General features: G+C 39.7%; 2 protein-coding genes across 5 annotated transcripts; one reads left to right on the forward strand and one right to left on the reverse strand.

The window, feature by feature from the left end:
• The first annotated feature begins 9,025 nt into the window (after positions 1-9,025).
• B3GAT2 (beta-1,3-glucuronyltransferase 2) lies at positions 9,026-29,442 on the forward strand. The gene is made up of 4 exons (XM_058801339.1): positions 9,026-9,742; positions 20,760-20,904; positions 27,640-27,788; positions 27,926-29,442. Exons 1-4 carry the CDS (start codon positions 9,203-9,205, stop codon positions 28,010-28,012), a joined length of 921 nt encoding a protein of 306 aa, XP_058657322.1. The 5' UTR covers positions 9,026-9,202; the 3' UTR covers positions 28,013-29,442.
• SMAP1 (small ArfGAP 1) lies at positions 28,474-120,040 on the reverse strand. 4 transcript variants are annotated; one of them, XM_058801336.1, is made up of 11 exons: positions 119,840-120,040; positions 92,961-93,094; positions 92,172-92,257; positions 89,137-89,212; positions 76,871-76,945; positions 72,697-72,777; positions 50,773-50,851; positions 41,331-41,458; positions 32,728-32,896; positions 31,768-32,099; positions 28,474-29,457 (listed from the first exon to the last, which is right to left on the reverse strand). In XM_058801336.1, the coding sequence occupies exons 1-11, from the start codon at positions 119,955-119,957 to the stop codon at positions 29,323-29,325; spliced, it is 1,413 nt and encodes a 470-aa protein (XP_058657319.1). In that variant the 5' UTR covers positions 119,958-120,040; the 3' UTR covers positions 28,474-29,322. The 4 variants fall into 4 exon arrangements, with proteins under 4 accessions (XP_058657319.1, XP_058657318.1, XP_058657321.1 ...); XM_058801335.1 differs by having other exon boundaries at positions 50,773-50,857; XM_058801338.1 differs by lacking the exon at positions 76,871-76,945.
• Positions 120,041-137,789: the final 17,749 nt, after the last annotated feature.

Here is a 137,789-nt window from a genome sequence, read left to right on the forward strand (position 1 = left end):
TCCATGTTTGCCAACATCTTCTGAGACATCCTCTCACTCTTGGAAAGACAAAATCTGCATCACTAAACTGTCACAGGCCTTGGGCAGCTCTTCTGGGGGAATCTGTGCAGGAATTTTCTCCTACATTACACCCCAGGTACCACAGGTTTGGGAGGTTGTGAGAGCTCTCCCATCTCTGGTCTGCTGTTTCATCCTGCTCCTGACTAAAATTCTACTCTCACTTTTCCTGCACTCATGCATCAACTGCAAGCACAAATGCAAATGAAATCACGAGGAAAGTGAGTGTGTGAGCCTATCAGCAACCTGCAGAAAAAGTCTCTGCTGCTGTATTTTATCCCAGCTTTTCATGAGAAATGTTCCATCACACCTTCTGTGATGATCCTGTGGGGAATTTGTTGATCATATTTCAGAGTGACAGTCAGCTTACAACAAGTTTTCAAAATCAGAACATTTTGAGGAAGAGAAAGGTCATGATTTGTTTTCCACAATTTGCAGGTACTGGAAAGGGTAATTTAGAAAACCTTTAAAAATCCATTAACACAAATATTAAAGATATATTTTCAAATATTATAGCCTAAATAGGACTGAATTAATCTTTCCTAAAGACATTAACTGTGATCTATTGGCTAACAATTTTTAAAATTAATAACAAGAGAACAGTCTAGGAATAAGAAAAAAATCTTTTAAGGAATATTTGGATGAGCTGAAATTACTTAAATTGCTTTCCTGTGGGAAAAAATCAGAGAAATCACTGAACATTTTGTGACTTTGTGAGGAAAGGGGAAAAGTCTAAGGAAAAAGGACGTGAACAAGAACAATCCTGAGAAACACAGCCATATGATCACCTTGAAAAGGAGAGAGTAGGATTATGTACAGAACACCTCACTATGGAAGACTACCAAAGAAATGGACCTATAACAGATAACAAAAAGAATCTAACTCTTCCAATTATCATATGAAAGGCATGGATGCTAAATAATGTCCTTGACATGGCACTGGTAAGATCTTGATCAGAACTATATTTCTTGTCTTGAAGTCCACATTTTAAGAAATATACAGATGTAGTGAAAAGACCTTTATTTATTATGAATTTAAAATATAATTTATATGAAAAAATGTTTTTTATAGAAAAGCAGATATGAAGGGGAAGTATTGGTGCTAGTTGTCTAAAATGTTGGAAATAAATAAATAGGAAAGTGGTCAGCTATTTTCAATTTGCAAGGAGACAGTAACCTATACATATAAGGCTTGTGTAAAATATCAGGAGAACTTTGCTACCATCAGCACAGTTAGGTACTGCATCAGGAGATGGCTGGATTACCATCATGGGAAGTTTAGACAATTGCTCCTGGCTTGAGACCAGTGGTTGGTCAACATTTCCCTTTGTGTCTGGTACCTTTACAGTTTGTTTCTTCCTAGCAACATACCTTGATTTTTTAAAGCAGTTCAGTTTGTGCCACATTCAAATTCCAGCTGCAAGCTCTTTGTTTTGTTGGCCATATGCTTTCAAGCACAGAGCAGTGTGCTGAGCTTGACAAGCTGGAAGGCTCCAGAGACATCCTGCTGGGACACAGAAGAAATACTGGGGAGGTGAGTGAAGGGGGAAGGAGCAGTATATCATCTCTGTGGCTCGGTGGCAGTGCTGCAAATGCCACCAGCACAGAGCCTGTTCCTCAGGGCTGCTGAGCCCAGCTAATCTCAGCTGAGTGTGCCAGCCCACTGCAGGGTGCTGTGTAACTTTTATATTTACTGTACCATGGCCACTGCTAGGGTTCAATGAGAATTTTGGCATGGGAGAAGATGCCATGAACAGATGGAAAGGCAGCAGTAATCCACAGACATATTGACAAGGCAGGCAGGCCAACTGGGTGCTGACCAAGGCCAGCTGTCCCTTCTTTTCTTCTAGAGTATTTGAGAGGAAAAAAGAGGCAGAGTTTCAAGTAACACTCCCTGCCCATGAGTTTCTGCTTGGTGTTGATACAGTGTGACCCTTTATTCATGGCCAGACAAGAATGCCATTTTCACTGCCTCAGAAGCACCACCATTCACAGTCTGCACCAGGAGGCAGCAAACTCCTCTCTCTTTTTTATATTGGATCTGCACAGACAAGCCTGACTAGAGGAGAAAAATGTGAGCTTAGGGAGGAGATGATTTGAAAAGGTGCCTGCTCTTCCCTAGCCACAATAAATCCTTGGTTGTTTTGGGACTTACAGGGTTATTGGACAGAGATCACAACTTTGTATGTGCTTTTTCACATTGCCTGCCTAATGTCTCCCAGGATCTGATACAGTTACTTATACAACACACATAAAAATATAAGATAAAGAGTATATCCCCAGTTTTGCCAGCTAGCTCCCCAAAGTTCAGGTTTGGAGAGGCAGGTGTATGCCCTAGGTCTTTGAAATGATATGACAGTGTCCAACTGCTCAAACACTACAGTGCCATAAATCACTCAGAGATGCCATAAACCACTTACCACCTCAGAGATTCATCTTCAGTACCATTTTCAAAATACATCTTTATATAAAATCAGAGCAGTGTCAGCCAGTTATTTTTGTATGGTTAGGGCCAACCTGGAATTAAATATTATGTTATGAAATCTAGCCAAGACAAGAAACTTTCCTATCTGCGGGTTCACAATATGAGGTGTCACCCAGCTGACTTGCAAGCCTTGTCATATAATACCCACTTACCATGGTGATTGCAAGCTGTCTCAGTGCTCCTGCTGTCAGCCCAGATCCGGTTTTGAGCAGTGAGATGGAAGATAACAGATTCACACAGCACTGATTTAGTCTTCAGGTAGGGAAAATCATGCTTGCTGAGAAGTTTGATTGCATCTGGCAGTGCTGGTTTAAGTCCGTGCCTGGTTATGCCAAAACTATTCATTCTGTCAATAAAGCCTCAAGCAGGTCTGAAACATAAAGAGGTGGGAGGTTCCTTTATGATTTCAAGAGAAACTAGAACAGAATCTTTGACTTCTCAAGGACAAAAAACAAACTAAACCAAGCCAAACCAAGCCAAAACACAAATCATCAGCTTGAGGTCCTCAGAAAAAATCACAACATGGTGAAAGAAAACATTTTCTTCATGAGGAGTAATTCCATAAAGTATCTTGAAACTGTTTGTCTTTTGAGGGCATTTTTTTGAGGGCTCTTTGAGACCCAAAGAAAAATTTGTATGCCCAAACACTCATCTGCTTGGGTTCTTTTTTACTGTATCATGTGGTCTACTAGAAGATGTGTCTCCTTAAAAGGTCGTTTGACATTCACTAGGACACTGATGCTACAACAACATTACCTCATTAGTACAACATTACATTACAAAAAAAAAAAAAATTGAATAAAAAAATCAACCCTCTCCATATGAAGACCAAGGGTCAAGTAGCCTTTTTCAACCTTGCAGCTTTTAACTTTCATCTCTTCATACTCAGGGTCTGCTCAAATATAAGCAAACTGAGTAGGTACCAGAGCATAAGGAGAGCTCAGGGGCTTCTGATATAAGTGAACACAGGGGAGGAGCAGGCAAACAGCATTAGAATGGTCCTCTTCAATATTATCAGAAAAGGCAGATTTAAAAGAAGATGAAGAGTTTGCATTTCTGCCAATATTCCTGTAAATGGGGGATGGGGGGGGGGGGGGAGGAAGGGAAAGTTGGCAAAATGGGTTGTGCATGAATTTTTCTAGGTAGATAAGCGAAGAAACACTTTCATTTTTGTGTAACTGTGTTGCCCCTGAGGGCTGTCTCTGGACACCACATTTTTCTCAGCCCCACAAATTTTACCCCTTGAACAAATGCTGTAGTTGCGAGATGTCACCTGGAATGTGGCTCAGTGCCAGCAAGAAGGTCACTGGTGCAGGTTTCAGATGTGTTTGCTGTCAGCAGATGTTTGGTGAGAGTGTTGATTTCCATCCATACCCATGCCTGCAGGACCTCCTCTGAGCAGGTTGTTTGTACATGCATTTCCCACCTCTTCCAGTCCTCATCACCAGAGGGATGTCACAGAAGGATAATTGAATCCTTTCAATTCAGGATTCGTTCTGCACTTCAAACTTTGCTTTGTGTTTAACAGGTTTATTTTCATTTAAAACAAAAATCTTTAGGTTTGTGATGGCTTCCATTAGCCCTGTTCACTCTGCACATGCCCCTCACACTGTGTCACTCTGTCACACCTGCCTCACCCTGCTCTTCCCCTGCATGGCATTTCAGAGCTCTGGGGGACAGGTGTGACACCTTGCTCCTACCAAGACCCGTGACCACAGAGGTCCAAATGGGCATTTGCAGCTCTTCTTTCCAGGAATCTGTCACTGGTTGCTATAGTGATAAACAAGTTGGCTTATTAGGAAAAGGAACAAAGAACTAGAGAAAATTATTTCAAAATGGCCTACATGCATAGATAAACATGCAATCTCACTTCTCACTGTCAGCTTGGGCAGCTGGTTTCCTGTTTCTGAGCAGCACAGACCCCTCATACATTATTTTAGCAAGTCCAGCCCAGTCTCCACAGCCTGTGTTTTCTGACACAGAATGTCCTGTGTGAGGGTGTGGGGCTTTCTCTCCTGAGCTGGATAATTAAACATCTCAGGGGCTCCCATAACTGGATAGTATAGGAAAATGTACTTTCTTAGAAAAACTGTTAGGTGATCTAATGAGGCTGAAATAAAAGTAAAGGAGCAGAAGATGACAGAAGAAATTGTGCTTTTGCTGTATTCTCTGCTACAGCTTCATTTTTTTGGTACCTTTTTTGCCCCTTGCTGATGCCAAGATGCCTCTGTGCAGAGACTTGGAGTGGTGATCCGTGCCTGTCAGATGGCACAGCATCACCTTCTCAGGAGGATGCCTGGCTTACACACTGGTCTCTTGGGCCCTCACTAACGTGTGATAAATCTGTTCTCATTTGAATCCCTGGATGCTCTGGGACTCCACTGAGATCAGGCTTGTGCACTTCAGTGTGTAGTGCACAGCAGATGTTCTCTGACACTCCTGTGGGATGCAGCCTCAATGCCCTTTTTTTTGGCTAAGTACACATTTTGATTGACTGAGCAACGCCAAAAGGTGTAACTGCAAACACTAGAAACTACACTATAGCAATATTTCATTCAGACAGGCAGGCTACTCTGTTGCCTGCTGTGATTTGAGTCACCTGGCATTTGGATTTACCCGTCACAGCAGCCAGGTCGATGAGCCCCCTTTGCATGCCAGAGCTAATTACCCACCTCCAGTCACCACCAGTCACTGCTTTTGAAAGGAAAATATCAAACAGCCCAAAGAAATGAACCATCCTTGGGTTTAATCTATTCAATTACAGCCACATGAAATAGAAACTATTTCTCTCCAGTGTTTCATCCACTAGTTAAAAATAATTGCACATTTTTATATGTTTATCCAACTGATTTTGCTTCTGCTTCCCACGGGATTGTAATGGTTCTATCAGCTGCAGAACCTATGAAACAATAAATTTTAATAGCTTTATTTCAAATGCTATTGTATAACTCAGACCAACTTTCCAATAACTGGGGGGAAAAAAACCCAAACAACACAGTTTAAATGTACCTAGCTTTAGCAAATCCTGATGTTCAGAAACTGGGGAAATTCAAATGGAGCAAGCAAAAGGCTTGGCCAGCTTGTCCCTTGCCAGGCATGAGAGGCTGGATGGGGGTGCAGCAGAAGTCCCTACCCAGAGCTGCCTGGTGGGTGGGGGACCCTGACTCAGGAGGGGGAGAAAGGCAAAAAAATCTGAATTGTTTTAAGGATGATGGTACAGCACATCTATTGCACAGCTAGGCAACTCTCCTGCCACACCTATTCTTTTCCACAGACATTGAAAAGACTGAAAGCAATGAAGAAGGAAGGAGCCAGGGCACAACCTTGCTGGCATTGCTAGCATCGCACAAGCCCCTGTGACTGCATCCAGGCAGTAGCTGCTGTGTGCTCCTGTTTGGAAAGGAAGCCTCCGTGGGCCTGTGGAGAGCGTTCCTAGGGATGGGATTTCCTTAGTATGGGTGTGCATATGCACACTTGCACACACAGGCTGCTCTCCAGGACTGTGTTGAGCATTCTCCTGCCAGAGTCACACATCCTCTGCTGGTAAAAAGCACAAGAAACTGAAGTAGCTTTTTTTTGAAAACAAATGAAAAATTGGATGCCAAGTCCTGACACATCTCTGAAAAAAATCTTTGGAGAATGGAGGCAGCAATCACAACACCATAATAGATGACCCAAACCACAAACTACTGCAAACAAACAATTCTGGACCAGATCCTAAAGAGAAATGCCTGCCCACACACTCTGATAGTACTCAGAATATGCACTGTACTGCATGCTATGTGTGAAACCATAGGAACAGCCTGAGTCACACAGTGATTGGTACCATCCATCACAAGTTAGAAACTCGTCCTTTGTTTCAGAGTTGCACCTGAGGCCTCAAATCAAATGTGACAATTTTTATAATAACCAGTGCTAAGGTGTTCAGCTGAAAAAAGTATCTCTGTAGACAGTTTGCCCCCACAAATGGAGTGGTAATTTGACTGGGTTCTTCCAGTTTCCAGAGGAAACTTGCTTATCAAGAAACAACAATTTAATAAATAGCAGTTGGCTTGTATGTAGTGCCTTTGTTATCTTTTACCATTCCATCTGAAATAATCTGCGTGTGAAGCTAACGGGAAAAGGCTGCTGCATTATTTGCTATCACACCTGATGCATCTGGCTCATGACCTCCGAGCCTGTTCTGTGGCACCTGAAAGTGTTACAGCGGTTCTGAGGGCAAAATGAAACCGTTGTGATTTGATATCAAATAACCACGTGTCTCATATTGCTGTTACAGCAGCCGTGCCAGAAGTAAAGGCAGCATTTGTTAGCTAGCACAGAGAAACAGAGTTGCCAGCTTTGAGGAATACAATTAAAGAGATGGAAGATCACAGTTCATCGGGATACCTCCCTGGTGCTCACTGTTTGCGCTCCTTCCCAAACTGCAGCAATTACATTCAGCTATTCTTATTGCTCCTTTTCCTAAGGTCTTACAGCCACAAGCTATTAAGTATCCTCTATAGGCTCTGAATACAACACACAAGTTAACTAAAGATAATATTTTTGGATGAAAGGTAATATAAAGGGAAAAATGGTATTTTAAAAATATTTTAATATGCTTGGATATAAAGAATGCCAGTTAAATGCATTCATTTGTAACCCTTAGTTTCTAGGTTCTGTCCCAATAAGTTTTTAAGAATCCTGACATGGTATCATGGAGTATCTAGAAGGGCAAGCTTAGAATTAACTTCTCCAAATGATTGCTGACTTGCAAATGATACCAAGCAATATCTTCTTGGTATGTTGCTTTGATACACATGTTTGCATTATTTGAACAAATTATCTCTGTAAATAGAATTGTACTGGAAATGAGAAAACAATGGTGTGCTCAGTCACTGGAAAGATACAGTTTAGGTGATCGTCCTCTAGATAAACAGCACCGGCATAAACCGGGCAATTGTAATTTTGTGTCTGAGATGTTCTTGATTTGAATATATTGGACTATTTATGCTTGCTCCATTCCTCCATATTATTTCATTAATCACATAATAACCCTTCCACTCCTCCACTAAACATGCTAACTCTGTTATCTCTTTGCTACGCAGATGTTTCTTCGTTCAGATGTTCAGTGCCAGGCCAGGTGTTGCCCTCACTTTGTCATGAATTTCAGCTTACCTTACATCAGATCCATGTCCTCTGTGTGTGTGTCCTTTTGATTAACAAATCGATTTGGGATAGATATGAATGATAGATAGACAGAGTGTCCAAGTTATCTACATTTGTTACACACATGCAAATGTGAAGGCTGAATACAAAACAGGGAAGAAAGCAGTGGTGTAAACTCAGGAGGCTGGTGTGCAGGCATCCCCCTTTCTGCAAGCCATGCTATTCCTACCAAAAATCAAAGCATCAGTGACGAATCATTCTATTTCTTATCTCAAGTAGCTCAGAAGCCAGGGAGAACATCAATCGATCTCTACGTTTTAATCAGAGAGTCGTGGCGAACTCAGTAATTTGCAAACTCTACTGCTGTGCTTCTGTGTTCTTATGCAGCATGAAGTTTTAAAAGCATAATTCAAGCTGTAAGGAAGCGTTTAGTTATGACAGCAGGGAGTGTTGAAAAATGCATCGGAAACTTCTCTGTGAGGAAGGGATTTGTGAGAGGTTTTAGATTGTGCACTTCATGTGTGTTGCAGCACCTGATGAATGCCTTTTCCTCAAAATAAAGACAGGCAGATTAGTACGAAATTCTGATATACGCATGCTTTTTAAGAAGGAGCTCTCGATTCCGTGTGATCTCCGGGGAAGCTGCACGCCCAAACAACGGGGAGCTGCGGCACCGGGAGCGCGGGCGGTGCGGGAGGCGACAGCGACTGCCGGGCACCGGGGGGAGCTGCGGCAAACCGCCGCCTTATTTACAACTTCTTACTTCGGCCGGCGTAGGGAAAAACCCAAAAACCAAACCGAAGCAGAGAGGAAGCGAGCGGCTCTCCGCCTCTCCGAGGGGTGAGTGCTCGGGCACGGACCCGTCCGCCCGCCCTGCCCTGCCCGTCGGCAGCCGGCGCTGGCCCGGGTAAGGCGTCCCGGCCACCGGCCGAAGTTGTCGCCCGCCGCGGAGAGAGGGGAGAGAAGCAGCACCCCGCGGCCACCCAGTCCCGGTCCCCGCGGACGCCGAGCGCGGAGCACCCCGAGCCGCTGCTCCTGCCCGCGGCCGGCAGCCGGAGCGGGGCGGGGCGGGGCGGGAGCCCCCGCCCGCGGGGACCCTCCCTGCCTCCCTCCCTGCCTGCCCGCCCTCCCCTCCCCGCCCCCGCGCTCCGCCAGAGCCGCCCGGGGAAGCGGAGGAGAAGGAGCGTCTCCTCAGAGCCCCCCGCCGAGCCCCTGTCCGGCGATGCCGAGGGCGAAGCGGGAGGAGGAGGAGGAGGAGGAGGAAGAGCGGCCGCTGGAATAGAGGAGCGGCGGGAGCGGGGCCGGCTGCTGCCCCGCAGGCACCGCGGGGCTCCGGGACCCGACCCGCCCCGCCGGGAGGGAAGGAAGGAGGGAGGGAGGGAGCGCCTGCCCCCCTCCCCGGCCGCCGCCGCCGCCCGGGCGCCCCGCGGAGCAGCGCGGTGGGGCAGCCCCGCCGCGCCCGTCTATGGGGCGGCGCTGAGCGGCGGCGCGGCGGGAGGGCGCCGGGGGCAGCATGAAGTCCCTGCTCTTCAGCCGCTTCCTCCTGCTGCTGCCCTGGGTGCTCATCGTCATCATCGTGCTGGACATCGACAGCAGCCGGGCGCCGCTGCCCGCGCTGTCCCCCCGCGGCGGGGCCGAGGGCGGTAGCGGCGGGGCGCGGCCTCCCACCCCGCGGCGGCGGCCCGAGGCCGCGCTGCCCACCATCTATGCCATCACGCCCACCTACAGCCGCCCGGTGCAGAAGGCCGAGCTCACCCGCCTGGCCAACACCTTCCGGCAGGTGTCGCGGCTCCACTGGATCCTGGTGGAGGACGCGGCGGCGCGCAGCGAGCTGGTGACCCGCTTCGTGGCGGGCGCCGGGCTGCCCTGCACGCACCTGCACGTCCCCACGCCGCGCCGCTACAAGCGCCCGGGGCTGCCCCGCGCCACCGAGCAGCGCAACGCCGGCCTGGCCTGGCTGCGGCAGCGGCACCAGCACCTGCCGCCCCCGCAGCCCGGGGTGCTCTTCTTCGCCGACGACGACAACACCTACAGCCTGGAGCTGTTCCAGGAGGTGCGTGCGGGACAGGGGGGCGCGCTCGGCCGCCACGCTTCGCCGCGTCCCCATCCCCGCTCCCCGTCGCTCCTCTGGCTCCTGCCGTTCCCCCTCCCACACTCCCGCGCCGGGCTGCTCCCCATCCCCGCTTTGCGGCGAACTCGGTCTCCGTTATCCAAAAGCTCCGATTAGGGGGGAGTGGAGCCCGCTCCCCGCCCGGAGACCTCGCTGTGCCCGTCCCTCGCCCGGGCTCCCCGCGGCCGCCGCTGTGTGACCGCCGCTCTGCTGGTTTTAAGTTTCTTGTCCCTCCTCTCCATACTCCCCCAACTTTTTACTGCTGTTTTCTCACTTTGCTGCCGAGCGAGGCAAGTTTAAGGTTTATATAAGGGATCCTATGTGTATTGTCAAAACTGTGTTGAAAAGTGCGACTTCTTTTGTTATTTTCAGGCTGCATCCCTCTCCCTGTAGGGCAAACTCGCATCAGGAGCCGCCATCCTTCACAGTTTTTTCATTGGCGCTAATGAATTAAGCTAGAGCAGGCTTCTTCATTGGAGTTGCCTTTTGAAGCCTTTCGCTCTTAAAAGCAGCAAATCGCTTGTATAACGACTGAACGCCCTTTCAGGAGTCTCTTTTGTGAAAGGACCTGGTTTTGTCTTCATTGCCTCCCCTTGGTGAAAGGCTTTGTGTCATTTTGGTGGGAACTGGCAAGCGCTCGGGGCAGAGGATATCCAGCTTTCTTTCTGGCCTCCCCCTGGCAGGAAGGAGGGTGTTTAAGAAGTGGACATAAAACAGTAGAAGAAAGATCATGTACATCTTCTGTGACAGCTGGGAGAGTAACCTTGGCAGGGAAATGCGGGAGGGAAGCCGCAAAGTAAGTTGGCAGCGGAGGACTTGAGGCGCGCTGTGTCCGTGTGTCCTGCCGGTGGACAGGGCTGTCCGTCGAGGTGAGCCCCCCTCCCTGCCGCTGGCTGCAGCCGTGCCCTTCCCCGCGTGTTGCACAGTCAGTGAGTTAAACGTGGTACACGGAAATGTGAGGCACATGCAACTCCTTAGGGAAAGCTGGTTAGAAATGCTTACGGTCGTTTGTGTTTGGGTTCCCAATGCATCCCTTTCCATTTCCAGTGTGTGGGCAGGTGCAGGCTCCCCATTCAGCAGGGATGCCCTACTTCTTTTGCGCATTTGGCTTTCAGCATTGAAGCTGCTAATTTAAGGACCTTTGCCTCGAGGCTAAACCTTTGTTGCAATTGATTTTTTAAAAATTCTCATAGCTGTGCTCAGTGCATTATAATGCAGAGTAATTTCACATACCTGTCTTTGATGTTACAGGAGTGCTCACGTGTATTTGTAGAAGTAAGGTTAATTTGACTGAATCTTAGGGAGTCTGTTAACAGAAACAGAAAATACACTTTGTCACAATGAGAAATGTGGGACAAAAGATATTTGGCAAATATCTACTGTTTGTTTGGGGTTTTTGGGTTTTTTTGTTGTTGAGTACCAACGTTAGGGACAAGCTAATGGAACAGTATTAGCTGGCGTTTCTCTTGAGTGCTCCACAGCTATTGAAAAGGAGTCTGGTCACATTTATTCTTTTAAAATTTCTATCATTATTGTACTAATTGCTGTGAATTATGAAACAGAAAGGTACAAATCACCTCTCTAATTAGCTGGGAAGTGCAGGAAAATGAAGGGATAAAGCTGTCTGAAGGGTTAACCTTGAGAACTGCAAGCACAACAGGCAACCTGTGTTTCCTCTTGCCAACGAGGATTGTAACCTCCAGCATGAACCTCTGCAACCCTAAGGCTTCCCTTTCCCCAGCACTGAGCTGCTGGGAAAGGGCTGTTTGTTCTGAGCCTTGTGTTCGCAGGCAGGCACACATGCTTGAATGGTTTTCCCTGAGAAATGGGGAGCTTGGAGCGCTCAGTTACCAGAGCAGAGAAGGAGCTTTTGCTTCAGTTGCCACCGTGAGTTGCTGTGGCTGTTTTGGGGTCACTGAGGAGCTGTTGGCAGGTCCCTGGGAGACACTGGCACTGACATGGGAATGCCTTCCCGCCCTGGCAGGGTCCATTGGCAGGTTTTGCCAACAGGAGGCGCCTTTACGTGTGGGAGGTTGCATTTAGAGCGAGCCAGAAGCCTGATTTTGCAGTCCAGGCACTGCTAGAGGGCGGGTTGCTTCTTCACTCGATAAAAGAAAATCTATGTATTCATGGATTCTGGCTTGACAGCTCTGTGGTAAATCCTGATCTGCCCTTCAGGAATTGATTGATTTATGAATGTAAATTATACTTGTCCTCTCCAAGCATGAAGAGAACAGCTTCAGAATGCATTGTTTGCAGATGAAATCTGGTAGTAATTCCTGCTATGAAAATGGTGGTAACTATACCTGAGAGGAAGTTTTTTTCGGTTTGTTTCCCTGCCAGGAACAATTCTACAGACCAGCAGTTGCTTTCCCTAAGGAGGTCTGATAAAATGCAGTCTGTTCACTAAGAGGGAGAAGTTTAAATGTAGGATGAGACAGGAGCTCTGAGCTCTCATCCAAGCAGCATCCTGTGTGGCTGTGTGACTTTCAGCATGTCACTGTCACACAGGGGTGTGCAGGCCCCCAGTGCCAGCAGCACTGTGTGCAGGCAGGTGTGTGCAGTGTTCATCTGCTGCTTTGTGGGACACAGGTCTGTCCTTTTGTGATGGCTTGCTGCTGGGTCAGAGCTGGCTCCAGGGGCAGCAGTGGGGCCCCAGGGAGATGGGAAGCAAGGCTGGTTAGACTGTAAAACCAGCAGGAGAGGAACATTTGTGTTAGGGAAATGTTTTGCTCAGAGGTCAAACAAGCAGGACTGCGGAGCAGAAGATGAGCAAGGGAACTGCACATCCTCGAGGACTGGGTTTAAGGAAGCTCCTTTGCTGTGGATTTCCCTGGTGTCCTTACAGGAGATGGAGCCTTTTAACAAAGCAAGATCAGCAAAGGCTTTCCTGTGAGCTTTAGTGTATAAACCATGAGGCCATGATCAAAAAGGAGCATGCTTTGACATGGAATGCCATGGGATACTTCTGAGAGCTTTCGATGAAGAAATTCTAATCTCTGTCCAAAGTACTTCTGCCTGGTGCTTATAGCAATGAGTATTTTACATTTGATGTGGCATGAGCTGGGCCCAGTAGACCTAGGCTAAGTGTGTTTAATGGAAATCAGAAAACAACCCCAGCTTATAGCAGTCTGGAAAATGCCACCTTCTGTAGTAAATATGGAATCCTTGATTGCTGTTTATAGTTATCTTTTTTCCGAAGACCTATGATGGTATGTGGGTGGACAGGTCAGTTTTTGACTGGTGAAACCATGTCCTCAAAGTCGAACTGGGCAGGGTCTAAACAGGTTTAGTTGTCCTTTCTAGAATAAGGTGGAGAGCCTCGTTTGTCTTTCTGCTGCTACAGCATTGGGTCAGTTGGCATTTTGTTAGGAAAGGTTCACCTTCCATGGAAAGGCTGCAGGGAAGGAATCAACCTGTTCAATGATTGTGAAATTCTTTAGAGTACTGAAAAGGATGCAGCAATGATGAAGAAATATTTCCAGGAGTAGAGGCGTGGCATTTAAGTTATTCCCAACTCTTTCTGCTTGAGAGTGTAGTGGTGGTCAGATGAAAAATCATGCTTTTACTTTAATGCCTGTGTTTCTGGCATATTGCATTTTGTTATTTATTGTTTTGGGATTGAAACCTCAGAAATAATTTATGTATCTTCTGTTCAGGTATGATCTGTTCATTTGGAGGTGTCCTTGTGCATCTCTCCATCAAAAACAAGTCTGCTTTCTGAAAATACCTGTTATGTTAAAAGTCAGCCTGCATTCATAAAAAAGCCACTGAGAGGCCTGAAATTCCAACTGTTATATTTAAGATGTTTTACAAATGTTTCTGCATGACTCACCATAGCTTCTATTTTTTACCACACGCTGTTCATTTTGGAGTGATTCTTATAGTTTCTGGTGCATTTGTGCTTCATCTTATTCCTGAATGCAAGTTATTGTAATATTGTGACTGATGCCTAGCAACTGCTGATTTCACATTTTAAACTTCCAGAGGGAAAAAACCTTGGATAATACTGGCATTCCACCTTCACACAGAGATTTTAAAAACAGGATTAACCTAAGGACTGGGAATTGAATATCGACAGCTAAGTTCCACGTGCCCTAACTCTTCACAGAATTCCTGTGTTTCTGTGTCTCAGGCATTCTCTCTGCTCTTTCCATGTGTTGAGTAGCTGGCCAAAGGCCATCACTTCCATGGTCCATGTTTGGATATGTGTGCAAATTTGGAGGAATTGGTGTTGGAGATCCACTCTGCTGTTGATTGTGCAGACTGCCCTGAATCCTCTGAAGGTGAGGGGTGAGCAGCATGAGGAGCATGAGGGGTACAAGAAGAGGAGTAAAAGTCTTCAGTATCTGTCTGAAAGTGAGCTTGCTGCATTCAAAAACACACTGAGTTTTAGAGATTCTGATCTAGGTTGTTTCTGACACTTTTGTTTGTTTTCTGTTCAGACCCCTAAACTGAGATATGTTTGAAATTAAAATGCTCATATCTAAAACCACGTTCCCCCTCCCTGCCACCCCCAGGTTTCTGGTCATCAATGCCAGAATGTTTGATGGATACTTAGACCATGTAAAGTGTGGCACATTCCACTGTCTTGTCTGAGTGCAAACAGAGGATTTGCAGACTGGGTCTCCTTAGAGGAGTCCACACTTTAAGGTGTGATGTGGATACAGCCTTGCAGTGTGGAATTCAGAGTAGATCACAGCACTAATTGTTATTTCTAAGGGGTAAAGAAACCCAACCCAAACCTCAGCAGCTTAGCAGTTAGTCCTAGTGCCCACTGAGCTGTGGGCCAGAATTCAATTTGCTGTAGCTGTTCCTGCACAAGAGTGCCCTGAATATGATGGTAGAGTTGAAGCTGGAAAGGTGTGAGAGGACAGAGCTCATCCTGCTCTCCCCAGGTTGAGTTAATCTTTACAGGTAGCTCAAGATTCAAAGAGGCACAGATTCAGACAGAAAGAATTTTCTTGTGCCCCTGTCCTTCCCTCTCAAAAGGTGTGTATGAAGGTGGCAGATATTCTAATGGCTTTTAACAGCCATTTCAGTAGCCTAAAAAAAGGATTCCTTGTTATTAAAAATAGAACAGAAATACTTGCAGGCATTGCATGTCACACGGGCTTCAGTTTTCCTGTGATCATCTTTATAAAATATTTTGAGGGGAACTCAAAAAATGCATTATAGAAGAGGTAAATTTAAAATTAAAAATAAATTTACTATTTATTCGAGCTTTGACTAGGGAAGGGTTAGTGTTCCTTCAATAACACTTATATAACTGTCCTAATTTTTCTACACTGTATTAAGCTAACTTCTGTGTATTTTTTAATAGATATATTTATGCAAAAGATTTAAAAGTAGTATAAGTGAATCTCCTTACCTTTGAAAACATGAAAATCTTTTTTTGTATCTCTAGGAGCTGGTTGGAAAAATCAGATTTTTATAATAGTCTTAAAAATAACATTCAGTAGTCTAGATAGAATTAAATATTAGCTGGCAGTCATTAGTTATTTTCTTCAGGATAAAAAGTGATCCAGATATGAGTTAGCAGTGCATTAAATACCTTTCTAGTATATAAATGATTTAGGAGTACATGACAGGTTTTAAATGTACACTGACATTTTTCTTCCTCATAGACATGTAATACCTATGCTAAAGAGGCTGGATTAGAAAAGACTGGCAGAGAATGAAACAGCTTAAAAATTAGAGGAAACAGTGACCAAAAAGAAAAAAAAAAGGCTATTTGAAACAGGTTTTTGCTTGGTTACCAAGTACTCTCTGTTTCTGCACTGGCAGCAGTAGTTTTACCTGTGAAACTGATACTGTTGCTGGAAATTAATTACATGGGGTCAGCAGCTCTTCAGAGGTACAGTGAACACAACCCAGCAGAATGATAGGGAGTAGAATGAGGCAACCAGTAAATAGAAGGGCCCAGAAGTAAAACGAGTAGCAAATGTTTTGGAAGTTGGCCCAGTCCACAGAAATTGGCTGCAAACTGCTTTAGTTAAATTTGGTACAGTTTTCTTCTGCAGGGAAGCAATATTGATATTTGTGCCCAAGGATGCTGGTATAATTTAGAAAATTAGTCATGTACCTTATATATAAAATGTTGCTGGAGAAAAGGGTGAACTAAGCTATCCTCCCTCTGCAGTGTAGATTGTGTACAAATCAGCAGAGGAGGTTTCAAGCAGATGCTTGGAAAGAAAGCTTTCTAGCAGGGAGGATGGTGAAGCAGATCATCTGTGAGAGCTGCAGAGGGGGCTACATCAAGGAATGAAATTTTTTTATTTGTAGATCCCTTCTAAAAGCATTCCCATGGAGAATACCCTTCACAGTCAAATTTGCCAACAACAAACTTATCTTTTTAAGTTCCTAACCCCTAAGCATCCTAGTCCCTGAACACAAAAGCCACTGGCACAGGTTTTCTATGCCTTGGTGCCTCCTTTGAAATGATGGTAAGTGGGGGCAGGAGCTTTGTACCAAAGCCTCAGCAAACAGGCACAGCGTCAGGCTGAGCTGTCTGGCTGAGCCATAGGGCTCTCACATAAGTTTTGTTGAGCAGAATTTGTCTTTAAATGGCCTATGAGTGATGCAGAGAACTGTGTGAGAACTGACAGGGAACCTGGCTGTGTTTCTGCTTTAACTCAGGAATTGTTGTAGCGAAGGAGCTCTAGAGCCTGTCTTTGGTAGTAATAAATCAGAATTTGGCACAGAAATCTGCTGGAGTATCAATGGGATGGGCAGGGGTGTGGGGTAGGATGCTCAGCATGGATGTGAACCCGTAGCCTGACCAGGACAGATCACAAATTACACAGGGGTTGAAATGACAGGGGGAAAAAGGTTTATGAAGTGTGGCAGCAGGTTTGCCCTTGCAGAGGGTTGTGAATCCCAAACAGAAACACATTGACATCATGCTGCAAAAACAGCAGGATGGTTGTTCCAGTCTGGAAGCATTTTCACTGTAGGAAGTACAGCCATGTTTCCTTTTCTGTGTCATTTACCTTCATTCCCCTTGGGCTTTTATATTTTGTTACTGGCTTGGTATCTTCCCTATCCATCAGTCCAGCACATCCCATTAAGCAGCTTTTTTTGATTGACTAATGAGGTGCTAAATATAGCAATGCTTTTATCACTGCCTTTTATTGCTCAGCTCAATTTCCTGCATTTCTCTTGCTATTCTTCAGTGATTACTGTGTTGTTACTGTATTTACTGCTGTATGCCCATCACCTCACTGGCATTTCTTTGGTCAGTTGTTACTCATCTCTCCGGTCATTTTCTTGCCCACTTCTTCCCAGTTCTCCTCCCCCTCCTACTTCATTGAGGTTTGCTCTACCATCTTCCCCACCCAGTATATCACTCTCCTCCTATGTCCAAGACCCCCTTTCAAAAAGTGAACAGAGGACGAAAGCTCTTCTCCCGTGAGAGAGCTGTCCAAGCGGGGCAGGATGAATCCTGCCAGTGGGCTCCTCTCTGCTCGTTAACTACACAAGTCTAACTGGGACAGAGGAGCTGCTTGACTTGCAGAGAGTGAAGTGTAAGAAAGATGAATACCATTCTGTAAGCTACCAGGACTTTCAGTGCTGAGTGTTAACACAGCTTGTGCTACTGCTGTCATTACAATGACAGATAGAACAGTCATTTAGGAAGCTGTAAGTCCTAGGATTTTTGGCAGTTGTTTAACCCACGGCACTAAAGGTATTCAGATTTAACACGTTTTTGAATCACTTTTTTGTGTCCTGATGATTAGCAGCATAAAATTCCAGGTGCAAGCTCACCTTTTAATCCAAATAATAGCTTTTTCCCCATCATACATAAATACAGCCTTCACATATCAGTATGTTAACTGCAGTAATGTTATTCTCAGAAGATTAAACGAAATATTCCTACTTTCATCTGCCTAGCATATCCCAAGGCTGTGAGGAATTTCAGAATTAGCATAAATACTGGTCTAGATGTGCTCTTTCAGCTTTTACTTAAAGGAATTGCTGTATTCTTGACACCTGCTTATTTCATTCTTCAGAAACGTAACCTGTAAGAATAAAGTCACCCAAGGACAGAAGTAGGAGCTCTGTAAGGGGTGACTTGCATCTGACATGTGGTGGCTTTACTGACATAACTCATAGACACAGAGATTGACCCAAGATTATTAGTTTAAAACTTCTTGGGTCATTTTATGCTGGTTTTATGAGGTCAGTGAGATACTCTTCATTGACAAGCTTTTCCAAAACACTGTGTATCATGGGGTATTAATGTAAATCCATCTGGCTCTGCCAGCATAGATGCTGAGGCCACTACTGACCCAGTTCAGAAGTCCTGTGTAACCTGGCTCATTTTGCAGTACAGCTGCCCAAACTTTTACTGTGCCCACAGGCAGGGCATGGGTGCACTGTGCTCTGGCCACTCTCCTGCAGTCAGAGAATGCCTGCCCTTGTCTTGTGGCATCTTGAGTTTAAGTACAGACAGTTGGCACAGGATGGCCTAAGTACTGCAATTCTGAAGACTAATAATTGGTTAAGGTATCCACAGCCTCCAGGAGGTGTTAATGGCACCATGTGTGTTTATCCTGTGGTATTTACTGGTGTAGCACAGTTGGGTGAATGTAGCTCGATGGTGCTGTGTAGACATGCCCAACAGGATGATTCCCTAGGTCCATGTCTGATACGTTAATATCCATGTGCTATTAGCAAAATAAGAAAAAGAGATGTATCATTAAAACCAGAGCTAAAAGATCTTCATGAGTTGAAGTTTTGCTTGATATCCATACCCAAATAGTGAATTGCTAACTGTGCATTTCCTACACAGAGGAGTGGAAGAGATTGGAAAGCTAAACATAAGCAGGGAGTACAGCTGCAGGTAAATACATTTATCAATAACCTTAGAAAGATTCATGGCAGCCTCTCACTGGCAATTAACCAGGCAATGGCTTGGAGAGAATCCTTATCATGAGAATTCTCTATATTGCCAGCTGAATACATACCCTACTCTTGTGCACTATGGGCTGCTGCTACTGAGTGAGGTGCTCTAGCTTGCTGCAACAGTTCTAAGGGTGAAAGGAATTTTTGATAAGCAAATCTGGAGATAAATAATTGGAGGGAGAGAAGGTACATTTCTCTCTTCTGCGTGTGCCTACATTTTTGTGGATTTTTAAATATGTATTATACACTTTATGTGAAAGTTCTAAGAATCTGCTAATGTTTCTAGCTTAGAAATGTGAACCACCCTGACGTGATGTCTTTGTTTTTTTCTGGTGTTGACTCCTGTGAGTCTTGATGATATGCATGATAAATCTTTCACCTTGGCAGAGAGAGAGGGAAGTGTTTAATATTTAACCAAGGTTGTCTTTTACTTCAGTATCCATCGATAGGGGACTGCAGTTACAAATATGTAAAACTGTGTTTGTTTTTGCTGAGAAGAGTGCTTGGAAGGAAAAAGGGATATCCTTTCCCAAAGGAATAAGTTTCAATTACAACAAAAGACCAGTCTGTTTTTAGAATAGATCAAATTAAGCCCACATTACACTGCAATAGTTGAATACTTGTTTCAATAGAACCACATTCAGAGCACAGTGTTAAAACAGTGGCTTTTGAACCAGCGTGGTTAAGTTGTGCAGGTCGCCGTGTCGGTGCCCTCGCTTGCTCGAGTTCTCACGCCAGACCGTCTGATTTTCCCACGGGGAGCAGTGTGTCAGGGTTTGTGCCATATTATCTCCTGTTTACTGGAGAAAATGGAGCACTGAACCAGTTATCTGAACTCAATGAATCAGACTCGTAATCTTTACTGTTAGAAAAGACCTCCAAGATTGAGTCCAGCCTTTGCCTGAATACCACATCAATTAAACCATAGCACTAAGTGTCATATCCAGTTTATTGAACGCTTCCAGGGATGGCCACTTCATCACTTCTCTGGGCAGCCCATTCCAATGCCTGACAACCTGTTCAGGCAAGAATTTTTTCCTGATGCCAACCTGAACCTTCTCTTGCACAACCTGAGGCTCTTCCTAATGTTACTTGGGAGCAGAGGCTGACCCCCACCTGGCTCCACCTGCTTTCAGACAGTTGAGGAGTGATAAGGTCTGAGCCTGCTTTCCTCCAGGCTGAGCATCCCCAGCTCCCTCAGCTGCTCCTTCTAGGACTCACTTTTTCTACACCCTTCCCCAGTTTTGCTGCCCTTCTCTGGACATGCCCTAGCACTTCAATGCCCTTCTTGAAGTGACTCCCAGTCATGGACAATTCTTGCTACAGTCATTTTTTTCACTATTGCTTCTTCTACGCTAGATAAGGATCACACTTCCAGTTTTGCATTTAGTTAATTTATATCACTAGGAAAAACTGCTGCTGGTGATAATAAGCATCCTGCCTGGCCTGCTTTTTGTCCTTTTCAGAAATTTAGCAGAGCTTTTTAAGGGAAAATACAGAAGTTAAAAAACCTTAGCAATCTTTTTTCATGAATCCTTAATAGATCTGAGCTGCATCTCAGGTCTGCTGCAGTAGGAAAGAGTTGTGTGTCATCATTTCCTCTATTCAATGCATTTTTAACAAGTCCCAAACTAATTGTACTTGTCCTAGTGAAGTGTGTATTAATCATTATTATTATATTTTCTCTCACTGGGTTTCTACAGTATCTCAGCTATCTATAGACATAAGCCAAGTGCCAGAATGCTGCAGTCTTGCAGATAAAAAAGATCTACTACACCTTTGAAAACCCAAACAAGAACAAAACCCCGTTTTATCCACAGCTTTAAAAACTCTTGGTATAAATAAGGTATTTAAAGTAGAACTGAGATGCCTATGGATACAGAGCTGGAGATTTCACAGAAAATGGGTGGGCAAACGCAGCTCTTGGGCTGCGGTGTGTAAGCCAGAATTGCCTTTGAACTCCCGGTGGTGCTGAGTGCTGTGGGAGGCACAGCCCTGGCAGGGAGCTGTGCCAGGCTGTGGGTGGGCAGTGATGCTGTGCTGGCTCTTGCAGATGCGGACGACGCGCAAGGTGTCCGTGTGGCCCGTGGGGCTGGTGGGCGGCCGGCGCTACGAGCGCCCCGTGGTGGAGAACGGCAAGGTGGTCGGCTGGTACACGGGCTGGAGAGCTGACAGGCCCTTTGCCATCGACATGGCAGGTGAGGCTCGCTCGTGGTACATCAATGCTTCCATTTCACAATTTCAGCAGCTTCTTACACTTCTGAAGTGCTGGCAGAGTGTGCAGCCCTTTGGCACTAACTATCCTGGAAGTCTAAGCTTGTACATCTTGTCTAATTAATTTGCTGCTTGGTGGTATCTGAACTTACTTTAATTTGTTTTTATTTTTATGTGGCAACTTGGCTTTTATGCTGTATAAATTGCCTGTCTGAAACAAGTTAATTGTATATTAATTCATCCTAGCAATTCTTGCAAGGAGTCCCTGCCTGTCATTTTGTCATCAATCTAAACCAGGCAGCATAAATGCAGACCTTTTTAGACCTCATATTGTAAAATGCTACTTTATCATGAAATTATTCACGTTGCATTGGTTATTTGGAATGACAGTGATAACTGTAGATGGATATAGTTTGAAACACTGGGCTTAGGGGAAAAATCACTGACAGCTGTTGCCTGGTAGAAGGCGGCAGAAAAGCTTCAAAATGAATCTAATCAATCTTCTGCAGTGAAGTTTGCACACCACACAGCTCTGTCTTGCTGACAGTCCATGCTTAGACTGTCTTTTGTATACACTCACAACTGCCACATGAATCACCACTGGTCACAGGTCCAATTTCTGATACAGCAGAAGCTGGTTTCCCAGCAAATGATATGGTATTTGCACTTGGACATCTTCTGTACTCAGGAGGGAAAAGTAGGAATACAAGGGTGTGGAGGGATAGAATGTAAAAGAATAGTGCAGAAGGTAGGCTCACACCTGAGGAGTTGCAGCTGTACTAATCACCAAAGATTAGGAACAGGCCTGCCCTTAACAGGCCACAGCTGTGTCCAATAAGGATGAGTGCTATAGAAGAGTGGGTTAGCTGGGTGAGAAGAGAGATGGAGGTTGTTAGTTGTGCTGTGGAGAGAGTTGGAGTTTGTTGGCTGTGCTGTGAAGGAGTCAGTGCTGCGAGGAGCTGACCGTGAGAAATCACTGAGAAGGTATGGGCGATTTACACTAAGATCACAACACAAGGGCAAGAATAGGGTACAAATAGCCACTTTTTTTATCCCGACACCCCAATGTTTTGAGAGAGGGAAAAGGACAGTGTACAGTTCTTTCTCATCTTAATGGAGTAATGTTATGTTAATTGAAATTATTGATAAAAATATGTACAGTCCAACTGGTTAAAAAGAGTAGATAAAGGATCACTAATGGTTGCTCCTTTATGGTTATCACCTCAAAGACAAAAAGGTTATCAGGTGAATTTTTCTGCACTGTAGAGGCATTTCAATTCAACAGTATGACCTGGCATAAAAATAAGTGTTTGGGTGTTCACATAAAGGCATTCCTCAGGGGCAAAGCCTGAAACCATGCAGTGTGTTAGGGACTGCAGCTGTGCAATTGAACAGTCCCTGTGGATTTAGAGATATACATTGATACTGGACTCCAGAAGGGATTACTGATGGCATTATAAAGGTGAGAGCATGGTCCATAATCCATCAGCTGCAGGCAGAAAGCCATTACAAAACATCAGCCAAGGGACTCTAACCCAGACATGAAGATATACATGGGAAGTTCTTAAGCTGTTTACCTTGCAGATGCTGGCTAAATCGCTGGCATGAGGGAAAAGCAGGTCCATTAGGAGCATTCCCTGCTTGTGCTTTGACCAAAGTCATGTAAGGGAGGATCACAGACAAAAAACCCCCAAAACTTTTAGAATACAGGAAGTTAATGCACAACCACAAATAAAGAGTTATTATTTTGCATGAGAACTTTTGCATGAGACTTTTTCAGTCTTCAAAAATACTGAAGAAATTGAATTTCATTTTTAATTTCAGCAAGGAAAGAAATGGATGCAGTTTAGACTGCTAAAAAATGATGTGAAATTTTCATCTTAATTCCCCTCAGGAATACAGTGTCAGGGCATAAAGAGAACAGAACTGCAAATCCAGAACTCCATAGGTGTCTGAGCAGGAGCAGGCTACAGGATGTGTGTCAACATGCAGTTTCCTTCTCTTGCCCTTCTCTCCTGACTCCCCAACAGACCTCCAGGGACTTGCTACCAAACCTAAGTCCATGCTTAGTCCATTGCTGGCATTTTTCCATATATAAGGAACTTAGGTTATACTGAATGTGGCACATAAGGAAGATGAAGAATCTCTGTCAAAAATACTGCCGTGCAAACAGGATGGTGCATACAGTAATACTGATATGGAGCTGTATCAGTGGTCTCTAGGTAATGTTTTCTGTGCTCGTGTCCCAGTGCACAGTAAGGAGGCTTCATTTGGTTTAGTGAACCATCTTTCACAGTGATTTTCATAAGATTTGATCATGAGGCTGGGTATGAACAGAGTGATGGCTTAAAAGATTTGGGATCACCAATTTAACTTGTGGCTGTTCAGAGGAAGCAGATCCTTGACTGTAAGCACATAAAATTCTTATTCTAGACAGCAAAATACAAGGCCAAATTCAGGTCCTGCTGATTTCATCAGGCTCAGCTCACAGACCCTAGCTGGCCAACCTCCCCAGATTCTTTGCAACACACTTGCTCATGGCAATCATATTAGGTCAGTTCATTAAATACTGGTTATTTATTTTGAGAAATTTGTGGCTGATACTGCTGTTCTCCAATGTTAAACTGGATTCACAAAGCAAAGGAGTTGTTTTCTCTCTTGCTTCCTGCCTTGCAACCAACACACCATATGAATTAGTTCTGGTATTTCCAAAGTTTGGCATCAGTTTTTAATCGAGGGGAGTTCTAGAGTTTGACACAGACTTGCTTACCCTTGGGGAAGAAAAGTGAGAGAGAAGGTGGAAAGCAAAACCTGTGTTATTTAGTATGGATCTGAATTCAAGTCTTCTATATTAAATGTTGTTTTACTTCTGGCCTGTTCCCTACTGCCAGAATTCTGGATCACTCAAGAAAAATGTTAGATTGTGATTCTCCTAATGTGAAGGCTGTTCAAGAAGGCAGATGTTTGCTTTGCATTAGCATTCCAGGAGCCACTTCAGTAACAGAGATTAATATGTGACTGTAAAACACTGGGCCAGCAGATTTTGGACTTTGGGTCCAGAGCTCGTCCACTGTGCCCCAGGCACCTCTGCTAGGGCCTGAGCAACCACCTGTTTATATTGTATTTTATTAACATTTTGCTATAGTCATGAGATCTTCAGTACATCTCATATTTCTTAGGGTTCCCTAAGAAAATGCCAGTCTATTCATGGCACTGCAAAACATGGCATATTTTGACTGAATCTGAAAGAGCCACTGCTGGAAGTCACAAACAAAAAATTTTAAGTGGTATGGCAGCCAGCACTCAAAACCTCCCATCAAAACCAGAACAAAACACCAACCTCCCCTCCCATCCAAGGATAAATACTGTTTTAAGCATTGAGCTTATAATCAAGTGCCTCTTTCATGGTGAATTAATCAGCAGATGCCTTTGACACTAACTACAAAACCTCCTGGTTAGACATCTCTGCCTTACTGCAAGCCAAAATGTACACCACAGGGAGAACAGAACTTGAAAGCCACAGAGCCCAAGCCAAAGGTGGGACCTTGATCTATGTGGAAGCCAGCACATCTGTTCTAACATCAGCGCTGAGCATTAGCATTTATACACTCCAGAAATGATAAACACTCAAGTTTCTAGCTTGCCTTCAGCTACTGTCCTGCCTAGAACATCCAGGAAGCAATGGCATTAACCATGGCAACAACATCTTTAAACCCTGGCTGAAGTTTAACTTGAATGATGAAGAAAAATAGTTCTGCCTTTTAACAGAAGCCATTGGTCTAACACAAGTCAAGGTGTGAATTAACGGAAACAGCTTACATTGAAAGAACAGATGTAATATCTGCTGTCTCCCAGGTATCTCGTCCTCCAACAAATTAATTCCTATCTAGGTGGCCCTTCAGCCAATTAGAGTTAATTTATAACCTTGCATTATACACCAAAAAAACCTCGAAACACCTCTTCAAACTCCAGCTGTGAAATTGTCTTGTGGCATTTCATGTGAAGTTAAGCCCAGTATGACCTTGTAGGAATAATGACTAAGTAAAATAACTGTATGCATGTAAGTACTGTTCAGTTATGCTACACTGGAGACAGTAGTCCCAGATAAATCCCATTTAGTGACAGAATTCAAAACAACAGTGTCTTTTCATCTATTAGCACAGGATCATTATCTACTGAGAGAAATAATTAGTGCCAGTCTGGTCAAAACTGAGCTGTCTCTTCTATTTTTGACACCAAAATGACACCTCTGACAAAGTCAACTTAAAGTTGTCATTAGAAAGTGGTTTGCTCTCAAATCCATCTTACAAAATGTCATACATGTGAAAATAAAGCTGTTATAAAGCAGAGCTAAAGAACTAGAGAGCCAAGATGTAAGTCTCCTTGGATTATTCTACCTCCTAAAGTTGCTGCTTTATTGGATTCTTTTAACAAAGACTGCATGGACCCTGACCAAGGAAACAAACCTTAGGCCAGCCAGTGCACAGTAGCCCACATCCTTGCCACCTGCAACACTCAGTTTATAATTTAATTTTTACTTGATGGCACCAGTAGTTTTCACAGCAGCCTCAAAATGACAATTTGCAATAGCACGGTAGCAAGGGCACATGTCACATGCAGGGGCCATGGCCCACTTGAACATCTGTATGTAGGAGAAATCCACCCTCAGAAATCAATGCAATTTTCTCAACAGAGGAACAAGCCTTGCAGCAAAAGAAGTTACGAGAAATTAATGTATGGATAAGTATAGGCTATGGGTCCTGGGAGCCCCACTGACACTGTAGAGATAAACAGCAGAAAATCTGCCTCTCTTCTGCTTAGAGTGACATTATTTCTGTGCACTAAAATCTAGGACACTAATTTTGGTGTTTACTTCATTTTCTTCTTTATGCATGGGTAGCTTGAATCTTAAATATATTTAAAAAGAAAGAGCAGCTCCCACAGCTGATCAGGGTTCAAAAAATGCCTTCCCATTTACTTTGTTTTTTGAGCCCAAAATTATTAAAGCCCAGCTGCATCCAAAATTTATTGTTTGTTTTATGTGAGGAAAAAAGGCCAACAAAACCTAACCAAACCCTATAAACTGAAGCAGACTGTTTTGTTCATCAGTACAGTCTCTGGTCACCCTTCAAGATGCAGCAAGCTGGCTGTACATACTGTCTGTAGCTGAGGGAGTTTAAACTCTCACCCTCAGCTCTTCCCAAATGATTACATTTGGCTACCAAGAGCACTGGGATAGAGCCCACCTTGTGCTCCATCATGGCCAGGCTACAAGGAGTGAGAAGCAAGACTGCACAGCAGGGTGTGGATCCATGCAGACCCTGTCCATGCAGACACCTATTCTCTACCTCAGGCAGGACAGGATGTATAAAGCTACATCCAAGATATAGTGTATAAATGTTTTCTGTGTCCATCAGTGAACTGGGACCTGTTTACATCCATCAGGGTCCAAATCCTACTGAAAACAAAACAAATTCCTGGTGTCTCCTTTTGCTTCCTACAAGCAAGACCATGATAAAGTGGTTTCAGTGTGCCTTTCTTTACATGATGATGTAGTAATTACTTCCTTACATTTTCCTCTTCAAAAGGCTCCCATAAAAGTCACAGATACTTTCAAGGAAAATACAGCAACAAGACATTTCTATTAAAAGAGGGTCAGAATTACATTAAGTTATAGAAAGTTATGCTCAATTTTAAACTGATAAAATTTTAATAGTGGCTCTAGAATTAAATGTTTTTGGAGTTTTCCAGAATTGATGTCAAAAGTGTTACTATTTGTGTCATAAAGGGACAGCTGGAACCACTCTGAAATTATGAAGAAAGGATTTCTCTGGTAGGCTTGGCAGTCAGACAAAAGGAGTTAGTTACAAATGTAATTTTTCTTTACAAATCTATCAGTTGAGTTTTTGAGTCATAGTTAAAGAAGCATACATATGACTGAGCATTGCTGGAGGAAAATGGGAGAGTTCTATAAAATAATGGTAAATTACATATTCATGGTAGCTTCTTCAGAGAAGGTGAGTTTGTTCAAAGCAGGGATTTCTCAGTTTGCAGTCTTCCTTCAAGGAACCTGGTGCATGTTAGTAGAGAAATGCACTGCAGAGAGGTGTGTACACTGAATAAATCCTTTGAGCCATGCTGTGCCACGCTGAGACCTGCTGAGACTGCCTGGCAGACCCCTGGTGCTGAAAGTCATTCCCAAGGCAGAGCATTAGTATGACTTGTCTTTCCTCAGCAAGGCTGTTAAAAATCTACAGGCTAAAGCTATCTAAATATTACAGTTGTAACATGTTTTAACCTTTTTTCTTGACTCTCACCTTGAAGTGTAGAATGGTTTGTACAGTATAAATTTCATACATTTTATTTTACTTATAATTGAGCTTTATTTCTTAATTAAAAGTAGAAAGGAAGAATAACCCAAAGTTCTAGCAATACCTGACTTTTCAGACAAAAAAGCATATTTTACCTACATGATGGGAAATTAAGATTTAACATGTTGAAAATATGGTGCAATTAAAAAAAATCTGATCATATCTTAAGGGCAAACCAAAACAAAACAATGTAATGGAGGATGTACAAACCTACCAAATATTACCTATCCACATAATCAAATTAACACATTTTTAAAAAGAACATGAGAGATTTCTAGGCATAACTGCACAAAAATGTAAGGCTTAAAGGTTTTTCTCAACCTTTTTCCCTGTCTCCCTCTCTCCAAGGATTTGCTGTGAGTCTTCAAGTGATCCTGTCGCATCCCAAAGCCGTATTCAAGCGTCGTGGTTCTCAACCAGGAATGCAAGAATCTGATTTTCTGAAACAGATAACAACAGTGGAGGAACTGGAGCCAAAAGCAAACAACTGCACAAAGGTACCGATTGCCACACTTTGTGAAAAGTTTTCGTGTCATCTCTGCAGATGACTTTACTGACACACATGGTAGTTTGTACTTTGTGAGAAGCTTTCATCTCTGTAGATGGCTTCACTGACACACATGGTGTTTTCCAGGTTCTTGTATGGCACACCCGAACAGAGAAAGTGAACCTAGCTAACGAGCCAAAGTACCACCTGGACACAGTGAACATTGAGGTATGACGGGGGGACAGTCCCACAAGAGCAGGACCATGGACGCACCAGCGCGTGCTCCGCTTCGGACAGCCAAGGTCATCTGCTGCTGCTGCCTGAGACCTGACAGACTTCTGAGGAAACAAAAGGAAGCTTTCAGAGACTCTAACAAGCAAATCAAGTGGGTGTGCTTTGTTCTAACTTGTCTGCATGCATTTCTGAACTTTCAGCTTAATAAACTGACACTTACCTTTGTTTTAACGCTGTTTCCACATACATAAACATGGCTGCAATGGAGTATTTTCAAAATTATTATTTATGTATATACTTTTGTATTTATCCAGCTTAATGGTGTAATTATAAACTGATTTTAACTCACAAACTGTTGGTCTAAATATCTGTATAAATGGATCCTCCAAACTGAACATGTTTTACTTCATTAGAAGTAGCAGTCAAACAGGTCATACAATAATGAAATAAAATACCCACAATCATTTACGGATTTATCCTTTTAATATAGGGAAATAACATTTTATCATTACGAGGCACCATAAAATGTAAACACAATCACTGTCATAAACCTGGATCTGTCTGCAAGACAAAATATATCTGTTCACACTGAGTTACCTTGAATGCATATTGTGCTGTCAGTTCTCTTTTAACACTGTGTGCTTGCCTCCTGAGCCAGGTCAGAGACTTTACCACAGGAAACTCAAATGCATCAAATGCTCATCTTTAGAAGAATAAACTATTGATTTGTAGAACTACAGTAACATCCAGGTTTATCTTTCTTTCAATAACCACATTCCCTGTTATGCACACCATAACAACATCACAGTGAAATGTAAGATGAAACAAAATTTGTTTGATACACTAGAAAACATTGCTCAGTGATACATTTACATTCTATTTATATATGATTAAACATTTGTTCATACAGTACCTTCTACAGGATTACTGGGTAATTTTGGGGGGTTGGGGTTCTTATTTCTGAATATTACTAACATGATAGCTACATCCCTTATATGCAAACATTTGATCTAGAATTTTGAGGGAAAAAAATCAGTATGTGGTTAAGCAGCTTCTTAATATGGTCTATGAAATCATATGCATTGTATGAAAATGCATCCAATGATGTATAAATATATTTGATCTGCTTTTCACTACATCAAATTTAAATCAATATAGACCACAACACGGTCAGTCAGTTATATCCTTAATCTGAACAGCTGGGGAAAAAGAAAAAGAATATATATGTACATGGAAGGAACAGCAAAAGTAAATGTATTTAAACAAGGAATGTTAGGTGGCTGTTCTGGGAAAGATTTCTATTGCAACTTTCATTTCCACAGTTGTGTGCTGAGAGTCTGGCCAGAGGAGCTTCCAGTCCATCCTGCGGCTGTGCTGGGGGGCTGCCCAAAGCCCATCACGTTGCTGGAACTGCTGAGGTTCATTCCAGCCATTTGCTGATTCATCTGCAAAGCACACACACACACACGAGCCTGGTTAGCAATGGCACTGAAACACACCATGCTGCTAGTCAAAAGCAGTCCTGCCTCAAACCAGCCACCCGGTTACAAGTATATTTCCCTAAAAATATTTCTCATTAAATAAAAATATTAACTCTATCTAAGTTTCTAAGCTTTCTCTCATACTATCAGCTTTTCTGGAGCCCTTCAACCACCAACATACATCAGCTGATGGGCTGCAGCACCTGGTGTATGTGTCACATGAGAACTGACAGCATGTGAAGGAGGTGGCCAGTGTGGCTGGTTGGTAAAAGTTTGCTTTCACAGTTTCAAAGCTAATGAACAAAACTGTAGTAATTGCAGTAAAGAAACAGCAAAGCCAGTAATATAGTCTTGTCTGCACTTGCATTTCCAGATTTTTTTTCCAGCAACATTTCTTTGGATATTTCATAATCTTGACTACATCAGTTTTTACAGAAATTGTCCATTTAGGTGACAATCAACAAAGAATGAGGTATGAGGTGGATTTATAAACTTGAGTATTATCCAACCATCTTTGCTAAAAAATCTACCCAAGATATTGTAATTCCTTAAAAAACAAGTAATATAATCCAGATGAAATTAAATTCAGATGAATTTAACATCTAGTTAAAGGTGGGAAAGAATTCAAAATTCAGCACATTCACTTCAGAGCTGCTGCAAAACTATTTGTAGTCTTTACAAATATCTAGTCACTGTAGTTTTAAATGCTCAATGTCAAAATGAGTTTAGGAGCAAAAGAGCATTTGGAGTAATTAATAATCAAAGCCAATGAACAGAGATGTTGGATAAGTAACATTTGATTCAACAAAAGGCAGCACTAGGTAAAAGAGTTTATTTAAACATGAGCAAATAATACCAGGTTGTAAAATGAAACTAGAACACTGGTGAAAAATTCAAGTAAATTGCAAACTAGTATTTCAGTGTAAAATTAAGTTCTGTATGCTTTCACACAGAACTGTGTATCTGCAGAAAACAAGACACCACTGAACCTGGAAATATAAAAAAGGCTGATAAAAACATGCTTTACCCAGTGGTTCATCTCTTCTGGAGTAGAATTCTTAAGCAGCGGACTATATAAAACATGTTGTCTGGTAAAGCAAGCTCTCCCCCTTTCAACTAGTCAGAGTTTAGATCACAGTTCTGCAGACTGTGGAATGTCATCATACTGACAACATCTGATGTGCAAGGAGTACAGGAACATGTGAAGAACTTGTTCAAGGAGCCAAGTTTTAACATGTAATTGATAAGAGGCAAGACTTTAATTTCAAAGCTGATATGGATCTTTTTAAAGCTAGCTACCTAAGAGAAGACTGCCACCAGTATATCCACAGATTTTTTTGATCTGACATTTTGAAATTCTCACCTTTAAGAATTACTTTTCAAGGCAGAATGACAGCCTGTATTTTCAAACAGGGGCTTTTTTATCCATGTAGGCAATGCTGTTTACCTTCATAAATGTTCACACAGTAAAACAGAGCAGAACAGTAAAAATTCATATCATCCAATTTAAGTCAGTCACTAAGGTTCTCTTCCTGCATTACTAAGTAAGCAGCATGGAATTATTATATTGTTATCAAAATACAAGCAATAGTATAAAAAATAGTTGCTATCATCCATGCTGAACTCCAAGGGAATAATTTAAGTCTGATCCCGCTGCCTCACCCTGCCCCAATAAACACTCAAATACTTGATTTCCTTGGAAGATGTTTCCTTGGAAAATGTACAAATACAGTACTACATGTACATTAACCCTATAGAGACTCTTTGAAACATGTTTAAAACATAGGATGGAAATGCTACAGATAAATAACAGATGCACCTAAGCAAATTTTCTATAGGAAAATGTTAAGAGCAGAAAGCATTTCACATCCCATCAAAATTTATCCTGAAATCTGAATGAAAGTATTAATTGTTAATGGCTATCCTCGAGTAGTTAAATTCTGCTTTTAGTTATAAGGCTGTGTTCCGTTTCAAAATTTTGTAACTTTACCTGAGCTAAGCTTTTTACTTGGCTGGCTCTGATGACAGGATGATAAGAGCTATGGAAGCAGAGTACTGAGTTTGGTCTACCTTGGCAAAATTATTCTCTGCTTTCATAGTAGTTATCTTTCATTGAACTATTCACTGGTTTGTTAACATATGCCTCTGAGCAGTTCACAGTCCAGTAGTCTTTAACTTGGCTACATTTGACCTTCCTCCTACAGCCACACATTTTGTATCTGAAAAGCATCATTCTTCCTAAAGCACTCTTGTCTGGGAATTGCCAGTCTTTACCTGAGAGAGGTTCCATTGAGCTTGTTGGTTTTGTTGCAATCCATACTTATTTTGTGGTGGTGTGACCATCTGTCCCACCATTCCACCTTGAGGTCCAACGACAGTCTGAGGAAGTCCCATCACACCAGTTGGTGCAGTACCAGTAAATCCATTGGGCACTCCCACTCCTACCATCACGCCTGTGCTTTGTCCCATGACTGGCACTGATTGTCCCATCATGTTTCCCATCATCCCAGTTGCTGCTGGCACAGGAACTCCCATGGCTGGAAAGCCTTGAAAGTGAGTTGATGGTTGTGTGGTAAATGGCATAGAAGACGAACCCATGAACATGCCTGTACCAGAGAAGGGAAGATTTCAGCAGAAGTGTCTTGTTACTTTCCACCCCCATCCCATAAGTCAGAAGTGCACCAAAATAATTTTAAGTATAACTCCGTCCATCTGTATGTCAGTGCTGCCAATTTAGCTTCTGGTAAAAGCAAAAAATTACTTTAAAACTCTCAAAGGAAAGGAACTCATCACGAGCTAAACTGCCAAGAAAGTCTGGCATCCCTGTGGTGAACCAGAATCTTTCAGTTGCTGTATTGGAGGTCTTTGTGTTCACACAAACACAGCTAAACCAAAGCTCTGACAGTTCTGCAGGGATCCTGGCAGACTGCTGCCTGCACACTGGAGACTCAGACCCTCACTGATTAATTGCATGGCAGAATCAGACTTCACAAATCTTTCCGTAAATTGTACACTTGGTAACTTGAACAGCTATAAACAAATTAAAATCACATATACGTTTTTCTTTAGCATCCATATTACATTTCAGTAAGTTTTCTCAGTTTTATAAAAGCTGAAAATAAAAACCTTCATTTGAATATAGTTTAGCAGGTGTCCAACCTTAGCTTTATACATGTACTTTTCTAGATAAAGATTAAAATAGGACTGCACAGAAACCTTCACAACATTATTTACCCGGAGCATTTTGCTGCTGCATTGTTCCTGTGCCATAGAGTGATAAAATGGAGTCTTTGGAGAGTTGTTTCTTCGCTGACTCTTCGGATTTTGTTGTTTGCTCAGTAAATAGATCAAGATCCCCGGCTGCTCCAGACAAGGTGGCAGCTGCTGGTTTAGTGGAAGTGCTCTGGGAAATAAAAGACAAGACAGACTACTGAAAGAAAACAGCAAAAGATGATGTTAAATATTTGCTGTACAGCCTTGCCCCTCAACTTAATAAAACCTCATTAATTTACAGAAACTAAATTTAAGTGAATGGGAATTTAAAAATATGTGGTATGACTAAAGACAGAAAAAAGCAATGTAGGCAATATGGAAAGACCTTCAGACCAGATGGAGGTTACAAAACAAAGAAAACTAAACCTTCAACCAGCTTCAGGGCGTACACCTACAGATTATTCATTCCTGTTGCTTCTACATTTTTCATCAGTGAGAAGCATAAATCAAGAACTGGAGTTAGATTATGAAAAATAATTAGGAAATCAATAAGGAGATTAAAATTCACATCTCATTAATCCTCTCATAGGCAGAATAGATTAGAGAAGAGCTAAAACAAAAGATTAAGTGCTTTGAAATGTATCTTTAGAGAAAAGGCAAAATTTTGGTTATCTACTTCAAGTAATAAAAATTTTAAAATACGTTGTTTATAATTGGCTTAGAATTCTGTAAGCATGTTTCACTTATTGAGAAAGCATAATTATCTAAAACTTACTGCAATCTACAAATGAAAAACTAAAATACAGGCAGCCTGGCTTTGTACTGCTCTTGCAATAGAATGTTTTGTAAGCAAATTACATCCAGTCTCTCAGTGCTGTTATGCTGCTGTTCATACCCATTCACTTCCAGGTGGAGGCTTTACTGGGGAAGCAGGCAATATATAAGTTCTTGTTATATTCCTTAAAATGCACAACTCATCCTGTTACCAGTGGGAACTTCTAATGTAAATCAACTGCATACACCATGAAAAAGAGCCAGGACTGCAAATCATGCTTAAACTATGGCCCTATTTAGTCCAGCTAAGTGATCTCCTACTGCTTAGCAAACACGTACTGCACCCACAGCTTGCATGAGTTTCAACTCTTCTCCATACTAAAGGAAAATCTTCCTTGGAATATCACTGTCAATGAACTCAACATGTAACCAGGTCTGTTTATTGAGACACCCAAGTTTAGCAGACAAAGGACACCACAAAATACACAGATATGGAACACCCCTACAATCTTCCTTAAAGCAACTATCTCCAAACTGCTGCTTTTGCTGGTGTGCTGTGACTAAGCCCTGAAAAGTCCACTATGGTCACACTGGATTTGTTACAAAGACTACAACACAAATATTCAATCTGCAGCTTCAAAAAACACATTATGTGTATGACTTCTGAAGTGCTAAAACCTCTAGCATAAAGCGGTGCCATAGATAAAGGGAAAAAACAAACAAACACCAACACAGAACAATTGTTATCAGCTAAATTTGCAAGAAACCAGCAAAAGAAAGAAGGGCAGATTCACACAGTTGATGGTGAAAATTTTCCAAAACAGTTGTAGAAAGGGAAGAGAAAAAAACCAAAGAAAAATAAGAACTTCCTGGAGAGTGAAAAATCTCCATTTGTACTACAGCCAATTTGGGCCAAGTTGACTTAGTGGGCAACCAAGAGTGGGCTGACAGCACTAGAAAGGGAAAGCAAACAGAAAAATACCTATGAAACCTCTCTGGCCACTCTATAATTAAATTTTTCTTTTTTTTTTCTGTACATACTAAAAAAAAACCTTCTCCCTCGTCCTTCTCACAATAATTTATGATTGCAAAGCAATTAAATGTTTATTTAAGTGGGTAGTAGGAAGCCCTATTTAAGACAATTCTTTATCAGTGTGACATAACCAGTCTTTAAAAATACCGGAATCAGATTTAACAACACATTCAGGCAAAAGCCCATCCTGAAGAGCAGCGTTGCTTTCCTGTGCATACACCCAGGAAGGCCCATTACTGAATTGTTCCCTGCTGGCCCAGATCTCCCGTGGTGCCTGCTAGGACAGCCCCTGTGCCACAGCCAGGCTGCAGGGAGGAGCACACAGGAGCACTGCAAGTGGGTGAACAGAGGGAGCTTCCCCTCTGCTGCCTGCAGGCAGCAAGGAAGGGATTTACTCTTCTCTAGAAGGCAGAGCTGGAAGCCTGGAGGTCTGATCATGTCATGTTTACAACCTAAGATTAAATGTTCATTTAACGTCTCTTCATTCGGTTTGGTTTTGGAAGATCCTCAAAGGAGCCAAAGCACCGGACAAGCACTCCCTGAAGTGTTCATCAGCTGAATAAATGGAAGGTAATGCAAAATACATGGCAAGAAAACAGCAGGTGGCATCCAAGTTAAAAAACAACTAACATTGACACGATTTTTGTATCTCTAACATTGACATGCGACCCAAGACCTCTACAAAAACACACCTGGCATTCATACAATCATTTTCCTACACACAGTGCTCTTAGTGAGTCATTATACTAAACCTAAATGTTCATTGGGTGCTTAAGGATCATACTGATAAGCAGTTTCATGATATCAATGCAACAGAATTTTTCCTACAAACTGAAAGAGACGTGGCAACGGAGGAAATGAAAGAGGGAAGTGGGACAGTGGGACACATGGGGTTGAGGGAAGGACTGCAGGAGAGAAAAAAGCACATGTGCACTTTCCTGCTATCTTCATGTCTCTGGCTGGTATCTAGGAAAGCAGGGATGGCCTGCAGAAAAGCCAGGCCTCCACTGTTTTCTATTTGTATGGTGATAAATAAGAGCGCACACAACATTTTCAATTTCTCCCTGCTGACTGGAAGAGCTATTTGCATAGGGAAAATACAGCCTAGCACACAATTATTCTTAAGTAAGCAAGGTACTAAGTACATTATTAAGGTCTCAAATTCTATATACAATTTTTACCCTTTTTGTCTTTGCACTGTAAATGGACTTGATGTTTATTTCAACTCTTCCTGTTTTGATTTTGTATATTTTGGTTTTAGAAATCTACCCAGTTCCATTAAAAATAATCAACTGTTATTTCCTGTTAATAACTAATGAGGAAATGAGCAGTCAACTATATTCAGTTCACAAAGAAAAACACTAAGAAATCTCATCTGTTCTCTTGCATTTAGGAATTATCAGCAATATCTGAAAAACACTAAGATTTTTATCACTTTCTCAGATCATATCCAAGAATATAATTAACCCTACAATAAGATTAAAAATTCAACTTTATTTTTTGCTGCATGTCCAGCACTCACAAGAAGTAATGTTTCCTTTGCAATCCTCCTTGTCTAGGCTTGAAAACATTTATCTTCCCTGCAGTCCCATTTCCAACTCCTTCTTCAGATTTCCCTTCTCTAGAACTCAAAATAAATTTTTGTTCCTTTAGACTCTGTTCAGCTGACTCCTCCTGGTTCTGCCCTGATGTCTGCCCTTCTACTGTGCTCCACCTAAGGCATTTAAAGCACCTAAGAGAGTATAATCATGGATTCATAAATGGTTTGGGTTGGAAGGGACCTTAAAAAACTCTAAGTTCCAACCCCTTGACATGGGCAGTTCACCTTTCACCAGATCAGCTTACTCAGAGTCCTGTCCAATCTGGCCTTGAACAATGCCAAGGATGGGGGCATCCACAACTTCTCAGGGCAACCTGATTCAGAGTCTCACCACCCTAACAGTAAAGAACTTATTCCTAATATTTAATTGAAACTTACCCTTGTTCAGTTGGAAGACGTTTTCCCTTGTCCTGTCACTAGACTCCCTAAAAAAGAGTCCCTCCCCATCTTTCCTGTAGTCCACCTTCAAATACTGAAAAGTTACTATAAGGTGTCTCCAGAGCCTTCTCTCTTCTCCAAGTTGAACAACCCCAACTGTCTCAGCCTCCCTTCACAGGAGCAGTGCTCCAACCCTCTGAGCATCTTTGTGGCCCCCTCTGCTCCAACAGGTCCATGTTGGGACCTTGCTATGCTGGGAGCCCCAGGCTGCAGGCAGGGCTCCCAGGAGAGTGTAGCAGAGTCAGGCAATCACCTCCCTGCACCTGCTGCTCATACTTCTCCTGATGCAGCCCAGGATGCTGCTGGGTTTCCAAGCTGAAAGGGCACACTGCCAGATCTCACTCAGATCTGCACCCACCAGCTCCCCCCAATCCCCCTGTGCAGGCCTGCTCTCAACTTATTGCCCAGCCTGGAGTCACGTTTGGAATTGCTCTAACTCCATTTGAAGGAATTAAACTTTTGCTTTCAGATAACTGAAAATCTAGACAGGGGTAAAGCAAACATAAGCACAAGCTACAAGCATTTCAACTGATTGTATTGGAATAGGACTACATAGCTTTCCAGTCTTGCCCTGCTTAAATAGCACTCATGATAAAGCAAATTTCTGAAAAAGCACATTTTTACAAAAAATCTCAGGACTTTGACACACTAACATCACCACAATTCATTAATAACTTGAAGCTTGTTTGCCAGTCTATGGCAACCATGGAAGATACACACACTGGACCTCAGGGAAAAATGAGTATTTATGAACATCTCTTTATCTAAAATATGCCACCAAAGTTTTTCAGATATGAATCATGAAAAACACACACCATCTCTAAGAAAATACACTTTTGTAGCCACTGAATTGATTCTCAGCTCCCAATACAGTACAATTCAAATCAGGCCCACACACACACAAAATCCAAGGAAGTTTAAGTTGACTAAATTTGAGTATCCTGCTTGAAGAAAGACATATTTCCAAACTTAATACCTCACAGTTCTCTCCTTCTCTTCCTCCCTACAAACTTCACTGAAGAATGAAGTTCACACTTTTTCTGGAAGACATACTATACAAAATTTGAAATTAACATCTGGCTAAAACAATTTAAGAAACTGTTTTAATATAGGTAAAAATTATAGACCTTTGCTCAGTTCCTATACAATATTTGGCAACAAACCCTATTCTAATACCTATAATTTAGCTATGCCCACTTCATATGAAAAAAACATCATTAAACATATGAAATGTTCTTCTTTCCTTTCTGTGCCCATGAATAATGCATAATTTATAGCACATGCCTTTTATCTAGTTCTACTGTAGAAGCTGCTTAAGGTAACTCTTCTCAAACCCCCCTGAGTTTGCTAATAGGCAAAATTCTATAAAAAACCAAATTACTCTGTCACATATTGTTCTTTACCAGTCCTTTATAAATTCAACAGTTTGCACAATAGCATAGAGCTATACAGAATGGTGGGAAGAAACATTTAAATATTTTTGAAAACTGTGATAAAGACACATCTGACAGCAGAGTCAAAGTACTCATGATCATCGATGCTCAAGTCACATTTGAAAAAGGAGAAACAAATGCTTTTGTTTTCACTTGAAAAACACGTTTGGCTATGACAATGGACATAAATCCTAAGTTTTGCAGACATCATGATGTTTCAGTCTCATAATAAAACATTCAAACAGACATTTCTGTGCTCCACTGTGCCATAAACCAGAGTGCATTTAGCATCAAATGCTGCCTTTCAGGTTAAAATGGAGAAGAAAAGCAATCTTGTGAAAACTCAAGGGTCATACAGATCAGTTTGAGGAGCAACAATAAATTCCCTTCTTTTTCAGAAGAAAAGCTCTCAAATCCCACTGTAGCACCTCAGACACGCCTACAGTGCAGAACATAATGGTAAAAATCTCAGCGAGAAAGCAAGCCACGCTATTCCACATTTTATCCCCTTCTTCTACCTAATTTTTATAAATTTCAATACATTCCATTAATAGATATTCAAACAAGTTCAAATTAGGGTTTGACCATGGACTTCTACTTTAAATTTTCTAATTTAAAGCACAGGAAATGAATATTAGGGTTACTCAACTGCTGATCTGAGTTCATGCCCACTTCACGAATTACAGCCTCACACAAAATAACTTCACATTATAATCACACCTCTTATTTACTTCAAGAAATTTAAATAGACCAAGTCCTTAAACCCTCCCACAATAAGGCATCTGTATCTTCCTAACTCTTCTCTGAATCCCATACAACTTATTTCCATGTTGCAAGGTGAAAGATCTCACAAAATACTTATAGCACTGCCAAATGAGAGGCAACTTCTCCCCAGTCTCAGTTCCCAGACTAGACATCACCATCCTGAAACAGAAACGTGCAAGGTCTTGATAATCCCCAAGAAAAACAGGATGATAATAATAATATTCAGGATAATAAAGAACCAGGATAATAATAGTAATATTCTTTGCCCCACTTTAGCAAGCAACCCACGTAATCACCATCAGAAACCTGTCTTCTGCTACCTACCTGTGTTCCTGTCTCTTATCTGTAGATTATCTGATTACATTACATTTTCTTTGAGATACTGATTAAAAACAGAAGATAACCAAGAATTAAATATTGCAATACACCATAAGGATCATGTGCTTGATAAAAAAATGCTTGCTGAAAGTTCTGTTTGTTCCTCCTGATTACAGCACTCAGAGGAAAGAAAAATGTCACTACAAATCCGACAGGTTTGTTCACAGCAAGTGAACATATTAATGCTTTCTAGTATACAGAAGGTGATACTCACCAGATATTGAGATAGTATTGTCCTTTCTACCACTTTTTAATCAATTTAGTAGTACCATACTTAGTCTAGAAGCTAGCACAAAGATGAACACCATGTCAAAATATTCCTCTCACAAAAGGTCCAGTGACCAAATCTTTATCACAGAAATGAATTTAATATGTTATATATACACACAATTCAGTATGCTTTAGTAGCTACTCTATTATTTAACCCTTCACTAGTCATCATCACCTAGGGTATCATCCTTCACTTTGCTTTTTTTCACTCTTAAATATTGAGCCTTCTTTTGGATTTCCTGCATTCTTCAGCTAAATAATTCTTTAACCAACAGATCACATCATATATCCAAGGAATAGAAACAAAAGAAGGCTTTTCTTTCTCAGGTTGCTCTTTTCTCCTGGGCATGCAGTAACTATATACAGCAGTCATCATTTCCAGCTTCAGAATGACTGGAAAGGGGGAAAACCAGAATTCAGTGCTACCCAATAAGTACAATACTACCATTGGCCCCTTTATTTTGAGGCCAAGTGACAAATTCAAAATTCTAGGTTTGAATTTACTCAATCTGCACCCAAATGTAATAAATTAAAAACTAAGGGAAGCTAGAAAGGGGTTACTGCTTTTCACATCTAGCTCTACAGGGATCAATTCTGATATAAAGCATTAGAATACCAGACAACAAGCACTCAAATATTGCTGTTCCTGGTACTTTGACCAAAGACTTCCACAAGAGATAAGAACATCTACAACAATGATGTCCTTTACAATTTTAGTTAACACATCCAAATTGAAATGCAAATACACATGTTATTTCCCTCACTGTTTATGGGTAGCTTAACACATGGTGGGAAGCTTGCTCTATCTGAAGCATTATGTTTAAAAAGAAACCCTCACTAGCACATTGCACAAAGTCAGCCCTTAGCAGCAAGTAGGGAAAGGGAGAGTAAAAGATAACAAAATGTGTTGAATAAAATGTATCTACTTTAAGGCACTCAGAACTCCTTTCGTCATTATCCCTTTCACTGTGCATACTATGAAAACTAAAGGATGAAAAGAGTACAGATCACATGTCCAAAATCATAAATTCAAGAATACACACAATCCTTTCTGGTTCAGCAGAGTGAGACAGAAAGCCCTACACAAAAATAAGCTTCTAAATGACCTTAACAAAACGCCCCAGATGGGGAAGCTAGCCCAGCACTACTCCAAAACCTCCCTCTCAGAAGCCAGTGTGGGTTAAGGAAATATGCACATGTGCACCACCAACACCCTGCTCTTTGGGTTGTATGGCTACTTCAGGAGAGCTGCAGCTTCAAGCAGTTTCTTTGTTGTCCCTTTCCAGGCTAAAACTGGCATGGTGATGGTTTGCTTCCAAACTATCAAACTATCATCGAGCAGGCCATGCACAGGAGTTATGCTACTCTCAAGTACAAGTTCCAAGATGATACAAAAGACAGATCAGCCCAGGCAGCAATATAAATTTTTCTTGATATCTGTTCTTGATTTTGAGTATGAAACCTCAGACCCCAAATTTTTAGCATGTCTAAGAGAGAAGCATCTGCTGCAGCCTTTCCTAAATATCAGCATCACAAAGAAATAAGAGGTCTTAAAAAGTATTACTTGATGCCCAATAACCTGAGAACATAAAGTTATATTCAGCAATACCTATTAAAAAAAGAATAAGACCAAAGAATATAAATGAAAAGAAAACATTACTACCATCACCATGGTAAAACAGAATCCAATTTAGCTGGATAACCAGAAGGAAACACCACACCATGTACTTCTATATCCAAGCAGTCCAGAAGCTTGAAGAGGTGAGAAAAATATCAGTATTACAGTTTTAGCATCTCTAGTCATGAGGTGCTTAAGATGTGTAGAGAATTGTGCACTCCTTCTGTGTGAATGAACAATTTCCTGAAGGAAAATCCACATGTGCATGCACACATTTACACATACATATAACTAAATACACTTAATAAATTTTACCTGAGCAGGAGGTACTGCAGCTGCTGGTAAAGGATTAGAGATCATGGGGCCAAAGATATCCAGGTCATCATTCAGTGCTGTGACAGCAGCAGTGCCTCCATTTGTAACAGATGCTTCAGCTGGACCATCTAAAAAAGCAACAGAATCACTCTTAAAGTGAAAATTATGAATATCTTAACACCATGAGAATAATTAAAGCTGTTTATTCCCTCCTGCCCTGCCCCCATCAAAGATGTGCTCAATTTTTGAGATATTTTTCAGACTGCAATATTGTTCAGATTTTGTAAAGACCTCTTTCCTGAAGAAGATGGCACATTACTGTCCTTCAGAAAAAAACCAAACAAAAAACAACCAGTGATAAAAAACCTACTTAAAACTTCCCTAAGGACAACCACACCAACTTAGCAGTACAGACTACTTATTTTTCAGGAGTCTCTGCACACCAAGATTTGTAGGAAGAATTTAAATAGATGTCTTACTGAGAAGGTCCAAATTTGGTAGCCATGTATCAGACAAAATACACTCATCTGTGCTCCAGAATTAAAATCTGCATTTTAGAATCCATGAAGTTATTCTTGATATGCTAATTTACTTAATAGTACATAAATAAACTTTGCAGTAGGGAAAAGGTCAACCCTTTTTCAAAAGTCCTTTGCACAGACTTTATTCCATAGCTCCATATGAGCACACCTGCCAGGCACACCGAGCTAATAACCCATAAGAACCTATGGCTCTCACTCTGAGCCTTGGTGTCTGTAAGCCACTTTAACACATGAACACATTTACTGATCTAGGTGAAAGTGGATGCATGCTTGACAAAAAAATAATCATGGCTTAAAGAGAATTTGCAATAAAGTACTTTAAAAGATACAGGGACAAAAATATCACAAAAGTGTTTTTAAGGAACAGAGCAACTATCCTCTTTTGATTTCAAGCAGCTCAAGAAAAAGGCTTAGGAATTGGCTAATAAATTTATACCTAAGCATATAACAAGTGGGTTGCCATTACATAGGGCTTGACAAATACAAAGGTGACTCTAGATTCTGCTAAACTTTATAATGACTGAATAGTCCTAGCAGCAAGTTTAAGAAAGCTTATATAGGCAATAGAAGAAGTTAAGTCTAAAATTAACCAATCTCAGTGTAGAAGTTAGACTTCTCTGGTAGAACAACCTAGCTGAATTAAGTCAAAACTTTCTCTGCAAAAGAAACACTGCCATGACTGGCACAGCTGTTTATATATCACAGGAGGGTCAGTATTCCAAAAACCCCAAAGTACACTACACTGAAAACAGTACACTAACATCATAAGAGTGCATTCTGAGACAATCCACTCAGAAGATCATTACCCACAGATGCTGTGCTGGTTTTGGCTGGGATAGAGTCAATGTTTCTCTCAGTAGCCAGTATGGGGCTCTGATTTGGATTTGCACTGGAAACAGTTGATAACACAGGGATGTTTTCATTATTGCCAAGCAGCGCTTGCACAGCGTCAAAGCCTTTTCTGCCCCCTACCCCACCCCACCAGTGAGGAGGCTGGGGGTGCACAAGGAGTTGTGAGGGGACACAGCCAGGCCAGTGACACCAACTACCAAAGGGATATTCCATACCCAACACATAATGCCACGCTCAGTAAATATAGCAATGGGAAGAAGGAGGAGGAGGAGGAAGACCTTTGGAGTGATGGCATTTGATTTCTCAAGTCACTGTTACATGTGCTGGAACCCCAGCTTCCTGGGGATGTCTGAACAGCTGCCTGCCCATGGAAAGCGGTGGATGAATTCCTAGTTTTGCTTTGCTTACACACACAGCTTTTGCTTTATCTGTTAAACTATTTTTATCTCAACCAACAAGTATTCTCACTTTTGCCCTCTGGATTCTCTTCCCCATCCCATGAGGGGAGAGAGCAAATGGCTGTGTGAGGCTTAGTTGCCAGCTGGGGAAAACCATGACAGACGCCTTCTCATTTCTGTCTGCCTTCCATGAAGGGAAAGTGGCCATGGGAATGAGTTAACACTAGTAGATCTTCTATACTGAATAAAAAGTGAGCAGCTTGAGGAATGTGAAGTAGCCACCTCAGTCAGTTTTATTACTCTTCTGTGATTTGACTTTGCTGGGGGACTGCTGTTGCACTGATTCTGAAAAGCACAGTTACAAACTCAGCCATGATTAGGATGGAGCTACTTACACCTTAATGCAAAGGTTGCCTCTTTCCCTTATTTCTGATGAATGGAAGCCAGTGGACAGCAAAATGACCATATGTATAATCTACTGCACCATTTGATGCACATTAGTGCTTTGAGATGTGTGCAAATAAGAGTACTGGTCATTTAAGCATAAACTGCTTTTGAGGTCATTCTGCAGACTGGCAGTTCCAAAAACATCTCCCCAAAGGTTCACTGTTTCAGATAAATTTAGGAATGAACTGTGCATAATTTTCAAGCAAAACAACTGTCAGGAATTAATAATTTAATGTTCTCATTTTCTCAGTCAGACACATGTATTTAAAAAAAAATCTTTCTTGTCACATTCCAAAGTAGTTTAGATTTCCTGAATGTAAAAGTGTTTAACACAGAAGACTGAAAATTTAAATGCAATAATTTACTGAAACAAGCACTTCACATATTTAAAACAGTCATGACAGAACTCATTTGCAAAAATATAGTATTTTTCAAGTATTTAATATGCTGCTTATAAATTAATATTATGAAAACTCAGATTTTTGCTAGATTTGTTCTGTAAGAATGCTATTTGGCAATGTACATGCCTTTCATCTGTTACTGAATAAATACCTCTCTGTCTCCACTGATGCAGAAACCAGACATTTTGAATTACTGTTTACAACACGGTTTTAAGCCAGTATGAATAACATTAATAGATGATCCTGTTTTACTGATTTCTCAAAAGGTAATAAAAGAGACTCCAAAAACCTTCCCCTTCCCTACTGAAAGAAATAAGTTTCAGAATATAGAAGAAAACCTAACAGTGTTTTCACTCCAGTTTATTACTTGTAGCAATATTAGTGTTTCAATTTAAATATATTTCTATGCAGGCAGATACAAGCTTGTTTTTCAACAAAATAATTCACATTATTATACAGAGATTATGGATAGTCTCAACTTTAACACACTAGGTCATGGATTAGGATGTATTTCCTCCTTTCTCTTTCATTTTAAAATATTTCTGTAATACAAAAAAGATACTTCAGCAGAGTCCTCAGTTTTAATTTACTCTAAGTATGTCACTATTCCTACAACTTGTGCCACCTATCATTAAAACCCAATTAGAAGAGGTGGTGTGTATATGACAGAAGGAAACAGAGCTGCAGCCTTTGCAGGGAACAGGTAAACATCAGATTAAGTTACATGGACCTGAGTATTTTGAGACATTTATAGCTTCAGCCATCACATGATCACTTTGAAGCAATTAGCTTTTGAGAAACAGTACTTCCATCACTTTTCTGGAGAACACATCCATAGCTAGGAATGAAATGTTAGATGTAGCAAGAACCACTGCAATGAGAGCAGATGCAAAGCAGGGTTTCCATGCTCAGTCAGAGAAGGGAATGTGAAGAGTCTACAGATGCTGCTCCTCACCCTTGCTCCTAGGTGTGGTTCCAAATCTTCTCTTCTTACAGTTTATGACAATATTACACATAATATATGACTATTGTCTGCCACAATGTAACAGCAGATGATGCTTCTGACTTCAGATTAGGAAATCTTGTTTCAGTTTGACAGCAGAAACAGGAACTGCTTACCAGGATATACTCAGTAATACAGTGAAGGGTTCCAGTGAAGTTTACCTTTACATGCATAGATTTTATTAATCCCTGACATGATTTGCACTGCATGATTTCCAATTCAGTGCTGCCTTCTGTTATTCATATGCATCATAGCTTTCATATACATCATCAATCCTTAGTATATTTATCTGCACCAATAGTGAGAAAGACCAGCAGAAGGGCTTCAAAGGGACAGCAGGATAGGGAACAGCAAAAAAGCAGATCTGGTCTTAAACTCTAGATTTCTGAAGCTCATTTTTCATGGGCCAAACTGTTTACAAGAACTTTGTTACTAAGCAGCCATGTATTTTTATATATACAATAATTTATGACACCCATACCAAGACTTTCAATAAAGAGAATATGCATATGATTATGTTTTACACTAAATTACTAGAAAGGCAGAACTGAGAGAAATAGGTCAATAGTTCCAATGAAAATCTGGGGCAAAGATTCAAAGATTCAAGTAAGGTCTGTCTGGCCAAAATTATTGCAGAATTATTTAATGCATAAGTAAAATTTTATTTACTGCTAAAACCTTTGCAGAAAGGAAAAAGCATTCACAGGGAAGCAATTTCTATATAATATTTCTGAAAATAAAATGTGGAAAGCCAGAAAGCTAGTAATACCTCAAGTGGTTGTAAATGTTTTCCTTTTAGGTAGATATATTGCTTACCTAAGCATAATCTGAACATTGCAGCAATACTATAAATGTTAACATATTTACAAGCTCAAGAAGTGGGGCCATGCAAACCTCATGAGGTTCAACCAGCCCAAACGCAAGGTCCTGCACCAGGTCTGGGCAATCCATGCTATAAATACAGGCTTGAGGGGGAATGGACTGAGAACAGCCCTGGAGAGCAGGACCTATGGACCCTGAAGGATGAAAATCTGGACATGAGCAGGCAATGTGCACTTGCAGCCCAGAAACTCAACTGTATTCTGGGCTGCATCCAAAGCAGCATGGGCAGCAGGTTGAGGGAAGGGATTCTACTTCTCTTCTGCACTCTGGTGAGACCCCACCTGGAGTGCTGCATCCAGCTCAGGGGTCCCAGCACAGGAAAGACATGGACCTGTTGCAGCAGGTCCAGAGAAAGGCTATGAGGGTGATCAGAGGAATTTCTCCTGTAAGGAAAGTCTGAGGTGGGGCTGTTCAGCCTGGTAAGAGAAGGCTCCAGGGAGACCTTATTGCAGCCTTCCAGTACCCAAAGACCTGCAGGAAAGATGGGGATACACTTTTTATTAGGGTCTGTAGTGATACAATAACGGGAAATGGTTCTAAACTAAAACAGGATACATTCAGACTAGATATAAGAAAGAAATTTTCCACAATGAGGATCATGAAAGGTTGCTGTTTCATGGGGCAACCCTCTCAGGGAGAGGTGGTAGGTATCCTCTTCCCTGCAAACATTCAAGGCCAGGTTGGATAGGGCTCTGAGTAACCTGATCTAGTTGAAGATGTCCCTACCTATGGCAGGGGGTTGGACTAGATGACCTTTAATTGACCTCATCTATTCTAGGAGTCTATGATCTATATGTGCATATATGATAACTATATATTTAAAAATCTATCTTCACTATTTCTTAAATACAACTTTCTGACTTAGGACCAACCATGCTGCTTTTGGTACTTATCCAACAGTCCAACAAATGCCAAAAGTACATTTCGCAGTTATGCAACATTCAGCTACATTTCATATCACTATTAACCTCTCAAAACTTCAGAGGACTTGTTCAGAAAATATTTCCCATGCAGAAGCAGATAAGCAGCTTTTAGTATATCATATTTTACCTCCAGTCATGCCAGATGAATGCCCCACACATCAAATTCAGTAAATACCATAATAAATCTGTTTCCTTCTAGTTATTCGTTGTACCTATAGTGGTTAATCCAGAATATGAAATTGTTTATTTTTTGAAGGGCACATCTAAACATGGTAAATGATGCAGAATATGCAAAATGCACTTTTCTTCTTTCTGGTAATTCTGTAAGGTAATATAATTTAAAACCACTATTTTTTCCTTTTTTTCCTCTCTATGTCAAAGTAATTTCTAATTGGCATACCTTGGCAAACACAATGATCACAAACTGCCTGTGTAACATTCCAATATTCCACGGACATTTGTACATAACTATCATACCATTTTCTACAGAATATTAAGAAATAATTTACATCAACCTGGCATAAGTGGAGACATCTACTTTGTAAGTATAAAAAACCAAAAAACAAAAAAGAGCACAGAGCACAAGGTTAACACTAGAGAGATGAAAATACAGCACCACCAATCATGTAAGTGCTGAAGAACTGAGGTTTACACATTGTGACTTTTAAACCAAAGAGTGTTTCCTATAATTATCCTATTAAAAATTCATTTTATAACATCCTGTATTATTGATTTTAGTGTCAATTTTAGATCTCCACATTTTCAACAGGGCATTCTTCCAGCATGGGTAACATCCAAATAATTGTAGAGATGACTAAAAAAGCAGCTTCAGGCTTGGCCTAGAGAAACAGGCTGTTATTTCCCACTGCTTGGGAAGAGAGGGAAGGAATCTGGGGTTGCACAGCAAGAACACTGACACTGCTGCCTGTAGAGAGCATAACAATATTTAGTTTATTCATGTCCATTTCTCCACCTTTCTGTATGAGGAGTTCTGAACTAAAATCTAATCTGAATCAGAAAGCAAAAACCTATGAATGTTGTTGCATTATCAAAAAGTAAGTACCTAAAGAGCATCTCAATAACAACCCCCTGATGAGGAAATCAAGAGAAGCACACAAATCTATTTGAAAGGGCTCAGAACAAGCACAAAAGTGATAGTAGGGTCACTGAAGATATTACGCCTCTTCTCCTATTACAAGATTTAAAGGTACAATTCCCCAAGTCATATTTTCTTGAAAATTTTGCAATTTGTAAATAGAAGTGAAAGAGAGTTTCCTTTTAGAAAATTGCCCAGCTATAATTTTCATAGGATAAGTCCTGTCTAAGGAAGTTTACCTTCTGATGAGGTCACTACTGCAAAACCAACTGAGACAAAAACAACAACCCAGAGACTAACATCATACCCAAAGCTAGCAGTGAGGGTTATTCCAAAAAATACTTTGCCAAAAAGCTGGGCTGTTCTGAAAGCCAAAATTATTCTAGCATGAATTCTGATCCATTAAAATTACTTAACCTGCTATCACAAGTGATTTTGAGCTGCCCTACTAAAAGCTAGTACTATTCTCCACTAGCAGAAATGAAGTCCTGAGAGAATGAATCCTCATTAGAAAAATGTCTGCTCAGTAAGAACGAGCTAAGGAATCATATCAATTTTAATATTATTTGATATGACATATCAAACATTTTAATCAGCAGCACATCACTGCAGCAAAAGAGGTGAGTGAAATTCTGGGATGTATCCACAGGGGTGTTAACTTGCTGAGGCAAAGATGTGATCAGCCCACTCGACTCAGCACTTCCCAGGCTTCACCTAGAGTCTGTGTCCAGTTCTGGCTCCCACAATTCAGGACAGACACAGAATGGAGAGGGTCCAAAGGAGAGGCATGAAGATGGCCAAAGGGCTGCAGGACCTGCTCTATGAGGAAAGACTGAAGGAGGTCAGTCTTTTCTCCCTGGAGAAGGGAAGGCTCAGGAAGATTCCATCCCAGCATGCCACTACCTGAGGGGCAGCTAGGAGGAGGACACAGCCTCTCTCTGCACAACACACAGAGCCACACAGGGAAGACAGGAGGCAGCAGGTACAAGTTTGTCAACGTAAGAGAGAAATTTTTTACTGTGAGATCAATTGCTGGAACAACTCCACATGTGGCAGAGCTCCCATCACTGGAGGTTGGCAGGCTGTATGCCCAGACAGGATGCTAGATATATAGGATGCTAGATAATCCCTCCACTCCCCTTCCCATGGACTCCTTGGAGCAGAAGTCATTTGAAGTCCCTTCCAACCTGGACTACTTTATGGTTCTGTGATGTACTGGGTTGATGTGACCTCTCTTTTAATACTATCTGAAGTCTTCTACTGCAGGTGCTAATTAAAAGACGACTCTCCAAATGAAATATGCAGGTCTGGTCTCATTAACAAATATCTCATTTGCAGCTCAATGGATTCCAAGTGCTACTGGCTTATTACACTGCTTTTCAATTTGTTATTTAAAAGATCTTTAAGCATTCCCTCCTCTGAAATTATGGGGTTTTAACATACATATTATAAACTTTGCCCTTTTTATATCTCACTGAAGAAGCAGAGCTGTTGAGCACCAATTATAATACTATTTTCATTGCACATTACATCTCAAGTTAGCCAATGTAATCTGAGTTCATTATTGTATCATAAAACAGTGTTACCAAGATACTTTTCAAATCATGACCAACAGAATACAGAAGCCTAGCAATCTCAAAACCACATATTGATTAAATTTTAGGTTTTAATTAGGTTGTTGGTCTGCTAAAGGAAAATAAAGGAGAATCAGCTTTCCATCAGGTCTAAATTACATTTTTTTTTTTAATAGGCTCATTCTACATTCATTCTATGGTGTTAATTAAGATTTGCATGCCTATAGTAGCAATTACTTGGAGTGAGATATGGACAACACACACATAACCCATGCAAAAATGGTACTTTACAGTTAGCTCTACATCAGAGGGAAAAAAACACTGATGTGAATGTGAATTTTAAAACAGAGAAAACATTTACTGTTTTGTCACATTATTCATACCTTGAAAGAAAAAATTTTAAAAACCCCAAAACACTCTTCTACAAAGTGAAGTTTTTAGAATTGCATTTAAGAGACTTATTAGCCTCCTCAAATATAATGTAGAAATCATGTAGAAAATTAAGAGTAACCATTACATGGATAGAAAGTGAATACTCTTAATATCCATTCACTTGTTATCCATTGATATCTTATTCACATTCAACTAACAGAAGATTTTCCTAACACAGAATTTCAAAAGGAAATAAAAATACTGCAATATTTTATTTTTCCATTTACATTTTAAGATTCAATCAAATGGAAAAAACACATTTAGAGCAACACTAGATAAATGAAAGACATATTTTATGAGAATGGCCTATAGACAAGAGTATAGGCAGACAGTGTCAATTAAATAATTTTACTAGAAACTGCTTTATTTACAGGACAAACCCACAGCTATCTGCCAGTCAGAAAGCGAAAAGGCGGATTAGATAAAAATGAATGATAGTTGCAGTCAGTACAAAACACTGAAATGCCCACTATATTGAGTTTTACAAGGTATTAGTCAGCTGCAGTCTGACAGTTTACAGTTCTTTTAACTAATATAGGAAATTATGATATAATGTCTTTTACAGATACATGGTTTAGATGACCTCAGCATTTTCATTAAAAAGTACACTTGTACCACAAACAATGAAATACTACAATCCACAAGGCCTTTGAAAATCACTTTGATAACTTCCATTTCCCACAGGATCTCATTACTCTCCCTAGCAAAAAAGTAGTGATATACCCACATCCCAATGGCATTTTCCATTACAGTTTTAAATTCATGCATGCAATCTTATGGTTTTCATATTAATCTTTCAGTAATCACAGAAAAAATATAAAAGTATATATATTAAAATATAAAATTACATATCTATGTTTGATTTAAAACCAAGCAATTATGTAATGCTTACCAAGTCCTAAGAGGTCAATAGTGGGTTCTGATGACTTTTTTGGACTTGCTTTAGCTTCTGATTGCTGATCCTCTTTCTTCTGTGGCTTGTAAGGGGAAAAAAACCAAATACAAGTAACATGTCTGAAAAGATTCAGTGCTTAAAAAATTTTCATTAAAGACGCTGCTTCAACGTCAGAAGTAAAAGTTCTTTTCCATATTTGTTTATCATAATGAATTTGATTTGTAATGAAGTATGTGGCAGTTATGGTCAAAAGGGACATGGCACATGACTGTGAAAAATTATTGTTCACTGGTATGTACTAAATTTTTAAATAAATTTCAGTTTGAGGATAGTTTAAAATAAATTGAAGTCTTAAACTGAACCACTGCATATCATGCAACAGGCAAAAAAGCTGTCTATAATTTATCAACTCATTTCAGCAACCAAACTAAACAGTTCTGAAGCATAAAGAGTAAAAAAAAGTTTTTAAAAGCTTAAATTTACAAACTAGAAGCATACTAATGACATCAATTTGCCTTTCTGCAAAATATTCAGAATTTTGATATGCTGAGCACTGATGCACACAACCTGAGTTCATGACTTTTTCCTTTATAAACCTGCATGCTAATAACAGCATTCCTTTCCTTCTGAAAAGGGAAATCCCAGTCTTCTCTTGCCCAAAGATTCCAAAATATATGATGGCATTGATGTGAAATTTGATTACGAAAATTACATCATAAATCTGTTTATAGTTCTTACACCAGTATCAGGCTGATCATCACCCTGAATCCATCAAAAACATAAATTACTAAAATGAAGATGAACTGGTTAATAGTAGTGACACGACAAATGCATTTCTTCATGTGCATTTAATGTGCCTTTCTCCATACTTATCACAAAAACCTGAAGTGGACTGGTTGATGAATGAGTACAGCCTTTAACCAGAGGAGATTACCCAGTAACAGTGGCAGGGCACTGCCAGGCTGGGCACTGGGCAGGCACTGACAGAACCTGCTTCACTCACACCTTTAACCACAAACACAATGTGGCTTTCACAGGGTCACTGAGGCTCCTGAGGTTGCACAAGTCATTGAATTTTAGTATTTTCATACTTTAAAGTTCAACACATTCATATAAAGATCTGGTTTAGGTACTCCTTTACTTTCTTCCTCTCCTGCCAAAGGGGGATAAAGAGTAGGGAGCTTGGTGTTTGTAAAGAGCAGTGAGGAAACTCAGGAGTATTCAAAGGCAGCCCAAGTGAACAGAAGCCTGTTACACTCCACACACTCCTCTTGCATGAGCAAATCCCCACCAAAAACCTTCAGTAAGAGCCCCAATTAACCAAACTCCATTCCTGCAGGTACTGCAAACAGGTACCATCACACATACTCTGATCCCTGCTAATCTTTCAGAGAAATACTTGCTCCCTCTTGCCAAAAGTCCGTAGTTTGACTTTACACATCTTGCTCAAGACGCAGCTCTTTGGGAAATAACCTGATGAAAAAGCAGTCCACAAATTCCCTGATTCTATTGTGTATTGTAACTTGCAACACCTTGTTTGCAATCTGGAGCATAGCACACCAATTCCAAACACAAAAAAAGTATCATTTTTGAAAGTAAACCATGACAGCATATAAAGGATTTTTTAAAAGTGACAATTCAAAATGAAGTTTTCTACAACTGACCATATCTCAATAAATATGCCATAAACCAATAAAATCATTATTATAAACACTAATCAGAATTAACAGTAAGTACTTCAGAACAGAGTGTGCCATAAAACCTTGAACATCTGAATTTTCTCCATCTCTGTAAGAAACACTATGGGTCACAGAAGTTGTAAAAAGAAGCATTTCTGACATGCTCCTTTATTTCATGACACTGGCTTTTTCCCCTTTTGCTTAAATAGCTTAAAAGTTACGAATATAGAATTATTTCTTTCAACAGAAAAGAAAAACCATTAGAATTATATTAAATTTCCAAATCTTCATTACACTGTATTAGATTTCTGATAACTACCTAAAACCACAAGTTTGAAATAATATAAAGCTTGACAGGTTAGTTTGGAATGCAAACTTTTCACAGAAGTCACACACTTGTGCATACATTAATAAGAACTAAAGAGAAAGAGTTCAAATAGCACTTTCTTTTATTTGGTACTTACTACTGTGGCAATTTAATCTCATTATCTAAACTAAAATTTTAAAAATATGGGGGGAATAATCTGCTTAGGTCCTCTGATTTGTCAAATAAATGTTTTCAATACATACTAAATGCATATTTCTGTTTCATCACTCTAAATAAGAAAGGCAATGAAGACATAAGGTATGAAACTATGAATTTCTAAAAAAATATGATCTCTTAAAATGATATTTTCCAATATTGTAACTATTATTCCTTGATCAAAAGTTTCTGTCCCATTTTGCTCCCCTTGTCAGTATGTAAACTACTAGATTTTAAGGTTACTTTATAGTTAATTACTTTAAGAAAAGCTGCAAAAAATATTTTCAAGGTCATCAGTACATCAAATATTTCTAGCCATTAATGCTGCATTTGTTTCCTTGAAGATTTTCTCTTAAAGCACTATTTAACATTGCAGCTATACAGTTTTCACCAACATTCTAACCTTCAGTCTGAAAAATGAAAAAACACATTAGTCACCTAACATTTACCAATAATTCATCTGTATAACAGCAGACATACAAAGCAATATTCAGCAGCTATCTGGAAGAAAAGATCTTCCTCTTTAATTATACCTGCAAAATGATTTTGTTCCTCCATTCTCTCACCATAACAAGCACCATTTCCTGGAATTTCCTATCCTCCTGTCTGAGATTTCAAGCAATTCTGTAATTTGGTATGCCTTTATTTCTGTTTAAGATGCTTCATGGCACACAGGAGGGCTCCGGTGCAAATTCAGAACACATGTGTTTGGTGCTTAAGGTCTGCCATGATTCACAGACAGGGACTTCTCTAAGTCACCTGCACTTAGGCATGAACTAGGTAAGGTACCAGTGGGATGAGGTAGAACAAGAAACCTGCACACACACACAATTACTTTTAAGAATACCTAAATGACCCTCACTACCATGCTGCTTTTGAGAGTCTTGTTATCTGTTCTGTCCCATGGATTCTGCACTGTGGTCCACCTGAGACAGACACAACAAAAAGCAATGGCTTACTTCAGTGCTCTCTAGCAGAGATCATGCCATGTTACTGGGTTGAGGAGAGAACCTCAAGAGGTCTCTTCCAGCCCATATAATTCTGGCATAAACAAGGAAACTTTGGACAAGAACAAAAAGGAAGCCACACCGGAGTCACTAGAAAATTTTACTACAAATCATAAAGAGAAATGTGATGTTTAATTTCTTTTTAGCAGTTTTGCCCCAATAGGAGTCATTCATCACTAAGCTTTATGTAGAGAGTGGCCTTTCAAGGTAAGTACTGCACCCAGTGAGCACAGAAGTGTGCAAGAGGAAAAAAAACCTGCATAAGGAAGCAGTGACATTTCTTAAACTTACTGTTTAATTTAGTGTTGTGTTCTATCTAAAAAAACACCACATTTTGTAGACTTGCAAGGTAGCATGACAAATGCTTGGGAGTCTTGCTGCACTAAGATCCATCTCAGTTTCTATTACCAGTCTCCTTGAATCCCACAGCAATTATTTTTAAGTATTGACACCAGTACTAGATAACCTATTCCTTGTTATGCCCTTTGGAATAAGACCACATTAAAAATAGGAGACTAAGCAGCATTAAGTAAACTAAAAATAGCATTAAGAATCTGAAATGAAAAAGGCAAGTAGAAGGAACAGGTACACAATTTTGTGCATTTATTTTCAAGTGGAGCCTTCAAGGTTACTGGGGCTACTATTTTTTAATGACATCCAAGATTGTCTTAGTAATATAGATGGGTTTAGTGAATGAAGTACATGGTTATAGCAATTTCTGGATATATTTACTTCAGGTCATGTATTAACAGCTTCTCATTCAAAATCATTTTTATGCTGCTAGTACATTCTTCTGAAATACTGTCCTTGCAAACTGCAGAACATCAACACATCTTTGATATGCAGGTCTTACATGGCCATTTTTCACAGTTGTCACTAATGGCCACTACATTACCCTTCAGGGTTCTTCTTATGTTGGAGACCTACTGAAAGCAAGCAATATCCACTGCCTTCAATTATTCTGAGATTATTGAAAACAGTTTGTTGCAAATATCACTGAAAGGAACTGAAGCCAGACCAAGCTTCCAGGGAGTTGACTCTTTTACATGCTCCACATGATCAGCATGACTTGGAATTTTTTACCTAAAAAACTTGAGTCCTTGTTATGAAAACAGCCACAAAACCTAATTTAAACTACCCCATGGATCAGCAGGTATTAGATACTTTGGCCAAATTAAGGAGGCAAATAAAGAATTAACCTTGCAACCTCTTACAAGTATTTTCACCTATTAAGCACATATTTTTAGCACAGGAGCAGGGACACACTTGTTACTCAGATCCAGTATGGGCACTATAAATTTTTGCAATCCTGTAGATGACAGGTAACTGGGATACAATAATCTGTCATTGTTTTATTTTCCATTGCAGTAATTTTAACCTTCCACTCTTCTTATGCTCTTCTGCCAGTCCTTTCTTCAGGGGCAAGAAGCAAGACCCAGGGAACAACAGGCTGCTCAGTCTCACATCAATACCTAGAAAGGCAATGGAACAACTAACCTGGAAACCAATTCCAGGCACATAAAGGACAAGAATGTTAATGGAAGAAATCAGCATGGCTTCATCAAGAGGAAGCCATGCTTGATCAAACCAACACTTTTAACAGTGTCGTGACTGGCTTGGCAGACAAGGGTGGAGCATCACAGGGTGTCTTCCTTTACTTCCATAAGGTTTTATGGTAGGCATTGATAATTGATAAAGGTGCCATCAAGGCAACAATTCCCTTTTCAAGCTCCTGCTGTCATTTAATTCTTAATATCCAGTGATGAATGACTCCCAATTTTATACCCAAATCAAGTGATGCCTTAATTCTGTCTGCTGTACATCTACAAAACAATAATGTTAAAGTATGGTGCCAATACCACATCTGTAAGTAGTCCTTCCACAACAAGACTGATCATCTTTCAGTATCTAAAAAGCAAATATTTGAAAATATTTGTGAACTCCTCATAACTCCACCTCTACCAAAATGAACAACTGAGAAATTATGTCTACATCTAAGAAGCAGCATCTCTTTTCTACTTAATTAAAATGGAAATGCAGAAATGAGTATTTGGACCTTCACCTAACTTCCCCCACACTGTCACTGTAAATCAACTGGCTTGAAATTAGTGGATAGAAATTTATATGCTGGTAATGTCCATATACCTCCACAGTGCACCTTGGCCAACTATAATGTTCTGTGCTAAGAAACCACCACAAACAAAATCCAAAAGCAGGTAACAGTGAAGAAGACCAGGTCACCTCTAACTGAGCCAATTTTAATGCAACCAAGTGCACAAGCCTCCTTTAATCTCACACTGAGATGATGCCTTCGTTAGTGGAAACTGCACCAGCTTCTTGTAATTCATAGAGATACTGTCTATGATTTAATTCATCTTGCTCATTTCCCTACCATTAGAGAATGGCAGGGTTAGTCACCTATCAATCTTGCTCATTTATCCAACATCAGCTCTAAGACTTTAAGGTAATTTCCAGTCTATCAGGTTTCGATGGAAAAGCTGTGAAAATCTGCACCAAAGTTTGGATGCTTACTCTGCTGCAGTTCTGGCTTCGCCTTTAAAGATGAAAAGAACACCACTGTCAAAAATGTCCCAATTTACACAGGATGAGAAAGTTTTCTATTCCATCATGAAAGAGCATCTTTTAACTCAGCAACCTGCATTTAATGTTGCATTACTGTGCCACTCTCCTTTAATCTTTCTTTACTAATTTTGTGCAACAACAGAAGTTATATGAGGTTTAATTTTGAAAAAATGCGTAAGAACACCAGGTTAGGCCAGCAAAAAAAAAAAAAAAAGAATAAGAAAGAAAGAAGATCTCTGCTAGGTCTCAAATTAAAAAAGAAAGCTCCATTTTACAGAAATCAATATTGGCCTTTATTGAGTTCTCACAATGTATTGCCCTCAATATACTCCTAGTTACACCATTCAGGTTCAATCTAATTTATGTGAAATACTTTTCTTGAGTTAAATGAAACCAAATAAATCAGCAAGTAACCGTGTTAACTACTCTCTTCACACCTTAAGTTTTAAAGTTGATTTTACAGACTTGTTTCTTTCTCTTATATGTCACTCTAAAGCAAATTATTAGTGATTAAATATGTTTCTTTGACAAGGACAAGGGAACTGATAGGCACTTTATGCTGTATGTTTTTCAAACTAATTGCCCTTGTGGCTCTGGCTGGGATGGAGTTCACATTCTTCACAGCAGTCAATACAATGCCATAGTTTGGATTTGTGGCTACAACACTGTTGATAACACACTGGTATTTTGGCTATTGCTGAGTGGTGATACTTTGATAACTGTATCATTTTAGTTTTGCTAGCTTTGCACAATCATATTTCTTGTTTTGCTAATTTAAGCAAGCCAACCTCCAAGCACCTCCTTAAGTACATTCAAGGACTACACACACACACAGAGACATGCACTTAAGAGTCAGCAGTACTTTCCTGTTGGTAGATTTTCTTCACAATCACCTTCTGTTCCCCTTTTCTGGCACTCTATAGAATTTGTCAAATAGATGCAAGGAGCAAATGCATCAAGTGAATCAACCTATGCACAAACCTCATCCAGCAAACTAAGTGAATTCCCAAATTCAGTTTTCCCATTGAAGCTCAGTGTACACAAGCCTCAAAGATCTGAATCTGAGTATTACAGTTTTGCAGTTGACTCATCCAATGGTAAACTCCAAGTCTCTGAAACAAGCAGCAATACTTTCTCACAAAAACTTGAACTGCAAGTCTGGAGGAGATGGGATTGTGAAGAAAACTGAGTAACACCAGAAGCATGTCACGTACAGTAGGAAGTCCAGTATGTCAGTGGGGTATTTAATCAAATTTTCTTCAGCCAGCTATTTTTGGAGATAACCATTAAATGAGTGATTCATCCTGCCCCAGAAAAAAATAAAATTAAATGAAAGCATTGCCAAGTCAATTCTCCTCCTTCCTCTGTACAGAGGTTCTAGTACAGCACACAGGATGCTGCCTATGGGGGATATGGTTATATATGGGCAAGACAAAAAGGAGGGTCAGTACCACCATGTCTGACTGTCACACACCTATTAAATTCACATACATAACACGATGCTATGAGGTCTATGGCTCCTGCAACCACAGCTCCCTTACTGCAAAACAAGCTTGTCCTTTCCCAACTTTCAGCACCATGCCCAAACACATCTGGCTATTAGGTGCACAAGATGGGCAGGGAAAGACAAGAGGCAAGTAGAAAGCTTTAAACTGCAAGCAGAAAGCTTTAAATCTGCTTGGTTTACAGAACAGATGACATACATGAGGTTTTCTGATAAGTGCTACATTTTTAATGATAAAACAGTAAGAATATTCAGATCTAGCATCAAATACATTGCTCTGCAGTCAAACCCACTGCTTTTTAAAAATCACTATTGCAGTAAAATAGGAAAATAATACATGTTTGTTCAATAAGTAAGGACACTGGTATCCTTTCAGAACATTCTAGGGCCTATGGTCTAAATCTATGGGCTACTCTTCTGTACATCCCTGTTGCCCAGAATATTCTCCTCTGACAGGCAGCTGAGGGCATTTTGCACTGGAACTGACAGTTGTGAACAAATCTTTTTGGTAAGGCCTGGTTCAGAAGTGCCAGCACACAGGGAAAATACTGTGATTATTTTTCTTTATAACTGCGAGATTCAAGCTTCCATTTTCTGCTTCTGTAACCTCATGCGAGTTATCATATGTACAGATTTTAAGGGTTTAACAGCTTTTAAAGATATGACATTCAGTAAAAAATGTAAACCACACCAAATACTTGAAAAACAAGTAGGATTTTGCCAAATTCACTACTGCAAGATGATAATGTAAATAATTTAGCAGATTTCAACACCAGCATTTAGGACTATCATTGACCTTATTCTCATTTACACTGTGTGAGAGCATTTAAAGAGGTAGAATACACAGTGCAGGACATAAGCCACATGATTAATACCTCTGAAGTAGAAAAACACTACAGCCAGAGCAGTCATAAGTTACTAATCTAAAAATCTCTCCTATTCTCAAGCAAGATATCAGTCACTGTCAAAAATCTGATTCATCAGCTGTCCAGTCCACTTATCTGCTCCCATTCTCCTTCATTTTTTTCCTCAATTTTCCACTTTAATGAAAAATTCATATGGATCTAGAACTCAGTCTGTTTAAAATGCATCTGATTACCACTATATTTCTAACTCCTATTCCCTACCTTAACTACAAGAAGCCTTATGAAAGCTGAAGACACATCAAATAATTTTGTAAAGAGCACTTCTAACTTACTTAAGAGCAATTTCCAGTTGGCTCACTAGAGCTCATATCCACCTCTACGGTTACTGAAAAAAAGCTCTCCTTTGCTCTTAATAAATAGGAATTGTATGCCCTGTGCATAAAGCAATTGGATTCCTTCCCTCTTCATTACCTGCTTGCAATAAAACTTGCAGGAGAGCATAAACATTTGAGAATTGCCATATGAGAAAATAATATTAGTAATTTACTATATCTTGCAATAGGTTTGTAGATATGGTTTTTCCTGACACCTATGCTCTAAGAAGTTTAGTCTGTATCCATTTACAGCATTACTCATGCAGGCACATCCTAGAATTTTTAAAGAATATTTTTATAAATTTTATACCTGACCTGAAAATAAGTAAAATTTAGTATTTTCATAATATTTTATTTAAATGGCATTAAAGATGAAATGTGTTATTTTGTTTACCCTCCTATCAAATACCAGCACTTGTTTTTTCAGACTTGTAACTAAAAATGCAGGAATTTAGAAATCAGACTAACTTTTCAGAACTGGTGATACTTTTAGCAAGTGATGATGCCTAACTAGCAAAAAAGCCAGAAAACTGATGCACTATATTGAAACACAAGTAAAACTATGTTGGTATCATTGTGAAGTTGCACAGACTACAGCTCTGCAATCAAACCCTGATGCATTTCTAATCAAGAGAAAAGGCTGCATGTCAACAACAACAACAACAACAACAACAACAAAAAAGCCACCATTCTTATTTATCAAACTAGAATTATCTTGAAACAGAGAGCCAAGCCAAGTGGAAAATGTAAATTGATTATTTAAGAGTCTATTGTGATTATTTCAGTTAATCACTCACAGACACTGAACTACTCACACTCACCTGGATAAGCCTATTTAAGGCATTCACACGAAGCAAACAAAAAAAAACCAAATTGCCTTTTGATGTTGCTAAATATGATTCTGTACACATGAAGGTCCTTCAGTCAAAATACATACCCAAAGGAAAAATTTTTAAAGTGGTTCTTGATCTACATCTTCACTTTAAAAACCTGAGTATGTGGATTTTCATTAGATTGTCACAGTTAGAGCAAGATACTTGAGCAAGATTATTTAAAATACATTATATATCTTTAGTAATTTGAATAAAAAACTTCATGGCAGAAATAACAGACCTTGCACCATAATCTTATTCCATTAATATGATTTCAGCTGGGTCTAGGCTAATACACTAATCATTTCTGTGAAAATGGATTAAGACTATTCCTTTGTTCTTACTTATTGAACAAGCAGTACTAACATTGTATTTTAACTGAATTTAAAATGTTAGCTTAGATCTCATTTACTTTAGTCAATGTATTCCAAGAAGGCTTATAACCTTTTATGTCTTGTACTTAGCTGAATTGGTTTAGCTCCTTTCTAATGCATCAGACAATCTTAGAGGCCCTTTTACCTTGCTCAAAACAACATACGAACTGTGTAGAAGTACAATTTCCCACAATTAAGTTGGCTTTCTTTTTATACTTACTGCTGAGACTTCAGACACGTATCAGAGATAATTCCTTATTCTTATATTCATGCATTAAATCTACACAGCAACAATCACCTTTGAAACAACAGTTCTATGCATTCAAATATATTAGGTTCTTAAAGCAGAAAAGTTAAGAGTAGGGTCTGAAAAAAAGAGGAAAAGTTCTTTTTCCCAAGTCTGATACTTGAAAAAAGCATCAAAAGATAGCAAGATGATTCCCAGGTAACGGTCACAGGATGTAGCAACTTGAAGCTGAGCTAGGGGTGGCAAGACTGCAGAACAGGAGAGGCACACAGTCTGAGTGCAGAGGTATTCAAGTTTTCGAGAGATTCTGGGGGCAAAGACTTGAGCAAAGTTTCCTGCAGCTGTAAATCTTTGAAATTACTGCATCTGAGCCCAAAAGCAAGGACCTGCTTACAAGGATACAAAAGGCAGAGAACAAGCTGTTTATCAACCCTTTTACTATTTGGTATTATGTTGTCATGGAACTTGATTTAGATAAAATGGAAGAAATGCTTTTAATCCAATAAAATCTGGATTTTTTTGCATCTTATAGAAGAAATCACTATGAATCAGAAAACCTCAAAAGGTCCATCTTACAGCTAATCCAGTGTCCTGTTACGAGATCTGTAATTCGGATTAGGGTCAAAGTGTTTTAATGCATCTCGGTTTGCAAGCTGTGAAATGCAATAAACAGGGTTTGTAATTTTGTGAGCTATTTTAAATACACCTTCAGTTTTCAAATCACATATTATGGTTAATGGTTATATGAACTCAGCTTATACATTTCTACTTGATTTCTATTGTGCTCATTAGCCTCATTAGCAAGATTACAATAATGCAGCTATATCAATTCCAGTTCCTCATTAAACTATTTTCTTTTATAACTTTAAACTTTAACTATAGTTTATAGTTAAAGTTTATAACTTTTATAACTTTCTTTTCAAAAACCTTTCAAGTAATACATAATACAACATCACTGTACCCAACCAGAACTAAAGGGCATTTATTTGTAATTCCTTCTTCATATATTTCCAGACAAGAATGACCTGTTTCAGGCATGGTAACTGATTGAGCTCACAGTAAAAAAAACAATCAAAGAAATGCTTTCCATCCCTATTCATGAAGGTATGCTTCTCAATATTTTTGTTAATTATACCAGAAGTGCTCTTCTTGCTGAAAAATGCTTTTTACCTGAAACTCCATTCAATATCAAGACCCTACACCCTTAACCAGCAATCAGCTCTACCTTAGAACTTTCCAGGTGCTTGTATCTTACTCACTGGTTAGTCCAGCGTGAAATGTGCTACCTGCTAGCACACATCAGGTGTGATCACAGTATGTTTGTCTCCAGCAGCTGCTGTTAGACATGCTGCCTTTGCAAAGAGTTGGCTTCTAGATAATGGTCTCTGCAGGTGCTGACCCTCCAATTCCTCAGGCCTGCAGCCTCTTTCCAGTGGCCAGCACCAGCCTCTTACCCCACTTGCCTGGTACCTGAACTTGAAGTTTGCAGGTGTTGACACACAGGCACAGAGAGACAATGCGCTCATGCTCAATAGTTGCAAATAGAACTTGGCAAGAATACAGAATAGCCTGCAGAGATCAAGTGAAGGCTCAGACAATCCTACTGCCCACCAACCTGCTCAACCATCAGCACATATGTGACTGCCCCTTTTTATTCACTTCTCCCCTGCTTCCTCAAGCTTGCTACACCCCAATCCACCTTGATTTTTGTATTCTCCCGGTTTGGTCTGTGTCATCTGAACATCCCATAATGAGTTGTGTACAATATTCTGTCCCATCCCCAAACTCTTTTCTCTCTGCATCCCGCATCCTATACCCTATTATGCAATCACCCTTTACTTGCCTGGTATTCCTGGGAAAGAATCTTTTTCCTTGACCCATCTCAGTACTTTCCTTTGATGTACTAGAAGCAGATCACTGGCCCTCTTTTTACTGATTAAATTACTCCACCTCACCCTCTGCTGTTGCTCATCTGATTCTTACAGTCTTTATGTTTTAGTCAGTCTTACAACATCACACTGAATAGTGTTTCATAGAAACAACCTCTGAGTTAGGACATTTTACTCATGAGTGTTGGACTCATGCTCTGTGCTGGTATAATTTCTGTTATTATCACAAACAGAATCCTACAAACACTTTATGAAGTCTAAGCATACTATTTCTCTAGAGATGAATTTGAAAAAGCCTCTCAATTAGCTCCGCAGAAATTTAACCCTCTCCGTGACAGCTAACAAGACTGAAATAGCCCCACAGGTTTATTTTTCTTACTTCTGAATCAGCTTGTTGCTTTCATGAACTACTAGAGAAATTAGGAGAGAGCTGACGAGTACTTTATCATCCTCATGTACATATACATAATTGTGTTTCACAAATGCAGAACTTAGTGAGAGGGAGAAATGTTTAATAAATACTTATGCATCATTAGCTACATGAATTTCTTCTGGCAGTCAGGGTATTTTTCCTCAATTCTGCTCTCATTTCAAAGTTAATCACTTTGAAACAATTACTTTAAAAGCTAAGTAATTTTAACTGATCATATACAATACCAAAATGGATTTCTCTTTACTTGGGCAAGCACCATTTTCTTTGTCTTCATTCTCCATACCATCATAATCTTTAACATGAACTATCAATAAACACTGCAGCCTCCATCTCAACTGGAAATAAGTCAAGCTTTTTCCTGCTTCTAATTCTCCTTTTTAAATAAATGTGAACCTATATGACATTTCTGTATATTCTGAAATGGCACATTTAAATCATCCTTACAAAATGTAAAAGCCTTTTACAGCTTTGATCTTCACAGCTTCAAAGACGCCCAAGTTTTTAAACTGGCCCTTCAGAGTGATATTACAAGGCCTCAGATTTGTTTGCTCCATCATCCATTTCTACATTTATGCTAGGATTCAGCCCAACCTGTTTCATTTAAACAAAAATAATCCACTTCTGAACCAAAGAAAAAGAAACACTGATATCTACTTACAGTGTAAACTGAGGGTGAAATAGGTAAGTCAAAAAATCTGTATTTTCTCTTGAACAGAAGTCACCCGTGTTACTACTCTGTGTAATATACACTTTCTGCCTAGCACACAAGCCTGCAGTACCTTACTCTGACATGAAGTACAATATTCTCAAGTAGAGAGACAATACTTGCTGAGCAGAGAGGCAGGACAGATTTATTTTACAACAGTATAGTGGAATGCCTGGGGATAACCTCAGAACTGCCCCATTTTCTTCTAACTTAAGGTACCGATTTCATGAAAGAAAAATTTCCAGTAAAACTGAAACACAAGCTCATCCAGTTCCAATTCTTTTTTTGACAGAGCCAAGAGGCAATTCACTGCAGATGGGTTAACATTTCTGACTGATACATGTAAGCAATTTAGCATTAAAGAGCTGCCAGTTATTTGAACAACCAGGCAACTGGTAACTTTTCATCTGGCAAAATTAGTGTGAGAAATTTGTCAACTTCTTCAAATTGTGTTGAAAGACCCTGCTTCTACCTCTACCACAGCTACAGCACTATTTACCTTTGAGTTAACTTGGTGAAGATATAATTATGCAACACTATGAATGCCAGAGTCATAAAAGGTTCCACACAACTCTTCTAGCGCCAAAAGCAACTATCAAAATGTGATAAATTCAATGGTCCAAAGAAATATTCTTTTTAGCAAAAAAGGCACACAATCAATACCTAGGATAACTGCAAATTTAAGCTGGAAGACACACAAAGTTGTTGCATGGCACTGGAACATTGCTGAAACATCTTATGGCATCTTAGCAACATCATCATCCATTTAAAACTTAAGCTCATGTTGGAGATTTTATATTGCCAGATTGCCAGTGACATCTAAAATAATTTTTTATGAAAAACATGCCAGTGACTTTACTCTTCAGTGAGATTTGCCCTTCTGACAGGATTTCCCACTACGCCGTTGCCCTATCTTGATGGTCACACGCTGGAGTGAGATTAAGCACGTTCTAGCTTAAGCATGTTGAAATGAAACAGTACACACAAAAGCACTTGATGGCTTTAACCATGCTCCAGTACTTGCATTATTTTAGGAAAACAAAGGAAGGCTATTATTCAAAACAAGATAAGATTATTATTTTGAGCGACATAATTTAACATAATTTAAAGTCTTTTCCCTCTTATCAGCTTCATCTTATCTAATCCTTATCCTCCTTTACATTCAGTTCCATGTATCAGTACCACTTAGCTAAGTGCATCCATTTTGTTCCTGCACATTTGACTGACTGTACACAATCTCCTAACAGTACTGTAATTTTCATATAACTTTTTACATGAGATTGTATATTTGCAGTTTTAATCACGCATGGTCCTGTGGTCTCAAATGTCTCAGAACTTCTTTTTCCTAAAGACAGCACACACCCATAAGTAAGGCTGATTTAGGACATGCTTGTTTAAATGTGTCCATTTAATTTTGTTCAATATACAAATAAGCAGATGTAATGTTGTCTTAATTGTCTCAAAGTCACCAGGAGAAATGATGAAGCTTATCACAAGCTAAAAATGCCATCTGTTAATAAATATTAACAACTGAAACCCAAGGCAGTATTCTGTTTTGAACCGGCATGGATCAAAAGTGTAACAGAGGATCAATTAAAACTAAGCAAACTTAAACCAGCTTTCTGGTAAAAACAGTTTGGCAAGTTAAACAAAAACAATTTAACCAAATTTTTCAAGGTTTTCTCTTTTTTTTTTTTTAATTGTTGTCAGATTCTTCTTGCATAGAATTTTTTAAAATTGCATTAAAATACTGTTCTGCTGCAAGACCAGAGTAGAGAGGATCAAGCTGATACAGTAAACACACACATGGCTGAAGAAAAAAAAGTGATATGCTTCCTGAACGCTGACTCCTTTTCCAACATCTGAAAGATAAAAACTTCCTTTTTTTTCCTGACAAAAACGGGGTTTCTTTCATTGCTTCTACCTGCAATATCTGTTTCTTAATTTCTTTGTCTACAACTGCAAATACGTAATAAGAGCCATGACAGATTAATTCCATTAAGTAAGACTATTTTTCATGGCAATCCTCAAACAGAAGAAGTCCTTTGTTACTTGCAAAAGAAATGAATAGCACCGTTTTGGGAAGAATCTAATTTGATTTGCTTTCCTCCAGATTAGCATTCAAAACAACCAAAGAACCCAAAATAATCTGATCTCTTCTGGAAGACTGAGAAGGTATGATTAGAAATGTAAAACCAGGCTGGGAGAATTCCACAGGCTGTAAAATGCAGACTGAGAAGCCTTAAACTCTTCACTCATTGTGGGGGCAGGAGGCAGGGAAACAGGTTGCCCTGTCTCTTATCACATATCCTAAATCCTGAGCTTTAATTCTTATCTGCTTAGTCTGAATTTATGAAAACAAGGACTAAGAGCATAAATAAGACTATGTATTCAATCAAAGAACAAAACAGGTTTTTATTTTTCTGTTCCCATGATATACATGATTTTTTGATTACAGTTTAAAGTAATATTTCATTTTATATAACAATCAGAAAGAAAAGATATTTCAAAAATAAATCACTCAGGCAAATAATGTTAAGTTGTCTAGGGAAATGTTATTATCAACTGTTCAAGTGATTTAGCAAATTATCAACAATACAGTCTATCAAAACAAAAAACATTTAGACTATTTTTAACAGGATTCTGTATTTAAATTATCATTCAGGTCAATATTTGTGAATCCATTTATGCTTACAAGTTAAAAGTAAACACTTAAAGAGATCACTTTCACCTAACTGGTATTTAGGTGGACACTAACTGTTCTGCAGGCTTTCATTTCTTCCATGCATTCTTACAGTGCTACTCAGTTTTAAAGAAGTGAAGAACACTACAGCACTATTTCCTCTAACTCATTTCTACTTGTACAAAATTATTAGGATGATAACTTGTAATATTTTTTATAAGAAAATTACATCCCAGAGAAATAAGAGGGAGTAATAGTTTCTTTTGCTTCAATAGTCCAAGCAGGTTGATTTTTGTGGGAGTTTTAGGCTGTCTTTGGGGGAAAACAAACACACCATCCTAATAAGCTATGTTAAGCTCTTCCTATTTGGTTAGTGAGTATTTGACATTGCTTTTCCTATAGGAAGGGGAAAAGCCACTAGTGCGACCTGCCCTCACTTTTGAGGGGCTCTCCAGTACATTTTAAAGGCAAATAAACCAATGTCTGTACCTCTAATAAAGGCCATCTGGTGCTGCCTGGTACCAGCTGACTGAGAGGCAGCAGCTCACTGTTACTGCCAAGTTTAATCTGCCAATTTAGTCTTCATTTTGGGGAAGAAAAACAGCATTTGATATACTACCATTGAAAAATAACCTCCAACTGACCCATTCCTGTCACTTGAAATAACTTTATACAAAAACAAGAGCCAGTTTCAAATTCAAAATGCAATATAATAAAACAAACTAACTCACAGTGTCATTTTGAACTTCAGTTAATCAAGTGTAACTGCTGCAGTCCTTCAGAACCATTAATCATCCAGGTATGTTCAGCAGAATGAAAAAAATCTTTAAATTTGAGTGTTGATATTAATCAAAAATCTTTGAGTGTTGAGTTTGCAAATGCACAAGTATTTAGTGAGAAAAAAAAAGTAGTTTATAGTTCTTTATATAGTTCTTTATACCCTAACCATTTAACTTTACTGTCCCAGTACTGTCCTAAAGGGGTTTACTTCCATACCTCAGATGGTCCCCAACATGCAGTATTTTACAGAGAAAACATCACAATATTTTCATGACAGTACTCAACTCCTGTGAAAGCTCTAAACTAAACAGCAGAGAAAGCTACACAGCGCTGAACCCAAACACTTCCAAAGCATTCAGTGTCATGGACTTAGCTGAACTTTCTAATTCTGGGTATTAGAAATACTTACCAAGTTTTCTATGGACAGCTTTCCAAATAACTTCTGGCTTAATTCTGGGTTGTTACACTGTTGCATACCATGTTTTCTTTATTTAAAAAATAGATTTCATAAAAAGTTGAACCCCACAAAAATCTGAACATATAGGCACACCAATTTTCTTCTTCTTTACTCTGGGAGCACTCCAGAGCCTTACAGCATCATACCTAATGATGCCTTTTTTATTTGAATTTGTACTGCGGAAGCACATAAACAGATATGTCTTGGAAAACTAAACAGTTCTGGTCACTCAGAAATTCAAGAAGTCATTCATACAGCTCGTTCCAGCTTCTCTGTTCTAAGTAGTGCAAAGCAAATGCCTTTACTAAATGAAATATTCCTTATATTCTTTGATGGCTTGTGAACAAAATTCCTCAGTTTACTCTGCTGCTGTTTTTATCCTTGGAGCACACAGTCTCCCCACATCACACACTAGCCCAGCACACTCCTGATTGCTCAGCCTGAAGGACCTAAATGCACCTCATCTCCCCCTTTTTGCTTCCTTTCAGTGGAACCTCATCTCCCCTTTTTGCTTCCTTTCAGCGGAACCTCATCTCCCCCTTTTCTGTGCTTCCTTTCAGTGGAACCTCATTTCCCCCTTCTCTGTGCTTCCCTTCAGTGGAAAGCAGGTACAAGGCAGATGGAGCGCACACTGAGCCTGCTCCAACCTGCTGCAGGAAGAACAGCAAGGAGCTTACCTAAAGTGCTCCTCTGTGTTCCAAGAAGAAACTTTACCTAAACTATCTACACAGCTTAAATTTTGTTTCAGAAAACTCGTACAAGGCTTTGAGAGCTCTCTCATGCACAAGTACAATACTTATGCTATGTATTCTTTTTTAAATCACCAAAGAATTCTAAATTGAACACATCCAATTACTCAAGGATGAACTAAAATTCTACTCATGCTAGAAATAAAAAAGGAGTTCAGAGGTTTACTCTGTTCCTGAACAGAGAACTTGTTCAGTCAATTTAAGCAGAAAAGAAAGGGAAAAAAAAAAAGAAAAAGAAAATCATGGCTGATTTATGAAATTTCACTACCTTCAGCTGTGCAGAGGAGCAATTAATAAGCAGGGAAAGCTCTTCAGCAGCTGATGAAAGGGCAGGCAGGATGATGAAGTTTAGAATTGGCTAGTGAAAGTCTAGCTGTTTTTTCCTGTCTACAAATTAAAGCTTTTCTTCTGTAACTACCAACAAAATATGTAAGATTGGTGGCCAAACTACAGACTTTCTTCCCCTCCCCTCTAAGAAATTGCACTCTTGCAACATAAGACTTACTTTTTTAGTCAATTTAAAATCTCTTAATCTTAACTGCCTCTACAGAACATGTAAAACTTGCTTTCATACATGGCAGTCTGTCTTATGCTATTATCCTGCTGTTGGCCCATAGGAAACATTAAGAAGCACTCAATTAGCTCAGTTTGATTATTTATTCCTGCAATTCAACACATTTTTAATATTGCTAAAATCTGCACTTCTGTGTTTGCAAACAAGCTGGGCTTTGAGTGAACATTCAGCTTTAAATTACCTGGCCCCAGTTTTCATGTCATGAAAAATTACATAATAACTGTTACAGCAGTTTTCTTGCAGTATTTTCCCTGTTTCTTCAAAGTAACTGTAAGGATAAGGTTTTTTTAGGCAGAAGCATAAGGAAACTTGAGATCTGCAATTATGGAAAGAGCATAGAGAGGGAGGAAAGACCCTGGGTAACTTATGCAAGTTTCTTAACTTTCTTCAGTTAGACTGAAAAAATCCTTACAGCTGCCAGTAGCTTGGCAATGTCATGTGTTTTATTAAGAGTTTTGCAGATCTGATGTGGAACATCTTATTGTTGGCTGCTTGTAATAAAATGCTAATCACAGGACTAGACTCAACCACTAGCTGACATAGTAAGATCTTGTTATATTACAAATTACCCAGTAATCTCAGCAAAATGAACAGCCCACAAAAACAGAGTCAAGCAAGTATCCTTGCTACTCACTATTCTCCAGTAGGTCTCTCTGATCTTGAGGAAATTCTACACTGTGTCTGAACTCTCCAATGTGAGAGACAAAAAAAATATTTCCCCAGAAACCCACTTCAAGCACATGATGATTCTTTACTGAAAAGCAATTTCAGTAAGAAAACTCATTATTATTAAATAAGTTAAAAGATTATGGTCTTTGTTTATCAAAGCATGATAATCAACAAAGTATCTTTTATGCCATAATTGCCTGACACAGTAATGTAATATTAAGATCACAAGCTTACTACATCAATGCTAGAATCTTTCAGTAATATTTGAAAATGCAAAAGAAATCATGCTAGACATTTAGCTTGCTAAAGGCTAAGGATCTAGTTAGGGACAAGAGAAAGACTTAAATGGATGTAGGAGCAAATTAACTCTATGAAGCAGAGATAACATGAGAATTGAATGTGAACATTTTAAATTTTTAGGATGCATATTCTTGTTTTAAGAGCTAAGAAATTTAATCTCAACAAAAGACAAAATCGAAGTCATTAGGAACTGAAGACTTATAGGAGTACATGACACTTGAGAATAGATCTGAAGTTTTCTCTAGTAAAAAGATGAATTCTTTTTACCAATTTAAGACCTCTAATGTTTTCCATCTTTATTGATTCTTCTATAGGATAGTTAAAACACTGCTTGAATTACCTTAATCTAAAAGAAGTCTCAAAATTGTGACAGAACTGCAAACTGCTTGCTCACATATTTTTAATTAACTTCCCAAGCCTGGAACAACTAGACTGGATATCAACCATGCCTGTACTAAAGGCAACCTGTGACTTTTAATATGAAGTGTGCAGACTTCTCATATTGTTTCCTCCTCCAGGAACTGTGAAAAATAATCATCTACTGCTTGATGTGTTTGCTGAAAACATGATAAATACTACGGTCAAGATGCCTGCACTCCCCTGCTGATTCAGGAGGCAATATTTAAAACATCCTACAGCCAGTCTCTACCTGGATGTGAAGTGTATCATTATTACTGAGATACTAATGTTTATCAGCTCCCTAAAGCAGAAACACACTGCAAAAGCAGTAATGTATTATTCCATGTATGAAAAGAAAATCTTTGTTTTCTACCTCACCAACACTGTCCAGCAGAAATAAACATATGCTACAGCTCTCCTTCATTTGGATTACAGAAAGCAACTAGACTTTTAAGATATATAAAATTTACAGTGTGAAAGCAGGTTATTTTGAATGAATGATCCTTTAAAAGCTCACGCTTGAAGAATGTTTTAAATTAAAAAGATGACACAGAGATGAGTTCCATTTGAGCAGTCAACACTGACACATTAATAATGAAATAAAATATGCTGCAGTGCTTCAAACATTTTGCAGCTGTTACAACAGCACAATTATCTAATACAGATATATTTACCAAATTCCACATTTTGTAGTACAAGCCTTTAAAATCAAAATACTTCTTTTTATTTGTCTAATCATTAACTGATAATCTAATGACTTTTCAAATGTAAATCTAATCAGTGGCATTAGAATTGGATTTTTATTTGAAGTGGTAGGATAATCCCTCAGCTGTAACTATGCTCTGTTGTCACTTCCCCTCACTTAACCAAATACTTCCAGCCACATAACAAAGTTCACGCATCCTTACAAAGTGAGACCCTCTCTCCCAGACCAAAAGTAGATTTCTGGGCTCTAGAAAGATAATTTTCCAAACCACAGCAATGTTTTTAGCCTTTATAACTAAAGTATATTATTATAAGGACCAAAATAAAACATTTAACTTGGCTGGACACCCCCGTAAAGCTTCAGTAATCAACAATTCTAATATTTTCATTCCCATCCGTAATTTTTCTTTAACCTTGTACCATATCAATAACAATAGCTCAGTGAAGCAGCAGGAATTGTCATAAGAAAACCTGCTTCTGCACTAACTCATTCTAAACTTGCTTTCTAATTTAAGAAAAATGATATTCCTATTGGGGAGGGGCTTTTTTTCCCCCTCCAAGTATGTATATATTTTTTTGTATCTTGTTTTATTATGTAAAATGAAAAAATACTCTATTTGAAAACTGAATTAGAAATACATCTGCAATCATAGTCTGTGAACACACAACATTTTTCATAATTGTAACACAGCAATATGGGGGAATAAACTGACAGATGGAGACTCCAAGGCATTCTTCAGACTACACTACAGACCTCAACATATTAATGGATTCACAAGATCAGAAAGACAATATTTCTATTAAAAGAGATTAATATATTTAATACTAAAATTACTTATTTAGTTTTTGTTTAATATTAACTCTGCAGAACCACACATGAAATTTTAATTGTACCTACACTGCTAAGGCTGCTCATTATGCTTTACCCTGGCTGTGGAAAGAAGCACCTTAAGTTGTTTGCTTGTCATGTTTTGTTGACATGATCTTAGTCGGAAATTTTTAAGTTACTTAAAATTACTAATTAAATTCTACAGATTTTACATTTGTGTTTAAAATATATTAATTTATCAAAGAGAGTATTAGATGATTATAGAGGACTCAATAAAACTGACATTTTCTGTGCAAGAATAGCAGTGGTCCATGACCCTGAGGTTTTAGCTCAGCTGGTCAGAGCATGGTGCCACCAACACCAAGGTTGGGGGGGTCAATCCCCATACAGGCTGTGCATTTAATAGATGCACTTGATGATCCTTGTGAGTCCCTCCTAACTCAGGACTATCCTGTGATCTTAAAAATCTTCATTAGATTTATGGTCTGAGCCTAAACTTCAACAAAGCTTAACCCATTTCCGTCTTCCCCTGAACACATTCCTCATCACATGGCCAACCAACCTTTGTATGCAAGCAACAGCACAAGCAAACAATTCATGTGGATTAACCAGATCACAACTCATATACACATACACATTGATTTTTTCCCCAAATCTCTGAACGTATCTAATACTATGTGCCATTTTTAATTAAGTGGAAAAAAAGAAACTTTTCTTACCTTTTCAGCTGTTAACTGTTTTGATGGTTTTTCTGATTCTTTCTCTCTCTTTTTCTCTTCTTTCTTTTTTTCTTTTTCCTTCTGCAAAAAGAAAAAGCATTTTGCTAGCACCCAATTTGCAAACATCTTGAATGTCTACAGTCACACAGACTATAAACAAAGATCTTCAGTTACTCCCTTTTAAATCATAGTTTATGCTTTTATCTGCTCTCCTTCCAGAAGTGACTAATTTTGCTAAAATAGTAATATTAAAAATATTGTGACTTTTAGATTAAATTCAAGAAATTCACTTTTTTACCTGCTCATCTGCTTTTCTGCTTAATAAGCAGAAGGAAAAAAGAACCAGTATTGATTCTCCTAAGCTAAGCAGAGCTGAAGAGAAAAAATAATCTGCAAGTATAAGTATCTCTGTTAATTCTGATAGCCTCTGTCATTGAGGGTGGATGTCAGCTGCTTTGACCAAAGAACTAGATTAAGGTAAATTGCATTCTGCTTTCTGCAGAAAGGTACTAATTTTTAAAAGCCAATCTAGTAGTCCTAAAAAACACTCCTGAATGTAAAAAAGTTGCCTTGGGCCATATGACAGGCCAGCTGAGTCATGAGACATTATATTGTTCCAGAAAGTGAAAATATAAAGATCCCTTTACTTTGAATGCATCATAATAACATTACAGATACTTCTTCACTTCAGTTTTTGATGAATGAATGTGCCAAAATTACTGACCCATCTGGCTGAAGCAAAGCATAAAATATGCCTTAAGGAATAACATGAAGAAGATTCAGACTTGCTAGGTTAGCAATTGCTTTGACAAAGTGTTAGTCTGCCTGCATTTACCTGGTACACCTACAGAGTAGTACTAGTGAGTATATTTCAACACTAAATGGATGAAACTGTAGCTCCTAAATGTTCTTTTGGCCATTAGACTTGCACCTGTTTGTTCAAAGCTTCAAAACAGCCTTGTTTCGGAAAAAGCTACTGTTTACAAGTTTCCCAATATTAGGCAGAAGGTTGAGAGGCTAGATCTGTCCATGCAGCTCCAGTATTAAAAATAAAACAGTTAATAGTTTGTGACAGTAAGGAATATTTGTGAGATTTGTATTTTTTTTTTTAATATCCAGTACATCCAATTTAAAAATTTTTATAGCACGCTATTCACTTAATATAGTTCTAACACTCAGATGAAGGTTTGGGTTTTTTGTTGTTTTGGGGGTTTTGTTTGTTTGTGGTTATTTTTTGGAGGTGACTGGACACAGAGGGATACAAGTAACACATTCTTCAAAACTTCCAGTAATTCATTTTCAAACCTTTCACCATATTTACCACATTGATTTGGGCTACTCAAGTCCCAACTAACCCATGTGAATTATTTCACCAGGCATTAACCTGAACACTCAGTTCCTGGCAAATCAGACTATCACACCAAGCACCTGCATACAAGCAACAGAAAGCAATGACCACAGTCATGAAACCCCAATAAGGAAATTTGGGACATCTGTTTTGATGAAAAGAAACAGAGACCAGCTTAGATTTCACTGAATAAAAGAACACAAAAGTGAACACAGTGGTCCAAACGAGAGGCCTTGTCAATGCTGTATCTCACCTGTGATAATGCAAGGTGTTCAAGAAATGTCTGTATGACTGGGACAAATACAGAGCAGTATTTTATTTTGAGGTCACATAATAACCTGAGGCTTGCAGTCTTACTGAACTAGGATTACAAATGCATAGCCATGCCTTTCAATGAAGCTCAGCCTTTCTTCCACTACTGTTTCACTGACCCTAGTACCAACCTGCATTCTGGTATACACACAAATTACACTGCCAGAGCAACAACTTTTTGAAGTCTTCCCTTTTCTGTACCCACATCCCGCTCCAACCTTCTCAAGCTGAATAATTTAAATAAATGCAATCTCTTGAAGACAACTGCATCAAAGGAAGTGTGACCAGCAGGTCAAGGGACATGATTCTCCTCCTCTGCTCTGCTCTCACACACCCTTCCTCTGCAGTTGGGGCCCCCAGCATCAGAAGGACATGGACCCACTGCAGCCCAGAGAAGGGCCCAAAAATGACTGGGGGCTGGAGCATCTGTCTCTGAAAACAGGCTGAGAAAATTGGGGTTGTCTGAGTCTGGAGAAGAAAGAAGACTCTGGGACACTTCACAGCAGTCTTCCTATAGTAGTACCTCAAGGGAGCTTCAGGAACAATGGGTAAGGACTCCAGCAGGACAGTGACAGGAGAAGGGGGAATGGCTTTAAACTGAAAGAGAGCAGGTTTAGATTACACACTAGGAAGAAATTTTTTGCTGTGAGGATGGTGAGGGACTGGAACAGATTGCCCAGGGAGGCTGTGGATCCCCTATCCCTGAAAGTGTTCAAGTCCAGGTTGGATGGGGTTTTGAGCAACTTGTTCATAGCAGGGGGCTGGAACTTGATGATCTTTAAGGGCCCTTCCAACTCAAACCATTCTATGACTCTACAATTCTATGATTTGATTCCTCTCCTCCCAGGAAAGGTTGTTTGAAGTGTCATGCAAGTACTCTTACTTTTCAATCACAGTACCTTAAATTTCCTTAAATATATTTAAGGGAAAGCAGAGGTAAAGTTTTTGCAGTTTTTCAGTATGTTCTGATTTCCAGTTTGACTTCAATATACTTTTAAAGTATGTTTTGTCAAAGAAACCTCACTTCTGGAGTAAAAAGTATCTGGAAACATTTCTTTTTCAAGGATTCAAGAACAAGGAGGGTTTGCAGCTAGTATCATATGGCAAACACTCTGTAAAGGTGACCAAATATAAATATATGCTTCTTGTTGCCCTTAACAAATCTCTAAAAACTTAATAGTGAATATATTAAGACTTAAAATAAACTGTCCTCCACACCTCACAGAGTCTACAGAAAGAGTCTTGATTCTCAGCAACTTTATCTTCATTCATTTTCACTGTGGACTTGAAAAGCCACAAGTCCTTCATCTTCACACTTCCTGATTTCAATATTCAAGCTTTCTGCCTCAGCTCCATTAGATAAAAATGAATTCAGACTAAATAAAAACATTTCTCAGATGTTGCATTGATCATGCCAGAGCTTCAACTCAAGTGCTTCATTACTTGCAAAAACAGTCAAAAAGCACTATGAAGATAATAAAATTAAATTGACTTTATACTGGTCTTAAATTGTAAGCAAAGATTATTAATTTTTTTCCAAGTTTCATTTCTAATAACATGGCATTCTAGTTACACAGAAGAACTTTCAAGTGTGAATGCACCAAGAGAGATAGATAAGAAAGTAAAGGCAAGCTTCATTCCTAGTGGCTGCTGCAACTCCTCGTACAACTTAAAACACATGACAAATTGAACAAGGCTTGTGATCTTAGTCCATGACACTGACATTTAAATTTTAATTAATGTTTAAATATAGCTGAACTAAAATAATTTATAACTTCTGTCCAATTTTTTTGTATTTAGAAGGAAAAAGCTTGATTTATGTTCACATCATAAATTATTTCATATATTGTATAGTCTCAATTTAGAGTGAAGTATCTAAAAGAAACCAACACTGGATATTCACATTCTAAATATGCATTTTATTATTGTTGCAAATTATGACATTTACTGAAAGTTGATATAAATGATGCCTTATCTACAACTTGCTTGTGTGTTATGCTTCTCAAAGACCCATCTAAACAGTAAATGTGTTAGCACACACACATATCCCAGCCAGAAAGATATTAAAACCAGTATGAGTCAAATTAATTCTACATTTATCTCCAAGGAGAATGAACTAAATGGATGGAACAATACTGATAATTTAGAACCTGAAACAAGCAAGTAATACCAAAAAAGATACCAGAAATTATTTCTGATGAGACAGGACAGTATCACTCATACCTATTAGCTGAGAATTAAGTAGGTTTTCCACAATTCTGTGACAGTAAATCAGAAGTGAACCAGAATTTTGACATACAAACACCAAGAATTGAAAACCGCACACATACTTTGCAGTTCTGCTGGGTCTTTTCATTTAGCTAGTCCAAGAAAAAAGGAGAGATGTATTTCAAATGTGTGAAAGATTAACAGCAATTCAAACTCTCAAGTTACCTCAGTGAAATTACTCTATAGACATGTAAACATTTGTGCAAAGCAGTAACCTGATAAGAGTTACACCCAAAATCAATATACCTCTGCTTTGCTCTTCTCAGCAGCAGCTTGCAGAGAAGGAGAAGATGCCAAAGGCTGAGCAGCATCAGATGATATCTGTACAAAATAGAGGAAAGAAATGAGAAAGAAAATAAGCAAGAACAGCTGGGAAGGGAGGCAGTAGAGGCCGCTAAGAGACATGACTTCCATTCCTTTTTTTTAAATAATATTGATGGAAGTGGTTACACGACATAGAAGAAACATAAAGAGGAGTCAAAGTTGGTTTTTTTTTTTTTTTCCTGAGTACAGCATTTAAAATGTTTCAGGTAGGAAAGTGTGACTTATAATGAAATTCACTAGGAGAGAATGCAAGAAAATGGACCTGGATAAGATCATATCAAAGGCCTAAGAAAAATAATTAGCTTTCATCCATTGTTCAATTTTTATCCACTGTAACTACTGAAATATTAATGTCCTGAAGCATGAAGGCAGACTGTCCCAGAGGAGGGGGAGAGAAGAGAATGCCTTTGTTCTTGTTCAATGCAACAGAATATTTTTATTAAGAGGAATGCAAAATAACTCTGAAAGTTATACATTAATTAAAGTTCTAATTAACTCTTCTCTAAGAGCACTCCAAGTACATAAAGAGCTTAGGGTTAATATAAAGCCACATCTTAGCAGCAGGTTGAAGGATCTCAGACAACTGACATTCTTTTCTAGGAATTGGTATGTAAAATTGCTATTAGCACCACTAGACTTCCAGAATTCTCCAAAAGGTGTAACTTAAATGTGCAACAAATACAGCTTGCTCAAAAAAAAAAGGATTTCCCTAAAGGCATTTTCATACATATTCCTATCCAATTTTTTTATGCATAGCTGATTATTTTAATGGAAACATTATCTTTCTATTTCCCTTATAAAAACAAAACTGAAATAATTTTCTAAATACGTAGAAGATCTTCAGAGCTATAAAGCTGACACTTCTACACTATTTTGTATCACATCTATTATCTAGAAGGAAAATTTAGAAAGAAATTAAGCTATAACAGAGTAGGTCATTATGTTGGACCAAAATAAGCAATTTAAATGACATGTTTTTACTTAGTTTAAAAAAAGAAGCTCGCACAAACTGAAAGCTGATAAAAAACCCCATCATATGTCATGTCTAAATACCCCATATTTCTTACAGAAAATCCTACCATTTTCTTTACTTATACAGCTGGAATATTAATAGAATTTACATATTTAGTATTTTTACAAAAAAAACCTATGTCTATGCTGGAAGGTGGTGCAGAGTTGCAGGAAAGATATTTATAAAGTTAATTTTAAAACCAAATTTTACCTGCAGAAATATGAAACAGAATTCTCATTTTTAAATTTACTGCTTTAAAATCCTTGGGTTATTAGCAGAGTTATGGATAAACCTGCTGCAATGATGCAGTTTCACAAACAGTAGCATTCTGTTGCTATAGGAACATGGGATCCTGTTTATTCTGACTGCACCACATTGTAACCAAATAATGCCGGAAAAATGATCAGGTGACTACACAATACCCTGAACTGTGTACTCGAACATCATGCTTCTGAGCTTTCAATTAGATAAAAATGTGTAAAATTCTGATAATGAATCATCATCTTTTAAGCTGCTAACAAGTGAGATTTTTGGTTTCGGTTTGGAGTTTTTTCATTCTTTTGTATACTCAGATTTTAGGAGAATTTAAGCTTGATAGCACTCACAGGTGAACAGCAGGTAACACCAGCAAGCAGCTACTTGCCAGCCAGAACATGGAAGACAGAATTTCATTTGGGGGTTAGGGGGAAAATCAGCACTGTAGGTGTTTGTCAATTTCCATCCTCCCATAATAGTTTTTATGATAAATAGTTTTTATGATAAACTTCATATGATAAAGGGTTATCTAACCTAGAAGAAGGTAATTCGATGAAGGCCTGAAAGCAATTATTATAGTTTTGCCAATCAAGTAATGGAATCACAGAACTAATGAAGAAGTGTCATGCAAGCTGTCAGACAGAGCTGTGAGACAGAGTGAAAAGCAGTTGCTGTCTAGCCTGGGATATGGAACAGGATGTACAAGTTGAGAAATGCTCAAGCATAATTTTTAAAGACAGCCAGCATCACTACAACCACTTCAGGCAAAAAAGAGCACTTGAAAGCACACTTCACACATGCAAATATTCAACTAAGCCAGAGAACAAAAGACATATGACTGGAGCTAATCTTTAAGAGAAAACACATTACAATGTGTAAAGAACAGATTAAGTTTCCGTAATGCAAGCAACAGTACAAGGTTGTGCTGCTGAACAGCTTTATCATCACTGCATCATGTTGAATTTGTTATCTACCAGGCTGCACCAGATAAGGAAAGCTGAATGAAAAACTCAAATGAAACCGAGTGGCTATACAAAGCTAAACCTGTAAATATTGTCTACCTAGAATTTTGCAAAGACTTTGACACCATTTTCCAGAGCATTCTCCTGGAGGAACTTGCTGCTCATGGCTTAGACAGGAGCACTATTCTCTGGGTACACAGGGGCTGTGTGGCCAGGCCCAGAGAGCAGTGGTGAATGGAGTCACAACCAAAGAGTGGCCAGACACTAGTGGGGCTCCCCAGGGTTTAGTAGTGGGGCCAGTCCTGTTTAATATCTTTCTTTTGCAGGATCTGGATGAGGGGATGGAGTGAACCATCATTCAGTTTACAGATGTTACCAAGCTGGGCAGGAATGTTGATCTGCTGAAGGACAGAAAGGCTCCACAGAGAGATCTGGACAGGCTGGATCAGTGGCCCAAGGCCAACAGTACAGGGTTCAACACAAGGAGGTTCCATCTCTTGCACTTGGGACTCTTGGAGATGAGTGACTGGAAAATTTCCCTGGGGGAAAAGGATCTGGCAATGCTGGTTGACAGCCACCTAAATTTCTCCATGAAAATCCAAAAAGCAATTTTCTACCCTACTCCAGAATCCAAGTGAAAAAGCACACATTGATCTACTCTGACAACATGTTTGCACTATGCTCTGAAAAGCAGTCAACTAAAGACATCTTTGATTATTGGCACCTTAAAGTATCAAATAGTGACCTCTGTAACTAATCACACATACTGCCAGAAAAACAATAAAGTTGGGTGATTGTGTGCATTACCAATGTACTGCAGAATGACAACTAGCATATGAATACATCATTTAAACTTTTAACTTAGTAGTAGTTACATCTTTTGATTAAGAAACTCAGAATTGCCTAAAACAAAGAAGGATGGAAAGGAGCTGTCTCTGAAGTTTTCACCTTTCTCCACAAGATTTTGATTGCATTTCAGACCAGAAGACTTGAAGTCTTTTTTTTTTTTAGCAATTCTTGAATCTTCTTCCATTGTTTGTGTTTTGTGACTCATTTTTAGAAAGAGGTTACAGCAAAAATAACCATTCTGCACAATCAAATTCAATACTCTCTTTAAAGCATCTGCTACCTTTACTGCTGAGCAAGAAATTACATACGCATGCAACAGTACTGTAAGATTTCAGTTTCACCTGGGCTCATTGAGAAACCCTTTAGTGCATAAAAAATGTAAGATGAGAAAAGAAAGAATCTGCAATTTACAGTATTAGTCCAGTTCCCAGCCCCTTTTACATTTAAATGTGTTACCCGTCCCCATTTTCCTCCCTAAAACACTTCTGTATTATCTGTTGTTACTAAGTGGTGGCACTACCCAAATACATGCTAAGTTAACAGTTTGTGTAAAAGCAACAACACAAACAGTAGTTGGCCCAATGTCCTGATGCAGTCTGTTGACCCGACTACTATTCCAAGTAAAAAAAAGTAAGCTTTAAACAAGAACTAAATGAAGTTATCAGAAAACATAACATACAAAAACTAAGAATGATTTTACTTTAGTTTAGTTTGTACTGACATGTTTGTGATGCTATGTAAGTCACACAAACACTATTGGTCATTAGGGTGTAAGTACTTCATAAAGTTTTCACCTGCTCTTACTTGTAGTTTTTCCAAAATCCAGCGCTGATGTAATGCATGTCATTATTCAGCCTTTTATTAAAAAGGATTCAAAGTTGAAGCTTTAAAGGCCTATACTAAGCTTCCATTTAAATATGAAATGCAGGCTGCTATGATGCAGAAGATTCAAGACATTAAAGAATGAGTGTGTTATCAAACCACTCAGGAAGTCTGCAGCTGAACCAAATACAAAAGTGCCCTCGAGTGGCCAGTTTATAGACACACAATATGCAGGGAATTAGCCTAAATGAAGAGGACTATTCCGCTTTCATTTGACAGGCTTTAAGTTTAGCTGCTGCATACGTTTTTCTGATTTCAGCAGACTTTTGACTTCATTACTATGTATCTCCAACAAATGTTGACAATACTAAAATCAGTAATTTATCCTAAAGCAGTAGCAGTTATAGACTGCTAGTAAATGGATATAAACACACAAATCAATTGCTTGATGTTTTTTAAAGAGGTCTATTCTTGAAATACCAAAAGAAGTGTAAGAATACTAATGTACTATTAACAACATTTACCTATGAATTTTTAGAAGTTCTTAAGGCTAGCTAGCAAGGCATTTTTTTTAAATTACTAAAACGTCTCCCTGTGCAGGTTTTGGTTGGGGTAGAAATTATTTTCTTCACAGTGGCTAGTAGAGGGCTGTGTTTTGGATTTGTGCTGAAGGCAGGGTTGATTAATTGTAGAGATGCTTTTGTTATTGCAGGGCTCACACAGAGCCAAGGCCTTTTCTGCTTTTTGTACCACCAGCCTGGTGAGGAAACTGGGGCTGCATGGGAGGTTGGGAGGACACACAGCCCGGACAGATGACCCAAACTGACCTAAGGGCTATTCCATGTCACATGACACCATGCTCAATACTTGAAGTGTGGGGAAGAAGGAGGAAAGGGGACATTTAGAGCGATGCCATTTGTCTTCCCAAGTCACCATTACGCATGAGATGGCTGAACACCCACCCGCCCTTGGGAAGCAGTGAATTAATTCCTTGCTTTGCTTTGCTTGTGTGCCTGGTTTTTGTTTTCCCTATTAAGCCGTCTTTATCTCAACCCACAAGTTTTCTGGCTTTTACCCTTTTCAATTCTCTTCCCAATCCTGGTGGCAGAGTGAGTGAGCAGCTGTGTAGCTCTTGGCTGCTGACTGGGGTGAAACCACAACACTCCCCTATCCTGTGTTTAACACTGGACACCCATAAGAGAGATCCAGAATCCTGTGTTTCACAAAACAGAGCAGGGGTTGGCTGTGAAAGAAGCCAACTGCTCTTCTGTCAATACTGTGAACACACTCAGCACTCCTCCATCTCTTCAGAGCCACTATCCTAATTACAGGAACAGATGATGCTTATGCATAAGCCAGTTGTAGTTCTGAACATGTGGAGAGCTAGAGACATTTGTAACATTTACATGGTATGGAGACACAATTATACACTGTTCTGGGGAATACAGATATATTTAATAGACTTGAGAAAAAAAATACTTTTTCACAACTCTAACCCAGAACATCCACACGTATTGTTGCCCACTTTTTTTTTAGGTTATTAATTTTCCGCTTTCGATAACCACCTCTGTGAGATATTACAGAGAGTCATCATGGCTTAGTTAAATGTTGACACTGGATAAACAAAACAGATGCTTTTAATCTCTTACTGAATTGCCCTCCATTTCTCCTGTCCAGCCTAACCAGTGTTTTCTGCATTTGTTCCAGGTAAAATTGTCTTTAGTGAGAATTCCTCTGCACTTCAGAACAATACCTTCTTTTCCCTTAAGTGGCTTTCTCTGCTGCAGGCAAGATCATTTACATTTTCATGATCCATGTTAAACTGGCAAGGTAGTCACTAGAGATTTCATCTTTGGCAAAGTTTTGTTTACTTGCACATAGCAACTTGTAGCTATGGGGTCTAGCTGTGTGAAGTATTTATGGAAGTGGTGAAAACAAGACCCTGCATGTGGGAGCTACTGGGATTGCAGCTGGCTTACTGAAAATCCAGTCTGGCTTCTCCAACTCCTTCATTTATTCCACCGCTTGGCCAAGTGCTGCTGAAGGGCTGTCACTTGTGATACACCCAGGCACTGACACTGGGGCAAACACTATTGAACTTCTTCAGCAACGAGCCATGCAGTGGTGCAGAGTAGAGGTTTGCAAAGGATACAAACAGCAAGAGTGGTTCATGTACTAATACAGGCATACTGCCATTCAGAGCAGCACTGACAGGATGGGCCATCAGGAGTCACCTGATGTTCAAAGGAAAGTGCCAATCCTTGCACCATACTGGTGGTACAGTACCTTCATGCACCAGTATGGGCTCAGTATCAAGTGGATGGAAAGCAGATTTGCAGAAAAGGACCTGGAGATTCTGGTGGACAAGCTGGACACAAGCTTGCCCCATGGCCAATTCTGGGCTCACAAGTACAGGAGAGACAAGGGCACACTGAAACAAATCCAGCAAAGATACACTAAGATGATTAAAGGACTGGAGCACCTTTCAGACAAGGACAGGCTTAGTGAATTTAGACTTAGTCTGGAGGAAAGAAAACTGGCGGTGGGGAATGAGCAGGGAACAAAGACTAATGTGTATTTTATTATTGGCTTTTCACAAATATTAAAATGAATATTATATGTGTTGTGTTAGAAAGTAATGCTGTATTAATTCTCTTAAGTAGTGTGTTAAATATACTTTTAGGTTATAAAAATGTTAAAATAGAAACTATGCTATGTAGGATACTTTTTTTAAAGAAAGGACTCACAGTGAGATAGCAGCCACAGGACACCTAAATCTTTCAGAGAAAAAGAATTTACTGCCCTCTTATCAGAAGAAACGAACTTCTTCCCGCCTCGAAGGCACTGTTAGGATTCAGAAGAAGAAGCTGACCAGGCAGAATCCTGTATTTGAACGGAATTTATGCATCATGTATGAAGTGTATGAATATGCAACAGGCTATTGTTTTTAAGGGTTAATCCTTTGTTAACGGGTGGGCTTGTGCTGCCCAGAAAAAGGTACCCAGACATCGGTAACTCTTTGTCTCTATTGTCTCATATTGTCCTAATTCAAATTGTCCAAATTGTTATTACTCTAATTGTATTCCTATTTTTATAACAATTTTATTACTATTAAACTTTTAAAATTAAAAAAAAAGTGATTGGCGTTTTTCACATTCTGCAAATCTACAATTTAATCCATTCTAACAAAATTATGTTGAAAATAATTTACCCTGCTTTCCCTACCCCCACCTTGAAGTCATAATCCTGTAGGGTATTTCAGTGCTCCCTATTGATGCCTATCTTGACAACCACATTTAAAAACACTTCCTATTGGTTGATTCCAAAGTTTTTCATAGACCACAAAAAATCCCAGTTTGTTTTTCTGCACTTTTGTGAGGGGTAACTGGTAACCAGTCCCTCCACAATAATGACTGAATGCTTCTGAATGCTGGCTACTATAAACTGAAATGTTCATGTGGCCTTTAATACCCCAATTTCTATATCTTAAGATGCCTACCTAACATATTTTAGTGCAGTAAATATATTACAGATTTCATCTCCTTTAAGGTAACTTTCTGGAAAGTGTGCCATCACAATCTTTAAATGCACATCACGTTTTAGCCAGTTGTCTAAGTTCACACTTCTTAAATTATACACGTCTTAGGAAAACATGAAAAATGTAGACACATAATTCTTTTCCTTCAGTGAACTTAAGAGTTACACGAAACTTCTGCTCCATACATAATTCACATGCTTTCTTTCCTATTCTCTAAACATTGTCAGGATGTGATAACATATTCCCATTTCATGTAGTGGAATAGATTGTACCAGTTCATAATTTTTGAGACTGAAAGTATTTGAAATCTACTTCAGCTGAATCATCATCCAACCTGAATAAGGTGATTCCTATATGCATTCTCCTATATACTTATTTTTATTAAAAGCCATAGCGATTGTTTATGATGATACATACATACCTACATAGCTAACCTTTATCCTCACTGCTCTTCCTCATTACTTGTAAAGCATAAGGGTCATTGTATTAGATAAAAAATAACCAAGAGTTGAAGGAAGATTGTCTTTTTACAGGTTTTATTTTACATTAAATAAGAGGTGCTATTTTTTTTTGAATTGAGAAAATATGATTGCTTCAAACTTGATTTTCTGAATCTCTGCGCAACTTTAGTAAACTTTTAACTTAGCTGCATATAGATAGTGTCAAATTCAATTATTGGGGTTGTGAACCAGAAAAAACTTCTTTAGTGCAGTCCTGCATCTCTAGGAATAACCCCAGCGGTTCTTACCGCATATTCTAGAACAGCATTTTCTAGACAGATTTTACTCTTTCTGGAAGCTTGGTTCTGAAAATGACACATTTCCTTTTTATTTATTGATAAACTGTAAACATCTACCTCAAAGCTGAAGTCCTCTAGGCCAGTAAGTTTGGAAGATCCTTAGTAATTCCACAAACAACCTAAAACAAGGACTTGCCACATCTCTTGGTCACTAAGATCATCAACCTCATTAATAACTGCTCCTCCACATAACCAGTTGCATAGAAATGCTAAGTATTTGGGACTCAGTACAGAGATTGTCAGTCAAGATGAATATTCTGTTCAACATGACTTTCATAAAACCCCACACTCCAGAGCATTTCTCCATGGCTCATATTTGCCTCACTTATATTGACTGCAACCATTCTGAAAAAGTCAATCAAGTCATTTATTTAAGCATACAAGTTCAGATTCTTGGGGGAAAGTGTTTATGTAATTGTAAGCTGTACTCTTTTAAGAGTATTCCAGGAGACAAACTAAAGGAGCATAGGGAGTCTAATGAGAGCCCAAAGCAAAGACAAGGTTTACCAGTCTTCAGGACTAAGGTGGTTATAGATGAAAATGCTCTGCATGCTTTACCCTTTAGCTCTAGGATTGCTGGGTACAAAAAAACCCTATGACGAATATAAAAGGATTTGCAGGTGCTGCAAAGTGATGACCACGTACAATTCCAAAGTGGAACAGTGGTCCCAGTTTCATGTCTGTAGGGTAGTTTTATCACCCAAAATCACCTCCTCCAGTTGACCTATGGCAACTGTCTGTTGCTAACTACAGAAGCAATGCAAGCTCCCACTTACATTTCAGAAGCTTTCAAGAATAAATGAAGTCAAAAAGTACAGCATATTGCACAGGAAACTGTTCTTGTTACTGTACCTTGGATGCACCATTTATAAAGATGCCCTAATTGTTTCACTGCTATTTGAAGTTGGATTTATTAGATTCTATGCTATACATCATTCATAGCTTATGTATGCCTAAAAATCGAGAATGAGGTCTAGCAAAAATTGATTCCAGGACAATAGTATTACGCTGAAGATATTTAAAATACATTTACTTGCCAACAGCTACTGCTGCTCCTAAGCTGATTGTTCAAAGAACAAAATCAGTTTTTTCCAATAAACAATACCACATCCCATGTGTTATTCACAGGACAAACATACATACATTGTTCCAGGGCATTAGGCTCTGGGGTCTTTTTATAAATTAGCCACAAGCCTGCACTGGGTCTAAGCAAGAAAATGAGAGTAACTATTTACTGATAACCCACTTACAACAGCTGAGAAAATTATACCACACATGTAGTCCTGAACAGTGATACAGAACAAGCTTCTCACATTTTTCCAAAAATGCTGCATCAGAAAACTCTGAGATAATATACATTTTAGTAGATTTAAAAGATTTTAAAGTCCAGTTGCTTTCAGTCAGTCAGCATTAGATTATTCTAATGTATATTTGATTTCTACTTAAATGCCCTATTCTATTTTAAATGTAACTAGCCAATAAAATCACAGATGCCTTTTTTGCCCATAGCTTTATCCTTCATCACGTTTTAGTGTTGAAAAAATTTCATATTTGCATATTTTTAGTCTGCATGGCACCACTGGCCTCTGCACTAGCTTATTTTGTTACTATACTGCGCAACTCTAAAAATCAAACTTAGTAATACAACGGTCTTGTCATAGAACAAAAGATCTTCTATACTTAGGAAAAATAAAATAGAAGATTTGCAAAAAAAGACATTCATAACTCATTGTAACAAATGAATCCTGTCAGTCAACAACTGAACCTTGATATATACTCCTGGGCTTCAACACACAGAATACATTGACAGAGATGTACTGGTAGACAAACCTGAAAAGCTTATGAACCCACCAAAATCACACTAAGAGAAATATTGTATTGCATCTTTTAAAATAATCTATTCAAAACAACATTTATGCTATGGGAAGCTTTTTCCATGAGCAACTTGCAACATAGATAGAATCTGGGAAAGTCCCTTAAATTTCCATATGACACCTCAGTGAAAGTATCACATTAAGGAAAGCGACCCTTAGGCATTGCAGCCCTCTTTATGCACTTCTATATCATCTGCTTATACCTAGAAGGGATTAATTTTAAGAAAAGACAATGTATGCATGCATCTCTAACTTAAATTAGTCCTAATCCAAGATGAAGGCATTTCCATTTCAAAGGTGGTAACAAAAAGTGTGCTAAAAGCTCATGTGTCCCACCAAGAATACTAATTTTGATTAAAAATAGGGTACAAGATGCTCTCTGCAAATGTAAGTACAGTGAAGAAATTTTCCAGAAGAACAGAAATGCAGAGTATCAGACAAGCAGAACAGAGGCTCAACTTCACTTCTTCTTCCTTGTCAGGCCCAGACCCAGTAGAAAGACCATCACTGGACACCAGCTGCAGCACTACAGGCACATGTGAGCTGGGCAGGGCCAGGCAGGATAACCCAGCACAAGCATCAGACAACGACTGCAGGTGCTGCCCTTGTGCAGCTCATTTACTACCCTGTACTTTAGGATCTGCCACAACTGTGACTACAGATTGTCCACCTCAAACCTGATGCCTTGTGGCCTTCAAGAAACACAGGTGACTCTGAATGTGTATGACACATCTATTGCTAAAATATTGTATGATCAGATTTTGTTCCCAGAAAGATTACAGCATTTACACTAGTCAAGGAAAGAAAAGCCCAAGTAGGAAGAAAGCCCAAGAAAGCCCAAGTAGGAAGAAAGTATCAGCAGTAACACATATGTATCTCTTCAGCTTGTCTGGATTCTATCCTTGCTGCTATGGCAGCTAACTCTGCAATATGATAAAGCTAATTACTCCTTCAAACATATTAAGGCAGGAGTGAACTGCTACATTAGACACCAAGGTTCTCTGTGTAGAAAAATGTTGAGCGTCTTAAAAACTTTTTAAGGAAGTATAATTTTAAACTCTTCTTCCTACTTTATATTTTGGAATAAAAGTAAAGAAGGGTAACCGATTTGTAGTTCAAACCACAATTGCACCTTACATGTTAAGAGAAGCAATTTTCCCCCATTTCAACAGTACTTACTGAAATACTCTTTTCTACTTCCCAGGTTTGCTTTTTTACCCTTCTAAAATGAAACCATCATTCAAAGATTCATTTTCTCAAATGGGAAATGCAGCATAAATTCTCATGCTTTAAACCTACACTTGCACTTGCCCCTGTAAAAGTTCACTGCATATTAAGGCAGAGTAGTAAAGCTACGTGTTAGGCCATGGTTAAACAAAGCAGGTACATAGCTGTGTATGTTTCAGCATAAATACAACTATATAATGAAAAATGTATGAACTAGATGATGTATCCCAGAAACAGATGTATCAAAAAACAAAGAAAGAAACCTAAGAAGACTCTGAACTTCCATAAAGGTTCAAATTCTCCAAACTCCTTTGCCAGAGAAGCACTCCCCAACTTACAGTAGTGAACACACAGCTACAGGATTTAACAGCAGGTTCTTTGTACTGCCTGTGTGTGCACTACAGTGCACCTCACCACAAGCAACAGCCTGGAATTCAGCAGAAGAAGGGCTCAAAACACTCGAGGATTTCTCATCAAGGTTTACAGAGAGTGAGGGAAGACCATGTCACCATAAACAATAATCCTATCTTACCCCTGTAACATGGAAAAGATAAATAAAAAAACTCAAATGGTACTGTTAAAGAAATACCCATGAGGGAAAACCATAAAATAAAGGATCATAAAACCTGTTGGATCATAATGCTTTGCTAATATGAATGTAATAGACAACAGAGGTAAAATTTATGGAACCTAGGAATAGTCTTCAAAAGATAGAGAAAAAAAGCACTTAGGTCTGAGTCAAAAGGTTTTCAAATGTAAAAGACATTTTAACATGCATAATGTTCACTACATTTCTCTTACATAGCTTTCAAAAACAAAGTGACAATTCCTGCTTAAAGTGTTTACTTACATTGAAGGCATTAATTGCATTTTTATCATAATACTTCTTCTTTTCATACTTATCCCTGATGAAAAATTCCACAGCTCTGGAAGTAGCTAGTTTAAGGAAAATATGCATTCATATAAATAGTAACATCAACCACTCTACACAGAACAACTGCTGCTGCAGTGCCCAAAGTGAGCTTCTTCGTAAATCAGCTTCATCTCTGAAGAAAACAATATGAGAAAGATAGAGTAAAAGTAACTCAGTGTTTCACAATTAGGACATTTTCACCTGGTATTTATTTTATTATACATGGCTGTGGGACTGAAAATACTTGAACAATGGTACTCATATATGGTAAATAATTATAGTTTACCATCTTAACTTGGGGAAAAATACTTTCTCTTTATAGAAGAGGTGAAATGTATGTATCTGTTCTCTGATTTGCATGTTATACCATTTATCAAATGCTCATCATAAACACTTCTCTGAGATGACCAAGTCCTCCATGAGAGTCTCCTGTTAAAACAAACATCCCTGTGGAAGGGGAAAAAAAGCCAAAACAACTAATGATAAAAAGATATTGAAGCAAAGATGGAAACAGCAGCAAGCATATTGCTGTAGAAAACCAGAACTTACAACTCAGTAGCTCAAATGCAAAAAAGACAGCCAGTTGTTTTCCTCAGTTACTCTCTCAGCTTCATAAAGCAGCTCATCCAAAGCAATGTGAATACTTTACATTTAGTAAAGCTGACTCTCTAGGATCTGAAGAATAAATTTTAACTACTTTGTCCAGCAATGTGATTATCCATTCAAAAACTGATATTGCAACTGTGGAAGCTCACACTCTTTGCCTCAAACTTCCAAAGCATTTTTCCTCAGTTGATGGAAAGATACTCTTAGCTCCACATACTGTATCCTAAGATTAACACTGAATTCAGAGCACTCAGTCCCTTCATTCTGTGCATCAAATTATATTTTCAAAAATCATAGTTTCAAACAGTATGCAAATGTGACCTGAAGACAGTTTCATAAAAGTTACAAAAATCAAAACACTGCTTTCTACCTCTTTCCAAATATATATAAATTGCAAAGGGCATCCTGAGCACTTTGAAGGTACAGCTGTCTTAGTACTCATAGTGTGAAAAAATTATTTATTGTTGCTGAAAAAAATATCTTTCAACAGCAAAAAGCTTTCATTAAAGAAAAATAAAAAATCACAATGATCCTAAAAGTTAGTTCCTATACTACAGCATCCCTGTCAAGTACCAGGGAAGGAAAAAAAATGCTTAGAAAGGTTACTCTTGTGATTAAGAAGCAGAAATGAAGAGGGATCTTTAGCAGGAAATTTTGAGCAGATCCCACAAACACATTCCTCCTGTGTCTCCACTTTACTACCTTAAAACTAGAAGTATATTGTAGTATAAAACTAGAAGCATATTATAGGAAGTCAAATACTAATATAGATGAACATATACAAAACTGATCATTACATGCAAAATAGTTTCAACGTTTATCCAAAAGAATGTTTAGCATATAACAATATTCACAAGCAGAACACTGATGACATACTAAGCATCAATACTATTTTGTAGTGATACAATGGGCAAATAAAAAAGGCAAAAAACATCCATAACACAACAGCTTGTCATGAATGCCAAGTATGTAAGTAGCTGCCAAAGTTATGCGAAAATTGAGAAATAAATCAGAAATTGTTGCAATCATCTCTTATGACAATACAGTGTTAATAAAGAAAACACAGGCAATGAAGTATATTCAGTTGACTAAGTCCACCAGATAGACCACAGCTATTAAAAAGGGTATGTAATTAATTCAAGGCATAGTGTGAAAAAAAGAACTATTTCAAAAGTCTAAAAATTAGACTTTTGGTCTGATCTGACAAGAAAAGTTTAAAGCATTATTACTTTTCCTGCAGTAGCACCAGCGAATTTAAGTTAGTTGCAGCAAAAAAAAAAAAATACATCCTCAAGTTCCATTTTTGGAATGGAACTTCAAATTCAAAATATTTCAATCATATGGCTAAAATAAAGTTACAGAATATTACAGCTGGAATACTATGGTGCTATCTGATTCTTTTCTTATGAGGATGTAAGTTTTTTCATATTCTAGAAGCTTTTGCATTAAACAATCTGTTTTGCTCAAGTGCATTTTTTAACAAGTCTAACTCTTCCAAAGGGAAAAAAAAATCTTCTGTTATATCGAGTGTAGTATCTAATAAACAGAAGAACCAGAGTCATCTTTGTATATAGCAAATTAAGATCAAGTTACAACTAAGTCTGTTTATCAGCTCCTGTAGCTGGGGAAAGACTCAGCTCACTTAAGAGTAGATGTTTAGGATCTCATTATAATTAAAGAGTTACAATAAGATCAGGTGAAGCAAATCCTACCTATGGAGTAACTTGACTAAATCAAGAAAAAAACCCAGACCTAAATTAATGGCATTATATATTATCCTAGTGATTCAGTAAAGGTATTTAATGAGAAAAGTTATTTATTGCCAGCAGACTGCTTTTCTTCCAACCCTTCCTGTCCAGGTACACAGTGACAACCACACACAAACACAACTGGTGGCCCTGAGAGAGCTTGGGTTTATTTATGAATTTCCATGCTAGTCACCTAGAGAGAAATCCATGCTTCACTGGAGTAAGATGCAATGGCTTATTTTAGTGTACCATTCAGCTCATTATTTTCTGATCAAATGCTTCCAAACTTCAGATGGCAGTTACTCAAGACAAGGAAAATATTCAAGAGCTCTCCAGTATCACTCTTAACTTCCTACATCAGGGAATTTATGAAGTTACCTCCTCTGAAAGCAAAAATAAATGGTGCTTGCCAAATCTCATTATGAAGTAGATTTGCTATGACTGAAGTAATTTAAATCTTTTCTGAACTGTTCTCAACTTCCACTGTCATTTCTTATACAACAATATCAATAAAATAAATAACATAAGTTGACAAATGTAGCAGTTCCTTGAAACAGTCATAACATCTCAATTGCATTAGAAGTCATTTCAATGTGAAAGCCCAAACAATAAGGATACTGATCTGTTTGAGGTCTTCGGAAGTTCTCTGGCAGATTAGCTTCATAGAGTAGTCTTGCTTTAGTATTTCCCATTTCCTGCATGCACTAGGGAAAAGTGGTAGAAAACAGTTAGTTCATGTCTGTCAATAGTTTAAATTCTGAAACAGTCAGAATGCTACTGTGGAGTGCTTAAATGCCATCCCAAGTTTTTAACTTGGAGAGCTCCCTGTTGCCATAGGTCTTGAGAGATACCAGCACGGCACAGGAGGGCTGCCTGCCCAGCCTTGATGGACAAAGCTAGCAACATGGATCCTGTTTGCAGTGTAAACCAACCCACCCAGGGAAAGACAAGCTTTGATCTCTCAGGATGGCTCTTCAGACCAGGAAGACAAAGAGTAAGAAAATTTGCCTGATGGCAGGAAGAGGCTTCAGACTGGAGCATACCTGGAAGACTCAGTGCTTGATACACCAAAAGAACACAACCACATATCACACAGATATGTGAGTGCTACTGTCCTGATACTTACTAAAAAGGCTTACAACACTTTTTCTACAGATACAACCAAGAAGTAGCTTTCAGAGTCCCTGGGGTAAGGTAGAACACCTCTAAAATGATACAGAAATTAGAGGCAAACCAACTTCTGAAGTGAGTTTTATGAACTTAGGCTTACTACAGTAGAAGTATGACACGTGCAAAAGCTAATAGGATTGTAAAACCTGTAAGCAGGGCATCATGATAAATGAAAATCCTTTCAGAAGTACTCCTGACATACCTTCCAAACTGGAAACATATTTGAAGATATTCTACCTGTATTTGCTCTGGTGTCCATTGATCCAAGTTGACAGACTTGACCCTTGATATATGAACCCCAAGATTTCGATGTATTCCAGCACATCTGATGCAGATAAAAACACCAGTGTTCCAGGAAGCCCATCTTGGTCCTAAAAGGAACAAGGAAATAAATAAATTATTTTCAAAATTCCATATACTGTGAGGATTTTCTCTGGCATAACTCTATATCGACAACACGAATGAACAGGCTTGAATAAAGGTTCACCTCTGCCTCTCTAGAGTATCTATAACTTTTAACAATTTCCAGTGTTAACAATTTTATTCACAGATTTCTGCTTCTGAATAATGTCACAAAACATTAACCAGTCAGATTTATCTAGAAAGTGTATATGTTGTGTCCACCTCCCCACCTCCAAAACAATACAACAGAGTTTATAAAGTTTGCTTACTAGCAATAAGATTTTTTCTTGCATCTTGAATAATCTTTATGGCTATGCCTCAGATGAAGCATCAACACAAGAAGTAGAAGTTGTTCCTTTTTTCCCTTTTTTTCCATTTAAAAGGTTCCTAAGACATGCATCACTACTTAAATTGAAACTGACTGCAGGGCAATCTTACATTAATGCAACAAACACCTCATATAGCATAGGCTCTACAACAGTAGCATGCAAGCTCTTAGGAAATACTTATACAGAGATTTGCAAAACCAGCTGATAAAAATATCCATCTAAGAATGTGGAAAACTGATTATGTCCAGTATCCTTGATTTCTAAACTACCTTTCACAGCCAAATGGATTTTCCAACAGAATCAGACTGATTTACTAACCACCATTGTTTCTCAACTGTGCTTGCATTTTGAGACAGTTAAAGTATGCTGGCCTGAATTATCACATTGACACTTAGGATTTTTCCCTTGAAACAAGTATTCACTCTCTAATTAAACACATTTATATAATTTTATTCCAGCTCTGTACATCATCACTGTTAAAAGTACTACTCTGAAGTCCATCTAGTTCTGAGCTCTAAGAAGTTAAAAGATTAAATAATTACCATCAAAAGCAAGAAGGTATATTGAAGAGTTGCAAAACATTTCAAGCAGTTATTTTCTGCTTTTGTAAGACAAATGTGCCCTTAGACCACTCCTGCAACTGCAGCTGTTTGCATTTCAATACCAATATATTGAATGAACACTTTCCTGGAACCTACAGAAGAGCTTTCTGCTTCCCTCTCCTGATCTTTTGCTTAGAACTGTGTTGGTTTGAGCTGGCAAACACCCACAGAGCTGCTCATTCACCCTCCTCTCCTACAGGGCAGGGAGAAAAGAGCAGGAAGGTGAGAAGGCTTGCAGACTGAGATAACAGCCTGCAAGTGAAGACTGCTTCACTTATAAGTGAAGCAAAAACCGCAGACAAAAGTGGGGAAAGAGAGAAGGAAGGATTTCTTCATTACTTCCCATGGCCAGGGAGCTGACCAGCCACTTCCTAGAAAGCTGTGCTTCAGCACCCACAACTTGTTTTGGACACCACTATAACCAAATTGTCCTTTCTGCCTTTCCTTGAGCATTTGTTGCTTGAGCACTTTATCACATGGCATAGAATGATCTATTCCAGTCAGCAGACACCTCAGCTGCATGTTCTGCCCACCCACTCAGCCTTTAAACTCTGGGGAACAGAACAGGAAAAGAAAAGCTCTGATAGTGTTTAAGCACTGCTCAAGCAATAGCCAAAACAAGAGAACAGGAGAAATCCTTTCAGTTGGACTCCATTCCTTAGAAAGGGTATTTGAAAATCCCATTCACAGATCCCCACATTTGCTGCAAGAAGCATTATTCTTACTAGTGGAAATACTAGCAATATTTAGGGTAATCACCTAGCTTTTAATTTATCTTGCTCAATATCTCAAAAAGTCAGAGCACTTGATGTCCACTGCTTGACCTTTAAGACCATAATCATTAAAATGACTGGCAGCCTTCAAAGTAAGTGCTACTATCATAAAATTAGATTTCAAGGGTCAAAAGATCTAGGAATTACTCATCCACCTAACACATTTTTTCCCATATGACAATTTTACATTACAACTACTACTAGTCAGGTAAGACTGGTGAGACTGTTTGCAATGTGTCCTAAATACTACAACAACTAGCAACCTATTGATCTGCCTTTTTATTTCTCCCTATAAAACACTACAGACACAAAATACTCACTCTTACACTTGGTAGATTTATATTAGGGGAAGGCCTCACTTAAAATTTATACCACGTTTAGTTTTAGTGCTCCAGGATAGAGTTTTGCAGGTCATTTACCTCAACCTATTAATCAAGTTTCAGCTAAAATAGTCCACCAGAAGAAACTTAATTAAAAAACCTTCATAGCCATTCCACCAAGACAGATCAAGTACCTCAGTTTATACAAAAGATTCATCTAGCCATGACAGTTTAGAAATAGATAAGATAAAGTCTTGTGTACCCAACAGCTTCTCCAGTTTTCCCTTTGAAGTATAGCCCATGTGTCTTCTGAAAACTAGAGCTAGTTTTGATCAGGTTACTAGAGGGACACAAGGGGTTTAACTGTAGTACCTGTGTGCTGTCCAAGTTTCTATCCCTACAGGGTGTTTATGCAACCACTATGAACTTTTTACCACAGATGAGTTTGTACAACTACACATCACATGAATTTCCTACTATCCAGGTACTGGAGATACCAGACAGGCAAATTCTACATGAATGAGACAAGAACAGAAGGAGGACTTGACATGACTGAAGTCTAAATAAATTAAGAGAGAGATTATTAATTGTAGTTAAAATATTGAAACTTCATTAAGAAAATTTTGTTAACAAACACTGAAAGCTTTGTTAACAAAAAGTAATACAACTTTTCAAGTAGATGGCTTTCTCCTGGAAAAGAGCAGTTTTGTATTTTCCCAAAAGCTTCAATTTGATTAATTAGTACTTATTTATGAAATAAATTTTGGAAATCAAATATATTTAAGCAATGAAGGAACAAATTAAACAGTGGAATAACAGGCAAACCTGAGGCCAGACAAAAATATTCATGTGAAACCTCTGAATTTAATTCCGAGTAATGACAATATGCAATATTAAACACATCAAATGAAAAATGTTTTCATTAATCCAAATCAATCATAACCACAGTTAAGCACTAGGCAAGAGAAATCAGAAAATATTTTTTGTGTGTTCATCATACCAACTATGCTTGACTTAACCAAACGGTCAACTAAAGCCTAGGCTGCAAACCTTTCTGTGTGAAAAATGTTCAGAGTGATTCAATAAACAATTTACAGTGCTGTCAATTCTATATGAAGTCAGGATCCTTGTTTCTGTACACAGTAAATATTTTGCACCAATATAAATATTTACAGGTTTCTTTTTGTTGGGCCCTTAAAGATACATTTGGTTTCCTTTAGAAAAATTTTCAAGAGTAGCCTGGTTTAACTGCTGTATATATTTTTCCTTGCCATGGCTAGCCAATTAAAAAGATGGCTATTTGGCTTCAGAAATGAAGACTGGACATCAAGAATCTTGGTGACTGCTATTTTATATTATTTAAAACACCTTTACATGTCATTAGTAATGCTACTTTACCTACCTAGAGCTGCACTGTACACTGCAACTTCAGTCAGCCAATAGTAACGTGAAATACTTGTCACGTTTGATGTAAGTTTTAATAGAATTGTAATTTTGTTCTTCTGAAAGCCATTTGAATTTTTACTAGAAGTGCCAATGTGCACTTCAGCAGCTTGCTGCACCACTCCAATATAAAAATAAAGTTACTTCTTCAGTCATCTAAGATATAGACAACTGCTTGAAAATATTTTCAGTCTCTTTTATCTTTTACTAAAGTTAATTTTAGGAAAAAAGCCATAGGACTGAAAATGACCAATATTTATACTAGACTATATACTAGAATACTGTGAAGTCCCTGGAACACTGCCCAGCTGAACAAAGGAATAAACTTCAGCAACCCAAAGACAGATTGCTGCTTCCAAGAGATGAATAAATTTTCTTTTTTCTTCATGTTAAACTTTCTTTGCCATATTTCTATACATCATTTACTGGTTAGACCTAAATTCCTATTTCAGTTCTTAGCCAGTGGCTGCGAAGGTGTGTGCTGTCTTCCAGAGAAATCATGACAAGATTCTGAATGCATTAGGTCACATACAATTCAAGGAATCCTTAAAATAACGAGGTTATTTTTGTAGGTGCACAAGGTTTATTGTGTGTGTTTAGTCCTACTGACAACTGCAATTCAGTTGCCTTCATAAAAAGGAGTAATGAATTTTGACCGGAAATTTAAACACAGCACAAGTGCAAGTTTCTTGTAAGAGCTAAACAGAAATGTGGATTTGAGCCATCATATAGCTGCACAAAAATTAATTTGGAGTCTTGGCTATTACATGTTAAAAAAAAACACCAAGAACATTTCCCAATACTGGGCTTGGCTGGGATGGAGTTAACTTGCTGCATTGCAGCTCCTATGGAGATATGCTTTGGATTTGTGACCAAAACAGTCCTGGTAACAGTAATGCTTTGGCTTTTCCATCCCTACCCAGCAGGCAGGGAGTGGGCAAGAGGCCAGGAGGGAAGAGTCAGGGACGTGAGACCCCAACTGACCAAAGGGACATGACAAATATGTACTAGAATTCAATCAGGTGCAGAGACAGCACTAACTGTGACGTATTTAAGGTATTTAAGGAGTCCTTTATTAGAGACCATCTGGGCAATAATAAATACTTAGCCATCAAGAAACAATGTAGCCTGTTATATCTTTAAGTTTTCAGACGTTTTAGGTAATCCATGAATTTAAGAAAAAGCCTGGAGAGTTTACTTCTAGTTACAGTAGACTTCCGTGCCAGTATAGTTATTGTATGGAACCAACATTATCCCTACTCACAGAAATATCTACAGCTATTAAAAAACTGTGAACATTTCAAAAACCAACTTCAGCTGTTTAAAATTTAAGCAATAAAGAGCTTGAAAGCACTTTGCATAATTTCAGATAAAACTCTTCAGATAAGTTGATTTCAAGCCAATTTTTAAACTGCCAAAAAAAGTTATCCAATCTCACATGCCATTCTTTCATTCTAAAGTGCACATCAAAGTGTGAATTTTGTGAAAAAGGCATCATTTTACATATTCTCTGGTGAGGCTAAAGCTTTTCTCTCAACATATTTCAAAATCTTTCCCACTTTTCCCTCACACTTTCCTTTTTTCAGGATCCAATTTTTGATGACAGATTTCTCCTCCACATTATTTAAACTGGATTCATATCTTGCACGTGCTTAAAAAAAGCCATATGTACGTTTGTGCACATACTCCCAAATACCACTTTCTTCTCTGGTCCCATCAACTCACTCAGAAAGGACCATGTGTTCTGCTCCACTATTTTAGAATAAGCTGATTGAAGAAGCCACCATCAAAACTCACACATTGCTGACAAACTCTCCTAATGCACTTCTACACAATTCAACCATCCACTTATGAGTGCAGCTGACAAACATCTTTGGGCAAGAATAACGCTGGGAATTCTAATGCTGAAACTGGTATAGTGCATTTTCAAAGGAAATAAAACACAAAGTACATTAGTGTTCATATGTCCAAGATTTAAGTTTTACTCCAACTGCTCAGGTTTTATTTTTCATAGCACATGTATAGTACTGCATCAGGTACTAAACAAGGCTTACGTGGTACAGTTCATTTAAAATGCTGAGGAAAAAGTACTTTTATCAGCATTAAAAAAAAAGTGAACTAACACTACTGACAGTATATGAATCCAAGCAGTCAATACAGTGTGAAACATTGCTTTAGCTCTCCACTTGATTAGTTAAAAAAATCTTTTAACTGTTTTAAACATCTCAGTCAACACTCTGTCCTCTACTCAGCTTCCAACTGCAGTAGGAAATTAGCAAGAAATATTATACACTATCAGACAAGACTGGCCCAGAGCAGGAGAACCTATCACACAAACATGCCAGGAAAAAAAAAAAGGGGGGAAAAAAAAGAAAAAGGAAATTTAAAAAAAAGCAAGCAGTGGAGACCAGAGCAAACTAAAAAGAGGCGAAAGAAAACGAGAAGTATTTGAACATGATGTAACTGGGAGACATCCACAAAAGAGCAAGAATAATTTTACTGGAGATTTGACTATGAAGTCGAATGATGATGGCTGCTTTCCTCATTACACCAATTCAGATTTTCCTTCCCCCACGGTCTGTTCAGCTTTCTGCAACTGCAGTTAATACTGCAGCACTCCTTTTGCTCAATACAGGTGCTGACCCCTCTCCCCAAACATCTTAAGTTATAGAGAGAACACAGAGGTCTGAATTGAGGTGAAAAAAGCAATCATGAAGCCCTTCAATTTTACACGTGTTGTTAAAGGGAAGGACAACCGTTTTACATCTTCACAAGTAATTCTGAATCCTTTACAATATGTGCGTAAAACCAGCTCACCAGGAAACTAATAAGTTTTGAGACAAAGTTTTAAACTAAAAAAGCTTGTCAAAACTAGTTTTAAATATGGTTTGTATGATACAGGCACATAAACACAAAGCTAGTTTTCACTTTACATTCTTACAGTTACCAGTTAGAAATTCTACAAGGAAGGAAGCCAAGAATTACACATAATAAAGTACTAACTTTGCATCTCTAATATTGTCTGTAGCAAATATCTTAGGACAACATCTTTAAAGACTTCTGACAGAATACAATTCCTTTTTTCTCTCAACAGCACCCTGCCTGTCCTTTACCCATAAGTGCAGTGAAGTTACTTTAACTCTGCTTTGTTTCCCCAAATCTGGCTGCTGTTTGACAGACTTGATTTCCCAAAGAACTGGCTCCATCTTGTGGAACAGAGAATTAACTACAAGAAAATGTTCACACCTGACTCATCCCGAGTGCTTGTTAGTCAGTTCCCAAAAACTATCACTTTTGGCCAAAGAAAGCCTCAGTTTTTGCATCAATCCAAGCATATCCATGCAGTGCTCTGCCTCTTTGCATTACTCCCACACCCAATTCATACTGCTCAAGTGTTCTGCTACTCGAGATTACTCGAGATTTCAATTAAGTTAGGAAAGAATATATTCAGAAAATATCTAACTTCTCCAAGCTGAGATACAAATAAAGATTGCGAACAGGAGACAAGCACCCTTTCATGGCAGGTAGAGAGAAAAGAAGGAAAACAAGTAAGCAGCAGTTGTATTTTATGTAATTCAATTCAATACAAGAAGATCATAGTCAACACAAAACAGTCCCTTCTCCAGTGGCTACTCAGGGAAGAATAAAAGAACAATGCAGAACTTAGAAAGATTCTCCAAGTTTCTCTGTTCAAAATATTACACATTAGAGACAGCAATTAAATCAAAATAATACTGAAATGCTCCAAGCAAATAATTTACTATTATGCTTTTTCAGTCTAATCCTGTTGGTTCAAAGACCATCTCTTACTAATTTCATTGGCAGTTGCTTAGTTTTTCATACAAAAGGGAGATCCACTATCCCCATTTCTGATTGACAGACTCCTGGGCTCAATGGGGTGGGGGATTGAAACAAATCCTTCAAGAAAACAGCACCCACCCACCCCCAAGACAAAAAGCTAAATTGCAATGTTGATGTCCACAAAAAGAGACTTTGTGAATTAAGCAAACCTTTCAAAGAACAAAAGATCTTGCATAAAGATTTTGAAGTAAAGGAAAGCATGTAAGAACCACAGTACGAGAATCTTTATTCTACAAAATATTCTTCAAGGCCCTTGAACCTTAAGTCTTTTGAGACTACTGATAAAGCACTATTTACTCATCACCTGATCCACTGAATTAGTTTCTGATTAAACAGACCAAATAGCCTGAAGCATGTTCTCATGTCACATCTACTCCAACATTAACCATAACTTCCTTTACAGCAGAAGAGGCTTCCTTGCTTTATTTCCATGTCCATGACTGGGAAAACTACACAAGCTCAGTCTTTATGTGCTTTTAAGGTGTCAAAGTATGCAGCAAAATACTTTTTTATATAAACAAAGGCAACAAAGGGCATAAATGGTAGTTGTTAGCAGTCTCTCACAGCTGGTGCAGTACACCTGTGTTCAGAGAGTCAAGACCAGAATTTGAGAACTTAAAATTTACCACATTTAGAAAAGCGTGACAGGAGCTTAAACAATAACTGTTTGTAACAGGCTGTTTTCATATTTTAGATAAAGTCAAACTCAACAGCATGAAATTGTTCTGAAGGCACACAACTCAAGTACAATATTCCAGAGCCCAGGTGAATAGCACCTAGATTCATGTGGTTCAAGGTACACTGCAGGAACAGTGGGAGGACAAGCCTTAGAATCATTACTTAGCTATTTTTAGCCAGTGTCTCGCAGGTAGTAGAGTTTCATGGACAGAATTCCTCCAAGTTTGTCTTTTGGTTTAGATAACCATTTTTCATGAAAGCCATCAAAAAAACCCATAAAGTGCAGATCTATTCATAACTCCAAATACGCTCTGTAGAAGTATAATGAATGAAACTCTTCCCCTGCACAACTCTGTCCCATCTCTGTAAGTCAGAGGGAGAAACACATATCAGTTGTAATTATTCCTTCGGCTCACTTATTCACTCGCTTCTGTAGCATCAAAAATTGCTAAAAGCATTTCAAAGAAATGTCAAGGGTTGTATCAAGCCTCACCTAGAAAAGAAGTACAGTGACATGAATGTTCCTCCAATTCTATGTTTAAGCCACAAAATCAAGTGGCTGGCTTCATAACAACTTTAATTCTGGAATGCATCCAAGTAATTTCAAACAGCAAAAGCTTTACTTCCACTAAGTGTGGAATATGCAAGTGCAGTTTGTAAAGCAGAGGACTGGTTGGTTACATTAGCTATCGGAGATACACAGGTAGTGTCAGTTTAGTCTTGAAATGAACAGGTCTTTTTCTTGTCTAACAGCTGTTTGGCACAAGCAATCTAGTAAGATGACAAAATGAAAGAACTTTGTTTCACTTTATTAACAAATTCCTTTTCCAAAATAAAGTAATTTTATCAAATATTAGTTGATTATAGACATAAAAGCTAAGTTGTGAAATAAAATACAATGTTTAGAGTTCAGTATAAAGTTATATACACAAATACACAGTTGATGCCTCCTCATGTAAATTACAAGAAAAAGGAGATTTTTTTTTTTTTTTTTTGAGAATTGCCCTCCAAAGACCTCCTATTTATCTCAGGAATCAGATGACAGAATTTAAAAAGAACACCTACCTCATTGAAACACTTATTTTTAATGAAAATATCAACATAACTGAGTCCTCTGCAATGAAACTTCCTTTAAAACCATCTTCCAGAATTCACATTCCTGACTTGGAAGTACTTCACACCTCGGCTTTCACCCATCCCCCACACAAGCCAGGTAAGCAGAATCATAATCAGCTTCTGAACTGTCAACAGAGCAGCTCCTGACCTTGGCAACCACGCCTGGACAGCCTGAGCCCGTGTCGGTGACTGTACAGGAGAACACATGCACAGGACACAGCCACTCCTACCAGCCTGCTGGCTGCTACAGCACCCTTTGGAAAGTAAAGTCAGTGCCCCAAGTACCAGAGATGGCAGGGGTGCCAACCCTGGTACATTCAATAACCTAACAGCCTCAGAAATAAAATTTCCATGAGGCTAAGGGGTAGCACTCCAATTTTATTCTGCCTGCTCACTCGTGAAGAGAAAGACTGCTTGTGTCAGAGTTCAGGCTGCAAGAATAAGGTGTGCAAGCTGTCATTTCCTGTTAGCAGCACTTGGTGCTATCTAAAAAAGACAAGGTTATGTAGCATATTACCGTATTAGTAGGAAGCTTCTGGAGCAGGTCTTGACTGCAATTTTTCCCTTTTCAGCAAAGAAATGCTAAAACACTTACTGTTTTAAGTTTACAATTTATATTCCTTTCATATGCAGAAATAAAAGGAAAATGGGCAACAGTGTGCTCTTACAACATGCTTTCATAAGCTGATAGCTAAGCATTAAGTAAAAGCATCACTAAAAAGAAAAGGAAATTTATAAACCTACACTACTCTTTTAGGATGTAATAACCCCTCTGCACACCCAGGCAAAGGACAAAGATTATATAAACACCTGCTTCAAAAAAAACCAACACCCTTCAGTCAGTAATTAAAGTTCTTCCTTTAACTATGACAAAAACCTCAGAGATAAGATTTGTTTGCCAGACAGGCTTATCATGTAGCCTGTTTGCCATAAACAAGAATGAACCTTTCTCTAGCAGAGACATTATCTAGCAATTGCATTAGTCAGTTTTCCTTTCCTTTTCTCCCAAATATAAATGAAGAGACCCTTAAATAAACATTCCAAAACTGTACAAGCTCTGTGCAGTCCCCAATAACTCCAGGGATGTGCTTTCTCACACATAACAAAGATGGTAAATGAACTCCCATAACCCCTCCAACAAGAGACTAAATTTGATAAAAGATACAGAGAAACCAGAGATTGAAACTTCTTTATCCAAGAGCCATAGAATCAGAGTCTTTAAGGCTGGAAAAGACATTTTAAAGTTCCACCAGTAACCAAACAGGGCCAAGTAGCTGCACTTTAATACTTCCAGGGATGATGATGATGATTCAGCACTTCAGGCAGTGGAGCTGAGCAGCCTGTTCCAATGCCTGACCAACTTTTCAGTGAAGAAATCTTCCCCAGTATCTATTCTATGCCCTTCCTGGCACAATTTGAGGCTACTTCCTCCTGTCCTGGCACTGGCTGCCTGGGGAAAGGGCCAACCTTCACCTGGCTACCTCCTTTCAAAGAACTGCAGAGAGATTGGAGCTCCCCGGAGCATCCTCCCCTTGACACCAAACAACCTGCAGCTCCCTCAGCTGCTTCTCACAGGACTCGCATTCCAGACCCTTCACCAGCTCTGCTGCCCTTCTCCAGACTCACTCCAGCACCTCAATGTCCTTCCTGCAGTGAGGGGCCCAGAACTGGACACAGGATTTGAGGTGCAGCCCCAGCAGTGCCAAGCAAAGAGGCACAATCCCTGCCCTGCTCCCGCTGGCCACACTGTGGCTGACACGGGCCAGGATGCCACTGGCCTCCTTGGGCACACCCTGGCTCACGTTCAGCTGCTGCCAACCAGCACCTCCAGGTCCTCCTCCATCGGGCAGCTTGTAGCACTGCAGGGCATTGTTGTGACCCAAGGGCAGCACCCAGCACGTGGCCTTGTTGATTCTCATACAACTGACCTCAGCCCATGGATAGAGCCTGTTGAGATTCCTCTGTGGAGCCTTCCTGCCTCCTTCCAGCAAATCAACAGCCCCACCTAATTCGGTATAATCTGTAAACTGACTGAGGGTGCACTCAAGACACTCATCCAGATCATTGATAGAGATATTAAACAGGATTGGACCAAAGACTGAGCCCTGGGGAACCCCACAAGTGACCAGATGGATGTGACTCCATTCACCACTCTCTGAGCCTGGCCACCCAGTCAGTCTATACTGAGCAAAAAGTACACATGGCTGTTCAAGCAGCCATGAGCAGGCAAAGTAAAGTGCCAAATTTCAGCCTCTAGACAGTAGAAATATCCTGAAATAATCTAAAATGACAGCTAGATTGTTTCATGTACCAATCCTCTCTGCTATATTCGTTTGTGTGGGGATGGAGTTTATTTTCTTCATAGAAAGCCCTACGTGGTGTGTTCTGAATCTGAGACCAAATCAGTGTCAATAACACACCAATGTTTTAGCTATTGCTGAGCAGTGCTTCCATTATAACATTGAGGCCTTTTCTGCTCCTCAGACTGTCCTGCCAGGCTGGGGGTGAGCAAGAGGCCAGAAGGGGACACAGCTGAGACATCTGACCCCATCTGACCAAAGGAACATGGCATATAACACTGTGCTCAGCAATAAAAACTGGAGTATGAAGGAGAAAGAGACATTTGGAGTGAGTAACTACATAACTATTACATGTGATGGAACTGCTTTCCTGGAGAAGGCTGAACACCCACCTGCTGATACTAAGTAGTGAATTAATTCCTTATTTTGCCTCGCCTGTGGGCACAGCTTTTGCTTTACTTGTCTTTGTATCAACTCATGAGTTCTTAATATTACTCTTCTGAGTCTCTCTGCCATCCCACTGGCATCCACATCCACTGCAGACATTAATCTACATTCCTCCTCTACATACTGTCTCACTTCCTCTTCAGGTTATATAGAACAGATCAAGTAGATTTTTAGGCTGCACCATTCATGTCTTACGTACAGAGAGCTCACTGGCCCACCCTCAAACACTAATATACCACAGTTCTCAGGCACTGAGGCACTGTCATCTCTGGTCTTGACCCCCGAGTTAACTGTAATGATATTGTCAATCTTCAGAGCAGAACTTCCAGTGGAGCTCAGGGTACTAAATTAACAGACCAGGGAAAGAACAGGCTGAAGAGGACAAGCAGAATCACACCTTTTCTCCACTTGAAGCTCCAATGTCTAGACACAAACCCTTCCCACAAATGTCAGGGTAGCTACACCCCAATACTGCACTCTGCCCAAGCCTCAGCAAATGGATCACACCTTGGAGTGCTTCAATATCTCTCCCTGAATCTAGGTCTGAGCCAATCCACACAACTGAAGGTATCTATGCTCTGTGAGATCTATCTTTTAAAGAGCAGGTGTTAACTTCTGTATTTCCTCAGCCAGTGAACAAAGGAGCTATAATCTAGGCATAAATGGACTTCCTGAGGTCACTTAGATTAACTTCATATTTCAATCAGATCTAATTAGATCATGCTGCTTAGGCTTTGTTCAGCTGTTTTGAACAACTCTAAGACATATTTCACCAACTCTTTGAGGAAAAACTCAGTCCAGTATTTGAAAATTTTGTCGTTTTTAACCACAAAGTAACTTATTTCTATCCAATTCAAATGCATCATGCCACATTCAAGGCTTAAATGTGCTTTGCATTTTTCTAATGGCATCTTCTTCCTTCCTACAACTATGTTGGTCTCCTGCGTGATGATAATAAATTAAATATAATTCAAACTAACACAGTTAAACATTCCAGCATGACAGACAATCATCAATACTCAGACATCATTATATGAGCTACATGTGACTGAGAAAAGAAAGAACAAATTTACTTTTAAGCAGTGCTCTTCACAGCTGATTTAGCTAGATTTGCGTTTCAAAAACTTGAGAGAAAGTTGGGAGGGCTTTTAGTGCAAGTTATTTTTCCAAAGTGATCTGCATTTTGTGTAGAAAATAAGTTGTAGCTGTGCAGTCTTTTTCCTCAAAATATCATTTTCTTCAGATGCCAGAAGAGAAATGGAATACAATACCAAAGCAGTAGCTGCATTCAGTCTGGAATACAGACTTGTGAGTATGAGTTCAAAGCAGGATTAAGGTTGCTTGAGAAGTTATCAATTCTCCAAATGTGCTCTCGAAACTTTGCAAGCCTCTCAGGCATGAGATCTTGGATCTGCTGTATTTTTCAAATTCTCACTAAAGACCAAACATTTGACAGAATCCTTTTGTGCCACAAATACATTTTTGGAGTAACCTTTCTAAAGCAGAGACTCCATGAACACCCAGAAAGCTGCACAGAAATCACAGTGAAAAAGACAAGTATCAAGGGGTATTTAGCACCATTACTTCTTTCAGAAGTTGCTTGCTCTATGCTGCAGAACACCTAGAAAATGGAACCAAGGCCTCAATCTTCATTAATGAGAATGACATTACTTTGTACTTAGAACACACAAGAAACCCTCAGCAGCTGTGGTGCATAAACTTTGTCTGGTCATCATGTACCCACCAAAGAGGAGAAAATAAGATAAAAACCCCCATGGGCCAAGATAAAGGCAGTTTAATAAAGAAAAGCAAAGACCATATGCAGAAATAAGAAGAAAAATATTTATTCTCCCATCAGCAGGTGATATCCACTTCCTAGGAAGTGAGGTCTCAGTACACAGTTGGTTGTTCTGGAAGACAACACCCTAACAACAAAACCTCCCCATTCCCCTGCTTCCTCTTAGCTTTTGCTTTGTCACTTGTTACAGCCTATCCCTTGGGTTTGTTTGGGTCAGCTGTCCTGGCTACGTCCCCTGGCAAACTTTCACCCCCCTGCAGCCAGAGGCCTTTGGGGGAGGCTGAAGAGAGCCTTGATGCTGCACCTGCACTGCTCAGCTCCAGCTGAAACACTGCTGTGACATCAACACCCCCCTAGAGCTGCAAAGCACAGCACCACGAGTGCTGCTATGGAAAGTTACCCCCCTCTCAGCCAACCCCAGTACAGCAGCTCAATGCATCTAACATTGAGAATAACCCAGGTATCACTTGGCAATGAGAACAAAGACCAAAAAGCCTGCACTCAGTGTCCTACTGACATGCCTCTGGTTTCACCCCTGCTGAAGTGCTCAAGCACACTTCCTCTGAAGATCTAAATAGTGCACATAAAGTGTGGCATTTGTCATGTTTAAAGGGATATTTCTGTCATTCTACAGATAACAGGTAACTGAACAAATACCCCATATATACACACCTTAATGGGATAATCAGTCCCTATATTATAAAAGCATAATTGCTTATCAATACATTGGTTGCTTCTATAAATTGTTGAGAATGACAAATTTAAATCCAAATGCCTCCAGCACACACTTCCAGGAGCTATTTCAAATGATCATCATTTCCAGATTGTCCCTCACTGCCATGTTTTGAATCCACCCACAAGTTCAGTTGCATTCAGAAATACCAGGTTACATGATGAATCACTTCCATTGTGTTTTGCAGAATTTCTTATAGGACTGCAACTGCCTTTAATCCTACCAATGAGGTCCTGTACTATGAAACTTTATTCATTTCTATTCAAAGACTTCAGTAAAAATGCATTAGATTCTTGTACAGCAATCAATAGCTGAATGTGGAACATTGCATTCCTTTTCTCATCCATACAGGAGAGAAAGTTACCTACTCCGTTGTTTTTTTCTTATTTTTAAACAAAAAAAAATCATAGCCTGACACAGCTTTTAGAGAAAGAACTGCTCCTACACCAAACCACACCTGCAAAGTCAGTTGCTTGGCAACACTGCCTCCAACTCACATGGCTGTCCACAGCTCCAGTCTGGCAAGCACTGAGCTACAGTCTCTACCTCTTTTTTTCTCCATCTTCTACCAGAAACAAACACTTTTCCTGAAGAAACTAAAGGGGCAATTGACAGTTTAAGGCTACTGAGATAGGCAAAACACAAAAAACACACATAAAACTTGTCACGAACTCCATAAGCTACAACATCAGCACTCTACATCCACATCTACCACAGACTTGCAGCACAAGGATGTTCTCTGCTCCTCCAAGTTCTTCCTCCTCTGCAGATTGTTACCTCAAAGCAGAAAAGCATCTGGCTTCTCTGCTCAGAGGAAGACACATCTCATCAGTGTTTTAGATAAGCAGGAAACAAGGCAGAAACTCAGGTTCTCTTGATTGGGCTGTTTCATAGCACTGGGCAGGAGTTCCTTGAGAATATACACTCAGACAAGGTTATCATGTAATAGAAAGCAAAAAGTGATCAAGACAAGAAGTGGAAGATAAGCAGGAGTTAGCAGTATATCACATAATCAGAGTCTACTGTAAACAAAGATGAACATATATAGATATCAATTTAAATTTTAAATTTGTCAAGTTATCACTAAGACAATAAAGCACTTTTGTTTGAATGGATTTTTGCAAAGCCATTCATGAGAAAAATGTTAAGAGAACTAATATTGCTCAAGCTCTCAAACATTAATCAAGTAAGAGGCCAGAACTGAAGAAAACCATATCTTTTGTAGATCTGTAGAATCTTTTTTGCCCCAGACTTCCAGTGGGAAATCTCTGTTAGTCATAACATGGAGTTCAAACCAGTAGTTTTAAAAGCCAGGGAAATTTCTGACACAAGGGACACTAGCTCTAAGCAACTTTCTACCAGCCCTACAGAGCAGTGAAAGTTGTGAAGTTACTCTCCTAGCTAGACTTAAACATTTCAGCCTCAGCCAAACACAACACATGAGTAACCCTTTTACCATAGCATCTCAATTTGCTCTAAATGGCTAGATTTGGTCCTTTTTGTCTCTGGATGCACAAAGATTTCTGTATTTCTTGAAAACTCAAAGCTCTACTGCAGTCTGCACTTACTACTGTTTAATCACTTTCTCATAAATGACTTCAACTTTAAACAAAGAATCTGCTTTGAATTGACCTAGACTGATACTTGCTCACTGGGGAAAAAGAGGAAAAAATTGCATGGTATCTACAGAGGGACTCCATATCAGCTTGTAAGTGATACAACAACCGAAATGGATCTGAAGTAGCAGAGACTGGAAGGGACCCTAGAAGATGAGCTAGACCAAGCCCTGGTGCTCAGAGCACAGAGAACACAGCAGGTAGCTTAGGGCTGTTCCCAGTCAGATTTTTGGGGCTTCCACATTGCATGCTCCTCAGCTTCTCCAGGTAACCTGATCCTATTAAACCTTTCCTGGAGAAAAAAACAAAACCAGAAACACATACATGCACATAAAAAAACCAAAAACAAACAAACCACCCCCCACCCCAAAACAAAAAACCCTCAAAACAAAACAGAACAAAAAAACCCCAGAAAACCAAACAAAACCAAAACAAACAAACAAAAAAATACAACAAAAAACCTTCTTATCTTTCAGTGGAACTTCCTGTATTTTCATTTGCATTCATTGCCTTTTGGTCCTATCACTAGATATCCCAGACAAGTCTGCCTCCATCATCTTTACTTTCTGTCACCAGGTATATATTATACACATGCTTAAGAACCCCCCCAGCAGTCTTCTCTCCTCCAGGTTAAACAATCTCAGTGCACTCAGCCTCTACTGGACTGTAAGGCACACTGACCTTCCCCTTCATGCCACTTTGCCAGACTAGCTCCAGTCTGTCCCTGTTTCTTTCTGGAGCCCAGGACGGGACAGCACTACGGATGCAGTCTCACCAGTGCTGAGGAAAGGATCTCCTGCCCCCACATACTGACCACTCTCTTCTGGAAATTCAGTCCAAGATGTCTTTGTGGCAAGGATGCATTACTGATTCATGACATTTTTTGATCCACAGTATCTCTTTTGCACTGCCAACATCCCTTCCCTAGGGACAGAGCTTTGCATTTCCCTTTGTTGAACTTCATAACATCCCTGCTGGCTCATTTCTTCCGTGTGTTCACTTGCCTGCTACCAAGTAGCAGCACATCCATCTGGTTTATAAACCACTCCTTCCAGCTTTGCATCCCATCAGGTTTGCCAAGGGAAGGGTCTATCCAGTCACACAGGTTGTTAATGAAGATGTTAAACAGTGCTGGCCTCAATAACAATCCCTGAGCTACACCAAAAGGGACTGGCCTCCCATTGACCTTTAGATGCTGATCACCACCCTGAGCCTGGCATTTTAGCCTCTAAGCTATTTTCAATCCACCTCACTGTGTCTTTATCCAGAAAGCATTTCACCAACTTACCAAAGAAGTTGTTAGAAGACAGTTTCCAAAGCCCCATGAAAGGTAAAGGTCAGAAAACACCCATTGTTGTCATCCACCAAGCTGGTCATCTTGCTTGGTTCAGTGTGAAAGGCTGTCATCAGGTTGGTCACACATTACAGCCCCTTGATTAACCCATACCAACTACTGCCCATCATTTCTCTTCATGTGTTTTCAGAATTCTTTGGTTTGTCACTTTTCCAGGAACAAAGGCAAAGCAGACTGGCTTGTGGTTCCCTAGACGGTCCTTCTTGCCCTCTTCAAAGGCAGTAAGGACATTTGTTGAGTTCAGCCCCCAAAACCCATCCCCCAGTCACCATGACCTCAGTTAATGATAGTCACCACAGTATTACCCTGACCACCCTGTCTCACTCCTGGCTGCATCCTATTAGAGCCCAGACTTGTGTACAGTGATCCCAATCCTGATCCTTCCCTACTAACTGAGAGTATGCTTTCCTTGCCTACAATTGCTGAAAACAAGCCTAACTAGTGAAGAACAAAGTGAAGAAGACATTGAATGTCTCAGTCGTTTCCACATCCCTTATGAGCAGTTCCCCTCCCCATTCAGCAGAAGGCCTACATTTTGTCCATTCTTTTTTCTGCCAGTTACCTGTAAATGCCTCCCTTGCTGCCATTCACATACACCTTGTAAGATCAAACTCCACATGGACACTGGCTGTCTGACCTGGACACATTTGCATGCTTGGATGATGTCTCCAGGCTCTCCCTGGGCCAACATGTTTCTGCTTCCACCTGTTGTATGCTTCCTTTTTGTGTCTGAGCTTGTTTAGAAGCTCCTCATTCATTCAAGCAGAACTCCTGGTGCCTCTGTACCATCTCCTATTCATTGCAATATGCCACACCAGAGTTTAAAGAAGTAGTCAACCAGCCTTCCTAGCTCTCTCTGCTCAGAACCAGCTTCCAAATGATTCTTCCAAGAAGATCCTTGAACAGAAGAAAATCTTCCTTTCTGAAGATTATGGCTGTAATCCTACTCTTTGCTTTGCTGTCTCCAGATCCTGAACTCTTCTATCTCATGACCACTGCAGCCAAGACTACATCTTCAACCTGTCACTGCTTGTTTGCAAGCACTTGTATTGAGATATGAGCATCAATGCATGCCAGAAACTTCCTTGATTTCTTACTCCCTGCTGTGTTTTCTCCCCAGAAAATAAGAGAGGTCCAAGCACCCTATTAGCAAGAAAGCCTGTGAACATTAGGCTTGAGTTGTCTGAGGAAATCCTCATTACTACTCCTGACTCATAAGCTCTCAACTGGCTCACCCATCTCCAGATAAAGCTACAGCAGCCCCATTGCTCTCACGGCAACTCCCCTTTACCACCATGCCAGCCTGCCCCTCCTAAGCACCTGTACTTACCCACTGCAGTCCTCCAGCTGTGAGCTGTTCCACTCATCAATGCCAACAAAAATCATAGCTCAGTCCTAACTCATTTTATTCTGCCATAATACCTCAAAACAACCTGCTGCCAGTACAGTGAAGATGGATTTAACCAGTCATGGGTTCATCAGCCTAACTCTTCAGAACCACCTCAACACAAAAATAAGAGATCAGTGAAAAACTTTGCCTGTTCAGAAGGCAAAATCATTATGTCTAGGAGAATTTAGCTGTGGCCATGAGACACTGTGAAGCACCAGAGTTCTTAAAGTAAAGCTGAATCATGCTCAAATGAACCTTATGAAGCCAGTCCAAGACAATGTGACACCTGAGCTAAATCACCTGCGGACTACTCCCTGATAATGTCTGATAATTGACTCTCTTAAATCCTATAGGATGCACGCATTAAAGAAGGAGTCACCTTTCCAGGAAAGGGAACCTCCCTAAAAGTCTGCATATCACATAGATATATCTAATTGCTTCCTCCATGGACAAGGACATGATGCAGACTGCAGCACAGTTGCTCTTTCTTCTTTATAGCATTCAGACCAAAGATGGAACACAGCATCGTTCCATTCTGCAAAAGGAAATTCAGGCACAAAGCAAACTCCAAGTGTACAAACAGCATCCAGCAGGAGCATATCACTGAAGGGTGGCAGAACTGCAGCTTCAGGACCACTTGAACACACACCTGTAGCCCTGACCTGGGGTGTTTTGCACTTTAAAAAGGCAAGAGCATGGTCTCATCAATAGCAATAATCACTTTTCAGGAACTGTCCCATCCTTATGGGTCACACAACAGAAACAGCTTAGACTGCCAATAACTTCTGAACACAGGGCAGCAAACTAAGCACATAAGGATTTCTGCACCTGTATAATACACCTCAGAGAATCTAAAGATTTGCAACATAATAAAAAAAAATTTAAAAAGAAGTCCCACAAATACTTCTATTAGTAGTCACAAATAATTAGGTTGAAAGGGATCACTGGAGGTCACCAAGTCTGGCCTGTTGTCAAAGCAATGCTAAGTTCAAAGTTAAATCATGCTGCTTTGGGTCTCACACAGTCAGGTTAACTTAAGTCCTGAAGAATAAAGATTGCATCCACTTTGGGAAAAAAGCCTTCAATTTTGCAAACAATCCAGTTGTATTACAAGCTAAACTTATTTCCTGTGACTTATTTGAAAATATTTTTCTGCACTGTAAGAGTCCAAAAGAGTCACCCTTCCTTACAGAGGCCACTAGTGTCACCCAACACTGCCACAATCCATTCAGAAGTCCTACGCTAGGGCTGCTGTACTTTTTTCCCACCAAATCAGTTGTCTTAAGGGCTCTTTCCTTGGGGGAGACAACTATCCTTCTCAGGGCTGCAACAGCAACTAATTCCTAAGCTTCACTCTCATCCAACCAGTGTCAGCAACAGGTAAGAGCACATGGAATGAGAGCATTAAGGTAGTTTTGTTTTGTAGCAGGAAATCACAAAAAAATCTTGGTTATCCAGTCCCAAGAGAGATTAAAGTTGTTCTGGTCCCTAAGGGGTTCTGAAGGCACTGTCTTTGACAAAAAGGCCAGAAAACTAGCAGCTAAGTACCAGATTATCAGTGGGACTTCCAGTGATACAGTTCCTTACTATTATTAGAGCTCAAGATCTATAATTTCGTTAGCTAAGCCTAAGTAAGAACAACCCTGAATCAAAATCCTTTGCCTTCATTATTCCTTAAGGAAGGATATTGCAAAGCCCTGCTGGAGAGCCAGAGGCCTCCAGTTGTATCTGTCAATTCATATTCCAGTCTGTTACACTCACATGATCTTTCCCAAGCTTATCTTACTGAAGCAATGTGAACCCTGCAACAGAAACACACAAAGAAACACCAGCAATTTCTTGATCTGAGTGACCTGCAGTAACATCTATTGGCAACAACTGGTACAGAATATCCTTAGAGCACAATCAGCTAGCAGAAAATTAGTACTTTGTGCTTGAACCTCAATAAAGGACTAGAAGTTGCACCAGAGATGATGTGTGGAACTGACCTCCAGCATAATCCATGTGTTCTGTTCCCCTAGTGTACTCTCAGGGGTTTCTCCACCTGAGGAGGAAGACAGGAAAGATTTTCACCTGAGGAGGTACAGCAGCCAGTGTCTTGCCCTGGTGGGAGCTCTGTCAATGAGCTGTCACAAAGCTTTCTTACCCTGACAGTGAGACAAGGGTTGATGCCTTGCACAGGCTGAGGGCAGTGAGCTGTAAGAGTTATCCATCTGCTTGGGAAAGAAGTACACTAGCTATTAAAGTATACAGGCAAGATTAAGGCACTTAAAAGACCAGACATCAAACAAGTAAACAACAAGGCAGCTTCACAAAAAGTCATCAAACAAATATTTAAATTGGTCTCCCAGCCATAGAAGAGATCATATGCAAGACTTGAATGTCTACACAAAGGAGTTTGAACAGCTGTAAACATATCTGGGATACTCCAGATTTCTTAACATAGCTAGTTTGCCCACTTAGTTAAACTATATTTTTCTCTCCCACTGCTAAGAGGCACTATGCTTGGGACTGGTTAGCTGTTAGGGAAGCTAAAGTTACGTTCTAGCTACACAAATATTAGTACCAATCTTTCCTGTTGAGTCTCTCTCCACACTCCCAAGGACCTGTACCTGCCACTCTTCAGACAGAAGGCCAAGTCTTCAATCACACACAGATATTCAGTGACTGTACAGTACAACTATATATACTGAAAAGTATTCTCATTAATATTATAACCAAAGTAAACCAATTTTAATCTGGTTGAACAAGCAACAGTGTCAATGTGCTTCTTTGTACTGTGATTTTGGTAACAGATCATTTATACAGGCTTCAAGCACTATCAGGCATGAAGTAAGCAAACAAAAACAAAAAAAAACCAAAAAAAAACAAAAAAAAAAAAAAAACCAAAAAAAAAAACAACAAAAAAACAAAAAAAAAAAAAAAAAAACAAAACCAAAAAATCCCCCAGAACACTTCCTCTGATACAGAAATTTATTCACCTTTTCTGAAGGCCCAAAACATCTACACTTGTTTACACTAAGGTCTACAAGTTTCCAATTATGTTATTTTAACTTGATTACAGTTTTAAAATAATCTAAAGCAGCTGACAGCTCAGGTAATTGCTTTCTTGATAGGAAGATGAATTCGCAGACTTCAGTAGTCAATCCATTGGTCTTAAAGACAACATCCAAATACAAGCACAGCAGACAGAAAAGGTATGCCAGAGAACATTCACATTGTTTTTTCTTAGTAGGGGACAAGATATTCAGCAGAATCAAAGGACTGTCCATCTAAGCAAGCAAGCCTGCAAAGTGAAGGCCACCAGTCTTGGTCTAGGGCAGCTGCCTCTGTAAATGGGGAGCATAAGACTGATTACTGTTCCTAATCATGTTTGAAACTAATCTCCTTTTGTGCTTCATCACACACTTCAACTTCTAAGTACTTGATTCAGTATTCAATATCAGCATCCTAACAACACCATCCTTGCTGTCAAGCAATAAGAACACAAGTCTAGAAGACTTCTAGCATGTTATAAGCAGGGCAGAAATGGCAAATTATAGCCTCTATAGCCAAAGGGTCCCCAACTGATGTTAACAGTTTGAGTTTTTTTAATTTTGGCTTAATTTGACAGATTTCTAAGAGGTGTTATTGCTTAAGGGATTCAAATATCAGGATTGAAACAACAATTTTAAAAATGCATTACCCTCCCTCTACAGTCAAAAGTAACAAAAATTCAAATTCTTTACAATAGCTTTCAGCATAGTCTGCATACCTGATACAGCTTCTCCTACATCCTTCCAATTCCTGCCAGCTTTACTTAGTTATACAAACAAAAGGATCACAAAGGAATTTCAGTTGCCTCTCTTTCAAAACTTCAGGGTGGCTTAATCTACTGTCAACATACCCTGCTATTTCCTACAAGTATCAGAAACAGTAGTGTAACTCCTTCCTAGTAACAGAACACTGGGAAGACATCAGCTCCTTATGCAGACAGCTGTTCACATAGGGATGTAAAGAACAGACAGTACACAGACAAGAACTGCCTTGTCAAATGTCATCCCAGCCTCCTCACTCTTTCCAACGTCTCAGTGATTGCAAAGACAGTTCCAGAACCTTTCATTTTCAGGCTTCTTCCCCACAGAAGTGTCATCTCATCTCTCTGCCAGCTGCAAGATTTACAATTTGAAGGTGACACATGGCAACCACCGTATGGCCCTACAACAGGTAGTTTCCAACACATTTTAGCAGCAACAGTCAGATTCAGAGCAGCTATTTGAACAGGCAAAAGTCAAATACAGAATAAAAATCACTTCTAGAAACTGTTTCCAGGGTCAGCAATCCTAATTATTACTTAATACTACTCTGGCAGAGGTGTTCTTCACCTTACAAAGCCATCCAATCTGCATACCTCACACTTGAAGAAGCAGACCACAAATCAAAGGATAGGTTTATTCTTGATACAAGACCACTGCTAATGACAGATTGTTTTGAGGATGACCAAGAAATAGCTTTTTCTAATTCTTACACAGAGCAAGCATACAATAAATACTGGAAAGGTGCACGCTTCAAACTTCTTTGCTGGCAATGCATACGGCATTCCTGCAGGTGGGCAAGGAAAGCTAACTCAGTGACTTAGGAGTGACAGGATGGTAGTGAGATCCTCTATCCCCTTTTTGATGCAAGAAGTAAAAGCCAGCATTATATTGGTATGAAAGAAGCCTTACTGATATGAAGGCTTTAGTAACATTACAGTAGATGCAATAAGAGTAATGAGTGGCAAATATGCCAATAGGACCACACATACATTGTTTAGGGTCAAAAGGATATTGGTAAGATTTTAAATTATGTCTAGCTACTTAAGAATTCCCAGAGCCTCAAAGAATAGCAGCTAGATATACAAGTATAATCTGCAAGATTTCCACGACCTTTGGATGTGACTAACTGAAAAGAAGCCCAGGGTAAATATAACACCTCAGGTTTAAGAGATACTATAATATTTAGGGTGAGAGAAAGGAATTCTTTTCAGTTAAGTGCCCATGCTGAAATGGCAGCAATCTGAAAGACCATACTGAAAGGATGTTTTTACGTACTGACAGAATAAGATTCAAGACAACTGCAACTCAGTTAAAACAACTGGAGTTAATCATGAAGATGCTACCCCACAATCATGTGAACAGAAAAAGAAACAAAACACAGAACTTGGAACCTCCTACTGAGCAACAGAAGGGAGAAGGACAGACAAAGGAGCAAAGTTCACACAAGAGAGGAAAGTAACAGAAACTAAAGTTTGCAACATTGCAAAGAAAAAAAGAATACATTACATGAAGAAAACCAAAGACATGCCAAACTAGGACTGACACAAGTGAAGTCGTTAACATTTTGTCGTGTTAATTTCTGCAGAATCCAGGATCAAGAGGCTCTCCGGTGGAACTGACCATAGGAAGCTCCAGACTAACAACAAACAGGACTAGAGATGAAAGGGATGCTGCCAGTGTTGCAAGAGGTGAAGGAGATCTCACGGGCTGGGGAATGCCAGACAGCTGGCAGGCTCTGCTCAGCTAACAGAGCCACGTTAATAGCTGCTGCCTCACACAGCTCTGCATTCCAGGACTAGCAAAACTACAGCTTTGCTAGGCAGCAGCAAGTCATGAGCACTCATACACCATGGATTAAACATGAAACACATTAGGAAAAAACAGCTGGCTGCAGCCTTTAAGCAGAGTTCAACAGTGGCACTGCATGCTCATGATAAGCTTGATTTTCAACTTAACAACTGATTATGTTTTCTTTTTTTTCTGAGCTGTCTTCTGGAGGTACATGGAGATCCAGACTTCAGGGTATAGTGGAAGCATCTCAACATTGTTCACACAACCCTCCTTCCCTGAAGGAAGCTTCCTAAAGTTCAAGCAAAAAATCTCCACAAACTGTGTATATATGGCCACATGTCAGTCGAGTGCCTTTAGAAGAGCTGCAACTAAAGCAAGTTTATCATTCCACACTCTTCCTTCCAACTATTAAAAACCCCCAAACATACACAGTACAGGCAAAGTCAGATAGCACTACAAAGCTAATATAATACAGGATTTAAAATCAAAATTGCTACAACAGAATGAAGCAAACGCAAATTAAACTTGAAGGGAAGAACAGAATAAATAAAAAAGGAACTGCCAAACCACAAGTCCCTCACATTGCATCATCCAGTATTTTCATGCCACCTTTCCTGGAGACAGGGTGAAGGCAAGCCAGGCTTCTGGCGTACAGAGACAGAAAAAGAGAAGTTCAACAAAAAAGAAAAGCAAGAAGCTTTCAAAAGTGCCATCAGATTTTAGTAGGTACCCAAGTAAAACAGTCTACTAGAAACTGGAAAACTGAATGAACATGTACTAGCAGAAGACAGCCTGGTCAAGATATTGGTAGGTCCTCCAGAACCTGAACAGGAAAAAGAAAACCAAATTCAAGATACACCAAAACTTGATCTTATGAAAGAAAGCACCAAAGAAAAGAACAGTGAATAAAACCACTTATTAACACAAATATAAGGAAAAGGAAGCTGAAAGTGCCAGCACTGCTGAACTGAAAGGGCAAAAGATACAGAGCACTCAGGGTTACAGAGATGTGCAAACATTTTAACTAAGCCAGAGTTAGAAGAGAAAACTTGGAAGATGGGACAAGTGATTGGAGAATTCTGGACTCCAGTCTTGAGCAACACAGCCCTCAGGCCAATGCTACAGAACAATTACATGTGGAATTCCATCAGCAAGCAACACTAAGCAGCATTCAGCATGAAAATAAAAATGCCAATAACAGATGAAACATACAAATGTGCTTTTTCCAGAGAGCCACTGGTTATGAAGAGTCATTTACATGGTAACCAGCTGTCAGGGGGCAAGAGGAGCTCTGTTTGGAAATGGTTAGGCAAAGTTATTTACAAAATATACAGACCCATTATCTTTGGTGCAATCCATATCCTGTACTTCTAAGAGTTTGCGTTAAGACAATACAGTCTTCTCTGTGTGCATGGCATGACTTGTGTGCACAGGGAAATCCAGTGGCACACACATATGGGAAGAGAATTTACAAACATTGCCATTTCTGGTTGCTCAAACGAAGCTCACTCACACTTCACCTCCACTTTATGTGAAGAAGGACTGAACAAGGCAGCTCTGGCATTAATCATACACCGTGAACTCCAATTGTTATTCAGGAAGCATTAGACTTAATAACTTACTGTGCAGCCACCTTACCTAGAACAAGATCATAATAAATTGACTCTAGATGAAAGAGGGATGTGCTATAAATTTCCATTTGAAAGCCACAGAATCCAAGGTAAATACAAACGCAAATATATATCTACTTTTGTGCAGGAAAACAAAATTAAAGCACTGTAAGATTTGCCAGTGATACAATCTTTAAAATTCTATTCATCGTCAAAGCCACATCTGTGACACGTTTAACCAGACTGAGACATCCAGATTCACAGAGCCCGGCATTCTGACTGAGTCAGCAGAGCAGGGAATATTGTTTTGGACAGCCGACATCCAGCTCATCTGGCACCTACCCCTGGCATCGGCCAGTCCCTTCCCGAAGGCCACGGCCCGCTCCGATCGATACCTGGCAGCGCAGGAAGCGGCCGCGGCCGTGAAACTTCAGGAAAGGGCTGGGCCAGTCATTGCATAAAGCCCGGCTGGGGGCTCCTCGCCGGAGGACGAGGCGGCTGCAGCCCAGCCCAGGGAAGAGCGGAGCGCGGCTCACACCGAAAGGTCAGGCTGTCTGTCTGTCTGTCCGCGCCGCCGCTGCCCCCGACCCCGCTGCCGCCGCCCCCGGGCCCGCTGTCGGGAGGAGCCGCCCGCCGGTCCCGCCGCCCCTGCGGACGTGGCGCGGCCCCGAGCGGGGCCCCGCGGCCGCCCCGAGCCGGGACCCGCCGGGGCAGCGCCGAGCCCGGGCCGGGCCCCGCGCCCCCCGCCCCGCGTACCTTTGGCCTCGCAGTCGGCGCAGTACTTGTTGTCCTCCTCCCGCAGCAGCTTGGCCAGGATGGCCTGGTGTTGCTCGTTCTGCTTCTGCGCCTTCTCCCGGCAGGAGCGGGTGGCCATGGCGGGGCTGGAGCGGGGCTGGAGCGGGGCCGGGAACGCTCCTGCCCTGGCGCGGCCACGGGAACCGGCGGCCACGAGCGCCGGCTTCCTCAACCGGAACTACTTGCGGACGCCTCCGCCTCCCTCCCCGCCCGCTACCGGGATGGCGCGCGCGCGCACACGCCCACCCTGGCCACGACAGTCCCTTAGCCGGGGGTGACAAATAGTCCGCCGGGTCCCCGAGGCCGCGCCGCGATGTCGCCCCTCTGCGGCGCTTGCCAACGAGCAAACCACGCCGTCCTGGCTTTAGAAGGGCACGGCGCGGTGCCCGGGCATGAGGGGTCATCGGCCACAGCAGGTGATGTGTCCATCCGCCGGCGCCTGACCCCGCCCCCCAGGTGGTGCCCGGGGCAAGGGCGGGGCCCGGCGCGAGCCGCTGCACCTGAGCGCGCGCCGCCCCGCCCCGCCCCGGCCGTGAGGGGACGGGAGCGGTGCGGGCGCCCGGAGTCCGTGAGGGGACGGGAGCGGTGCGGCTACCCCGGAGCCCGGGATGGGTGCGGGTGTGCCGGAGCCCGTGAGGGGACGGGAGCGGTGCGGCTACCCCGGAGCCCGCGGCTCTCCCGCTGTGTGAACACCCCGAAACGCACAGCCCAGCGATCGGACACCCCTGCCCGTGTGTTACCGACCCAGCGGTGGCAAGTACCCCAAAACACGGCCAAGGGATCTGCAGGTCCGTGAGATCGGGCACCCCGTGTCCTTGGGACATTGTCTCTTTCTCCAGGCCGCTGCTGGGAGAGAATAAAAAGCTCTTAGAGCGTTTTGATTGAATGGACACTGCCATAGGCGGAACTCGCCCCGTGAACTTTCTCTGAGAGTACGTGTTTCTGTCTGAAATAAAGCTGTACAGGCGGCAGAGACCTCTCAGTGAGGAAACCTGGGCTTTCCCACTCGCGTGTAGGTGGTGAGATGCTCTGGGAGGTCAGAGTTGGATCCAAAGTACCTGCAGAAAAGCAGAGCCCGATTTCCTGGGACCAAGAGTGCACCTCTACACTTTGCCCCTCAAAATGCCGTGTCTCTGTTGTCCCCTTCCTCCATTTTGTATCAGGTCCCTTTTCTGCTGCTGAGTACTGTCTTACAGAGTCTTCACCAGTAACATCCTTTTTGTCAGATCATTTCTAGCTTGCTGCATTTTTTTGCCTCTAATCCAACCCTTCTGGAAAGAGCTGAAGCCTATATATAGCCTATAAAATGCTTATGTGAGGCAGATGGAAATTCAGGTCTTTTCCTTCTCAGCCACTAAATTACTGAATCATTCTCTGTATCTTTCTCAGAGACAACAGTGAATTAAATATCCCCTAAGTGTGGAAGAGTTGCAACAGGAAAAAAAATGAAAATACTACACATTAAGTTAATTAGTAGTTAAACTAGCACCTAAGATGGGAAAATGTGTTTACATCTCCCTCAAATAGAGGGTCTGCCTGAACAGTGGGAGTCTCCTGGCCAGTGAGTTTCTGGGTAGGAGGTTGCAAAGTGAGGATATGGCATAAATACATAATTCTAATAGAAGGTTTATCATCCTGCTCAGGGCAGGCATTAAGGGTTAAAAGCAGAAATATAGAATGGCACAGCAAAGTTGAGCTCCACCTGCCTTACAGTGCCAAAATACAAAGACATGCTCAAGTAGAAGGTGTGTAACAAAAATGTTACTGTATCCTGATATTTGCCATCAGCCTTTGCCTGGAGACTTGAATTTATTGATTATTGAAGCACATTAAACATGACATTAAGCAGGACTGACTTCTTCTAGCTGAATACTTTATCTACAAGCATATAACTGTTTTCTAGCCTAAAGTGGGCTACATTTTTTTCACTGTTTTGTTTTGTTTTGGTTTGTTTTTTTTTATTTTTTTAGAGAAAACCAGCTTCAGCTAGAAAGGGAGATTCTACTCCTTACTGTTATCCCAGGACTCAGAGAACCAGGATGCTTGTCAGAAAGGCAAGAGTGTGGGCAGAGAGAGAAAAGGACATGCACTTACTTCTCATGTGCTAGATAAGGAGCAGCATTGCCATTTTAGAAGAAAATAGTAGTTGCTTTTCTGTGTGACAGGCTTGACCTGTAGGTTACATAGTCTGAACTCTCTGCCATATTGCCAGAAGGTATCAAATAGCTTTAAGCAATTGGTTTAATGTGCATCAGTTTCTCTGATTCTAAAACAAATACAGCGATGCTTCCCATGTAAGGTGACTGTTGATCCAGTTGCTGTGCTTGAAAAAACCTACACAGCTGTGCAGACTGTCTTCTTTAGAATGTGCTTTTTCCTTAGTGCCTTAGAACTAGATGATATATCTTGATTGATGTGAGATATCATCTTCTAACTGTTGAGCATGATGATTTGCTTCTTGTGTTCAGTTCTGAAAATTATTCTTCTAAGTACTTCTGCTTCTGTAATGTAGTAGAAATATGAAATCACCTGTTTCACCATGGGGTGAGATGAATAGGTTATTAATATTTTAATAGATAGAGCTTTGAAAACAGCATGCTGTAAATACATCATTAGGTGTTTCCCTCAGAGCACAAATGAAGGAGAGCAAAAATGTATCCTTTCTGTGTCTTTGCTGCTTTTTCTAGATCCTTAAGAGCAGCAGAATGTTGGAGATGTGAAGTTATTGCCAAAAGCATTGTTCAGAGGGGGAGAAAGGAAGAAAAGATGTTTGTCAGGATCCAGTATGATTTATAGAATGAATTCAGGTCTGCCCACACCATGCCATGCCATGCGGTGCAGAGAAGGCAGGGATGTTGCTCCTTCCAAAGAAGATCCCCAGTGTCACGCTGAGCCTGTCAGCTCGGTGCCCTTTGCTTCACCTCTCATTAAGCCCTGTAGTGCACAGCCTGTGCAATCCAGGTTTGGAACTGTTTAAAGTACATGCCTTGTGTTTCAAGACCTTTATCTTCAGAATTGAGTGTTTCATGAGGCTAACTGAATTTCTCATAAAGTAACTTTAACATTGGAGCTCTGTGGTTTTCAATACTAGAGATTGTGTTCTGTTTGGTAAAAGCAGATTCCCCAGCATGAGAAAAATCTCTCCATAATTGTCACTACTTGTCATCCTGCAGGCTATTCCACTGTTTTGCAGAGATACCTATCGATAGTTTGTGAACTTCATAATCTGATAGCTGAAATTCACCAAGTCTAGACACCTACTTTATTCAGAAATCATCCCATAAACCAGCTTTAAATAGTATTTGCTAATCAGGACAGCATTAGCATAAATTTGACTTAATGGGAAAGAATGTATCAGGTGCAAAGTTATTAACTGGATTGAAAGCAGGTGTTAAAATAGCTGTGTTTCTCTAATGCCTCATCTTCAAATATCAAAGTCCAGAAATAAATATAAATGGGGTTTCAGTTAGAGTTGTTGAGTTGAGAATTTCTGATTCATAAGAAAGCTTGGTGCTTCAGATATTTTCAAGCTCTTAAGAAAAAGTTATATATATATACATATACATATATATATATATATATACACACACATATATACGTATACACACACACACACACACACACACACACATATATATATATAACTTCCTGGGAAATGGAAATTTCAGTCATGTTTCTGAAGCCTGGCTCTTCCAAGCTGGCTGCCCGTGCTGCAGTGTCTGGGCAGCCCCCGGGTCAGACAATGTGGTACCTGTGATCCTTGGCTGGCAGAGAATGGCAGAACCTGAAATGCTGACTGTAACCACTGGGTTTCAGCAAATGCTTCAGGTGCAATTTCTGTCACAATCTTAAGAACACCTTGAGCTGTGAGCCTGTCACCCTGTGTACCCTTGCTGGCCAGTGGAGAGAAGCACATTTGTGAAGGTGGATTGCTGTGTTCTCAGACAGGTGTCTGACTGGGGGGAGCAGAATTTCCATCTGGAAGGACCTGTGTCAGAAGGAAAGGAATGACTTCCTTGATTGTTTGTGTCTCCTAATTGAGAATGAAGGGTAGACAGGGTGACTGTCTCCTACCTGAGTGGTAAAAGATATTTTAAAAAAGAATTCTCAGCGTTGTTTTAATTAATGAGATTTTTTCAGCCATTTACTTTGTGTAGGACGATTCCTGCCCAGCTCTAGCGCTGTTATTTTCAATCAGGAAAACAAAAAAAAGGAGAAAGCCATAGTAACATCATGAAATAACATCTGTATCAGAGACTTTACAGCTATACCAAGAGTTTCCACATATTTTTATTCTTTGTTTAAAAAGAAAAATACATCTCTGAAAACAAATTCAATAGTATTGAAGGATTCAGTATTTTTTACCAAAAAAACCCCACCAAAACGTAACAAACCCTAACCTTGGAGAATCAGGAAGTTTAGTTTTCAAAGCCCAATTTTAAATCTGCCTTGATAAACCTTTTTAATGCTAATATACAAACTACATGTACATTTGAACATAATGCATTGATTTATGCCTTACAAAACCTAAGCTATGTAGGTCAGAATATATTGATGCAATAAAAAGAATCCTAATACAATGCAAAAGTTGTTGGGGACATGACTTTCAAAACTGTAGTTGGATGCACTGTGTACACAGGAGTAACAAGATGATATCTCATCCTCCCCAAAGTGAGTATGATGTGTTTGACAGCCTTGGAGGGTCACTGCAATGGGAACTCTGGTTGATCAGCTCTGCGGGCTTGCCCCAGGAGTGCCATGAGTCGTGTTCTCACAGTGTGAGCCCTTCCTGCCTGGCCAATGAACCAAACAGTGATAGTTCACTCCTAAGATGGTTAAAAACTATTAAAGGACCAAGATTTATAGGTGAGGCTGCATTTTCAATGAATTCTAGTTTCTGTACAGCAACTTGACTGGAGAGATTAGATATTAGAGGCAGTAAATCTTTCCTCCAGTTTCTTGGTTCTTTCTTTACTTCTATTCAAAGACCTGGTATTAGATGAATTATTGACATTATAACATCCCAGAAAAGGCAGTCTAATTTCTATAGCTGCTGAGCATTTGAAATACAGTGAAATAGAAAGCTTGTGATGTGACTGCAGTTCTGAAAATTAAGACAAAAATTCTAATGCTTCACCAACAGTCTTGTTTTCTTGAGAATTACTAGTAAATCTGAATTTTAATTGTAAATAAATTAGGGCCTGAGGGGAAACTGCAATTTAATAGAAAGATGATTAAATACATTTCAATGACCTTTGCTGTCAGTCATAATTGTGTAAACTCAGGGAAAAAACCCCATACTGCAAAGCTAATATGCTCTATTGTGTTGTGAACTAGTGCATGTATTAGGCCACTATATTCCCATGTGAATTATAATGCAGGAGAGTGTAGGTGTAGAATATAAGGACATGTAAGCTCCATATGGTCCCAGTGGAAGCATGGAAGTGATATTTAAAATGAAATGCTTTGCACTTTCCAAGCTCATGGTGTATTTTCAGTTCTTTAAGGCTGTTTGTGTGTTTCGGTCAGAGTCTTCTCATTTCCATTCAGCTCATTTTTAGACTGGGTTTTCTGAACAGAGACTGTTAGATGGAACTTTGTGAGTCATGCATTTGGCTCAGTTGGGCTTTGAGGATAAGAATACCAGCCTTCGGTATCAGCAGTCATTAATATCTAGCCAAGATGAAGAGCAATGATCAAATGTAAAATCAGTTGCAAAATCATAAATTTGAAACACTAGAGAAAAATATGAAAAAAAATACAAAGAGGGGGAGCTGAACTCTATTGTTATTACTGTTTCATGTCCTACTGTGCAAAAGGTAGTCTTTGAAGCTTAAAAATGTTTTGTTGATGGGTAAATGACTAGATAGACACTAAAGCTAGGACAGTTTTTGATCTTCACAAATCTTAATTTTAGCTCTTCAACAATAGGAATTGTGATTCATTTTTTGCCTCCAATGAAGTCAGGAACTTGCAGAGAGTGTGGGTTAAGGACTAACTGATGAATTGCAAGCTTCAGACTGTTGCAGACAAAATAGAATTTAGATATATATAGCAATTGAGATTATTTTTTTACTCTATAACACTATGTTTTTCCTTCTCTTTTCTGCAGTACTCTTTAAATACTAGTGGGAAAGAATTTGTGTTTGTCACTGGCCTTTATGATAAGGAGTAACTAATAATTGTGTGCTATATCTTACCTGTTTGGAGGTCTGCAATGAATTCCCTGCAAATTCTACCTATTTTTGTCTTAGAATCATCCTCAGAAAAGTGGAAAAGTTGAGGACAAACATTTAAAATACTTTTTCTCCTTTGAGATAATTTCCCACTGGGGGAGACTGAGGGGGTAAAGTTATAACAAATCACCCTGGCTTCTGAGTGTCTCTGCAGTCCAGAGATGCTTAAGGAGAATAATTTCTACTTCAAAAGCTGATATTTTTAGTGATCAGTGAGTCTTTTATCAAGAAAAGAATGTCCATAGCACTCACAAGCTGAGCTTATATCTGCAGGAAAATGTTTTTCCTCAGCTACTGGATACTCAAGAAATGAGAAAAGTGATTTGCTGTACAAAAGAAAAAAAATAAGCTCTTCCTTCAGTTCCTCTGTGATTCATCACTTGAGGAAAAACATATTTGGATGTGTTCCCAGGGCAGTGGCTACATCTGGCAGATAAAAAATCTCCTGTGTTTCTGCCTCTAGAAGCATGAAGCCCGTGATGGTTGATGTGATGTTTTCCTTGGGTTTTGGACAAAACTTGCAGTTGTACTGACAGGAAGTGTGATGTCAGGAGAGTGTGAGCTCTGACTCCAAGAATTTCCAGCTCTCAAAGAGTTGCACGGCCCTGCCCAGCATGTGCAGGAGAACAGGAGATCTCTGGACAGGCATCTGACTGGGACCTCCCCCAGCTGACCAGTTTGCTTCAACTTTTTACTCCTGGCCTTAGGCTGACTCTGGAATTCTCTCCAGATCAGATCAAATTTTCACAGAATAGGAAATATTTTGTGGAAAGTCCCTCATAACTGCATTGCTTTTCAGAAACAGTTTTCTGTCCATACAAAATCCATCTAGTCCTTTGCCCCTTCCCTTCCCTTCCCTTCCCTTCCCTTCCCTTCCCTTCCCTTCCCTTCCCTTCCCTTCCCTTCCCTTCCCTTCCCTTCCCTTCCCTTCCCTTCCCTTCCCTTCCCTTCCCTTCCCTTCCCTTCCCTTCCCTTCCCTTCCCTTCCCTTCCCTTCCCTTCCCTTCCCTTCCCTTCCCTTCCCTTCCCTTCCCTTCCCTTCCCTTCCCTTCCCTTCCCTTCCCTTCCCTTCCCTTCCCTTCCCTTCCCTTCCCTTCCCTTCCCCCCATGTTTGTCTTTACTGACACAGGCCCACGCATACACACATCATGTAAAAAAGAAAAATTACCATTGCAGTGTCTGTGCTTTTATTACTACAGCATCTTTGATACCAAAGTGCTGCCCAAAATACTTGTACAGAAAAGCAACAGGGATTTTCTAAATGCGGTACTATTTTGATGGTTTAAAAATAGGTTTCTATCTTTAGAAAGAATATTGAATTTTGTCTTTTATAACTTTGTGATTCGTTGTTATGACAGACTTAATCAATCTGATGAGTCCTTGTTCAGTGTTCTGGCAAATATAATCAGCCCTGGAGTGTTTTCTTACTCCCCAAAGGCACATTGTTTCTGTGTTTATATCATTCTGATGTTTTATCTGGAAAACATAGTTCTTTTTCTTGAAGTGTACTGTTCAGAGACATACACTGAAAGCCATGTGTTTAATTTACTGAATATGAAATGATCTTTTTATTTAGGAAGTCAAAGGAGAAGGTTATGGAACAAAAAGTCTAGTAAGATAATGGGTGCAAAAGTCACAGACAGAAAAGGGAAAAGATTGATCTTGTAAGAATCACAGGGCAGATTTAATGACAGTTTGTAGTAACATAAAAAGACTGCTAGAGATTCCAAGACAAGTCTTATGCCTCATTTCTAAAAATTTTCTACAAAATGAACACTTGTATTAAAGCAATATCAAGATCTACTTTCCACAACTCATTTCTTTCTTCTGCATCTTCATTTTGTGTTCTTTAATGTCGCTTGTCTGCCAGATTATTCTAGGGCCTTTGAAGTGCAGGAAGATGGTCTATTTTCAGGCTTTACTCCCATGCATAGTTCCAGCATGCACTGCAAGTCTTTAGGGGTGGTATTTATCTCCTAAAAATATGGAGCTTGTAACAGAATACTATAAAATAATGAATAAAATAGCAGAGATATTCAAGACTAAAAAAATAAATAATGCATCATATATGTAATGTTGAGACTACTAGAGAGGATCATTTAACAAGCAAGCACTGCTTTTTTTTTTTTTTTTTAATTTAAATTCCAGTACCTGCTTCTTTGAAGGCAGGTGTAAGGGCATGGAGCAGCAGAGCTGAGCATTTCTCTTCCTCAGAAGTGCAGAACAGAGCCTGTGGTACAGACTGGGGTGTACCTTTCCCATTGCAGGAAAGGCAAGGAAAAGCTATGCTGTGTGGTAGCAACTGCTGCTTCATACCAATGGCTTTAGTACATTGCTACACCTGGCTCATTGCTTGGATGTTATGCACAAGGGGTCTTTGGTAATCAGATCAGCTGCAGGAATGACCTGGAACATGCAAAGTATTGAAAGAAGGTATTCTACATAACACATGAATACTTTGTGTGTCAGAGTAATTTAGACTCTGTCTAAATGTTGTAATGTTGCACACTTAATAACAGTCTAGTGCTAGCCAGAACATAATTACTTGCTCTCTAAAGCACAATTTGTAGTAACCAATGTGGTCCTTACAACTCTGATGACTGAGATCATCTCTGAATCTTCAGTTGAAGGGACACACCCGAGGTCAGCCATTATCTCTATGTGTTCTTACTATCACAGTCTGATAGGAATTGGCTTTAATATTCATGCATAGAGCATTCATGTCCATGGCTGCTCTTTAATGCCCGACAAGACTTTTGGTATTGTCTTTACTAGGCAGTAAAGGGCTTAGCCTTAGCAGGAGGCCCCTTCATAAGTGAACAACAGTTAAGGTTAAAATAAAATGGTAGCATATTTCAAGTAATGTCAATTAATTTAAATTTATAGTTCTAACAAACATTAGATCTTTCTAAGCTACAAAAGTTCTTAAATTCTGGTAATCATGCAGCTATGTCATCCTTTTGACATACTATTCCATAGAATTCCTAATCAGAATGCTGAAATAGACAGCTGAACCCTTTCAACTCCCTCAGGGGAGACTATGATGATAATATGACTTTTAACCAATGGAAAAATGCAAACCAAATATTTGTTTAAATTGCTTCTGATGGAAAGGTATTGTTGGACAGGTGTCTTCCTCTGCTATTTCCATGGGAGGTGGTTTTTAGTTTGATTACACTTGAATGTTAATAAACATTTAATTTTGTTTCTAGTTTGGGGCTTCTTTCCATGAAATCTCTCAAGACCAGCAGTAAGTATGGTTTTTCCTGTGTCCTGATGATTCTGAAGTCCTGACAGTCAAACAACTGCAAGGAATTCACAACTTCCTCTGGTTTTAGCTGAATTTCACTACCTGAGCCTCAGATAACCAAGCAGCAAATTTCCCTGGGTGTCACTCCAATACTGAAATTTATCCATGTCAGTATTATACAAGTTCCTTATATTTTTGGTGACTTTTTCACTTTGCATTTCAACAGTTAAAGACAAGACTTCATGTCCTTTGAGTTGCAGCCTTCAGAGACATGACAGATTAAGTAAGCTCTTTAGGTGGCTCTCTAATTTCAGCGTGAGTTGCATGATATTGACAGTGTAATTAAAACTACAAATCTGAGCTTTTTCATATTTTCTTTTCTAGCACACATTTACATAAGCTACTTGTATGATATGAAAGGAAAGAATAATAATTTCCTGTGCTTTTTTTTTTACTGAAGATTTAACTCACCAATTGCATCAGCCTCCCTTCTGCACCTCACAATAATGTAACCAGGTAGATTTGTCAACACATGTAAGTGGGTTTTCTTATACTTTCCTGTGATGTGTCTGTAGTCAGTGACAGCATTTTCTGGATAAAATGGGTCTAATCCAATACAGGTAGACCCAGATCTGGTTTTGATTAAGTCTTTCCACCTCCAACAGCTTTGTTTCTCCATTAATATGATGGACTTAATGTACTGGTCTCCTTTTAATGTGATACCAGATTTATAGAGGTGAAGTGCTGCTAAATAACATTTTATCATCAAATCCTGCATCCCTGGAGCTTGGATTAATGTGAAGATGTTTTCTTGGTGTTCATTTGTTCTTTCTGTAATATCTATCTGCTTTGCATTTATTTTTAGAATATGGCATGGATTTTGAGGTTCAAGGAAATGCTTCCTGCACTTGGAAGCAGCTGCCTCACTTTGTTGACCCTTTACAGCTTTAAGTTGTCTTAGTTACAGGAGAATTTCTGGCACAACTCACCCTGGAATTGAAGCTCCCAGGAATATACATCAGCAGAGCAGAATTGGAAAGTAAGCAGGTTTTCCCACTTCTGACTCTATTTCTGGCTGAGGTTGAATACCCCATGTGTCTTAGATTCCATATCTCTGAAGCGGCAGGCTCTTCTTAGAAATTCTTGTGCCTGAGAAAACCAGGGTGAAGGCTGAAGAGCCTGCAGACCTGGTGTGCAGCTGAGAGGTGCCCAGTGGGTGGGTACCAGTTGGGCTTGCAATTGCATGTATTGGGTGCTCTATGTGCTTTGCTTTAGCTGTGCTGCTTATACAGGTACAGCCTTCTGGTTTAGTCCTAAAGCTGCCATTTTTTATCTGTGGTCAAAACAACAGAGTAATATTTTCTGCTATGGAAAAGCTCTTTTCTAGTAAACTAGAGTGTAAATATTTTTAAAGTATTTTGTTATTACAAATGTGGGTGAAGGAAAGCATTTAAAAATATATTGGATGAAATCTACACAGTTGGCAAAATTTGAGGCTTTGAATGATTGCTGTGAAGAGTCCTACTCTTTTCCTTTAAATTTTCAAAGATAAACCACATCCACACATGAAATTTGTTGAAATTGTACTTGTAGCATAGATGCTGTGAAAAAAATATTGTTATTGCAAAAGCAAATAATTTAATAGTAAATTTAAATGAAGAAGAAATGGGATTTCTCCTCCTTCAAATAACCTGATTTTAATGTCAGTGAAACCTTGACCAAAAAAAATCTCCTGGAAGGGTAAAGGCTATTGAGTATTACAGAAAAGAACCACTTGAAAGTGGCCACAAAGGGCTTAAGGTGACATACAAGCACTGACAGCATTGCTCCTTCTGAGTTTTATTCTGGTCACACACAGATGTACTTGCTCTGGGCAAGGTGTGTAGGATCTGACAAAGTGTGCACAGGCTGTAGGCAGCCCAAATGTGACAGACATGGTTTAATGTGTTAAAGTCTGGGGGTTAGCTGATTTTTTCAAGTGGTCACTTGCCCAAGGACAGCACATGTTTGTTGTTCACCTCAGTCTAACCAAGAGATGCAGCTTCTTGGTCTCCTCCCCTGTTTCTCTCACCCTCTGTGGCCTTTAGTGGAGCCCAGTTATGTACCTTTTTCTGACATAAGCCCCTATGCTGGATTAAATAGCCTGCAGATGTTGACTGGCAGGGAGTCTGAGAAGCAGACTCCTTTCACAAACAGACTGACCTTTACCTGGTTGGAGAGCATTATCTCAAATTTTCTTTAGATGTGTGTAGTTCAGCAAATTGTTGTTGATGCTAGGTGTGCCAGGGTGCTTGTGTTCATCAGTGATTCTCTTCAGCTATTTCAGCCTGCATTGTCTTGTATGTGCAATGAAAATAATCCTTTCTTCTTACTGTGAGGGTTTAGGTGAATAATTTCTCTAAAATTCTCCTATATCTATTTCATCTTTGAGGGACATGTTGATGTAACAATGAATACACACAAAGAATGTCAGCAGCCTGGAGAGCAGAGTGGGCCTTCAGCTCTCTGTCTTTGCTCTGGTGCTTTCTCAGGCTACATACAGTGTCCACAGTTCTCTGCCTTTAAAAGTATCTCAGATTAGCATCCAAGAGTATTAATATCTGTACACTTAGGGGTAACATATGCAAATGTATCATATTTGAGCTGATTCTTACTCAAGAAGTAAGGGGTATGTGCACAAGAATATTTCCAACGAAGTTTTAAATTACTATTGTCCTCTGCAGACCCTAATTCCTTACGCTGTGCAGTAGCTGGCATTCCTCACCATCAGCCAACTACAGTAAATTGATTCACATACACAAACTTCATTGAAGTCTTGTTTTTCCAGTTCTTAAAAACACTTCAGCCACAACTGATGTGGTTTAGTTCATATGACTCAAACTCTAAGCACTGTTGACCACAGAGAACATTGATTACCTAGTACTATGCTCCATGTATTTTCCAAATTCTTCCCATAGTTTACTGATGAGGCAAAGGAAGTATTCTGTGTCAGCTCTGTGGCCATTGCAGAACAGCAACACAAGTAGTAGAGCAAACACCATAAGAAGAAGCTGCACAAGCCAGAACTGGTTAAGTAGAGTAAGAAATATGGGCTATAGTTGGCCAGGAATTGGTTTTTAATGACAGGGATACAGCAAATTGTGCATACCTGAGGAGAAACCAAGAATGACACAGTCCTCCATCCTCTTGTTTTGGCACATGCAATTAGAAGGAAGGATACAGATCACAGAAATGAGATACTGATCATATTAGAATTTCAGGTGAAAATAAGAGTAATAAAATTGAATAGGCAAAGGCAAGGATTCACTTCTGAGTGTAAATTTTGAAAACAGAACTAAGCAAAAGACTGATATACTCAGAGAGATTTCTCCACTGAGAAATATAACTGCAGCTGGCACTATTTCAAGTTTTCTTCTCCCACTACTCTAAGAGCACAAAGATGTTTTTATTACAAATGAGAAATACCCAACATGCCTTCTTGTGGCTTCAACTGAATATCTGAAATGAGGAAAAAATACATCTTTATTCACACTGGATTCAGTCTCACATACAATAAAATCACTAGAAAAGTACAGGTCTGTACAGGTCTCTACTATCTTAAATTTCCTCTCTAAATGACTTTCATTAATTATTTTTATTTTTTTATTGACTCTCTTTTCCCACTCAGAAACTCTATAGGTCCTCTTGACTAATTACAGCATTAAAATAACCACTAGAAAGAGTTTCAAAGGAGCAGCTGATCAAATGATCCCTAAATGATTTCCAAAGTTAATTTATGCCTATTGTCTAGTCTTGTCTCTGGACAATTTATTTTGTGTACAAGATATAGGACTGCTCAAGACCACAGGGTCTGAAAGAGAATTGTATTGGAAAACTACATAGACTTAAAAGCTTAACTGTCAGACCATGGTAAGAGATAACAGTAAATTGAAATAAAAAATTGTCCCACTGATTTTCCACAAAGTCTTTTATGAGAGGACTTCTACCAAAGCACTTGGTGATACCTTTGTCAAATGAAGGATGCTGGCCTAGCTGGATTTTGGCCAGTCCTAGCAGACACAATCAGTTCTTCTACAGTTCAGTGTATTATTCCTCTTTGTTAGTAACAAAAATAGGCTTTTGCTAAACAACTTTTCAGAAGTGGAGAAGAGACATTAGTGTTTACCTTTTAAACCAGTCTTGAGCTGCCTGTAATTTTTTCAGTTATCAAAATTCTTTAGGATATTTATAAACTCCAGAAGAAACTGGAGCTGCATTAGCTGTGCTTTTACTACATAAACCACTTTATTATCATTGTTATTTATGAAGTCATGATGCATTGTGAAACGGTTTCATAAAGTGCCAACCTCCCACACACAGATGAAATTGGCAAATGATTCTGTATTAAGGGTGTGTGTGTACATATATATATTTGTGTGAATAAAGATATGCAAATGTATGTAGATATTCATGTTCTAGAAACAGTTACAATTTTCATTTTCAGCCCTGCGTGGGAGGCAGTTTCCTTCCGTGAAGAGGAACACCACACATCTATTGAGCAGAGAGGAGAACCCCGTGATTAGCACTCAGCAGGGAATGCTCAGAGTCCAGCCTGCTGCCTCTGTGGTGTCTGCCAGGACAATGGGAGCTTAGCAGCCTGCAGAGCCCATGTGCCCTGAGAGGACAAAGCTGGGATGCTGTTCAGCAGGCCTGTGGGTTATCCTGCATCTGCATGGGCAGCAGCAAAGCAGGGTCACCCACACACTCTGCAGCTGCTGTGCTTGGCCCAGCCTGCAGCCAAGGAAATTAGGAAAAAAAACTGAAAGTACCGGAGTGAGGTGATGGGAAAGGATGAATTTGTGATTGGATGCAGCACAGAGGGTGTGTGAGAGGGGTCTGTGACAGCCACATGCTGAGTGACCCTGTCCATGCCTTACTGTCCTCAGGGAAGTCAGCTGCCTGCCTTCCCACAGAACCTGCTCTTGCTGTGTGCCCCCAGGGAAGCACTGCAGTGTGTTCTACTGTCATGGACCAGGGAAAAGCCCTGCATGCCAATCAGTGCCAACAAATTACCAAGGAATCAGTGATCAGTCTCCAGCACGCTGAACCCTTCCCAGAATCTACAGTAAATCCAGGTCTCTTGTCCTTGAGTTTAGAAAAGCAGCATATTCATGCTAAAACTGCCTCTGAGGAGGCAACTTCCTTGGAGACAGCCTAACTTTTAGAAAACAAAACTAAAAATGGGCAAGACACAGGCTTAAGGAAATGTTTGTTGTGTGTCCAGAACACTATGCCATCCAATCCACTCCTGAAGTTTTATAAATTAGTGTCTGGCTGTTGAAGTAATGCAGACAGAAAGGGTTCTGCAGACTACAAAGTGAAATTTGGACTGCTATTCCCAAATTAGCCTGGTTGAGAATTTCCTACAGATGAGGCAGCTCAAAATGTTAGAGAGATTCCTTGCCAAATTTCTGATCCCCACCTTAAAATTTCTCTCCCAGCAATCACAAGATGATGAAGCAAGCTTCATCATACATTAGTTTTCTCCTAAAGGCCAGAAGGAATTGTTCTTTCCTTCGCCCAGAGACAACAAACCAACACCACGTTTCCCAGTGTCACTGTGGTCTAAACTAATGCCAGCACCATCATAAATCCTGCCCTGCCATCAGTCCTGTTTCAACAAAATCTGAAAGGACAGAACCATTTTTTTGTTACCATAAACTGAAAGAAAAAACATACTTCTGTGACAGGAAAAAAATCTTGGAATCATGTCAAAGCAGTGATGGAAGAACACAAAAAAAGAACTAAGAACTGAATTTTCTATCATGGTATAAAATAAATAAGTTTTCCATTTTCTGCTGATAACCAGACATGAAAGGTATGCAGCAGCACTGCAGGTCAGGGACATTCTTCTTAGTGAGGGACAAGTATTCGCCTACCTCCACAAGCTGCCAATTCAAGGGTCTAAAACATTTTGGGCTAAAGGAGGTACATAAGGAGGAACCTGCTGATGGACATGTGAGGGGCTTCCTTGGTCAGCTGGGGTTTTCTGAAATGCAGGAATGCTGCCAGACCAGCACTGCAGGACTTGCTGCAACAAGGAAAAGGCTATAATAAACGATCAGTTGGATGTTACAGTGACCTTGACATACAAGGATGGAAGGAAAGATTCCAGAAACAGAGACCAGGATCCAGGTTCAGCCCAGGCCTGGTGCAGTTCATGTGGAGAAGTCTACACCTGCCTCTCCTCTCCTCCCCTTCTTTCCACAACACAGCACACTACTGGTCACCTCATTCTCCAGCCATCCTTATTTCAATAATATGGCAAAATGAAAATACTTCTTTCCTTGCATACCTGGGCTGTTTTGCTTTCTGGCTTCCTTTGAAGAACCACAGTTGCTGCAGAAATCCTACATTGAGCATTCTGTTTTTTCCCCTCACACAGGGTTTGTGGAGCCCAGCAGGCCTTGTCATACACCCAGTATTATCCACAGTTCTCCACAGTTTTATAGGAAGGACCATCTGGTGGTCAGCTGCCCAAATGCACAATTGCTGCCTCCTGCACCTGCTCAGTGTCATTCAGCCTCTCTCTGACAGTTGCTCTCCCATCAGAGCTCTTCCTCAGCGAGGGGATGAGAGGATGCAGCACGTCTCCTGAAATAGCAGCAGGTGCTTGAGATTTCTGTTCTTAAGGAGGAATAAATCCAATTTTATCTTCAAAATGGAGATGACAGTAGGACCAGAAGGTAACCATTGGCTATCTGAGCCCTTTTACTCAAATCTCCCTGCCATTTCAGAGATGGTTGTGATGCCTGCAGTCATTCACAAGTGAGCTTACAATGTACCCACCAGTCAGATGTGTACTACTGTAGCATGGTATATCTCTGTGCACACTAAGACTTGAAACCATAAAAGCTTCTTTAGGGACTGTCCTGACACACCAGAATGTCCTGACTGGACAGACTGGACCACAGCCATGTGCTCTGGAAAAAGCTGAATAACATAACCTGACAGCTCAGTGACCTTCACAGAGGAGACCTTGAAATGAGTTTGGGTTTAAACTCCTGAAAGTATAAAGCTTTCAGGAAGACTGATGCTACTTCTTACAGACATCCTTCACCCTCTTTGCATCTTTGACTTCCTACAAAGGCTAGATTTTTACAGAATAATGAGCTTAAATTTGAAACTAGAGTCAAATGCCCCTGGAGAAATTCCAGTTATTTTTCTTGACTGTAGCTAAGATCTTCACATACAAAAATCCCCCATATTAGCAAAAGATCTCCTTCAAAGAAAGGAAACAGAAGGAGAAACCTGTAATTTGTGATTAATGTTATGATGTGCCCTGTTATTACAACAGAGAAACAAAGGGTACAAGCTATCAAAAAAAAAACACTTCAAGGATGGCAAAAAGTACAAGTGAAATTAAATAATATGCAATTTAAAAATAAGAGAGCTGTAGCTGTCATTATCAGGTTGAAAAAAAAAAAAAAGCCAGGAGAATGAAACAATATGTCTGCTAGACCAAACAGCTACTGCAGACTTGTCTCAAGAAAATCATCTGGGAAAAAATCTGTCTCAAGATCACACATACACACTGCAGAACTCGTAAGTGAAAACTCTGGGGTAAAATGTAAACCAAAAGCAGGATACTCCCTGAGCTAAGCAACACTTGCTTGTCTATCTTTTAAGTCATGGTGAAATTTTCCCCAGCTTTCAAATGGTAGCTGGAAACACATCATCCTTTGTTCTTTAGCCTCTCACAAGGAAGTCACACAGACTAAAGGTTTGCTGAGCAAATATATGACTTTTTCCTAGTCTGCCAGTTTTATTTTGATGCTAAGTCCCTCTCAGCACATAAAATTGCTTAGTTGTTAGTCTGACACGCTTCACCCTTATTAGGGAAAACATCCCACTGATTTGTAGGTTTGAGACACTTGTTGTCACCTGAGTGTAAGTTTATGGAGTGTTACCCTCCTGGCTGTATCATGCTGTAGGCATTTGCTTGGGAGGAGGATAGGCAGAAGGAATTTAAAGAACTAGCTTCAGCCTTTTCCCTCTCATTGGAAGACAATGTAACTCCCTTTTACAAGGTGTCTAAGAGCTGGCCCTGGACATCCCCTTCCCTGCCACCCTCTTTGGGAATGGTGCAGGCAGCAAAAGCATTGCAGGTCCCGTTGCCTCACTGCAGCCCTCCCCCTCTGAGGAAATTAGTAGCTCACACTCATGTTCAGGGACACCCTGGCTTCCCTTGTCACCACCAGGGCACTGACACCTAATACACCTTGCTTAGGACAGCTATTCAGGCAGCCTTTAAAGTCAGTAGGGAGGATGCCCTTAAAACACCCCCATTCAGCACCTGTAATGACAAACCCCCCACACTGAGACAAGACTGCCTTTGAGAGGCATCTCCCTGAACTACAACTAGGAAGGAAGCACAGCTGGCTACA

This window comes from Ammospiza caudacuta, chromosome 3 (assembly GCF_027887145.1).
Source record: "Ammospiza caudacuta isolate bAmmCau1 chromosome 3, bAmmCau1.pri, whole genome shotgun sequence".
NCBI classification, from domain to species: domain Eukaryota; kingdom Metazoa; phylum Chordata; class Aves; order Passeriformes; family Passerellidae; genus Ammospiza; species Ammospiza caudacuta.

What these genes read in the sequence shown, in the direction of transcription:
- B3GAT2 (XM_058801339.1), top strand. Translation starts at nt 9,203, where the DNA reads ATGAAGTCCCTGCTCTTCAGCCGCTTCCTCCTGCTGCTGCCCTGGGTG. An exon ending in GCCTGGAGCTGTTCCAGGAG is followed by an intron (nt 9,743 to 20,759) that starts GTGCGTGCGGGA and finishes TGGCTCTTGCAG; the next exon opens with ATGCGGACGACGCGCAAGGT. An exon ending in CTTTGCCATCGACATGGCAG is followed by an intron (nt 20,905 to 27,639) that starts GTGAGGCTCGCT and finishes CCTCTCTCCAAG; the next exon opens with GATTTGCTGTGAGTCTTCAA.
- SMAP1 (XM_058801335.1), bottom strand. Translation starts at nt 119,957, where the DNA reads ATGGCCACCCGCTCCTGCCGGGAGAAGGCGCAGAAGCAGAACGAGCAA. An exon ending in AACAGTTAACAGCTGAAAAG is followed by an intron (nt 50,858 to 72,696) that starts GTAAGAAAAGTT and finishes TCCCCTTACAAG; the next exon opens with CCACAGAAGAAAGAGGATCA. An exon ending in CTGCAGTACCTCCTGCTCAG is followed by an intron (nt 32,897 to 41,330) that starts GTAAAATTTATT and finishes TTTATTTCCCAG; the next exon opens with AGCACTTCCACTAAACCAGC.